The sequence below is a fragment of the Balaenoptera musculus genome, chromosome 3, assembly GCF_009873245.2.
Source record: "Balaenoptera musculus isolate JJ_BM4_2016_0621 chromosome 3, mBalMus1.pri.v3, whole genome shotgun sequence".
Lineage (NCBI taxonomy): Eukaryota > Metazoa > Chordata > Mammalia > Artiodactyla > Balaenopteridae > Balaenoptera > Balaenoptera musculus.
This window is the reverse complement of record NC_045787.1, coordinates 169,207,179-169,331,745: the sequence shown is the minus strand read 5'-3', so window position 1 is coordinate 169,331,745 and position 124,567 is coordinate 169,207,179. Positions and strand designations below refer to the sequence as shown.

The 124,567-nt window shown below is 58.6% G+C and overlaps 4 protein-coding genes across 12 annotated transcripts; 2 read left to right on the top strand and 2 right to left on the bottom strand.

The window, feature by feature from the left end:
• Positions 1-2,109: 2,109 nt before the first annotated feature.
• Positions 2,110-5,194, bottom strand: MRPL54 (mitochondrial ribosomal protein L54). Its single transcript, XM_036846549.1, has 3 exons — positions 5,038-5,194; positions 4,236-4,392; positions 2,110-3,589 (listed from the first exon to the last, which is right to left on the bottom strand). The coding sequence occupies exons 1-3, from the start codon at positions 5,153-5,155 to the stop codon at positions 3,457-3,459; spliced, it is 408 nt and encodes a 135-aa protein (XP_036702444.1). The 5' UTR covers positions 5,156-5,194; the 3' UTR covers positions 2,110-3,456.
• Positions 5,195-5,978: 784 nt separating this feature from the next.
• APBA3 (amyloid beta precursor protein binding family A member 3) lies at positions 5,979-13,152 on the top strand. 4 transcript variants are annotated; one of them, XM_036848638.1, is made up of 11 exons: positions 5,979-6,107; positions 6,810-7,351; positions 7,439-7,478; positions 10,355-10,500; positions 10,632-10,718; positions 10,825-10,986; positions 11,344-11,523; positions 11,645-11,857; positions 12,510-12,629; positions 12,716-12,856; positions 12,932-13,152. In XM_036848638.1, exons 2-11 carry the CDS (start codon positions 6,821-6,823, stop codon positions 13,001-13,003), a joined length of 1,692 nt encoding a protein of 563 aa, XP_036704533.1. In that variant the 5' UTR covers positions 5,979-6,107; positions 6,810-6,820; the 3' UTR covers positions 13,004-13,152. The 4 variants fall into 4 exon arrangements, with proteins under 4 accessions (XP_036704533.1, XP_036704529.1, XP_036704532.1 ...); XM_036848634.1 differs by having other exon boundaries at positions 5,980-6,107; positions 6,749-7,351; XM_036848637.1 differs by having other exon boundaries at positions 5,990-6,134; positions 6,749-7,351.
• A 107-nt stretch (positions 13,153-13,259) lies between these two features.
• Positions 13,260-42,738, bottom strand: TJP3 (tight junction protein 3). The gene is given in 22 exon segments (XM_036849232.1): positions 13,260-13,471; positions 13,846-13,892; positions 14,857-15,144; positions 15,482-15,582; positions 15,671-15,881; positions 16,302-16,372; positions 18,672-18,767; positions 19,893-20,104; positions 20,691-20,928; positions 21,072-21,180; positions 22,040-22,196; positions 22,341-22,353; positions 22,356-22,406; positions 22,637-22,695; positions 25,110-25,218; positions 25,496-25,655; positions 26,718-26,821; positions 28,514-28,862; positions 29,129-29,231; positions 29,967-30,076; positions 30,192-30,248; positions 42,553-42,738. Coding segments are annotated over 21 exon segments (2,739 nt in total). The 5' UTR covers positions 30,240-30,248; positions 42,553-42,738; the 3' UTR covers positions 13,260-13,368.
• Positions 42,739-46,796: 4,058 nt separating this feature from the next.
• On the top strand, positions 46,797-122,216 carry PIP5K1C (phosphatidylinositol-4-phosphate 5-kinase type 1 gamma). Of its 6 annotated transcripts, XM_036845753.1 has the most exons (24): positions 46,797-46,991; positions 74,454-74,485; positions 75,910-76,002; positions 77,814-77,944; positions 78,831-78,948; positions 83,953-84,105; positions 85,395-85,694; positions 86,445-86,650; positions 88,384-88,467; positions 90,072-90,120; positions 91,999-92,083; positions 93,776-93,937; positions 94,812-94,950; positions 95,041-95,073; positions 96,226-96,330; positions 99,014-99,134; positions 114,046-114,141; positions 114,609-114,754; positions 115,526-115,688; positions 115,775-115,889; positions 119,142-119,334; positions 119,850-119,972; positions 120,063-120,343; positions 120,824-122,216. In XM_036845753.1, exons 1-24 carry the CDS (start codon positions 46,898-46,900, stop codon positions 121,312-121,314), a joined length of 3,513 nt encoding a protein of 1,170 aa, XP_036701648.1. In that variant the 5' UTR covers positions 46,797-46,897; the 3' UTR covers positions 121,315-122,216. The 6 variants fall into 6 exon arrangements, with proteins under 6 accessions (XP_036701648.1, XP_036701651.1, XP_036701652.1 ...); XM_036845756.1 differs by lacking the exons at positions 114,046-114,141; positions 114,609-114,754; positions 115,526-115,688; ... (3 more) ...; positions 120,063-120,343; positions 120,824-122,216 and adding exons at positions 100,566-100,643; positions 103,180-103,263; positions 103,560-106,384; XM_036845757.1 differs by lacking the exons at positions 114,046-114,141; positions 114,609-114,754; positions 115,526-115,688; ... (3 more) ...; positions 120,063-120,343; positions 120,824-122,216 and adding exons at positions 103,180-103,263; positions 103,560-103,879.
• Positions 122,217-124,567: the final 2,351 nt, after the last annotated feature.

Sequence of the window (124,567 nt, the reverse complement as noted above, 5' to 3'; positions counted from 1 at the left end):
TGCTGGCTTTTCTCCCGACCCAAAGCCAGGGCACGGGAGCTGGGAGAACCCTCGTCCCTCACCTGCCCAGGCACCCCAGCCTGTTATTTGCAGGCAGCAGAGGGTCTGCCTTACCCAGGGGGAGCAGGATCCCTCCCCAGCTTGCCTGGACCCCCTCCTCACCCCTACTGTGTGGGTCTCACAGGCGTGGGCAGGGCGGGTCCTTCCGGAGGCTCCAGGGGAACATCGGTTCCGCCTTTTCCAGCTTCTAGAGGCGCCGCATCCCTGGCTCGCGGCCCCTCCTGCATCCTCACAGCCAGCAGCGCAGCATCTCCCGTCTCTCTCTGCCTCTGACCCTCCCGCCTCCCTCTTATAAGGACCCTGTGATGACACTGGGCCCCCCGGGGAATCCAGGGTCCTCCTCATCTCAGGGGTCTTAACTTAATCCCTCCTGCAAAGTCCCCTCTGCCCCATGAGGTGACACGTCCTCAGGTCCCAGGGTGACTTCGGGGTACGTAAGCCTGAAGACAAGTTTTCCTGTCTTGTCGAGGCTGCCCCTAGCCACATGGCCTCAGCTTCCACCATTTCTTCTTTCACCCCCAGCTCATTCCAGCCTCTTGGGCATTGTCCCCACTGTCCCCTCAAGGGGAACGAACAGCTGCTACAGAAGCCCTAGAACTGGCCAAGCTCAGGATGCATCGGGTTTGCAGAGCAAGGGAGCTGGAGGTGACCGGAGGCAACGATGCCTGGTGACAAGTTGGGAGTTTCCCGGTCAGAGAAGAGGCAGCAAGATCGGCTGGAGCAGAGGGGCCAGCTCGGATTTCTGGAACAGTCCAGTGGGACCCCCTGCCAGCCACATGTGGCTGGGAAGTTCAAACTGGTGACAACAAATTACACATTGCTCTCCTCAGCTGTCCTGGCCACGTGGGGCTGGCGGCCATGACCGGACAGAGCAATGGGGAACATCTCCATCCACACCGTCTAGAACACGGGTTCTGAGCCTTGGCGGGGGTGGGGGTGGGGGACACCTGTAACATCAGGTAAGTCTTGTCAAAAATTGACCACACAGGGCTTCCCTGGTGGCGCAGTGGTTAAGAATCCACCTGCCAATGCAGGGGACACGGGTGCTGTCAGGCCCACGACTTTTTGTTGAAACCGTTTGGGAAAAGAAATTCCGTTTCCCCCGGGACTTGGAACTGGGAGAGTACCAGCCGCCGCTGGGCAAACAGATCTGCTCAGAAGAGTGAGGCCGCTCAGCACAGAGGAACCCGAGCCGCGAGGGGGGCCTCCCCAGGACCTCATCCCCGCCCACACTTTGCACTTTGAGCCAGTGGATTCCCTCTTCTGCTTAAGGCAGTTTGAGCAGACATTTGTCCCCTGCAGCCCAGAGTCTGTCCTTGACCACGTCCCTGCCAACCCCACCTGAGATGAGCCACAGCCGAGGCTGGACTCGGTGGAAAACACCGCCCCCTGGGAGCCTCCAAGGACCGTCCTGGGGCCCCACCTGCTCGGATGGGATGGGGGGGTGTTGGTCCTGCTCACGAAGACATCATGGCCGCCCTTCCCGGGGCTGAGCTGGACTCCAGGTTGGGGGGAGGGGGGAGCTGGCAAGGAATGGGGTGTCACTGCTGCCTGGGGCTGGCCCACTGCCCACATGACAGGGCACCTCCTTATGGGGTGGGGCAGCCAGGGTCAGGAGAGTGCCGTGAGGCGGGGTCAGGGGCAGCACCCCACTCACTCCAGGCTCTGTCCAGGAAGTTACCACAGGTACCAGGACATTCCAGGAATTTCACTTCTAGGTCCTCACACCCAGATCACCTGCCCACTGGGGCTCTCAGCTGGCCTGCTCACCTCCAACCTCAGGTGGCACCTCACACATGAACCCGATGGCCTGTGTGTTGTCTACACTGCAGCAGCCAGGCCAACCATGCATCCAGTCATCCGTCCACTCACCCAACTTACGATGAGGACACGACTGAACAAAGCAGAGAAAAGTCTCTGCCCTAGTGGAGCTGCCACTCCAGTGGGAGAGAGACAAGAACCATGATTTTAAAAATAAATAAGTAAAACATAAAACATCTGCTGGTGATAAGTGCTTGGGAGAAAAATAAAACCAGGAAGGGCGATCAGGAATGTGTGGCAGGGTTGCAATTTAATAGGGTAGTCAGGGGAGGCGTCAATGAGAAGGCAACATCAGAGCAAAGGCCTGGAGGTGAAAGAGGGAGCCTTGAGAACATCCGGGGGAAGAGCGGCGCAGGCAGAGGGCCCAGGGGCAGCACCATGCCTGGCGTGCTGGATGAACAGTGAGGAGGCCCGTGGCCATGACAACTTCGCTTTCTACCGAGAGCCATGGGGAACCATGGAAGGGTTGGGATGATCCGCCTGCCCAGAACAGGCCACCAGCGAGGGCAGGTGTGGGGTAATCTGCCTGGCAGAGTCCTCCTAAGAGGATGAGGGCCCTCATTCTCCTGGGACCAGACAGAATTAGCCTCAGGGACCCTGCCCTGCCCGACCCGTCCAGCTCTGGAGGAGCCTGGAGGGCGAGAGGGCCCTGGTCCAGCCCCCCAAGCAGTGTGGTCCTGGCACTGTGTGTGTCCTCCAGCTTCCTTCAATCTGGTGGGCACCAGTGGGGGTGGATGGACAGGAGAATGATGAGTAGGCCCAGGTCCCTCGGCTCAAGTGACTGGCCAATGAAGATAACCCCTGTGACACTGGCAGAAAGGAATGAGAAGTCCCTTCCCTCTGGCTGGGCTCGCTGAACTGGATAGGGGGTGTCAACTAGAAGCCCTGGAGACACCCTTGCCCGAGGGAACTACCCACTGGAGTTAAAAGGACCCAGAGATGGAGAAAGCCACATAGCTGAATACTGAAGCACCTGGATCCAGCCGCGCCTGAAGTCAGATCCTACCCCTGGACATTTCAGTTCCTGAAGCTCACAAAGACTGTCTTCTGCTCCGGATGACTTGATTCAGGTGTGAGTCCAGTGCAACCCAGAGCAGCTTGGCTAGAAAACCCTCCCCCTCGAGGATGGAGGTTGGGGCCTCTTGGGCAACGCTAGGAGTTCCAGGAATGAGGGTGAGCAGCTCAGTGAGGCCGGGAGGAGAAGATGGACCTGCAGACGCCCAGCAATCATTGAGGGTGGAGGCTGGGCCATGGGACCACTGGGTCTGAAGTGCCCACCTCCCCACTGCCTGCCCCAAGTCCCTCCTGGCCCTGACATGCGACAACACCCAGAGGCATCTGGGGCCTGCCAACAATTGCCCCAAGAAGTCTTTATTGGCCCCCAGGGCCCTGACTCAGCCTCAATGCAGGGGCCACCCAGTAACCCCAGTGAGGGGGGTAGTCTCCTCTGTTCTCGGAGAAGTCTGTTTTTCCAGAAAATAAAAAGTCCAGGGGGTGGGCTGGGGGAGGTACCCCTCGACCCACCGCATCTCCTCCAGGTCACTGGAGGGTCAGGGTGCTCTGGTCCTTCCCCCGCTAGAACTTCTGGTTCTTGCTCAGCCGGTTGTGGCGCCAGATGTTGTGTTTCCGCAGCAGCCGCCAGTACTCCCGGGTCTCGGGGTCCAGCTCCTCCAGATTCTTGGGGGGGCCCACGTTCATCTGGAACAGCCTGATGGGGAGTGGGTGGAGTCGGGGTTGCAGAGCAGCCCCCTTCCCCGCGGCTCCCCCACCTCAGACCCCCTGGGCACGGGCAGCAGCAGGACTGGGTCCCACGGGGACCGCCTGACCTCAGGGCAGTCCCTCCCCACCCTGAGAACATGGAACAAGGGGGTGCTGGGTTGTGGAACAAGGGGGCGCCCCCATCCCAATGGCGCTGGGATCTGAGGTGGGCGCACACCAAACCTTCTGCCTCCTGGCCTTTGTCCATGCCGCCTACCCACCTTTAAGGCCTCCCCACCCACTCGCTCAACCTTTCTAAACCTTCCCCAGCTTGAAGGATTGGCACGTGGCAACGGCTTCTGCATCCTGCCACTGCTCTCAGGGCCAAGAGCAAAATTCCCCCTGCAGCCCCCTGAAAGCTGGGCTCCATCAAGTTCCTGCCCTGTCTCCCCCTACTCTCCACCTTGCCTCCTGGGGTCCACTAACAAACCAGGTGCAGTTCTGCCTGGGGCCTTTGCACTGGCTGTTCCCGCCCACCCCTAAAGCTCTGTCCACCCACTCAGGTCTTGACTCACACACCACCTCCCCAGGGAAGCCATCCCGGATCCTCAGATTTGGTTAGCCAGGCCCTCTTTACCCAGTCCTGGCCCACTCACCACTCTGGATACTCGGAATCCGGCTTCAGGACCACATCCTGGCCCTCCTTGTAGATGTTGACACCCATGGCGTGCGTGGTGAGCCGGACGGGGTCTGTACACACCTCTGGGTCCTTCAGGGCCTCACCGACCACAGCGCCTTTGCCCCCCTTAATGACTACGGTGGGGGAGAATCATTTCAGCCCAGCTCCACCTTCGGGAGGCCAGCCGTCCCTTTCTGCCCTGGCTGGACCCTGTCTGCTGCATTCAAAATGATTTTAACTGGGACACGGATACTGCATTAAATGACACTGATATTCAGAGTAACCAAGTCATTCCTCTTCAATCCCATTTTCATTCCTTCTGTTTATCTCACGAAGAAAGAGCCTCCGCTGGCTGCTCTGTGTCTTTAAAACCTCACGTCTGCCAAATCCCTCCTTTCAACAAAGGAGATCGGGCAAGGCTGTATCCAGAGAAAATTTAAATAACCTTGTTTTGGTTTTAATACTTAGGTGGGTCCCAATTTCTGGTGGTAACCTGCCAAAGGTGACTGATTTGGAGGCAGAAACGTCATAGGGACCCAAGTTCACGACCTACTCCTACCCCCGCCCCCACATAAAAAAAAAAAAACAAAAAACTTGGGCCTGCGCGCTGAGTCCAATAGCGCCTAAGTACCTCAAACTGCGCCTGCGCATATAGCTTAGCGTCTGCCTCTACGCTTGCGCGCTGACTCTAGGACGTGCCTCCCCAACCAGCGCTTGCGCACTACCAACTCCCCAATGTCCCTACCATTCCCATCTTGGTCCCTCCTAACCCAGCTCACCCGGTCTCTTGGCATAATCTCGTACATGGAGTCTTACAGAAGCGGCGGGGTTCGGGAGCTCCCGAACCCGCCAGCCGGCCGAGCTCCACGTAGCACTGAAGAAGCGCCTGGCCGCCATGACGTATGCCGGCCGTCTGCACGTGCACGTTTCCGGAGGACGTCTGCGGCCGAGGGGTGCTTGGGAGTTGTAGGCTCCTAGAGATTTATGGGAAATGTAGTATTCCGGCCGTAAGCATACGTTAATTGTGATTTCTTTAAACTTTTGTAGATATCCCCAGGTACTGCACGAGGCGACTTCCAAAGGATGTCCGACTTCTTGCCCTTCAGTTACTTATCACTTACTTTAAGTATCACAACTTATACATCCCTGATTCTAGTCAATGAGCACTTACTGAAAACCTAAAACTAATAAAAGTTAACACTATTATTAGGCTCATTATTTTCTAAACCTATTGCTAAATCTGTAACCAGCTCGATTTCATTTAATTAGGAGGTAGGTACTATTATTATCCCCAGTTTACAATTGAGGAAGCCGGAAGTTTAGGGAGGTAAGTTAAGCCAGGCGAGCCATTCGGCCGCCCTACTGAGTGCCACAACGGAAGTCTGTCTACAGTGTGGTCCCCGCGTCGCTTCCGGTGTCCCCGGAGTCGAAAGGGTCCGCCTCTCACGCTCCTTTAGTATTTTCCAGTCCCATTTCTTCCCATCTGCCATCCCTTGGAATAATGAGCAAAGCCGTAGCAGTCAAGCAGTGGCTTTAAACCGCACTTTGCAGTTCAGGAAACAAGCTCAGAAGCCAGCCCGAGCTTTCACTGTGCGTAAATGAAGGTTCGGGATTCGAACTCACGGTCCCAACATCTAGCGCCCCCGCGTGGCCAGGCTGGCTGAGAGAACTACATTTCCCAGCAAGCCCCGCGGGCTTGCGCATGCCCAGTGGTCCAGGAGCGCTGCGCGACACAGATCTGCCAGCGCCCTGTCCGGGAATTGGCGAGCGGCGGCGACTGGCAGGACCGGACCAGCCAGGGCGCGGGGTCCTGGGGGCCGCGCGGGTTGAGGCCACCTCGGTTTGGGAAGTGAGTGTGCCGGCGGAGCAGAGCGAGGTCTGGAGCCAGCGCCTGAGGTCACGGCTCTGAAGTCTTGAGTCTGGGGTCTGCTAGAGGACTGGGGTCTTAACTCAGCTTTAGGCTCGAGTTGAGTCTTCAGGTTGGGTCTGAGGTCCAGGTCTGAGTCTGGGGTCGATCTTGAGGGTGGCATTGGAGGTTTTGAGATGCGAGCCCGCTTTCTGGCATCTTGGAACTCCAGTATTAAGTCTGAAATTCTGGGTCTAAAGTCTTGGACTGAGGTCTTGAGTCCTGGGTCTCGGCGACCTACACTTGTCGGGTCTGTATAGTCAGAGTATGTCTCCAGCCTCCACATCCCCGCGGAGGAAGATTTGGAAGAACCAGGGCTGGGGTGAACAGGGTCCACGGATGGGGAGAGGTCTGGGGCAACGGGTACAGGGGAATCCCCCGGGGTTTGGAGCCTGGGAAGCCACAGCCTTACAGCTGCTCATTCTGCACCTCAGTTTCCTCGTCTGTAAAATGAGGTCATAGCAGAACCTTCCTTGCAGGGTATGATGGGGATTAAATTATGTGTCCTGTATGGATACATACCAGGTGAGAGCCGGGTACCAAATTGGCAGCCAGGAAATCTCATCTTTGATTCTCTTTTTCAGATGCTAGCTTGAGCCCAGGGTCCAGGCATGGAATTCCTGACAACCTCCCAACCCCCTCCAGGATCTCCAGCCATGGACTTGGAGGAGCCCAGGGACACACTTTCACCCTCTCAGGACCTCACCCCTGATTGCCAGTGGGACCCGGCAGCAGGAGGCCCCAGCAACCTGAGTCAGATGGAACTTGACGGGCTAAATATTCAGGACCTGCTGCAACAGTTTGAAGCCCTGCCAGGTGATCTGGTGGGCCTGTCCCCAGATGGACCCCCGTGCCCCTTGCACATTGCCACTGGCCATGGCCTGGCCCCTCAGGACATCACCGATGCCCATGGGCTCTTGTCCGCCGAGGCTGGCCGGGAAGACTTGCTGAGCCTCTTGCAGCAAGACGAGCGCCCTCCTTCCCAGTCAGGTCCCCAGGAACCTCCAGACCCTGCTCCTCGCCTGTTGCAGCCCCCTGATGACCCAGAAGGGGATATGGGCCCCCAGGAGTGGGCAGAAGGAGCCTCTGTCGAGCAGGACGAGGGCAGGAGCTCAAGCAGCTCCCCAGAACCCTGGCTGGAGACAGTACCTCTGGTCACTTCTGAAGAGCCACCTGCCAGTGCCCAGGTAGAGCCCACCCCGCCCCCCAGGCCGCTCCACTGCTGGGAGCCAAGCAGGAGGACTCAGGCCTACCCCTCTTCTGTCTTCTTCCAGAGCCCCAAGACCCTGGCTTCCTACCCAGCCCTCCAGGAGGGTGAGTGTCCCGCCCACCCTGGCCCCAGGGACTTCGGGGTTTCAGAACAGCCCGACTCAAGCTCCCAAAACCTGGCACAAAGTTTGCCAGTAACAAGTTGCTTCTAGAGAGGCTCTGAGGTTGGTTTTGAGTAGATTCCAGACACCTGAAAGAAGAGACAATCCTGAGAATGTTCTAGAATGAATAGGGAGCATTAGGGCAGACTTGGCAAATTGTAGCACTTAACTTGATTCTAGAGCAAGGGTTGGTAAATTACCATCCATGGACTTTCTGGTATGTTTTGTGAGCTAAGACAGCTTCTGCATTTTTATTTATTTATTAATTTAAAAAAAAATTTTTTTTTTTTTTTTTTGGCCACGCCACGCAGCATGTGGGATCTTAGTTCCCCGACCAGGGATCGAACCTGCACCCCCCTGCAGTGGAAGCGCGAGTCCTAACCACTGGACCGCCAGGGAAGTCCCATGCATTTTTATTTTTATTTTATTTTATTTTTAAAATTTATTTTTGGTTGTGTTGGTGTTCGTTGCTGCTCATGGGCTTTCTCTAGTTGCGGCGAGCAGGGGCCGCTCTTTGTTGCGGTGCGCGGGCTTCTCATTGCAGTGGCTTCTCTTGTTGCAGAGCACGGGCTCTAGGCGTGCAGGCTTCAGTAGTTGTGGCACGCGGGCTCAGTAGTTGTGGCTCGCAGGCTCTAGAGCGCGGGCTCAGTAGTCGTGGTGCACGCGCTTAGTTGCTCCGCGGCATGTGGGATCTTCCCGGACCAGGGCTCGAACCCGTGTCCCCTGCATTGGCAGGCGGATTCTTAACCACTGGGCCACCAGGGAAGCCCCCGTGCATTTTTAAATGGTTGAAAAAACTTGAAAGAAGAACATTTCTTGACAGATGAAAACGATAGGCAATTCAAATTTCAGCGTCCGCAAATAAATTTTATCGGGAGAGACTGATGCCCATTCATTCGCGTGTTGTCTGTGGCAGCGGCCAGACTGAGTAGTTGCAATGGAGACCACCTGGCCCACAGAATAAAAAATATTTACTGTTTGGGCCTTTGCAGAAAGGCTTGCCAATCTGCTCTCAAGGCATGAGAAGTATCTGTTCTGGCCACCTGGAATGTTCTAGAACATTCTCCCCCACACTATCTGAGGCTCTAGGTCAAAGAACAAGTTCCGTGGTTGTGGGAAAGGAAGCTGGTTTGAACTTGTAGTTCCAAGAAAGTTCTAGAGTCATGGGTGGAGCTGTGATTCACCTAGAGAGTTCCAGAACCTAGCATTTTGCCTGTGGTTCTAGATTAAAGTGACCTCGGCTGACGACGGTGTTCTGGAATGATGAACAGAGCTGTCAGGTTCTACTCAGACTGGGGAGTTCTAGAACCATGGAGTGAATAGAATTTATCTCTGGTTCTAGACCTTTAGGAGCTGTACTAGAACTGGGCAGAACTGTCCAATTCTAGAAAGTTCTACAGCTATACAACAGAAATAGAATTTGAGCCACATGTCACTTGAAATTTTTTAGTTATCCACATTAAAAAAACAAACACTTAAAATTAACTTTAATAACATTTAAATTAAGCCCACATGTTTAAAATGTTATTTCGGCATACAATTCAACATTTTATAATTTTACATTTTTTTTATGAGAGCTTCTAAATCCGGCATGCATTTTACACTTACAGCACATCTAAGTCCAGACCAGCCACATTTCAAGTGCACAGTACCCACATGTGCTTGGTGGCTACCATATTGGATGGTGCAGTTCTAGAACCCAGAGCAGAGTTATCTGTTGTTCTGGAATGCTTAGATCATGAAGGACAGTGGGCAGAACTGGCTATCCTTTAAGTTCACGGGAATGTGGTTTCATTCCCTGTGGCCTGTGGTTCTCCAAAAAGCAATAGCTATTGGTTAGAATATTCTAGAATCACTGGCACTGCTGTCTGGCTCTAGGTTGCTCAGGGAATTCTAGAGCCATGAGGGCAGAGCTTTCTGTGGTTCTGGGCTGGGTTGGGGGGATTCTAGAACCATGAGCAGAGTTGTTCGTTTCTGGATTGTTCAGATAATTCTTAGAATTGCCCAGTGCATCTGCAGTTATGAGTTATTGAGGGGATTCTAGAACCACAGGAGGAGCTTCCTAATGCTATCTTGATCAAGACGTTCTGGAATCACGTAGTGGAAAAGTCTGATTCTGGAGCAATGTAGGTTTCTAAAATCCCAGGCAGAATTCTGTGGTTTGAAACCTGTCAGGGAGTTCTAGAATCACAGATCAGGAACCACCTGGGTTTCTGGACAGTATGAGAGTCTGAGCTACGTGGACAGTTGCCTCTTTCTACTCTGTTTGGGCAGTTCTATGACCATGGAGTAGAGTTGTCTGTGGTCCTGGGCTGATAGAGAATTCTAGAACAGTGGGCAGAGCTGACTGGCTCTAGATTGATTGGGATTCCAGAACCATCCAGCAGAGTTGACTATGGTTCTATAATGTCAAGGGTTTTAGAAATAGTGGGACTGTCTGGTTCTAGCCTGATTCCTGGAATTCTAGCAACACAGGGCGGCGGTGTCTGTGGGCACTAGAGCTGTTTCTGGCCGTGGTTCTGGATGCAGAGTCTGCTCCTGAAACCGCGTCCTCTGCCTGGGAGTCCTTGAGCTGTGGGCAGAGCCGGCTCTAGACTGACGGAGGGTTCTACATCCGTGAGGGCCGAGCCACTGATCTGTGGCTCTGGCTGATGGGGTGGCTCTGGGACAGTGGGCAGACCTGTGTGGCTCCAAGTGCCAAGCCGCGGGGCAGAACTCTCTGTGCTTCCAGACCATTCAGGGCTCTGGGCAGAGCCCGCAGGGGTGGACGAGCCTGGCAGAGGTTCTAGGGGGCTGACCCGCCTCTGCTGTCGCCCTCAGTGTCCGGCCCCTGTGACCACGAAGACCTCCTAGATGGTGTCATATTCGGGGCCAAATACCTGGGCTCCACCCAGCTGGTGTCCGAGCGGAACCCGCCCCCCAGCACGCGCATGGCGCAGGCCCAGGAGGCCATGGACCGCGTCAAGGTGAAGCCAGGGGCCGGCAGGTGGGTGGGCGGGTAGGTGGGCTGCAGGCCGGGTCCCCCGAGGCCGTCTGAGCCTGGCGGGTCAGAGTCTGGGTCTTTGGGGGCCTCCATGTCCCACCCCACCCCCCGCAGGCCCCCGATGGGGAGACCCAGCCCATGACAGAGGTAGACCTCTTCGTCTCCACCAAGAGGGTCAAGGTTCTGACAGCTGACTCCCAGGTACGGGGCCCAGGCCTGGCCTCTGGGGCGTGGGAGCCTCCGCTGAGGGTGGGGCCGAGCGAGGCCCCCCGCAGCCCACCCAGCCCAGTCTCCCCGCCCCCTCCAGGAGGCCCTGATGGACCACGCCCTGCAGACCATCTCCTACATCGCCGACATCGGCAGCGTCCTGGTGCTCATGGCCCGGCGGCGGCTGGCCCGGCGGCCGGCGCCCCAGCCCCACAGCCGCCGGCTCTACAAGATGATCTGCCACGTTTTCCACTCAGAGGACGTGAGCAGCGGGCTCTGGGTGTCCTGAGGGCGAGGGGGAACTCACAGCGGCCCCTGCTCTCCACCAAAGCCCCACCTGGCCACACTGTCACCCCAGCGTCCTTCCATCCTCACCCTCCTGAAGGCCCTGAGCCATATGTTCCAGGCCTTCCTATAAGAGCCTGAGACTGGCAGCCATTTCCCCACACCCTCCCTGCCCCAGGCCTGTCTCCCTTCCCCTCCCCCTAGATTCTTGGCCAGCGGCTGGCGGGCCCGTCCCACTTGGGGGTGTATGGGCTGCTGCTAGGGATGTCAGTGGCTGGGGGGGGACCTGAAGGAGGTGGGTGGGACCCCCAGAGAGGTGCCGCCCACCCCACAGGCCCAGCTCATTGCCCAGGCCATCGGCCAGGCCTTCGCCGTGGCCTACAGCCAGTTCCTGCGGGAAAGCGGGATCAACCCCAGCCAGGTGGGCTCCCAGCAGAGCCAGGGGGCCACGGGCCCCGGCCACCTCCACAACGGGGACCTCGACCACTTCTCCAACAGCGAGAACTGCAGGGAGGTGAGCAAGCGGGTCCCCCCACCCCGGCCCACCGAGTGGCCCTGAAGCCCTCCCGCGCCCCCCACCCCACCTCCTCCTACCTCCTCCAAGCAGCCCTCAAGCGCCACCTGTGACCCCCCAGGTGTGCATCGAGAAGCGCCGGGGTGAGGGTCTGGGCGTAGCCCTGGTGGAGTCGGGCTGGGGTTCCTTGCTGCCCACGGCCGTCATCGCCAACCTGCTGCACGGGGGCCCCGCCGAGCGCTCAGGGGCCCTCAGCATCGGAGACCGCATCACCGCCATCAACGGGACCAGCCTGGTGGGGCTGCCCCTGGCCGCCTGCCAGGCTGCTGTCCGCGTGAGTCCTCCGGGGCGGCCAGGGCAGAGGGCCTGCAAGGGCCCCCCAGATGGCAGGTCCCCCCTCCCCACGTGGCCAGGAAAGTGAGCCCAAGGCCAGGTCTCTGTGTCTCAGTCCAGAAGGGGCAGGTAAAGCTTCAAGTCCTACCTGCTCCCATGCACTTTGGGAAACCGAGGCTCAGAGAGGGTAAGTCCAGGGACACCGCTCTGGTGCGGGAGCAGGATTGGAACACAAGGCCTTTCCTCTCTGCCATGAGGCAGCAAGTGTATTCTTGAGTCTTGACCCTCGTTGCCCAGACTGGGAGACTGAGGCCCAGAGATGGGGAGGGGCCTGGCCAGGCCAGAAGGGCAAGTCTGACACGGTTCACGCAGTGTGTTACTGAGTGCTTGTAACCCTGCCTTGTGGGTACTGCTAGAACCTTGCTTTTGACCATAAGGAAACTGAGGCCCAGGGAGGTGAGAGGTGGCACGGCTCTGACTCCAAGGCTGCCCAGCTCTGGTCTGCATTCTTAACCACTTCTCAAGGGATCTTGTAGAATCTATAGGTTCCATTTTATGAGTGGGTAAACAGGCCCAGGAGGGGCTGCAGCTCAACAGGAAGTCTGGCAGCCCCCCGGAGGCCCAGCCAGGTCAACAGCCCCCATCCTGCACAGGAAGTGAAGTCTCAGACGCTGGTGACCCTCAGCATCGTCCACTGCCCGCCGGTCACCACGGCCATCATCCGCCGGCCCCACGTCCGCGAACAGCTGGGCTTCTGCGTGGAGGACGGCATAGTGAGCCCCCAGCCCAGGGACCGGGTGGCGGGTGGGCGGCCCCAGGCGTGGCCCCCTGAGCAGCGTGGCCCTTCCTGTCCCCCCAGATCTGCAGCCTCCTCCGGGGTGGCATTGCGGAGCGTGGGGGCGTCCGCGTGGGGCACCGCATCATTGAGATCAACGGGCAGAGTGTGGTGGCCACGCCCCACGCCCGCATCATTGAGCTGCTCACGGAGGCCCACATTGAGGTGCGTGCGTGGGTGGTAGGCGGGGCCTGAGTGGGAGGAGGCCGCCTGCAGCTGCCGCCTCCTCTCTGCCCCCAGGTTCACATCAAGACGATGCCCGCTGCCACCTACCGCCTGCTCACAGGCCAGGAGCAGCCGGTGTACCTGTGACCAGCCACCTTCCCCTCACCACTGTGCCTTAGCCCCCGCCGGCCCTGGAACTCCGTCCGCGGACCCTCCTCGGCTGGCCAGGGCCACAAAAGTTTCTTGGTTCTATATTATTTTTTATGTAAAGAATTAAAAGCTTATTGAATGGGCAAAGTCTCAGATCTGGGTCTGTGGGGTTAAGAGAGGAAAGATAGCACCCTACTCTGGCCCCTTGTCCCTGGAAGTCACTAAAAGCCAGTGCTGTGAAAATAACTCCATTTATTAAAGACCGGGCAGAGGGAGGCAGGTTTCCAGGTTCTGTGTGGGAAGCTGAGTCTCAGCTCCAGGGAGAAAAAGGGAGGACAGGCCAGCTGGCCACCTGGGAGGGGTCACAGGTCAGTGGCCGGTCCCCAGTCATAGCCATCTTCGTCAGAGGACTCCACATCTCGGGCTCGTGTAAACTTTTTCCTCAGAGCATCCCGCTCATATGTCCTGGGGATCAGAAAATAGAACAGAGGCTGTGGGTGGGGAGGATGTGGACTTACCTACCATTATCTGAGTTGACTCTGGGCTAGGCACAGTGGGTGCAGTCAGAGATGAGCAAGACAAAACTCCTACACATCCTTCAAAGCCCGCTCCAAATTCCCCTCCTTCAGGAAGCCCTCCCAATTCTCCCAGGAAGAGGATTCCTACTCCCATGGCCCTGACTACATGGGGCTTGGAGTGGCTCTGTCTGGCTCTCTCTCACCCAGGAGGCTCCCAACACCACGAAGGCATAGCTTGGTTCTAGGTCTCTTCTCCACCCCACACCCTGAGTCCCAGGGGGAGGGTTGAGGGCCCCCAATGTGGAGTACAGGGGCTCTTACCGCATGCTGTCCTGTCGCCATTGACCCTGTGGGTGGCGGCCATCCACCTTGCAGAGGGAGAAAGGAGGGTAACACTTACCCCCAAGTATGATAAACTGGGATGAGTAACCACCCCATCCCACCTCCCCACCTTTGCCCCCGGCAGTGTTACCCACAGGCTTTCTCCTTGTCCCCACAGAAGTCTGGAGCTCATCCCCAATTTTAAATGAGAAAACAGCCTGGGACAGGGGAAGGCCTTGGCTGTGATCTCCCAGACTGTCAGCAAAGGGGGAGTGGGGTTTCCCATCTGTGACTTTCCTCAGAGGGCTGTTCTCAGGAGCTCATAAATGAGTTCATATATGTCAAGTGCTTAGAGGAGAGCCTGCCCCATAATCAGGATGCCATGGACAGTTGAGCAGGTCGGGTACTGCACAACGCCACGGAGCACCATTCTGCCCGAGACGTCATAGATTCGTACATTTTTACATTTCCCTAGAGAGGGTTTGGAGGATTTTGTCAAATTCACAGAAAGGCACCTTGGAGGCTGAGGCAGCCGCACAGAGAATAAGTGCTACGTCAATATTTGTTATTGTTAAACACCCGACTCCCGTGGGCCAGGACTTGGACTAAGTGTATTCTGTTTGAACAACAAGCTTGTGGGAATTCCCTGGTGGTCCAGTGGTTAGGACTCTGAGCTTCCACTGCAGGGGGCGTAGGTTCGATCCCTGGTCAGGGAACTAAGATCCCACAAGCCGTGTGGCCAAGAAACAAAACAACAACAACAGCAAACTAACAAGCTCGTGACGTCAAGACTTTACCATCAATCCCTGTATCTTAGATAAGGAAACTCATGCAGAGGTTAAATATTTGCTTTAAGTGACTCAGTGGTTCAAATACCCTAGATCCAGGTCCCAGCTACTGATCTGGTCGGGGAAGTTTCTGTTCCTCGACACCCTGGCGGAAAATAGGCTCCCTAGGTGTCTCAGCCCCGTCCCGAGACCCTTGCTGGGGCCAGCCTGGTGCTCTGCTCACCTGGGTCCCCCGGTGACCCGAGGGTCTACCGTGATCTTGCAGGATCCGAGGCTCATCCTCCAGCACGGGCTCCGAGGACCGGGCCAGGGCTGGCGCCAGGGGCCCCTCGTCCACGTCCGTGTGGGGCCCACCCTCGCCATCCGTGTAGCCCTCGCCGTCCGTGTAGACGCTGCCCTCACCGTCTGTCTCATAGTCACTGTTGAGCCGGCTGTCACAGCTCAGATCCGCGGAGCTGTCAGCCAGGCTGCGATGAGGGAGGTCCAGGTTGTCCTCTGAGGAGCTGTCCAGCTGCGGGTGCATATGGCCTGGCTGAGCTGAGCCTCGGCCCTCCCTGATCTTAGAGAAAACCCCAGACCCGGGACACCACCTTTCAAACTCCAGTCCTCAACCTCAAATTGAGCCTTAACCCTTGACCCCAAGGTGAGTTCTGACCATTGACCTTGGTCCAGACTGAGCCCCCAGATCTGAGCTGAGCCCCAACCCTGACTCCAGTGTCAGGAGAAGACCCCAATCCCATCTCACCCCAGGAACCAGGTCCAGACCCTAGCCTCAGGTCAAATCTGGGCCTTGGCCATGGCCCCTAACCCAGCCCTAACTGCGACTGTTCCCAAACCCTGGCAGGTACCTGGTCCTCGGCCGTCCAGATGGGCCGCGTCTGCTGCTCGCGGATGATGGCCTTGAGCTCTTGGTACCAGGAGTCGCTTGTGCCCTGCAGGGGGATGGTGGCTGCGGGCGGGGGGGAGGGGCATCAGCATGGCTGGGAGACTCAGGGCAGGACCCACCGCCCACCCCAGACCCTCAGCTCCCGCCCCACCTGTGAAGAGGTGGTCACTGTGCTTCCTCAGCTTCTGGGCCTGAGCGTAGAGGCGGCGGGAGTTGCGGTGGGAGGTGGGGGCCAGCCATTGGCGCAGTGCCTTGAGGGCTGTCCGGCTCTCGGGGACACAGAAGACCACGATTGGGTAGTACTGCACGTAGTTAAGGCGCTCAATGGCTGAGGGTGTCACGTCCAGGAGTGCGTGTTTGTCCTGGGCCAGGCCAATGTTGGGGGCCGTGGGGGAGGGAGACAGAGAGACAGTGGAGGGAAAAACACCCAGAGACAGAGCATCAGAGACAGGTGAAGAATCAGAGAGACAGAGATGAAGAGTCTGAGGTCAGAGTGGACCCCAGCCTCTCACATCTGCAGGCCAGCATGTTGGGGTGGGGCTTGGTGATAGCCCAGGCCACAGTGTCTTGAGCACCAGAGCCCCAGTTTGAGTCTCTGCCTCTTCCCAGGACTTGCTGCTGTGTGACTCTGGGCGGGCTCTGTCTCCCTCAAGTCCCCCACATCACAAAGCCTCCAAGAGGGGGAAAACCATATTTGCGGGGTGTGGGGCCAGAACAGGTTGGAGGACTGGGCCTCGGTTTCCCCATCCATGAAATGGGACCCACAGCAGAGCCTTGCTTACTTTCTCTGCAATCACCCGCACGGTGTCCAGTTTGATGATCTTGGAGGGGCTGTCGGTCCTTGACACGCTCTCTGTGGAGGGGAGAGGCGACTGGCAGCTTCGGGAGGGCAGTCCACTGGCCCTTCAAATTCATGTCTCCCTGCCCCTCCCCTGCTCAAGAACCCACCATGGCTCCCCATGGCCCTTGAGAGAAATTCTAACGCCAGCAGCAGCAGCAGCAGCTCCTGCTGGCCCCACTCCTGACACCACACTGGGTCCCCTCCTGACCACGACCCTCACCTCCTCCTCCTGAACAGGAGTGGCTGTTACTGGCAGATGGGGAAACTGAGCCAGGGGCATACGGTCACCAGCTCAGAGTCACTGAGCCAACGACTGGCATGATGGGGAGACGGATGCATAGTCTGTGCTCCACACGCTCACTTTCCCAGGTTCGGTCCCAACTCTGGGCCTTTGCTTGGGCTGTGACCTGAAAGAAGCTACTCTCCCATACCCTATGTGTCCTCTAGGACCTGAGATGGAGTACTGCTACCTCTAGGAAGCCCTCCTAGATAGCATGGCGGCTGAGGGAGAAGGCACGCTGGGGTCTAAAAGGAGGGGGACGCATACTTGCCTTTTTTCTCTTTGTTGTGGTAAAATGTGTGTAACTTAACATGTACCACCTTAACCATTTTTAAGTGCACAGATCAGTGGCATCAAGTGCATTCACACTGTGGTGCAACCATCCCCGCCATCCACCTCCAGAACTTTCTCATCTTCCCAAACTGAAACTCTGTCCCCATGAAACACTGACTCCCCCTCCCCCTCCCCCAGCCCCTGGCCCCCACCATCTACTTCCTGTCTCTGTGGATGTGACTCCTCTAGGGACCTCCTGTGAGTGGAATCAGACAGTGTTTGTCTTTTTGTATCTGACCTATTTCACTGAGCATTGTGTCTTCAATGTTCATCCATGTTGTAGTGAGTGTCAGAATTTCCTTCCTTTTTTAAGGCTGAATAATATTCCACGGTGTGCATGGAGCACGTTTTATTTATCCATCACCTGTCGATGGACACTTGGGTTGTGTCCATCTTTTGGCTGCTGTGAATCAGGATGAATCTTCATGTACAAGTATCTGTTCACGTTGCAGCTTTCAGTTCTTTTCACATGTCACAAAAAAATTGTTTTAACTTCTTTTCAACCATTTAAAATATATCAATACCATTCTTGGGCTTCCCTGGTGGCGCAGTGGTTAAGAATCCACCTGCCAATGCAGGAGACATGGGTTTGAGCCCTGGTCCAGGAAGATCCCACATGCCACAGAGCAACTAAGCCCGTGCGCCACAACTACTGAGCCCATGTGCCACAACTACTGAAGCCCGTGCGCCTAGAGCCCATGCTCCACAACAAGAGAAGCCACTGCACTGAGAAGCCCGCGCACCTCAGCAAAGAGTAGCCCCCGCTCGCCGCAACTAGAGAAAAGCCCACGCGCGGCAACGAAGACCCAATGCAGCCAAAAATAAATAAATAAATAAAAGAGCCACACCTATTTCAAAAATAAAATAAAATATATCAATACCATTCTTTTTTTTTTTTAATTTATTTATTGTTGGCTGCCATTGGGTCTTCGTTGTGGCATGCGGGCTTTCTCTAGTTGCGGTGAGCGGGGGCTACCCTTCATTGCGGTGCATGTACTTCTCTCATTGCAGTGGCTTCTCTTGTTGCGGAGCATGGGCTCTAGGCGCACGGGCTTCAGTAGCTGTGGCTCGCGGGCACTAGAGCGCAGGCTCAGTAGTTGTGGCGCACAGGCTTAGTTGCTCCGCGGCATGTGGGACTTCCCGGACCAGGGCTCGAACCCGTGTCCCCTGCATTGGCAGGCGGATTCTTAACCACTGCACCACCAGGGAAGTCTCTGAATACCATTCTTAATTAGCAGGCTGAATAAAAACAGCCATATTTGGCCCAGGAGCTGTAATTTGTTGATTCCCTACTCTAGCTTAATTGTTCCTGCAGTTGTTCATTTTTGGTCTCCTCAGGAGACCCTGTGTTTTCGTTCGATGCTGTGTCTATAGCTCAATAGACAAATCTCTTGAACAAACAGACAACTGGCAATTGTCCAATTGGCTCCATTGGCAATGGCTGCTTGGTGAACTGTGTTAAGAAGGATTCTGAGGCTCTATCCAGGTAAAGGGTGGCAAGATTGATTGAGGATGTCTGGCCCAGGGGTTGGAGGGGGTGCTGGCAGATGATCTGCCTCATGTTTGGCATGGTTGTTCTAACTCTTTCCCCCAAACAGCATCATTAGCAGCCCCCTTATCAAGCTGCCTCAACCCCAGGCTGGGAAAGGGTTATGAAATGGTTCACCAGTGAGGTTGCTATGGGACCTGGTTTCTCACCTGCAATTTCAAACTCGTCAGGCATCTCAGCAGTCAACTTCTGCATAGCAATGTCAGCCACGGGTCCCAGGATCACCACTGGGCGCTTGAAACTGGCTGCGGGGCAGAGAATCAATGACAAGAATCAGGATCCCAGGCGGGGCAAAGGCTGCTAGCCTCTTGTGCAACTGTCTCTCCACTTTCTCCATAGTGGATCTAGCCAGGCCCATAGCTGCCCAGCTAAAGACTACAACTCCCAGCCTCCCTTGAAGCTAAGGATGGCCATGTGACTACATCCTGGCCAATGGGGTGCAAGCAGAATGATGTGTGAAATCTGGGTTGTATCCTTCAAGGGAAGGTGTGAGACCTCTTGGTCTTCTTATACTGAGACTGTTACTTGAAAAGGAAACTTCTTGTTTGTACAGTTTGGGGTCAGAGCAGCTGAACCCAGCTAACTCAGTGATTGGCAACCATTACAACCCTCAGGCCGCATCCGGTCTACAGCCTGTTTTTGTAAATAAAGTTTTATGGCACAAAGCCACATCCAGCATGTCCCCCTCTCTCCTGCCTTCCTGCAGAGTTGAGTCATTTGGACAGAAACCATCTGGCCTGCAAAGCCTAAAATACTGTCTGGCCCTTTGCAAGAAGAGCTTGTTTGACCCCCTGGCCTCACCAATACTCCCTTTTACCAGTGAGGAAGTGGGTGCAGAATGCATCTTGGCCAGAGAAAAAGCGAGTAAGCAGACGGCTCTTTACACCTGACCCTTCTCTCTTTTCCTTCTCCTCTCCTTCCAGGCCTCTCTCTTGCTCTTAAAAACTCCATACGCGTTCAGATTTCTAAACTTTCGTTGCCTGGGGGTAGAAATTAAGTACGTAGCCTTTATGTTTGAGTCTTTTTTGTCTGGATGACAGACCAGCAGCTGGAAAGCGGCTCAGCCCTTTCCGGTCCTGAGTCACCTGCTATTTTCTTTAAAAGCCTCAGCACCTGGTTTTTAATCCTTCTGCCCTGAGGCTGTGGGCAAGAGCTTAATCTCTTCCCTTTCCTGAAATCTGAATGAGGTGTATTTTTATACCCCTGGTTCTCCGGTAGTGAAAGGATCTATGTGCTGGTTTTGTGTGTGTGTATTTTCATCCTAAAGTAACCAAAAGGGGGTATTTTGGGTGGAAGGAGAGAGGTAAGGATTGTGGCTTCGGAACACTCTTACTTGAGGCCCCCCCTCGGCCCCTCCCACCCTGGCCCACCTTCTCGCAGCACCACGCGTTCATATGGCGGGTAATGACCCTGTCTGGTCAGAGCCGACAGATCCTCGCGGCTCCGATGGGTGGTCTTCTTGGCTCCCCGACGAAGACCCCGCAGCCGCCAGAACTCGGCCCGTGTGCTGGAGCCCGCTGAGGCTCCGGGCCCGACCCCCACGGCCCGCTGGGCAGCCTCCAGACTGGCCAGCTGCTCCGCCCTGGAGAGAAGAGAGGAGATGAGTGAGCACTGGGGTCCAGGATCACAGCCCCAAAGATGTCCAAGGCCTAATCCCGGGACCTGTGAGTATGTCACCTCTCACGGCAAAGGGGACTTTGCACGTGGGGTTAAGGCCCCTGAGATGGGGATGACCCTGGATTCCCCGGGGGCCCTAGTGTCATCACAGCGTCCTTATAAGAGGGAGGCGGGAGGGTCAGAGGCCGAGAGAGACGGGAGATGTTGCACTGCTGGCTGTGAGGATGCAGGAGGGGCCGCGAGCCAGGGATGCGGCGCATCTAGAAGCTGGAAAAGGCGGGAACCGATGCTCCCCTGGAGCCTCCGGAAGGACCAGCCCTGCCCACGCCTGGATTTAGCCCCATCAGACTCATTTCTGACCTCCAGAACGTGAGAGGATAAAAGTGTGTTGTTCAAAGCCCCTAGGTTTGTGGTAATTTGTTACAGCACCTGCAGGAAACTCATACAAGCACTGACTGGTCAGCCCTGAGCCTTCTGCATGGCTCCCCAGAGTGAATCACCAAGGATGCTAAGTGGTGACGCTGTGCCCTGTTCCAGTGGGCGGTCCCCACCTGCTCTGGTTGGGGATGATGCCCCGCTCTTTCTCCCGGAGGTCACGCCCCATGCGCACCGCCAGCCAGTGGCCTCCGCGAGCATGGCTCTGCCCAGGGCCGGGGTACAGCGTGTCCAGCACGTGGAAGACGTCTCCGCGGGTGAAGCCCAGGCCAGACGGCGGGCTGGGCTCCATCTCAAAGTGCATGCGGATGTAGAAGGAGTCGCCCACGCGGGACTGCACCATCTTCCGGAAGACTGTGGACACGGAGGCTCCGTGAGCTAGCAGGGCCACCGCCCAGACCCGACCCCTCCCCAGGGCCTGGCCGTGGATCCCAGCTCCACTCTCACAGACACACACGCTCTCACACACTCACACACATACAGTCACGCACACTCACTGTCCTGCTTCCGCTGCGTCACCAGCTCCACCTCCTCGCCCGGGGGCAGCTCCAGCAGGAACTGCACAGCCTCCTCCCGGGTCAGGTTCTGGAATGGAGTATCATTCACCTGCCGGGGAAGTGGGTTGCAGGGGTGGGGACAAGGGCACAAGATCCCAGCACTCTTCCTCCAGACGAAGCCCTCCACCCAACTCCTTCCAGAGCTGCTGTCCAAGAGCCCCAGAGATCGGGGGACGGCTTTCGGAAAGGGGCACTGCCCTGTGGCAAGCCTGGGCATCACACACACAGCACAACACACACACACACACACCACACACACGTGAAGGTCTGGCCCAGAAACCAGGATACAGGGAATGCAATCGGTACAGGCATAACCGAGGCTCTGGGTTGTCAACATCAAGAACATGGGAACGAGGGTCACAGCTGTGACAGGACCAGGACACTGGTGAGAATTTTGTGATACTTGAAAGAGTCAAGACAGACATGGGGTCGTGACAGGGACACAATATACAGACCCAGACAGCAGGTCACAGACACTGATGATCATGGAGTTAAAGACACACCACGAAGGCGCGACCTGGATAAGGCCACAACCCAGACACGGGAGACTGGAGTTGGCACAGAAAGGGACTGTGGATGGACGCAGGGATCAAGGGTGCGGCCCAGGCAACATAGTCAGGACACGGTCAACTCAGTGACACAAACAAGGAGACTGTGACATCGATAACGAGGCAGTGACCTGGGAAAGGTCGTGAGCTGGACATCGAGGTCATGACATTGACAAGGATGTGACATGCACAAGGTCATGACCCAATCATCAAGGTCATGCCCCAGGCTGGGAAGCCTTAAAATGTTTGAATGTCTCTGGGTGTCTTGCCAGTCCCCAGGGGGTCCCCGGGGGAGGACACACAAGCAGTAACAGACTCGGGTACCACCCAGCAGGCCCACCACCAGCCTCCCCCGCTCACCTGCAGAATCTCATCTCCCTCCTGGATGCCCTGCCCGTCAGCCGGGCTGCCCGCCTGCACCCGGGACACAAAGATGCCCACGTCATTGCCTCCGGCCAGCCGCAGCCCAATGTTTGCGCCCTTGAGGAAGCGGACCACCCGCGAGGCGGGGCTGTACCTGAGCAGTGAGGCAGAGACAGGTCAGGCCGTGGATGGGAGAGCCCCACCCCCATGCTGGTGCGAGAAGGCAGGTGATGGGAACCAGGAGGCTGCCCCGGGGTGCGAAGTCCTCAGCTGGGGGGCTCTGTCCTGGGGCACATACCCGTGGTCCCTCCGCTCTGACCGCTGGGCACGCTGTGCATGTCACAGCTCCTTTGCCTCGGGGAGTCTGAAAGGGAACAGCCAGTTTTCCCGAGCACACTGACTGGTCCAGCCGCCAAACCTTTGCTGGGGGGTGTCTCTGCCCCTTGGAATGCAGCCCCGTCCCTGCTTCTTCCAGGGAACTGTCCCTGCCTCTTAGGTCCGTGCCGGCCTTCCCCGCTCTGCTCGGTACAGCCTCATTGGCTGCGATCAGAAAAATCAGAGGAGGGGTGCTCAGAGTCACCACTCTCTGCTCACCTGGTTCTGACGCAGTCCTAGAATCCACTGAACTTTCCTGCCGAAGCTGGGGGCTCTCCCTGGTGGGGAACAGATTTGGGGTGAGGTAGGGGTGGGGGATGTTGAGCAGCAATTTTTAGAAGAATTTTAATTTATCGGCACGTGGGTTCTAATCCTGGTCCTGCCCCTCTGCAGCTGTGTGACCTCCGGCCCTCTGCTTCCCCTCTCTGAGCCCCACGTTTCTCCTCCGAGCCCTGGATGGCTGAGTCGAGTCAAGGCCTCAAAATGAGATGAGCCTGTGACAGTCATGTTTATTGTTTTAATATTAGTGAAAAGTTTATAGAAGGTGCTCTTGACCCAGTGTCTGTGTCCCTCCAAATTCATATGCTGAAGTCCTAACCCCAGTGGGATGGTCTTAGGAGGCGGGCCTTTGGAGGTGACCAGGTTTAAATGAGGTCATGAGGGTGGGGCCCCCATGACGGGATTTAGTATCCTTATAAAAGACACCAGAGCTCACTCTCTCCACCGGGGAACACACAGCAGGAAGGCGGCTGTCCATGGCCAGGAAGAGGCCTTCACCAGGAACCGGCCATGCCAGCACCCTGGCCATGGACTTCCAGCCTCCTGCCTATGGTATTTTGTTAACAGCCCGAGCAGACTAACACAGAGTTAAACCACAGGACAGAAAGAAAGTTCCCTGCAAATCAACCCACTGTTAGCACAGAAGAGTTACTTTTCCAGAATCTTCAGATGCTTTCAAAGAAACAGTGAGGAAATATATACTTCTGAAAGAAAATCAAGATCAGGCCATATGTTAGCATTTCCGACATACAGCCTGTGAACCCCCAGTGCTGAGTGACTGGGGGTGGCGAAAGACACTTGAGAATGATGTACCCCCAGCCCAGGTCTCGCAGGGCAGGATTAAAGAGTACAGGGTCTGCATCGGAGAAACACATAAAGCTACTTGGAGCCGTCTGTCCACAGATCCTTCTGTGTGCCCATGGAATCCCCGGGAAGATCACACAAGAGTCCCCCAAACGCTTTGAGATGCTGCCCTGTGTCATTCTGCAATCCGGTTCATTCACCATACACAATGCCAAGTGCATTTTCCCAAGGCCTTTTCAATATACTCTTGGAGACATCCTGTTTCATGGCTGTCTAATATTCCCAAGCAAGGATTATATTATAACAATCGTAATAAAGAGCATTCACTACGGGCGAAGCACACACACACCATCTCCTTGTGTTGCCACTAGTTAGTGCCCTAATTAGTGGTGGAGTAAGATCTGGGGCCTTGGCGTGGGCCCTCCTCTGGCCTCTAAAATGGACCGCAATGACCCCCACCTCCTGGTCCTCCCGCCAACAGCCATGCGAGGGAGCTTAGAAGGGGATCATCCACTCCCAAAAGCCCACAGCCCTAGACCACGTCTTGACTGTAACCTCACGAGACCATGAACCAGAACCACCCAGCTAAGCCGTCCCCAATTCCTGACTGTCAGCAACAGTGAGATAATACATGTTTACCATTGTTTCAAGTGGCCAGGTTTGGGGGTCATTTGTTATGTGGCTGTAGATAACAGATACAACCCCCTACTTCACAGGGGACTGCAGGCTTAAATGAGGTGCCTGTTACCTAATCCCCAAGTGTTGTGCAGTCATGTTTTTTAAGGTACTGAATTGTGTACCCTCAAAATTCATCTGTTGCGGTCCTAACCCCCAGGTCTCAGAATGGGACCTCATTTGGGAACAGGGTCATCACGATGTGATTAGTGAACCTGAGGTCATACTGGGGTGGGGGGGGCGTGGCTAATCCAGTCTGACTGGTGTCCTTATAAAAAGGGGACATCTGGACACAGAGACACATACATGGGGGAAGATGACATGAAGACACACAGCGGGGAGATGGCCACCTGGAAGCCAAGGAATGCCAGAGGCTACCAGAAGCTAGGAGAAAGGCCTGGAACAGATTTTCCCCTAAGAGCCTTGAGAGGCAGCGTGGGCCTGACACCGTGACTTGGGTCGTCAGTCTCCAGGACTTTGAGACAATAAATTTCTGTGGTTCTAAGCTGACCAGTTTGTGGCGCTTTGTTACTGCAGCCGCAGGAGACTAACAAAGTAACTGCCACTCTGTCCCTTTTATAAACATCATCATAACGAATAAGCATCCTCTAATCCCTGCACACAGCTGTGGCTATTTTGCCCCCAAGAGAACTCTCTAAAAGCCTTGCTCGGTGACAGGGCTTATGCATTTTGAAGTCTTCTAGGGCTTGTTGTAAAATTCTGTTGTCCCTTCTGCTTTAAGTCCACCCATATCTGGTTCTCTCAGGATCAAGAACCCTGAGCCACAATAAGGAGGCAAGAAGGACTGTGTGTGGAAGGAGAGGCCTCTTCCAGGCAGGCCGCCATGACTGCACCCTCAAGGCTGCCCCATGTTGGAAAAGATAGGCCCATTTTCCCATCCCACTTGGCCATTCTAGCCGATGAGGTTACATACATGGGGGAGCTGGTTCGGCTGGCATCCGGACTCCGCTGCCCATGCTGGGGTGGCGGTGGTACATGGGATGGTGGCGCCTGAGACAGTTCTGACCCGAGGTCTGAGATGTCTGTGGGGGAAAGCGTGTCTCAGCCACGGGCATGCCTTCCAGGCTGCCATTTCACAGAGGGGCACATCAGGCCCCTCTAAGCAAAGGGGCCCAGACCAGAGTCAGACTCAGCTGAGGGCCTCCAGCCCTAACTTGCTGTGTGGCCTTGGGCAAGTTTTTGTCCCTCTCTGAGCCTCTCAGGGCCAGGCTTCCCAACTCCTGCTTGGCCCTGCCTGGCACAGCCTGCCTCCCTGGCCCTCCATTTGAACTTCCCAGGGCCGGCCTCTTGGCCCCTCACCCTCCAGAAGGGAGCTGTCGCTGTCGCTGACGGCCGGAGGGATATTCACCAGGAACTGGCCTCGGTCCCTGAGCACCAGCAGAGTCAGTTTCCCTTCCGACTTCTCGATCAGTTTCCGTGTGTCACTCAGTGACAGATTCTCACTGGACACCCCATTGATCTAAAAGGGATCAGGAAGGAGGAAGCAAGTTCATGAGAGATAGGGGATACTAGAAACAGATACCTTGGTGAGGGGGACTAGAAACACACAACCCTCAGGGGTTACTAAAAACAGACATTCTCAACAGAAAATGATAGAATTGCATTCCTGCTGTGAGAGGAGACTATGCCAATAACTGACCTCCAGAAGAATTCTAGAAACAGACAATTTTCTAAGAGGGGTGGGGGGGGGGGGCGCTAGGGAAAAATTAAAAATGGATTGACTCTCATTTCCCCAGAGGGGGAAATTTCTCAGGAGACACTGGGAACAGATGTTAGAAACAACTCTAATTGGGGGAGAGGGAGTAAATACTTAGATACTAGAAACAGACAATCTCTAGGAGGTACTGGAAACAGACATCTAGAAGTGGATTAAAAACACACAATTCCTAGGAGGGATTTAATGTCATCTCCCCTCACCAGGAATCCATTGCTAACATTTTCTCTTGGGAATGTCTGTTTTCAGTAACCCTTCTAGCCCCCCAGCCCCACCTCCAAGCTCTGTTTCAAGCGTCAGCCCCAAACTACTAGAAACAGACAATTCCTCAGGGTCACTAGAAACAGACAACTCTGAAGAAACTCTAGAAACAATCAACCAGAAATGATTTGGATGTCAAACACTAGGAATCACTAGAAACAGATTTTCAGGGGAGGAGTCTAGAAGGAAACCAAGCTCTTAAGGCAGAGCTGCTCCTCAAAGCCTGGTCTCTGGACCATTAGCATCCAGGCACCTAAGGCAGGCCCATGAATCAGTGCTGTAGCCAGCAGGTCATGTGATTCTGGGGATACCAGAAACAGACAACCCAAAGGGGGTGCTAGAAACCGACATTTGGCAATGGATTTGCAGCAGATGTGGGGAAGGGGGGAAAATCCTGCATAGCCATCTCCAACCTTTGTGAAACAGGCCACAATGCAGGAGGCAAGTAGTTCAGAACCAGCTCTGCTGACCGTGCCATATGCCTTGGTAACACTGTTACCCTCTGGCCCCGGTCTCCCTGCCCCTTGACAGGAAGCCTGGGCTCACCTGTAGGATGAGGTCTCCTTCCTGGAGCCTGCTGTTCCGGGCAGCCAGGCCTGATTCTGTAATGTGCTTGATGAAGATCTGACTGCCCAGTTTGACCCCGAAATCTGTGGGGGGAAGAGGAGGGAAACTGAGGCAGAGCCTGGGTTCTGGGCTGCCAGGGGCTCTCAGACCTCAGCCTTCTCGCCTGCCCTCAACCATCCCACCTTCCAGGCTGCTGTCCTGCAGGGAGGGGGCAGGCTTCAGCCTGCTGCCCCTTTCCAGCGGGCACTCTCCCCCTGCAGGTGCCTGTCGGCGGGTGACCAAGCAGACCTGGTCCCCTGTAGTTGGGGAGATGGAACACACAAGCACCCGGTGATGCTGAGCACTGGGAAGAGAAAAAGCTGGGGGACTTCCCTGGTGGCGCAGTGGTTAAGAATCCACCTGCCAATGCAGGGGACACGGGTTCGAACCCTGGTCCGGGAAGATCCCACATGCCGCGGGGCAACTAAGCCCGTGTGCCACGACTACTGAGCCCGAGTGCCACAACTACTGAAGCCCACGCGCCTAGAGCCTGTGCTCTGCAACAAGAGAAGCCACCGCAATGAGAAGCCCGCGCACCGCACTGAAGAGTAGCCCTTGCTTGCCTCAACTAGCGAAAGCCCACGTGCAGCAACGAAGACCCAACGCAGCCAAAAATAAATAAATAAATTTTAAAAATAAATAAATAATTAATTTTAAAAAATAGAAAGTATTAAAAGAAAAAAAGAGAGAGAGAGTAAGCCAGGAGGTGGGGAGAGTGGCCGCGGAGGGGCAGTTTGGGGACAGGTGGTGGGGGATGGCCTCTCTCAGGGGGTGACGTCTGAGCTGGGTCTTGGATGAAGCAAGGGAGCAAACCCTGCAGGGGTCTTGGGAAGGTCATTTCAGGATGGGGGGGGAACAGCCCATGCAAAGGCCCTGGGGCAGGGATTCTGATATCATTGCACAGCAGTCAGCAGCAGGCACCTGAGAAGGAGCAGAGCCCAGGCTGTCCCTTCCCAACACCCTGATGACATCACCAAAGGGGCTTAGGGGTCACAACCCCAATACTCAGTGACATCGCGATGAGCGTTTTCAGGATTATTAAAATTACAATGTGGGGTAGATATCCCAGTGCCATTTGTCACATCATGACCAGAATTCCAAGGTCACAATACTGCCATTGACTCAAGACAGGAATGAGAGATCACGTCCCTACTGTTCTATACCTACTAATCCCTTGACAGTCTACTGATGTCACGATGTGTGAGTTTCCTGTTGCTGTACCAAACTGCCACAAACTTAGTGGCTATAATACAACACAAATTTATCTCATAGTCTGAAATGGGCCTCAACGGGGCTAAAACCCAGGCGTGGGCAGGGCCGGTCCTTCCGGAGGCTCCAGGGGAGCAGCGGTTCCCGCCTTTTCCAGCTTCTAGAGGCGCCGCATCCCTGGCTCGCGGCCCCTCCTGCATCCTCACAGCCAGCAGCGCAGCATCTCCCGTCTCGCTCTGCCTCTGACCCTCCCGCCTCCCTCTTATAAGGACCCTGGGATGACGCTGGGCCCCCCGGGGAATCCAGGGTCACCCCCATCTCAGGGGCCTTAACTTAACCCCACATGCAAAGTCCCCTCTGCCCCGTGAGGTGAAAAGTCCACAGGTCCTGGGACCAGGATGTGGGTATCTTTGGAGGCCACTATTCTGCTGACCACACACCATATGTGACCAGATTTTGGGGCAGCAGCGCTGCCCGTTCCCGGGGATGCCAAGCCCCACTGCCGACAACGTGGCCCCCACGCTCACCGTCACTGTCTCTCCTCCGCACCAGCACGGACTTCACGGGCCTCATCTGCACGTCCTGCCGCGGCAGCCGCTTGAAGCCAGACACTAGGGCCAGCCCATTGGCTTCGGAGTCACCGCCTGGGCTCCTGCGCCCATGGCTGCCGGCCCGGCTCCGGCGACCTGTCCTTGGCCGGCGGGAGCGCTCGCCCCAGGAGTGGCCAGAGCCGCTGGACGTGTCACCCTCGTAGCCCTGGCCGTGGTCAGCCTCGTCCAGCCGCCGCGGCCCATCTTCCTCGTCCGAGTCCTGGTGTCCCAGGCCAGAGGTGGCCTTGGTGGTGGGCAGCTGGACTTTCCGGGGACGCTTGACTGTCTGTTAGGGCAGGCAGAGATGGTCGGGGTGCAGGGGCAGCTCAAGGCTTTGCCCCATCCCATGGGGGGACCCTGGGGAACCGTGGGGCACTCTGGTCCCTCTGGGCCTTAACATCCAAGCTGTGAATGGCAACAAGATTCCACTTGCTTGGGGAAGCTTATACTCATAACTGCCCATGGGCAGCAGGACCAGGGGGGTGGGGTTCAGCCAGGGGCAGAAGTGCCACCTGAGCCAGGGGCTGCCTCTCCCACCGAGCCCCCACTCACAATGTTGGCCACTTTTGTGCAGGTCTTGAGTATCTGAATGGCGAAGGTGGAGGTGACACTCTCCATGGAGACTCCATTCACCATGACGATGTGGTCCCCTGTCCTGAGGGAGGAGGCCGGGTCTCAGGGAGGAGACATCACCAGGAGCCCCTCTCCCAGGCCTGCTCTGAGGGCCCCTGGCAGGTACCCCCACGGGTACAAAGCCTGGTTCTGATTCACTGGTGTCCCCAGACTCATGAAGACATTTATCCTCTGGGCCTCAGTTTTCCTCATCTGTAAAATGGGGCTGATCGCAGAACCCACATAATAGTGAAATGCAATCATAGAACATAAGCTGCAATTACACCTGGTGTCCCTGTACCCCCTCACTTCTTTCTCTCGGGCCCCCTCTTCCTGCTTTTTCTCCCCTTCTCTCCCTGTCCGTTTCATTACTTCTCTCTCTCTGAAGCTGGTCGCTGATTCTGAGCTGAGCCATATCACCCGTCAGCCTCTTGGGTCCCAGAACCATTTTCCCAACATAACTCCCAGGAGCCTCCTACCCACAAGGGCTCAGGACACTGGGTCTCTCTCCCTCCAGCCAAAAAGAGGTTCCCAGGATATTTGCTCCAGGCACATCCTGGGGCCACTATGACCCCCAGAACTCATCAGAGGACCAGTGCCTTGAGGAGAGTGGGGGCTAGTCACTGACTGTCCTGCTGCCAACTCCAAGCCCTGTACTGACAGAGCTGGAAGGCGCCAGGTACTTTCCAGCCTCCTGGCTTTGGCCCACACGGTTCCCTCCTCTTGATGTGTCCCCCCACCCCCACCCCCGCCGGAACCCGGCTGCCTTGACACTCACTGTAGCCGGCCCTCAGCTGGTCCTCCAGGCACCACATCGGACACAACCACTGATCCACTGGGCCGGTCTCGGCCACCAGATATTGCAATGCCGAAGCCTCGGCGGGGGTCCTGAGGGGGGATGAGAGACAGAACGTGATTTTGCTTCTCACTGGGACAAAGGCTGTCCTGCAGGGACCAACCCACCATTCCCGTCAGCACCCACGCAGAGAGAGGGAGGCCCCACCTTGCTGATCGTGGCTGTGTGCTGTTCCCAGATGGTCAGCTCCTCCATGTCCAGCACCTGGTGGGAGGTGACAGGGAAGGTGGACATGAGGTCTATCAGAGCAATCAGGGGTCCCCATACCTGGGTGTGGAGCCTGGCTCTGACACTCCCATGGCCCAAGTCTGTGAGTTAGTTGCTACCTCTCTTGAGATCTCAGTTTTCTCACCTGCAAAATGGACTTAAATCAGTGGTTCTCAATCCAGGACCATTCTACCCCCTCCCCCAGAGGGCACTGGGTGGCATCTGGGGACATCTGTGGTTGTCATGACTGGGGGGTGCTCCTGGCATCGAGGGGGTGGGGGCCAGGGGTGCTGCTCAACCCCTACATGTAGTGCACAGTCAGACCCCACCACAAACAATGATCCATCTCCAAATGTTAATAGTGCCATACTGTGGTGGGAGCAGAGGAAATGTGAGTCCTTGTCACTGTACCTCTGGAAGGTCTGGCTCAGTCCCTGCGGGGGGCGGGGGCGGGATCTAGCAAGGCCTGCAGACACAAGGGTCTCACTCTGCTCCAGACACTCAGGGCTCCTCGATGTTCCTCCCACACACCAAGCCCGGTCCTGCCCCAGGACCTTTGCACGAGCCATCTCCTCTGCCTGGATCTCTCTTCCCCCAGATCTGCACCTGGCCTGCTTCCTCACCTCCTTCTCCCAACCACCCTGTCTGGAACTGGAACGCTTGCCATCCCACAACAGACTAGTTTATCCTCCTTTCCCTGATTCCTCGTTCACAGAACTTGTGATCCCTTGACACTCTCTAGATTTTTAAAATCTGGTCACTGCCCTTCTCCCTCTAGAATATTGGCTTCAGAGGTCAGAGATTTTTATCTGCCTCATTCAAAGTTGAGCCTGAGTGCCTGGATCATAGGAGAGATTCTAACTATCTAAGGAATGAATGAACGAATGAAGTGCTTCCTTTGCGCCAAGCACTTCACAGGTAAGATCTCATTTAATCTGCTCACTAAGGGGCATTCTATTATCCCCCTGTCACAGAAGAGGAAAGCCAGGCACAGAGAGGGGAAGTCACTTGCCAAGACAACAGAGCAATTGGAGGGTGGGGCTGGAGGGTGGGGCTGTGGGGCGTGGATTCTGTTATTTTCAAGCCCAGGGTATAGATGAGATCACAGGCTCTGGGAGTAGAGGTCACTCAGCCGGGAGATACTGGCAGAAGGGGGGGAAGTGGAGCCAGCCTCCACCCATCCCTTACCTTCTGCGGGGCTGTCCCACTCCCCCGGGGACCTTGTAGAAATGACGCTCCCTCCCCAGCCTGGTTGCCCAGCTCAGCACTGCGAGGGCGGGGGATTCCCTGTGAGCCCTCCGTTGGTGTGATGTGTTCCGGTGCCTTTTCTTAGAGGTTCCCGGGAGAGCAGCATTCCAGGCTCCCCGGAGGTAGGAAGGGGGCGGAGAAGAGGGAAACAAAGCCAAGGGCAGGGCCTCACTGGACACTCCTGGGAGCCAGGTCTGCTCTCTCAACTGAGCCTCAAATCCTGCAGTCTGCCCTTTGCTGGCTGTGGTGGTGCCTCTCCAGCCTCATCTTCCCCATCTGTGAAGTGGGTACCTCCCTCACCCCCGCCGTCCCGTCTTTCAGCGCTGAGGTGTGGGAAGCGGGCATGGAGTCATGCACGAATAGCAGAAGGAGCCTCTGGGAGAGATGACAGTGTTGTTGTGAGAAGTAATAATAATGACCTTCTTCCTCTGCATAATACTACTAAGCAACACTATTCCGTGCGCTGCCAGCCAGCGCATTGCACGTACCCATTCATTTACTCCTGAGTGACCTCAGAAAGTGGCACTTCTCCTATTCCTGCCTTCCTGCCTTACAGGGGAGGAAAAGGAAGCCCAGAGAGGTTCAGTAACTTGCTGGAGCTCACACAGCGCTCCACAAACCTTGGCAGCCCATCCCATACCTTTAATCTTAACCACCGGGGCTACAGTATCCTTCTGCTTTTTTTTTTTTTTTTCCTTCTGAACTTATTTTTCAGAACAGAATCTTTTCACTTGCTTTGATTTTATGCTTAGTGTCATTAGACGGCCTCCCAGAATTTTGGTTTCCTGGCCTTATTTTAAGAAACAGCGCACAGGGAATCAGGGCCCCTGAGGGGGCAGGCGCAGGTGGCTGGGGCTTGTCCCAGCTTGTGTAGGTTTGCCTCCATGGATACTGCAGGACTCTCCATGACCCATGGGGTCACGCCTAACGCCACATCCCACCTCAACTTAGTTCACCTCCAAACATTTCCCTGGCAGTCCCCTGTGCCTTGTTACCCTCCAAGGATGCACACAGCTGCCCCGGACACTCAGGTCTCAGCTCAAACGCAACCTCCCCAGGGGACCCTACTAGACTAGTCAATCTTCCCTGGCACCCTACCACCCCTCCCTACTTAATTTATGAGGTTTTATTCATGACATCTAAAACCATCTTAAATTATCCTGTTTAATCATCAATTAGTGAGTTTCTGGTCCTTCCTCTTGGGCTGTGAAGGCTGGGCAGGGCTGTCTCTCTGGGTACGTTGGTGATGGGCCCTCCAATCAGCTCCTTTCCAGGCTTTTGCACATGCTGCGCTCCCTGGCAAACTCTTATTCATCCTTCACAGCCCCAGTGCCATTGTCTCTTCCTCCAGGAAATGAGTCCTCAAGGCCCCCCGCCCCCCCCCCATTTTACGGCTCTGATTACTGGGGCCTGGGATGTCCCAGTCCACCTGTCTCCCCTACATTCCTCTAGTCAGGGGATTCCTAGTGGGCAGGGCTGGGGGCCCTGGGACCCCAGCATTGTCCCCACAAGACCAGGCCCGCGGGAGTTTGAGGAATGCGTGAATGGTGGAATAAAAGGCTGATTCCACCAGGAACTCAACCAGGTACGTCCCGAGTTCCTAGCCTCCTCAGCCCCGCCCCCGTCAAGGTGCGCTCCGAGGGGGCGAGGCCCGGGCCTTCGTCCTCGCCCCCTGCCACGCGCGGGACAGAAACACCGGAGGGGAGACGCCTCCAGAGGGACAGGTCTTACCAAGTCACACCGCCCCGGGCACTTGGCTACCAGGCTGCTGTCTGCTCTCCCCCTCCCCACTCCAACCTCTGGGAACAACGGCGGGGGTGGGGAGGGGGAGGGGAAGGGGGGTCACAAATACTCGAGCTGGGGACTGGATTCTGGGAGCGGTTCCTTGCTGCCGGGAAGGAGGCGGCGGGAACCAGAACTGCCCGGCCCCAGAGCCTCGGGCGGTCCGGCCTGGGGCGAGCCACGTAAACAGCCTAGGCCTGTTTACCCCTCTGGGGCCCGACCTGAGACCCAGTGGGGTGGGTGTGACAAAGTCGATTCAAGCTTCAGCCCTGGAGAGCGAAGTTCCCCCAGACAGAGCCACAGGGATTCCCTCTCGCAGCCCTGGTCGGCTTGCTCGGTGCAAAACGGAGCTCTCGACGCCCATGTCTACCAGGTCGCCCAAGTGAACGGCTCTGTATACAGTAGGCACCCAATAAATGGGGATCCCCTCGTCCGCAGCCTCACCGCATTCGCCAAAGCCGCTCCCGCCCACAAATGAAGTCCCTGCCCACGGTTCCACCCTTAGTGCTGAAGCTTAACTCCGCTGATCTCCCGGGAAACCGGGCACCTACTACGTGCCAGGCGCTTTGCAACACACTTTTGTCCTGGAATCCTTCCTACGCCCTTCTATAAGGTGACCATCATCCACTTTATAGATGAGGTTCGGAGACGCATGGATTCACCGGCCCAAAGTTACGCAGAAAAAATGGGATTTGAACCCAGGTCTACCTGCGAAGGCAGACCCAGGACAGAGGAAGCCCCCGGAGGCCGCTTTGGAGGCCAGTGGGCGCGGACGCCTCTGCCCGTGCAGCCTCGGGCTAGCCACTACATTCCTCTGGGCCTCAGTTTCCCCATCTGTTACCTAGGCAGAGGGTGATCTGGGGTCCTGGATCCAGGTCCCAGCCCGGACCCCACCTCGGTCCCCTCCCCCTCCCGCCCTCGGCGGGCTACTCGCCTGGAATCTCACCGCCATAGTCCACCCGGGGGCCGTCCAGTGCCTCTGCCCCAGGGGGGGCTAGAAACAATTGGCCCCCACCCTGGCGTGAGGGAGGAGGCTGGGGAGGGTCGCGGCGAAGGAGGTGCCCGGCTCTCGCCCTCCTCCAGTCCGCTCCGCCGCCGGGGCTGCACCTGCACCTCTTCCTCCTCCTTGGCCCCTACCGGCCCCGCCCCCGCCCCGACACGCCTTCGGGACGCCGCCGAGGCAGCCTTCGTCTCCCCTTCCCCTCCCAACACAGGATCCAGGCCCAGGGATGGGAATTCCAGGCCGGGTTTCCCGCCCAGCTGAGCACTAGCCAGAGGCAGGGCTGGAGACCAGCCAGGCAAGGCTGCAAGGAAGACCCGGCAGGGATTACAGCCGCGTTCGGAACGGAGCCTGCGCTTCGGAAAGTTTAACATCCGCGAAAAACTCTACATGTTGAAATTCAGTAGGGAGACCTGTTGGATTAGGAGCTAGTCAAGGGTCAGAGACCTCAGGAGCATAGGGCTGGTCTTTCTCGGGTCACCCATCTTCAGGAGGTTTACCCTATTTTAGAGAGAGAAAACGGAGGCCCAGGGAGGCCAGGGGCATGGACTTCCTGAAGGCGCACAGCGGCCGCCTCTGGGCCTGCCCCGAATCCAGTGGTACCCGCCTGTCTTGACACCTAGCACCTGGCTGGGTCCCCAGCTGGGGAGGGCGGGGCGGCGAAGGCGGAGGAAATTCTTTAGGCTCCTCTGAGTTAAGGTCAGGCTTCCTTCTCCTCACCCAGCCCCACCCTCAGGAGCCCGGTCTAGGAACTACAGGACAAGAGCAGGAAACCCTCTACCTGGGGGTGAGGGAGGGAGGAAGTCACCTGGATGGGTGGAGCCACCATCGGCCCCACCCACACATTCCTTTGTACTTAAAAAAAATAGACCCTGAGGCCCAGCTGTTCCTGTGCCCCACCTCAGGCCAAGGTTGAAGGGGCAAATCTGGGCATAGACACCCCTTCCCAGCCTCATCCAGTCAAGACTGGGCAGAGAGGAACTCCAGACTATGGGAAGGGGGCAGGCAGAGGGGAAAATGGGGGATCAGGGAAGTGTTCCTGGAGGAGGGGGTATTGCCACTAGGGTTTTTAGGGTTGGATAAGAGTTTGCTAAGTGTAGAAGGCAGAGAATATAATCAAAATCTTTGAGGCCCCCAAAGTTGATTTCTCACCACTCTCCACTGCAGTTATCTCCCAAAACCTAGTCTGGAGACCCCAGTTAGCCAGAATCAACCCCTCAAAGGTCCCCAAAGGGCCCCAAGGCAATAAACATTTGCAGAAGCCCCCTTCTAAGGACCTGCTTGGAACCTCATGGCTAAAGGGGAAAGCTCAGCCTTTCCCGACATGACCTTGGGTCACCAGCAGGTGGCACACAACATGATTTTAGGTAGAAGAAAGTCAAATATTTTCTAAATAGATGTGTATTTGCTTTAATGACTCATAGAACAAAACATAAATAAGTTCCCCACTGCCACGTGCATGCAGGGGTTCATGGCTGCGATTACTGGGGAGGACTGGGGAGGAGTTACTGATTGGATGTAGGTCTGGCAAAATCAGACAAGTAAGCTGGCTCATGCTTATTGAGTGTTTGCTTTGCTCCAGCCACTGTTACACAGATATCCACGTGACCATTTTGCAGCTGAGAAAACTGAGGCCAGATGGGTCGAGTGGCAAGCCCAAATAGAAGAGCTGGATTTGGCCCTGGATTTGGCTCTGTTTGACCCCACACCGCTCAGTCTATACCAGTGCTTCTCACTGTAGGGTAATTTGTCCCCCATCCCCCAGCCTGACACCCCAGGGAACGATTGGGCGCAAAAGCCAATAGTGCTGAGGTAGAGAAACCCCACTTTAAACCCCTCTAAGATGGGGGGCAACCACCACAAGACACATGGTCTTCCTTCAGCCACCTCACATACTCATGCCCTGCTCAAGAACACTCACTGGGACTTCCCTGGTGGCGCAGTGGTTAAGAATCCTCCTGCTAATGCAGGGGACATGGGTTTGATCCCTGGGCCAGGAAGATCCCACATGCCTCGGAGTAACTAAGCCCGAGTGCCACAACTACTGAGCTTGCGCTCTAGAGCCAGGGAGCCACCACAACTACTGAAGCCTGCACGCCTAGAGCGTGTGCTCCACAGCAAGAGAAGCCCCTGATCACCGCAACTAGAGAAAGCCCGCGGGCAGCAACGAAGACCCAACGCAGCCAAAAATAAGTAAATAAATAAATTTCAAAAAAAGAACACTCAGTGTCTCCCTAGTACCCATCGGATGACGCTGTGCTCAAATGCAGGGCTTTGGAGAAGGGTGCATCCAGTGCTGCCTCACAGGCCAGAGGCGGTGTCATTCATGCATTCATTTTCCCACCTATTCAGTCATTCACTCAACAAAAATATTGCAAGCCCCTGCTATGCGCCAAGTACAGAAAGGACAGGTGATGGGGGACGGAATTCCCGTCTGAAATTGCAGTGCAAACTACAACCAGGAGGGGGCAGTGTGCGCATGGCCGGAAGGGGTGGGGGAAGGGAGGATTCAGAGGAACCTGTGGGATGATCCTCCTCTGCCCCTTCTGAGCGCCTACAGGGAAACTGAGGCCCAAAGGGGGTAGGGACTGGGTTGAGGTCTCCCAGTGGGTCGTGGTCGCCAGCAGCGGTGGGAGCCTGGGGGGTTCGTTCACGCTGGGAGCTGGGGGTCCCCCTGGTGTAGGCTGCTTTGCGGGGCTGCAGGGGGCTGAGGTCTTATCTGTGGCCTAACAGGTCTGACCAGAGCCCAAGAATGAAGCAGCTCTGCAGCCTGGCTGGGTGCTGGCTCATTCACTCGAGGTTTACTGATCGCCCACTGTGTATACCCAGCACTGACGCAGACCCAGTCCCTGCCCTAAAGGAAGCCAAGGGTCCTCAGGTGAGATAGACAATAATCAGATCATCACATAACAGAAATAACAAGTCCCACCTAGATTTCTGAGAGCATAAGTACAGAGGCACAACCTGGGCTGGGGGCTCCGGGAGGGCTTCTCTGAGGAGGTGGTACTGAGATTAATAGAAGTGACCTAAGTGAGTGGTATCTGGGCAGAAGTAACAGCTAGACCTGAAGCAGGTGAGGGAGGCACCGTGGGAGAGCTGGTACAAAGGTCCTGGGGCAGGACCATGCCTGGCGTGTTGGAGGAACAGCGAGGAGGCCCGTGTGGATGGAGCAGAGCGAGTGAGGGGGAGAGAGGGAGGAGGGGAGGGCAGGGAGGGGACAGGGCAGGTCGTGCAGGTCCCTGTGGGCTGCGGGGAGGACTTGGGTTTTTACCTCCAGGGAGGTGGGACCCTGGAGGGCTGTGGGCAGAAGAGGGGCGGGGCCTGACTCGGTGCTCACAGGCGCGCTCTGGTGGCCACTGCCGAGAGGACAGACTGGGGGCCGTAGGCGGGAGCTGGGGGAGCAGTGAGTCCAAACCCAGAGGCCCTGCAAAAAAATGTTTTAAATAAACATTTTATTTTGAGGACTTCCCTGGCGGTCCAGTGGTTAGGACTCGGCGCTTTCACTGCCGAGGGCCCGGATTCAATCCCTGGTCAGGGAACTTAGATCCCACAAGCCACACAGCGTGGCCAAAAAACAAAAGAAACATTTTATTTTGGACTAGTCTTAAATTGACAGAAAAGTTGTAGATATAATTCAGAGAGTCCCCCTATGCTCCTCACCCAGTTTCTCTCAACATTAACATTTTACATGACCACCACGGTATATTTGCCAAAACTAAGAAACTACATCCTCATCACTATTAACTAAACTCCACGCTGTATTCAGGTTTTACTAATGTGAAATCTGCACCAGGAGCCCATCCAGTATCCCACAGTGCGTTCATGTCTGTGGGATCACATCTTCTCGGGCTCCGCTCCCCTCGTTCCGTGACCTTTTCCATCTGGAGGAGACGGGTCAGGGATTTTGTACGATGCCCCTCATTTGGGGTTTGTCTGATGCTTTCCTCATGCCTGGACTGGGGTTATGGGTTCAGCCAGAGGGCTCAGGAGGAAGGGCAGTTTCTGGGTGGGGTGGGCTTGCTGATGAGCACAGCACTGAGGAATGTCCCAGCGGTTGGCACCATGCGGGTCCCGGGGCACCTTAGGGTGAGTACTTTGATGTTGGAGGGAGGGGAAAGCAAGGAGGGGGTGAAGACCCTTCTGGGGGCGGCTGGAGGGGGCTCACAGAGGGTGTCACCCACCCCCCACCCCCTACGTGGGAGGCAGCCCTAGAAGGAAGCTCCACGGCAGGGGGCAGAGTACTGCCTGGCGAGAATCCCAGCCCCTCTGCTTCCTGCCTCAGTTTCCTCATCTGTATAATGGGACCTGGTTCCGACTTCGAGCGCTATGATCAGGAAGGTTCACAAATTAAAGCAGCTGGCACGTAGCAGGTGCACAGAAATGTTTGCCTGGGTGCTCCTTGTAGTTCCTCCGCTCAGGCCAGAAGGAGGGAGACAAGCCCCCACTAGGAAAAAATGGAAGGGAGTTACGGTGTCCTCCAGAGCTGGATGGGGACCACCTGCAAAATTGTCTATTTCAAGCTTCCATCATTGTGTGCAATGGCTGGGGGAAGAACCCAGGCCCCTGACACCTTCCTCACCATCCCTGGTTTCAGTCTGGCCTCTGCACCTGTACCCACACCAGCTCCCCCAACTACACCCCATGAAAGGTCCCCTGAGACCCCACCCCTCATGTTGCTGACCCTTATCTGCCTTGAGGCTGAGCCCGCCACAGCCGGAATGTGTCCTGCTAAAGCACACAGCACTGGCCTTTCTATTCTGTTCAGAATCTTAGGTGGTTCCCCATGAGCTATTCATTCATTTATGGAGCACCTACTGCATACCAGGCACTGTTCTGGGAGCCTAGGACACTGCAGAGATAGAGCTCACAGACCAGCACGGAGAGCAGACATTCAACAAATAAGTCGGGACTTCCCTGGTGGTCCAGTGGTTAAGACTCAGCGCTTCCACTGCAGGGGGCGTGGGTTCCATTCCTGGTCAGGGAACTAAGATCCCAAAACCAAAAAATAAATAAACAGTCTCAGCAATGAGCGTGCAGTTAACAAGCTGTGGCTTTAGCTCAAGAATATTCTATAGCTCCCTAGCATTTGGTCAAGGATATTTATTGAGCATCTGATCAATGTCAGGCTCTGGGTACCCTCTTTAGATATCTGTGCTTCTTATGGTCTTCGAACTATTTTAAAACTCTGTAAATTATAAGAAACTGGTGGTATCTCAAAGGATTCTTGTCCATAGAAATACAAATGAATTTTGTCCCGTGGAGACCACTGATTATTTCCCTGTGGCTATTGACCAGCTTTACAACTATTTGTAAATTCATTTCAGCATTGATTGCCTGTGTGTGTGTTCTTTCTTAATATTTTCTCCTTTTTTAAAAAAAAAATAATTTATTTATTTTTGGCTGCATTGGGTCCTCGTTGCTGAGCGTGGGCTTTCTCTAGTTGCGGCGAGCGGGGGCTACTCTTTGTTGCGGTGTGAGGGCTTCTCACTGCGGTGGCTTCTCTTGCTGCGGAGCACAGGCTCTAGGCACGCGGGCTTCAGTAGTTGTGGCGCGCGGGCTTCAGTAGTTGTGGCTCGCAGGCTCTAGAGCACAGGCTCAGTAGTTGTGGCGCACAGGCTTAGTTGCTCCGTGGCACGTGGGGTCTTCCCGGGCCAGGGACCAGGGCTCGAACCCGTGTCCCCTGCATTGGCAGGCAGATTCTTAACCGCTGTGCCACCAGGGAAGTCCCAATATTCTCTCCTTTAAACAATCTGTAAAATCTTGCTGGTTCTCACATTAATTAATGAGTTAAGTAAACTCATAAAGCACCTGTTTGTTTTATATTAGTATAGAGTCATGCTTTTACATTAAAAAAAAAAAAATCCCTTAACTCCATTACACCGAAAGCCTTCTTCACTCTAGCATCCAAGGCTCCTCCCTGAGGAGATTCCCAACTACTCCGTCTTACCTGTTACCATCTTCAAGTCCCAGAGCATTCTTCCCACTTTTCTTCCTAATCATCCTGAACTCTGTCTTTCGTAGTCAGCAAATGCTGTTGGTTCTCCCCAAATCTGTCCAGAATCTGCCCACTTCTCCTCACTTCTGAGCCCCCACCTGGTCCACCGCATCCTCTCCCACCTGGACCAGCTCAGTCCCCTCCATCCAGGCCCCTGGTTACGCCCTCACCGCCCACAGTCTGTCCTCCCCGCAGCAGCCACCAGAGGGCGCCTGTGAGCACCTGAGTCAGGCCTCGCCCCCTCTACCCACAGCCCTCCAGCCTGAACGACCTGCCCCGTCTCCTCCCTGCCCTCGCCTCCTCCCTCTCTCCCCCTCACTCACTCTGCTCCAGACACACAGGCCTCCTAGCGGTTCCTCCAGCTCGCCAGGCATGGTACTGCCCCAGGGCCTTTGCACGGGCTGTGTGCTCTGCCTGCAATGCCCCTCCCCCAACTACTCACTTCTTTCAAGTCTTTGTTCAAATGTCGCCTTCTCAATGAATTCTCCCCTAATCTTTCTACTTAAGACTGTAAAACACCCCCCTGCCTGTTTTACTCCTATCCCTGTACGTCTTTCACTTTTTTTTTTTCCCTGTAAGACTGACCATCCTCTAACCCAGGATACAATTTAGGATACAATTTACTTCCTTATTGTGTCTCTTGTTTCTTGCCTGTCTTCCTCCACCAAAACACAAGCCCCACAAGAGCAGGGATCTTTGTTTCTCTTGATCACCCCTGAATCCTCAAGCCCCAGAACAGCACTTGGCACACAGTAGGTGCTCCATAAATGCAGGTTCATTCCCTGGGCACCCCCGCCCCCCCAGTCATGTTCCCCGGTAACCTCAGCCCATTCCAAAGGGTGTCAGGCTCCACCCTGAGCAAACACAGCTCCCCTGGCGCCAGGCCAGACCCGAGGTGGAAGAACAGGAACCCAAACTCCCGCGGTGGACTTTCCCCAGAACTGGGGCCACACAGAAGCCCTGAGCTGGGGAGGCAGGACTCTTACAGATTCTGAAACTGGGGTATTGGCTGGGGGCATAGGCAGCCCCCAGACCTCCCCACTCTCTGCAATTTGACTCCTATCAGGCTGACAGCCCTACTTTACTCTGCAGCCCAGGGCAAGTGGTTGCCCCTCTCTGAGCCCGGGTTCGAGCTCCGCAAAACAGGAAGGCAATGGGACATTGCCACTGGCTTGGCATTCTGAGTTCTGATTTGGGGTGGGACAGTTTACCTTGACCCCTGCATGACTGGGAATCTATTACTTGCTCTATCATATGCTGTTCTCAGCAGCCCTGCGACGTGGTGACTCTTATTATACCCAGTTTACAGAGTGGAAAACTGAAGCCAGCTCTATTTGACTCCATGGGTTTTTCTCTCCAAACCCAGGCAGGGTGGGATCTGACAGTCAAGATGTCCCCGCTCCCAACCACACAGACCCCAGATCTTAAGCAGCTCTGCTTCCCGGGAGTGACCCCAAATGCCAGGCCGGCTCTATACCCTGCAACTGGGACGCTCATGCCTCCCGAGCCCCAGAGGGCCCTCTTGGGCCCAGACAAAGAGCCTTGAGGCCTTGAGGTGCAATCAGACACTTGGCTGGCTGGGAAGTTCTCTTTGTCCTGCACTTTTTGGGAGCAAATGACCCAGAAAAAGCTCTTGCCACTGGATCCCTGTCTTCTCCTGGGTCTAAGCTTCCTTTGCCCGGAGACCATCCTGGCTCCTTGCCCACAGTCAGCTCTGCAGACTGTTGTGACAACCATCCATCCGCCCCTTCCTGCACTTCTCCGCTGGGAGATTTCACCCAGAGAAGAAATCAAGATAAGCAAGATAAGCCTCCCCAGAACCCCCTGTTCCCCCAGCTCCAGCACCTGGAGAGGGGTCAGAGATGAGATGCAATTGTCTGAAAACTTGGGGGCCTCTTACGAAGTACCAGGAGGCCCAGATACCAAGCAGGTGCCAGGCTGCCTCACCTGCCATCTCCCCGCCAGCCTCCCCTCCTCAGTTTGGGGGATCAGAGGCCAGTCTGTGCCCCCTCAGCCCCCCTGCAACAGCCGGGGCCAACAATGACCCTCTGAAGTCTGCGGCTATGGCATCCTGGGCGGGCTGCCAGGGGCAGTAACTGCCGGCCAGATAATCCCTTAGAAACTATGTCAAATGCCCACACAGCGGTGTCAGTTTCCTGCTTTCTGGGGAGCCTGGTGGTGGGGGGAGGTGACAGGGGGCCCAGGACCCCACAGTGGGGAGCCCAGTCTGGGCAGTGCCTTCGGGATGGTGGGCAGATCGGGGTGGGGGGACTCACCTGTCTAGGAGGCTGGGTGGCCTCTGGGCAGACGACAGGAGCTAGGGCCTGGGCTTCCGCCTGGCATCAGGGGCGGGGAGGGGACCCGAGGCTTGAGCTCTGGTCTCCCCACCTGTTTGCCCAACTTTGCCTCCCTGCGGTGGCCACAGGCTAGCCGGTCCCGTGCCAGGTGGAACCAGCAGGGCGACAGGCACAGGCAAACCAGCGAGAGTGAGAGAGACCTGGTTGGGTGTGTTGCTCTGTCGCAAGGTGCTCTCACGTGGGAGCAGCTGACCTTAACCCCTGCCGGCCCAGAGGCCAGGGACGCCCAGTCCCGCCCTGCTTGCACTGGCCACCGCTGAGCCCTTGGCATCAGCAAGGGACTGGCTCATGTGGCAGGTCCTTGGGAGACATTTGTGGAAAAATTCAAGGATGAATGAACGAATGGCGCATCCCTGCCCACACCCCCCATCCCCTCACTGCTCGCCTTGCCTTCCACCAGGCACAGCGTCCCACCGCTTGTGGCAGGGCTGCTCCTTCCCTCCCCGCAGATCTGAGCGCAAATTCTGCTTCTGTGACACCAAGTGACTGGCCGGATTCCCACACTGAGAATTTTCTATCACTTCCCAGCTGGGCAGCTTTGGGCAAGTCACCAGCCCCCCAGTTTCCTTATCTAAAAAAATGGGAACAACGGGGACGTCCCTGGCGGTCCGGTGGTTAAGACTCCACGCTTCCAGTGTTGGGGTCACAGGTTCGATCCCCGGTTGGGGAACTAAGATTCCACATGCTGCGCGGCATGGCCAAAAAAAAATATGAAAATAATAATAATAATAAAATGAAAACTAAAATAAAATTTAAAAATGGGAACAACACTGGCGTCTGCTCCTAGGGTTGTTTCCTACAGTAAAGTGAATGAACGTCCGTCCATAAAGTGCTGAGAACTCTGCTGGGCACACAGTAGAATTGCACCTTCCAGCTGCGACCCACAGGTGGCTGGTCTGAATGAATGACATGCAGGTAAAATACTCATTGGATTTGGAAGAGCAGCTGTGCAGAAAAGCATGTAAAATAGCTCATTGGTTTTACCTATCGATTCCCTGTAGAAATGATAATAGTTTTGAATGTATTGCATTCAATGAAATATAGTGTTAAAAGTTATCTCACCTGCTTTTGGTTTTTTAATTTTTTTAAATGTGGTTGCTAGAAAATTTTAAATGACATTTAAAAAGTTAAACTGAAATGGGCTTGCCTTGTAGTTCTATCAGAAAACACTGGAATAGGAGCTTAATACGTATTAGCTGTGGAGCCTTTTGCAATCACATTCTGTTGCCATTGTATCACATCTGTATTAGTTTCAAAGTATTTATTAGCAGCTGAAACGCCTTGTGTCTTGTTTGCTTGTTTGTTTGTCTTCTAGATCTCTCTCTCTCTCTCTCTCTCTCTCTCTCTCTCTCTCTCTCTCTCTCTCTCTTTTTTGGCCACGCCATGCAGCTTGTGGGATTTTAGTTCCCAACCAGGGTTCGGGCCCTCGGCAGTGAGAACGTGGAGTCCTAACCACAGGACCACCAGGGAATTCCGTAGATGTCTCTTCACTGAGGTCGGGGATTTGGTCCTGCTTATTTGTGTATCCTCCTGGCCTAGAACAGTGTCTGGTATACAGTAGGTGCTCAATAAATATTTGTGGAATGAATGAATGGAATATGGGGAGGGGGTGGAAGACTCATAAAGTCCCTCTTACCTGCAGGACCCAGTGCTGACAGAAATAACCACGATAGCCACAAGGGGGTGCCCGAAAACAGGCAACCAGCCCCAGCTGGGCAGCCTCAGTTTTCCATCCTGCAAAATGGGAATATTGAGCAGGCACTTGGGGGGATGAAGCAAGAGGAGCAAAAGCCGCTACCCCACGGGATCCCGGCCCCTCCTCTCCATTCCCAGTTGTCTGAGCCAGTGGTTCTCAAACTCTATCAGGCATCTGAATTGCCTTGGGAGGCTCATTGAAAGACAGACTGTGGGTCCCTGCCCCCGGAGTTTCTGATGCAGGAGGGCTGGGCTGGGGCCCGAGAACCTACATTTCTAACAAGCTCCTGGTTGATGCTGATGGGGGCAAGTCCAGGCACCTAGCTTTGAGGATCACTGATGTAGATCTTCTCTGGAGACAGATTCAAAACGAATCAGGAGTTCTATCCATGGCGTGTGTCCAGAGAACTTCTGGAGCCTTTTTAAAAAATGGTGGCGGGCTTCCCTGGTGGCGCAGTGGTTAGGAATCCGCCTGCCAATGCAGGGAACACGGGTTCGTGCCCCGGTCCGGGAAGATCCCACATGCCGCGGAGCGGCTAGGCCCGTGAGCCACGACTACTGAGCCTGCGCGTCTGGAGCCTGTGCTCCGCAACAAGAGAGGCCGTGACAGTGAGAGGCCCGCGCACCGCGATGAAGAGTGGCCCCCGCTTGCCACAACTAGAGAAAGCCCTCGCACAGAAACGAAGACCCAACACAGCCAAAAATAAATAAATAAATAAATTTATTAAAAAAAAAAAATGGTGGCAAAATACACATAACATAAAATTTACCGTCTTAACCGTTTTTAAGTGCACAGCTCAGTGGCATTAAGCACATTCTCATTGTCGTGCATCCATCCCCTCCGCCCATCTCCAGAACTTTCTCATCTTCCCAAACTGGAGCTCCGTCCCCAGGAAACACTGACTCCCCAGCCCCTCCCCAACCCCGTGGTCCCCACCATCTACTTCCTGTCTCTGTGGACGTGACTCCTCTAGGACCTCCTGTGAGTGGAATCAGACAGAATTTGTCCTTCTGTGTCTGGATTCTCTCACTGAGCATCACGTCCTCCAGGTTCACGTACGTTGCAGCGTGTGTCAGAATTCCCTTCTTTTCAAGGCGGGATCATATCCCATTGTATGAATGGACCACATTGTGTTTATCCATCATCTGTTGATTCCCTGGAGCTGTTTGACTCCTCCTCTCTGGGTAGGCTTAATTCTAACAGGACACAGCTAACCTAGGGGATCCCTCCACCTCATCCTGGGTCCTGTTCTCTGCGTCTTCCTTTTTCTTGATTTGTCTCCTTGTTTTGATGGAGAACATTTCAGGAGCATCTTTCTAAGCCCTGGGTCAGACCGAGGTCTGCTCCATCTTGCTGATTCCCCCTTACCCACCACCAAGCACCCCTAAGCCCAGCCTTGTCGGCCTCCCGCTGACCTCGCCAGCACCCTGACAATGAAGAGGGGTCACGTGTCTGGAGTCGGACAGGCCTGGGTGAAAACAGCCCAGCTTCACCCACACCAGCTGAGCGTCTGGACTCCCCCACCTGCCTCCCAGCAGAAATCATTAATAATGAATAAAACTACTAATAGCAACATTTATTACTCCCCAAACCATGACCTCAGAATGAATGACTGCCTAACCATGTCGTTGGTGAGTTCACCATTAGACTTAAATAATATTATTATTCTTAATACAATAAGTAAAGGGGACGCTTCACAGCACGGTCCTTTGTGTGATACCAAACACGTGGCTTCAGCTCTCTGCGCTCCTGTTTTCTCATGTGTAAAATGGGGATGATAATAGTTTCCATCCGGTTGATCAATATTATCAAATATTTATTGTCTTCTAGGTGTAATGTTCTGCATTAGGTATTGAGAATATGGTAGTAGTTAAAAAAAAAGGAAACAAAAAGCAGGTCCCTAACTTATGGAGGTATTGCATATAAAGGCTTTAGCACTAAGCTTGGCATTTAAGGATATTATTGTTACATATAACTAATTTTTACTACGTTATATATCATAAATAATATTTTTACGTTACATATTAATATTACTTATTACAAAAGCATATTACTGTTTGTTTAATAGTCACGTTAATGTATCATGACAATATCACATATAATTTGTATATTGTGCATAATGATAAAAATTTGTTTCTTATTATTACGTAACTATTATTTATATCAAACATAAGCATATGTAATATAAATTTTATTTTTAATATGACGACAATTTTTAACTGTAATTATTATTTATGCTCGTTATGTATAATAACGCTCTTACGTACTACAGTAATATTGACAGGAATGGCGCTGCCCTTCCACCCCCTGGGCACGTGAGGGCGCTCGCGGCGCTCCCGGGGCCCGGGACGCACGCAGGCCCCTCCCCCGAGCTCCGATTGGCGGTGCGCGCGGTGCGCGATGGCGCAGCGCCTGGCCCCGCCCCGGGCCCGCCCCTCACTCCCTGGGCCCGGCCCCCTCCCTCAGATCTCCAGCCGGTGGCGGTTGTTGTTCAGCGGCGGCGGCGGCCGCAGCTCGGGTAGCAGCCTCCGGCCGCCCGCCCGCCCGCCGGCAGGTCCGCGCGCGGCCATGGAGCTGGAGGTGCCGGACGAGGCGGAGAGCGCCGAGGCGGGGGCCGTGACCTCGGAGGCGGCCTGGGCGGCAGAGAGCAGTGCGGCAGCAGGTAACGGTTCCGGACCTTCCTCCTTCTCTCCCCGCTCCCCGAATGGACCCGCCTGCCCCCCCCCCTGCTGAGGCCCAGTGGACCCGTCCGAGCGCCGGAGGGGCGTCGGGACCCGCAGCGGGGAGGCCGGAACGTTCCACTCGGGGCGCTCGCGGGGGGGATGGAACGCCCCACTCCGGGGCCGGGGGACGCTCCGCGGGGCCCGAGACGCCCCGCCCTGGGGTCGGGGTGGCGCCGCCCATTCCCGGGGTTCTTGGGGGAGCCGCCTGTCTGGGAGCGGGGGTGGGCGCAGGGCCCCATTCTGGGAGGCTGTGGGTGGAGCAGACCCCGTTGGAGGCATGCGGGGAAGATGGGTCCTCACCTCTGGGAGGGATGCGACCCCTATTTAGGACGCGCGGTAGGTGGGTGCACTGCCTCCTGCTGAGGGCGCTTGGGGACGACGTCCCACCCAGTCTTGTTGTCAGGGGGCTGCTCTGCATGTGGGATAGTGGAGTACCCCCGTTACGGTGGGGGGCCCTGCCTCCAAGGGGTGACGCTGTCCCACATGTTTCCCCCCCCTCCCCCCCCACCGTCTGGACCCACTGCTCGGGGCCGTCCACTTTGCTGGTATCAGCTTCCGGGCCTCACCCGTTCCCCTGCAAGCCGTCACCCTGTGGGCACATCCTACTGGTCGTTAAGGGCAGGGGCTGCTGTGGCGGAAGTGGGGGGTCTCCGAGGCCAGCTGGGTCAGCCTCCTGACTACCTCAGTTTTGTGGAATTCACCAGACCTGGTTTCTAGTCCACTGGCCATTCCTTCCCTTTCTGGGTCTCAGTTTACCTCCTGTAACCGGAGGTAGGTAGGGGGATGACATCTCCAGGCACCTTCAGTGCCAGGGCTTGGCAAGCAGGTGGGGGAGGAGAAGGCCCCCTGCAGCCTTTTCCCTGGATGTTGGGGGGCTGCCGTAGCTCTGTAGGGGCACTGCTTTCTTGAGCTCCTCTCCTTGGCATGCCTCCCTGGCCCTCTAGCAGAGCAGGTTTGGGGAAGGAGGCAGCCTCGCCCAGCCCTGTGGGCCCACGGTCTGCCTTTCCCTGGGGCGGTGTGCAGAGCCCAGCCACTGCCTGGTTCTTTCTTGGTCAAGGTTGCAGGCTCCCAAATAGGAAGTTTCTGGATCCGCGGAGTTCTCTGTTCCAGGCAGCCCTCTCTGGCGAGTCCCCTGTAGACACCCACAGGGGCATCCATCCTCCTTCTCCCCCGGGCCTCCCGAAGCTTCCTTGGCAGGCAAGCAGATGCTGTGCTGCCTGGGAGTTGGGAGAAATGTCTGGAGAAAGAGCCAGAGTGAGCGAGCTCCCCCGGGCTCCAGAGGACTCCCACCGCTTCCTTTCCTGCTGCCATCTGGAGCTGCTTGGTGGGTTACCCTGGTTCAGCTCCAACCATCCGGCCCTCTGGCTCCCGGTCTTTGCTGGCGGCGATGCCCTGCCTGGCCAGCCCCAGACATGGCAGAGGGACCCGGCTGAAGTCCTTTCTCAGCCCCCTGACCTCCTTCAGCATCCCTCTGCCCTGTGCTGGGCAGAGACACAATAGCCTAGGATGCAGTGCCCACAGGAAAGCCGCACAGCATACGCTTGTCTTATCAGGGGCTAGGTGATCTGATGGGGGCAGATAAAGTCCCAGGCCCTGGCTGTGGTTGGGTCTGAGCACAGGGACCTGGCCCGTAAGGGGCCGTCCCCGCCCCTGTCCCCAAACCAGCAGAAATCCGGTTCCCACAGCTGATCACTTATTTCACTCACTTTAGGGCTAATAGCTGTCTCTCCTCCGCCGAACCCATTTCTCTTAAGTTTGGGGAACAACTGTCCATGCCTTTCCTGCTGCTCGAACAGATGCGTAAACACACAGATGGGTCTGCTTGCTCACCAGGGGGTTCGTACGATGCCAGAGTCTCGATGCCTCAGCGCTAGTTTGGGACTGGAAAGTTCTTTGTTGTGGGCGCCGTCCTGGGCACTGTGGGGTCCAGCGGCATCCCTGCCCCCACCCACTTGATGCCAGGAGCCCCCCCAGTCCTGACAACCACAGATGTCCCTGAACATCGCCCAGTGTCCCCTGAAGACACAGTCACCCGGGGTGAGGGCTGCCGTACTTCACCCATCATTCTGTAACTTGCTTGCTTTTTATCCATAATACGGCTTTTTTTCCCCACGTTGGTATCAATTCTTTTCTTCAGAGAGAGAGAATATGGTGCTGTGATTGAGAAGGTGGAAACCCCTTATCCTGCCTGGGTTCCACTCAATTTCTGTGTGACCTCACAGGGCAAATGCTTTGATCTCTCTGAGCCTCAGTGTCTCCATCTGTAAAATGGGGCCACACTGCCAGCTTTACCTGAGTTAGTGCATCAGCAGGTGGAGGGCGCTTGGTGAACTTTAGTGACAGCCCACCCCCTTTAGGCACGAGCTTCCTGCTGAGGGACGATCCAGTGGTTTCTGGAGCTGCCTTTTGTTGTCACAAGCGATGCTGCAGTAAACACCTTTGAACGTGGGCCTGTAGCCGTGGTGCTCTCAGTTCTAGTGGTTGGAGTCCCCGCCTTGGAACCGCTGGGTCAGGCGCAACCAGATTGATGCCCCCTGGCTTTCTGGAAAGGTCCGGCAGGAGCCAAGAGAGACTGTCTGTCTCCTCGCAGCGTTGCCAGCTCCGGATTTTATCGGCCTCGGTCATTTTGGCCAATCTGATGGGAGGTGAAATGTATTGGTGGTGTTTTAGAATCCGGTTACTTTAAACTCCCGGGCTCCCGAGCCCCGGTCCAGGGAAGGCCCGATGGTGTTCTCTGCTGGCTTCTGGGGACTCTGTGGGGTGCCTGGTTCTGTGGAGGATCTCAGAAAGGCTGGGCTCTTGGGCACATTCACGGGACCCTGTGGGTGTCCACAAGCTGCCTGTGGGCTTTGGCCTGCGCTGTGGCCTGGTGTTTCTGAGCAGTTTCCCTCCTGTCCTTCCTGCTTCCGTGATCTCTCAGAATAGTCAGCTGCATTCCCCGCTGACCCCTGGCCCCTCCCACGTCTAACCTGGTGGGAAATTATGTCGGCTTTGTCTTCAAAGTGGACTGAAAATCCACCCATTTGCTCCCCACTCCTCTGCCACCACCTGGTTCAGTCCCATCATCCATGGCTGGCCTGGCCCCCTGTCTCTTCCTGTGCTCCCTCCCGCTCACTCCAGAAGGCTCCCACTAAAAGCTGACTCAGGCCCCGCCCCTGCTCTGCCCACAGCCCTCCAGGGTCCCACCTCCTGGGTGTAAAAGCCCAAGTCCTCCCTGCGGCCCACAAGGCCCTGCACGACCTGCCCTGTCCCCTCCCTGCCCTCCCCTCCTCCCTGTCTCCCCCTCGCTCACTCTGTTCCGGACACATTGACCTCCTCGCAGTTCCTCCAGCTCGCCAGGCCTGGTGCTGCCCCACTGTGCCCTCTGCCTGGGATGCTCATCCTCCGTATCCCTGTCATTTGCTTCCTTAGTTCTTTCAAGTTCTTGCTCTACTGTGTCCTCTCAACGAGGCTTCCCATGACATTTGAGGGAGGCCTGAAGGAGGCGCAGGAAGCCAGCAGGGCCCAAGCAAAAGGCCTCATGTGCTCGAAAAGCAGCGTCGGGCCAGCATGGCTGGGGGTGGGGCCTCATCACCAGGGGCCTCCTCTGTAGCTGTGGGCGGATTGTAACCGCGGGCAGCAGCGTCCCTCGTCTGCTCGTTGGGAGTCAACAATGGCCTTTGGAGGCAGAAGGCTCCGGTTCTAATCCCGCCCTGGCCACTTTCTAGTGAGGCCATGTCCGGCGCTTGGGCCGGCAGCCTGGTCCTCTCCGTGGAGAGGCCTTGGGAGCCGGACCGCCGTTGCCAGCCAGGGGGTCCTCTGCCTCGGTGTCTCCATCTGTGAAATGGGTGTGATGACTGTGCCTTTCTCGTGGAGCTGGATCAGGTCGATTGGCTTGTAGAGCCCTGGAAGGGTGCTGGCCTGGCCGGCCCCACATGGGTGCCAGCTCGAGGGACTGCTTCCCCCAGAGCCTGGGCAGGCGGGGCTGCCATCTGACTCGGCTCACGGGGACGTGCGATCACCTGTTGCTTTGCCCTTGGGCAGGGCCTGTTGGACGTTATGGAGCACCTGCTGGGGGGGGCGGGTGTCCGGCGCCTGGGCTCCCTCACCTTCAGATTGGTGCGGGTCAGGATGCGATGGCGAGCTAGTAAATAGGTGAGGCCAGCGGTTGCAGACTGAGGCCCCGGGTCCATCCCGCCCACCGGTTTTTGTCTGTCACGTCTTCTTGGCGCTTCGCCACTCCCTGTCAATCGCCTGTGGTCCACGGGGCTGTCTAGCTACAGCGGCAGAGCTGAGAGTTGAGACAGAGACCCGTGGCCTGCAAAGTCGGAGACACTCACTGGCTGGTCCTCTACGGAGAACGCTTGCCGACCCCTAAGTCAGACCACGCTGGCCCATGGGGAGCTGCCAGGGCAGTGAAACGGGCACCGTGGCCCCAGGGGGTGACCAGGGCCTGCTGCTGCCAGGTGGTCAGGGGAGCAGGTGACCCAAGTGAGACATAGCAGCCGCAGTTGAGCATTCAGGCAGAGGGATCAGCAGTGCAAAGGCCCTGAGGCAGGAATGAGCGTGATTCGTTCCTCAGAAGGGAAGGGATGGGGGGCCTGGCCCTGCTCGGGTTCTGGTCTGAGGCCAGTCGGTGGTGCTGGTGGGTTTAAGCAGGGCAGAGAGTCACGTTTTACAGAGCAAGAGCCCTCTGCCTGCGTGGTGGGGAGGGGCTGCGGGGGTGGGCGTCCAGGTGAGTGGGGCTGGGGGCCTGGACGGTGGTCTCGTGGTGGGGGAGGGAGGGGAGGGAGGCCTGCACCCTGGAGTTGGTGGGGGGAGGGCGGTTGGCGAGGCCCAAGGAGGAGCAGGTCTGGGGGTCCACGCCCTGGCAGGCTTGTGCTGATGGGTGAGGAGCAGGTCTGGGGGAATGCTCGGGGCCCCCAAGGCGGGTGGATTCCCACGGGATCCTGGGCAGGGTGGCCTGGGGCTTGACCGGGCTCAGCCCTGCCTGGGCTGAGGACAGTGTGCCTGCCTCCGCCTCTCAGAATGAGGGCAGGGGTCCCAGGGATTCGGCGGGGCATGGAGAGGTGAGACCCACACCCCCGGCGGTGCTCGTTAAGTGACAGCCGTGTGGCCCGGGCATTTACCAGCCTGGTGACCAGGCCCCGGGCCCTCCTGTTCCCACTGTCCCCACTAAGCTGTGTGGCACCACATGTGACAGGGCAGGTCGGGACCCCGCTGGGGATTTCCTGGCTGCTGCCAGCTGGACAGTGGGGACTGCCCACGTGGGGGGATTACTGACCTGGGGATTAGCCTCGGGACCCCTGTACTAGGTGCCACCAGGCCCCATGGAGGGGTTAGGGGTCCAGCCTGAGGGGCCCCAAGTGCCTGAGCCAGTGGAAAGGCATTTGGAGACCTGGCCTCTGGCTCTGACTGAGGAAAGGGACCCCAGCATCTGCCCCAGTTGCTCTTCTGTCTCGATCATGCGCATGTCATGCACACATGTGGGCCGTTATCCTGGGGGCACGGGGTTGCCGTTGAAGGTTTCGGGCTGTGGGGTGCAGGTCAGGTGTTTGTGAGCAGATGCTGCTGAAGACTGCTCGGGCCAGGTGCTGGGGAGGCCCGAATGAGACGGGCACGGTCCTTGTGTGCATGCCGGGGGTGCGGGTGCGGTGTGTGCAAACAGTAAGTGAAGAAAGGAGAGAGAGGTGTAACACGGCAGGGGAGGCGAGTGCCGCGGGGAAGAGCAGAGCAGAGAAGGGGAGAGAAAAACGGGCGTTGGGGGAGCTGATAGAGGCCAGGTACTCAGGAGGGGCGACGGGCGACATCTGAGCAGAGATCTGCAGGAAGGAGGGGATGTGCACTGAGGGGGTGTGGGGAGAGGCTCCCAGGCAGAGAGCACAGTCCGTGCAAAGGCCCTGGGGCAGGACTGTGCCTGGGTTGTTGCAGGAACAGTAAGGCCCATGTGGATGGAGCAGAGTGAGCAAGGGGGAGAGAGGGAAGAGGGGGGGCAGGGAGGGGACGGGGCAGGTCGGGCAGGACCTTGTGGGCCGCAGGGAGGACTTGGGCTTTTACCCCGAGGTAGGAGGGATCCCTGGAGGGCTGTGGGCAGAGGAGGGGTGGGGCCTGACTCAGGTGCTCATGAGCTACTTCTGGCCACTGTGGGGGAAAGACTGTGGGGAGGGAGGGTGGGAGCTGGGGACCAGGGTGGAGGGGACTGTGCTGGTCCAGGTGGTGATGCTGGGACTTGGGCTCGGGTGGAGGCAGGAGGAAGGAGTGATGCAGAGTAGATTTTAGAAGCCGAGTCAACCGGACTTACTGAAGGGTTGAGTGTGGCGGGGGAGGGGAGAGGAGTAGAGGGTGACTGCCAGGTTGGGGTCTGAGACCCTGGAAGGACAAGCTGCCTCGGCTGAGATGGGGGACGGTCGGGCGCAGTGCGAGTATGAGACGTGGAGACGTGGGGGGCAGAGGACCGAGTCTGGAGCCCAGGGGGTGGTTGGGCAGACGGCCATGGGGCGAGGAGGTGGGGACGAGGCAGGGAAAGGGCCTCCTCGTGCAGAGCGATGACCAGGCAGCCGATGGGTCCATGGGGGGACACGTCTTAGCGCCCCTGGCAGGACATGGCCTTTACAGCGTGTGACGAGGGGAGGTGACCAAGGGGGCGGGCGCAGGTGGAGAAGAAGCAGGATGCAGGGTCCCAGCAGCCACGGGAAGCGCATTGGTGAAGCGGCATCCAGGCACGCCTTCCTCTCGGGGATCCCATGAGGATTAGATGAGCCAGCTCATGCGAACCGTCCAGGACGGGGCTTAGCTTGTGGGGAATGGAGGCGTCTCTGCAAGCCAGGTTGGACGCAGAGAAAACATTGGTCTTTCCTGGGGTTTCCGCAGGATGGGAGGGACGGGCACCGTTGGCACCCTGAGCCAGCTTGGGATCGGCTCGTTCGATGGCGGCGGCTGTGGGCTGGCATGGGCTCTGGCTGGGGGTGGTTGAGGCGGTGCCCCTGGGCTTGCGTGTGAGCAGGATGAGGAGTGCTGAGGGTGTGGCCCGTAGTGGCTTGGTTGGCACAGCAGAGATGTGCTCACAGGCAGGTGGTTTGTGATCTAGGGGTTGGCTGACTCCAGGAGGGACAGTCCCCAGGTCTGCAAGGCCCCCGAGATGTCAGAGCATCATAAGATGCATGTGATGAACCCAAGGTGAACCGTTCTGAGTTCCCTCCAGCAAGGGTGAGAGCGCCGTGCCTCGCCCATTTCTTCCATCTTTGCCAAACTTATGGCACAAAGGGAGGTCTGGGCATAGTTGCAGCTTGTATTTATCATAACGTGAATCAGAGGGAAACGTGAATCAGAGGGAAATGTCTTCACGTATTTTTTCCTTTTAATGTTTCATCTTTGTTTTATTAAAAATGTATCCCAGCAAAGGGAGCAGAGACTTGCCCGCCCAGGTCACACGGCAGTCCAGTGGCACTGGACTGCCTCATCTTGACAGCATCCTGCACTTTGTCAGAGCTGGTAAATGGAGCATCGACCACCAGGGAGTCCTTGGTGCCTTTGCCCCCACAAGCGTTCAGGTCTCCACTCTGTCTTGTCTTGATTCCACACTCACAGACCCCTTTTCACCACTCACCCCATTCCTGCATTTAATCCTACACATCTCAGGACTCTTATTCATTTTCTGGAAGCTGTATACTGATTGTATCTTTCCCATTTTCAAATTACTTACCAGTCTTTTTCTTATTGATCTGTGGGAGCTCTTTATATATTATGGAAGATTTTTTTTTTTTAATCCACGATACAAGTAAGTTTAAGTAGCTTTTCCCCATCTTCTCTTAAGATGATTATCAGTGCCAGGCAGGTGTTTTTGTTTTCATGTGGTCCCATTTATCAGCCTCTCTCTCTCTTTTTTTTTTAGATAGTATCTTCTATTTTCTTATTTATTTAATTTATTTTTGGCTGTGTTGGGTCTTCGTTGCTACGTGTGGGCTTTCTCTAGTTGTAGCAAGCGAGGGCTACTCTTCGTTGTGGTGCACAGGCTTCTCATTGTAGTGGCATCTCTTGTTGCAGAGCACGGGCTCTAGGCACGTGGGCTTCAGTAGTTGTGGTGTGTGGGCTCAGTAGTTGTGGCTCTCGGGCTCTAGAGCACAGGCTCAGTAGTTATGGCACACGGGCTTAGCTGCTCCGTGGCATGTGGGATCTTCCTGGACCAGGGTTCGAACCTGGGTCCCCTGCATCGGCAGGTGGATTCTTAACCACTGCACCACCAGGGAAGTCCCTATCAGTCTCTTTTTATGGTTTCCCAGTTTGGTGTCATGATGGAAATGTGTCCTCTGTTCCGAGGTTACAGTTAAATTCTTCTAGTACTTCTATAATTTTACTTATTTTTTTCTTTACATTTAAATTCTTGTTATATTTGGCATTTATCCTGGCATAAGATGTACAAGGGTTTAATTGAGCCAAGTCTTCCCAGGTGGCTCACGGTCAGCCCAGCCCCACTTCCTGGATAATCTGCTTTCCTCACGGATTTCAGATGCCACCTTGATTACAGACCAGATTCTTGCGTGTAGCTGGTCTATTTCTGGGCTTTCTGTTCAGTTCCCCTCATCTGCCTCTGTCTTTGTGCGAAAGGCATGCCTTCAGCTACAAATAATAACATGCTTACTGGAAAAAAGCAGCAGCCCAGACCTGCAGTCAGTGGAAAGTGAGCATTTATTTGTCTCGACCCTCCGTTTCTACAGAGGTAATGACTGTTGTTCCGGATGTTTACCTGTCTCCGTATATATTATTATTTTTTTAACGTTTTATTTTGAAACCTTTGAAGCCTGCGGAAAGTTGCAGGGACACTCTGGCGACACCCACACGCCCTCTGCCAAGGGAGGGAGGACACGCGGGGCCAGGCTCCGCCTCTGTCACCCCATTGTCACAACTGATCCCCATGCAGCAGCCTCGTGTGATGTACGTTTCTGTTTAAAGACGCCTTGTCTGATACCAGTTGTTGATTCATTCACGGCGGGGCTGTAACCCTGGCCTGAACGAAGCTCATCTAACACACGTACTGTCCCCGTGAGCACGTCACTGCCCTCCTGCACTTGGGACGCTGGCCAGCAAGCACTTCGGCTCTGTGCTGGGGGGCAGTTTTAGATGCAGAACCACTCACCAAAAACACAAAAATGCAGAAAACATGGCACTAAAGAGACCACGGAAAGTACACTTGTCTGTGGTCTGAGAGCTGAACCGAGCAGGCAGGGCGTCGCCTGGCTTGGGCTCGCTGGGCACGTGTGTAGGGCACCCGAGACCTCGCTGCCCTGCGTGTGCCTGAGAAGGAGCGTGGCAGCCCTGCGCGTGTGGGTTACAGATAAATTCCAGCCGGTAGGTGGACTTGCAGACATGGAATCTGTAAGGAAGGAGGACGGAGGACGGGCTGTACGTCCGATAAACAAAGACGCTCTCTGAGCTGAGGGCAGGGGTCACGTGGAGGAAATGGAACATCGGCGCGGCCCGCAGTCGGGATTCACAGTTTTGTGAATTAACCCAAACCGTCCCGTATGGTAACTTTTTTTCCCTCTCCCGGATTCAGTCCAGGATCACACGCGGCATTTGGAGACGTGGGGTCGGCGGGGCCCTCCAAGGGCCCGAGACTGGACAAGCCTCCTTCCTGGGCTGACAGCCCCTCTGTGACCCTGACCCAGCCGCCTGAACCCTTCCACCTGCGGAGCCACTGAGAATGTGCCTGGTGACCCCCGGAGCCACCCTCCTTGCCTCGGTCCTCCTCCCACCTGTACAGTCCGTCCTCTGCCTGCTCCTCCAGGAAGCCCACCCGATTTCCATGGCCGAGTCCGCCCCCCTTAGACCTTCCATGTGGTTATTGTCTGCTGACCTGAGGGCCATCCCTGCCCAGAGCCTCGGGCCCTGAACTTTGGTGGCAGGCCGGTGCTCAGCCCAGACGGGTGTTAGGCTGTGTCTGTGGCATGAGTGGTGAAGGTTCTGGAACCTTCTTTCACTTAGCGCCTGTGAGTTCTGGATTAACACCCTGCCCCCCACCCCCACCCCTGGCCCTGTCCTTTGCAAGGTTTCCTGTTTACCACTGTGGAAACAGTTGCTCTGTGCAGTGAAATGGTGGGGGGGGACAGCATGGGCTGCTGGTCAGGGCTTGGCCTCCAGCTGCACCCTCCCCTCCAGCCACAACAGACCCTTTCTTTGCTGTTCCTGGAGAGTGTCCTGTCACCACAGGGCCTTTGCATGTGCCCCCCACCGTCCCCCCAGAATTCAGCTTTCTCGTGATTTTTCTTTTCCCTCCTTTGGAAAGCTGCTGTGTGTTTCTGGCACGAGATACAGGCCTGGCCCCACCCTCATACCCACCCCAGGGACCTCTGTTGCCAGCCCCTTGGGAGGCACTCGCGGTGCACACCTGCCCTGGTCACACACCTCCTACTGTTGCGTTTGTAAAATGCAAGCAGACCTCGGAGACACTGCAGGTTTGCTTCCAGACCCCTGAAATAAAGCAAATACCACAGTAAAGCAAGTCACATGAATTTTTGGTTTCCCAGCAGATATAAAAGTTATCTTTGGGGATTCCCTGGTGGTCCAGTGGTTAGGACTCTGCGCTTCTAGTGCCGGGGGCACAGGTTCGATCCCTGGTTGGGGAACTAAGATCCCACAAGCCGCATGCGGCCAGAAAAAAAAAAAGTTATCTTTACACTATACTGTAGTATTATTAAGTGTACAGTAGCATTATGTCTAAAAAACAATGCACATACCTTAATTTAAAAATACTTTATTGCTAAAAACGCTAACGGTCACCTGAGCCTTCAGAAAGTAGTAATCTTTTTTTTGATAGTAACATAAAAGATCACTGACCACAGATCAGCATAACAATATAATAGTAGGGACAAAGTTTGAAATGTTGTGAGAAATAACACAGTGTGACTCAGAGACACGAAGGGAGCAAATGCTGTTGGGAAAATGGCGCTGATAGACTTCCACAAACCTTCATTTTGTCAAAAACTCAGTATCTGCTCAGTGCAGTAAAGCGAGGTCGGCCTGCAGACCTCATTCTGCACTTAGACTTTTTTCTAAACACTTTTTTGGGTAACAGCTTTGTTGAGATATAATTCACATGCCACATGGTTTTACCTATTTAAAGTGTGCAACTCAGTGGTTTTTACTATATTCACAGAGTTGTGTGACCATCACCACAATCGATTTTAGAACATTCCCATCACCCCAAAAGGAAGCCCCGTCCCCATGAGCGGTCACCCCCATCCCCCTCCCCAGCCCCTGACAACCACGAATCCACTGTCTGTGTCTGTGGATTTGCCTGTTTGGACATTTCATGTAAATGGAATCACACGCTGTGTGTCCTTCTGCGTCTGGCTTCTCTCACTGAGCATCGTGTTCTCAGGGTCCATCCACGTGGTAGCGGGTGTCGGGGCTTCACCCCTTTTCATGGCTGAGTGATGCTCCCATGTGTGGAAGGACACGTGTGTTTATCCATCATACGTCGATGGACATTTGGGGTGTTTGCACCTTTTGGATGCTGTGACTCGTGCTGCTGAGAACATTCACGTACAGCCTTTGTGTGGACACGTGTCCTCATTTCTCTTGGGTGGACACCCAGCCGTGGTGATGCTGGGTCAGATGGAAACTCCGTTTAACCTTCTGAGGAGCTGCCGCTCCGTTCCCACGGCGGCCGCGCCACTTCCCCTCCCCCATCCTCACCAGGGGATGGGGGGCTCACCGTGGTCTTGGTGTGCATTTCCCTGACGGTTAGTGATGGTGAACATCTCTTCGTGTGCGTGTTGGACGTTTGTGTGTCCTCTTTGGAGAAACGTCTATTCAAGCCCTTTGCTCATTTTCCAGTTGGGTTAGTTTTCCTTTCATTACTGAATTGTAGGCATTCTTTCTGTGTTCTAGACATGAGCCCCTCTTCCAATAGATGATCCACAGCATTCCCTCCCATTCTGTGGGTTGTCTTTTCATCTTCTTAGTGGTGTCAGTTTTGACCAGCTTCCATTTCTCTCTTTTTTCTTCGGCTGCTGTGCCTTGGTTGTTGTAGCGAAGAAATCCCTACCTGACCCGAGGTCATGAGGATTTACCTGTTTTATTCTAAGGGTTTTATGGTCTCAGCTCTTGCGTTCGTGTAGGTTTGTGATGCGTTTTGAGTTAATTTTGTGTTGCCTTGGGTGGGACCCCAGTGTTTCCCCTATCCAGTTGTCTGGGCGCCCTTGTGGCCTGGCCTCTGGTCATAGCGGGGGCCAAGACAGACCCTGGCCCTGCCTCCAAGGAAGCCCCCCGTCTGGGAAGCGCTGGAGATGGACCCTAATCACCAGCCACACGTGGGTCCAGTGGTGACAGTGGTGTCAGGGCCTGTCCCCTCCCTGCCCTCACCTCTTGTCGCTGACTCTGCTCTGGCATCACAGCGTCTTGCCGACCGCCCCCCGCACCCCCCTCCAGCTCTGCAGGCACGGTCCTACCCCAGGACCTTTGCACTGGCTCTTCCCGCTGCCTGGGAGGCTGTGCTGGCTCTCAGCTGGCTCTTTCCTTTCCTGCATCCTTTCCTGGATGCAGTTGTTGCTCAGGCTGAAGCCTGCCGTCTGGAATCAAGTCCATCCGTTCCCTCTCTATCCTGGGTGACCTCAGGCGAGTGACCTGGTCTCTCCGAGCCTCAACTTCCACATCTGTCACGTGGAGGTAATCATAATACCTGCCTTACAGGTCCATTGGGCAGATTAAACAAATCAACAGCCCTGGCCTCATGGTACAGACTCAGTCAGCGTTAACTCTTTGTCCCTGCTGCCCTGGCTGGTCTCTGGAGTGACTGGAGGGTTGGAGCTGGTGGCTCACACAAAGCAGCCTGTGCCCTGGGGCTCCTGCCCCCTGTGTGCCCTCTGAGCCAAGCCCTGGCGCCCTGGCCCCAGACCTCGTCATGACTCCTGGGGCCATCACCAGGGAGAAGGGGGTGGTGCCGGTGCCCACGGTCCTGCCAAGTGCCAGGCACCTGCTCCCTGGGCTGTAGATGTGCAGGAGGGTGTGATTGCTGCCCGCATGGGGCTCATGGCTACTAAGGGAGCAGCCACCGGAGGAGCAAAACTATAAAAAAGAAGGTTTAAACCAAGTAGACTTGTAAGTGACAGAGAGTGGGGTGGGGAGCCAGCTGCAGCCGGTGGTCAGGGAGGGCCTCTCTGAGGGGGTGGCGTTTGATCCAGGCCTGAATGGTGCGCTGGGGAAGAGTGTTCAGGCAGAGGAGAAACACGTACAAAGGCCCTGGGGCAGGACTGTGCCTGGCGTGTGTGAGGAGCAGTGAGGGGGCCACGTAGGGGGAACACAGTGGTGGGAGGAAGGAGGAGGAGCTGCGGGCCGGGAGGGCCCTCCATCTGGACAGCTCTCCCATCTCCATCCACTCTTCCCGTTTGTGCCTCAGGGGCCATGTTGAGACCCAGGTAGCATCGGTTAGTTATTGCCGTGTAACAAATTACCCCAGAACTTCGTGGCTTAACATAGTAATAAACATTTATCATCTCACACTTTCTGTGGGTCAGGAATCTGAGGGTGGCTTAGCCCCAAACCTCGCGGCTCCATCTCTCGCAAGGTTACAGTGAGGCTGTGGGCCAGGCTGGAGGAGCCGCCCCCAGGATGGGCCCGTGCTGTGGCTATGGGATCAGGCAGCTTGTTTGGCCTTGGAGCCTCTCTTTTCTCATGTGTAAAGCGGGGCGCTTGTAGCCCTTGTCTCACTGGGTGGAGCTGGGCAGTCAGCTCCCCCATGCCTGGCTCAGAGGGGCCTCGAAGTGCAGGAGCCCCTGTGACACACTCAGGGCCCAGCTGGCCATCAGGGGCCTGGCTCCTGGTCTGGCCTATAGGGTCTGGTGGCCCTTGGGATATGGGGCCCAGAACTGGACTGTGAGAGCAGCACCCCCCAACCGGCAGCACCCCCCCGTGAGCAACCAGGGGGCCTCCGGCCATGGCCCCGCCTCCCTCAGTGCCCTCGGTCTGCTGAAATCCAGTGCGGTGTGTGCCACTCAGCCCGGGCTGCTGGAGAATAAAAATACATCTGGGAGGCAAACTGGGCCAAGAAACCTCGAGCATCGGTCCTGAGATAGTGCATGACCCTCCGCCAGGTGCCTGCAGGGTGAGGGGAGCACTGTCCCCACCGCGCTCCGGCCACTGTCCTCCGACCTGGCTCCCGCTTGCCGGCCCCTTCCCGAGCACTGACGCTGGCGACCTGGTTTCCCCTGGTGAGCCCCTGTCCAACCCACAGGCAGGGTGCCTCGGCCCTGGGTGAGTGGGACCAGGCCTGGTTGCATCAGAGCCTCCCTGCTCTGGGACTTCATGTGGGGCAAGAGGATGGAGGGGCTGGTCCACCCCACACCCAGGTGCCTGCCGGTGGGGCAGCAGCAGAGCTGAGATGGGGAGACTGAGTCCTCGGGGCCCCCAGCCCAGCGAGGCTTGAAGCCCATCGCCCAGCCTCCTTGGTCTTGCTGGGTTGCAAGCTTTCTCTGTGAGGGGTTGGGTGGTCTGTGTGGGAGCTGATGCTGCCATGATTGTGAATGAGTGGGTGGGGCCGTGTGCCAATAAAACTTTATTTATAACAATTGCAGTGGGGGGTTGAGTCCACAGGGCAGTTTGCTGGCCCTTGACTTACATTAACAAATATTCCTCCCCCCACACATCTTTTTTCACCAAGCAGTGTGAATTGGGTTTCTGTCTCGACTCAAAACACCCAAATACCCCTTCTCTGAGCCCAGTTTCCCCCACTGAATAGGAGAGACGAGTAGGGCATCACTCAGGACAGGCTGGGCCGGAAGCACCACGGGCCGTGGCCGTTCTGGGCCTTCAGCCGTTTGTCTGATGTCCAGCTCGGGGGAACGTGTCTGAGACTCGTGAGTGCTGCGTCCCCACTGCTCTTCTCTGAGGCTCTCGGTGGTGCTTGTCCTCAGCCTCCTCCATGCAGCCATCCAGGGTTTCTCGCTCAGCGGATACTCACTGAGATCCACTCCATGCCCAGCCCTGGGCTGATGTGGGGGCACTGAGGGGGTTGGAGAGGGGAAGCCTGCCCCGTGGAGCTCTCAGTGGAGTCAGGAGAGCACCAAAGGTGGGGTCGCAGTGTGTCGTGCCGGAGGGAGAGACCCAGGCCGCCAGGAGAGGGTAGAGCCGGGACTGCCGAGGTCCCAGGATGGGCATGGGGAAGGCGAGCTCCACCTGGGTGTGAACCGGATGCGGCTTTCCTCACCCCAGCACCCAAATCCGCAGAGGAGGAGGTGCGGTGATAGTGTGGGCCCGGCGGAAGGTTGCGCACGGCCAGGCACGTCTGTGCCCCGGGGCAGAGCGAAAGTCGGTCATCCAACGTGAGGTGAGCCTGCGCTCCGTGCCAGGCCGGTGCCGGCCCTGGCAGCGACTCTGTCCTTGAGCCCAGTGGAGGCGGGCACAGGTGACCAGATGGCCGCAGGGCCCCAGGCCAGGTGCAGGACACAGTCGGCAGCACGGCCCCACCCGGAGGGTCAGGGAAAGCCCCAGAAAGGGTTCAGGAGGAAGCTTCTGGTAGCTGTGCGGACGGGCCGGCCCAGCTTGGCCTGGTGGCCTGAGCACCTCCGAGAGTTGCCCTCGGGGGCTCAGTGAGTCTGCAGGGACCCAGGTGCACACGGGGCCCTGGGGACCCCCTGGAGCTCCACTTAGCTCACACTTTGCACGGGAGACATTAATCCCCACCCACCCCAGGACAGAAAGATTTTCTCCTTGATTTCCTTCTAAAGTTTTTTAATCTTTTGCTTTTAAGTCTTTCCCCGTCCAGGGTTGATTTCTGTGTACGGTGTGAGGCAGGGGTCCCCAGCACCTGGTTGTCTGGGTGTCAGGTGGGCGTTCCCCAGCAGACCTGCAGCGCCCTGTCACATACCGTCCGGCGGGAGGCTGCTCTCGGCTCCCCTGATGCCTGCCCTGCCCGGGGCTCAGGCCCCCCAGCTGGCTCCCCGCAGCCGCCAAGTCTGCCGAGAAGGGGGGTGGCCGTGGCCCTGGAGGGCAGCCACAACTCCCTCCCCACACAGAGGACTCTGGAAAGGAACCCAGGCACGCGGGGATGTTATTCCAAGGGCGAGGGTTGTGTGGCTCCCTGGAGATGTTGGTGTGAAGGGACACGAGGCCAGGAACCAGATGGGAGGGTGTGAAGTGGACCATGCTCGCTGAGGGGGAGCTCAGACCTCGCGTGGCTGCACACCCGGGTCGGCAGGGGTGCGTGTGGTGCCAGCTGTCCTGTGCTGCTTCCACCGTGTCCTGCCTGCGCCCCCGTGACCGTCCCCACCAGACTCGCCAACTGAACATGCGTGATGAACGGAAGAAGGTGGGGGAGGGTGACGATGGGAAAACTAACAAGGTGCGTTTGGGGAAGGCTTTCTATGTGCCTGAGACTCCTCTCCACACCCTGGGAGCTCAGCACTGTTCTTACCTGTTTGGCAGGTGGGTAAACTGAGGCTCGGGGAGGTTGGGACTTGCCCCTGAACTGCCAGGCTAGGAGGGGAGCTCCCCGTGTCACCTCGCGAGCTGGCGCTGTCCTGCCTCTAGGGACAGGGAGCTGGGGGGCGAGGCTGCCAGTCTGACTCTGAGCTCCCTAGGAGCCAGAGTGAAGAGGGAAATGGGACTGGCAACTGCTTCATGGTGAGACAAGAGGCCTTATTTCCTGGTGCCAGGACCGCGTGTGTCTTGACGGCTTGAGTTGATGAGATACCTTTGCTAAGAGGGGGCCCTTTCCATTTGTCCCCCTGCCCCCAGCCCCGCGCTGTTGGGTGAACGGGCCCAGAGCTGTGTGGCAGCACAGCTGGCTCTCCGAAAGCCTGGCCTCCTGAGAGCGTGTTTGCACACAGTGCACTTGTCCGGGCCTCTGCAGCTCTCCGCCAGCTGCTGGATGGGCAGCCGGGGGCAGGGAAGGGGCTTGTCCCGGAGCCCAGTCGATCTCAGAGGTCGAGAACCCCACCCAGGCCCCGGGGCTTGCTGGCCACGCAGCCTTGGTCAAGCTCCGTGGCTCCAACCCCTGGTTTACCTGGAAACGGCACCAGAACCTTCCTCCCCCTCAGGCCTGCGATGTGGCTCTCGGTGCGGCAAATGGTGACGCTGCAGCCTTTGAACTCGCTGGACCTCTGGGCCTCAGCCTCCCTGGCTATGAAGTGGCTGCAGCCTTTGAACTCGCTGGACCTCTGGGCCTCAGCCTCCCTGGCTATGAAGTGGGTCCAATGGTGATTACCTCCCAGGGGTGTCAAGAGGGTTGGAGACTCAGCTAGTGGGGCGCCAGCCCAGCGCAGGGGGGGGGGGGCTGTGTGTGTGCCGTAGCCTTGTATTACGGGGCACCTCAAACAGAATGCAAGGCAGACAGGATAGTACGAGTAAGTATATTTTTATCATGAAATATTTTAAGCACCTAGAGAATAGTATAATGAACCCGCATGTGCAGGCTCTGCCCCCCGTACCACACATCTTTATATTTGCTCCAGGTCTCCCCCCGGCACTGCTGATGTCAGGCCGGGTCATTCCCTGGGGGTGTCCTGGGCGCTGTGGGGTGTGGCGCAGCATCCCTGCTGCCACCCACTGGATGCCAGGAGCCCCCCAGTGGTGACGACCACAGATGTCCCCAGACATTGTGCAGTGTCCCCTGGGAGCAGGCCACCATGGGTGAGACCCACCTTTAGGTCACTCCCCTCACCAGGATGCCTGGGTGGCCTCTGCTGGATCTCCTCTGACCCTGCACAGAAACTGCTTGCTGACCCCTGACTTAAGGGATAAACAAAAAAAGATTTGTTTAACCTGCATAGTAACACATTGCTGTCTTTTATTGTGTACTTTCCTGGGTGTTTAAACTCTCTTCTTATTAAACATTAGGCAAGGAACCAGTTTCCTCTGGAGTATTTTATCTGTAAAACAGGACCCTATACCTAAGGGATGCTCACTGAGTTTGTTACGAGTGAATGAATGAAGGAATGAATGAATGAACCGACAGAATATCGTCTGGGAAGTCGCTCACCGGGGAAAATTTTTCATTCCTCACCTGGTTCCATTCACCGTTCCGGGGTGCAAAGTGATAAATGCAAAATCATAAGAGAAAACATACGCAAGAGGAAGGAAATACCTTGTATTAATCCCCACACATTTTTTGGAGACTTGCCATCTGTTCTGAAGTTCCAGACCATGGCCCAAGTCCTCCCGCGGTGAGGCCCCACTCACTACGCCGCAGCCCCAGCTGGTTGGTGGCTGTGGACTCGGAGCCACCTGGCCGGGACGGGGAATCAGACCTCGGGTGTGGATTCCTCCCGTGGGCCCAGCCAAGCCCCGCTGTGGGCCGGGCGGTGCTTCCCAGTGTCCATGTCTTCATCCATTCATCCGCTGACTCAGCGAGCACCTGCTGTGCGCTGAGCGCTGCTCTAGGCATCAGCTGCCACCTCCACAGCCCGTCTCCCACGTGTCCCCAGCCCTGCATGTCCAGCCACCTCCAGGATGTCCCTCCCGGGCCCCTGTCTCAGTGATAGGGGTCCCAGCCCCACTTCCTCCCATAGCGGGGTCTCCTCATCCTGGCCGTCCCCCTCTGAGATTGCTCCCCCATCCGTCCATCCCCTTCTCTCCATCCCAGCCTCCCCTGCCCCAGCTCCATTGGACCTGTAGTTACTATGCTCCTACTGTGTGCCAGCAGGCGGGCTAGGTCTGGGGAAGCGGCTGTGAACGAGACAGTCTGGTCTCTGCTCTCCCAGGAAGGAGCAAGGCGATCAAGAAGTTAGCTTCAGACAGTGATGTGTATCATGAAATAAACGGGCGTGGTAGAGGGTGCAAGGGGTCGGGGGTGGGAAGGGGCCGGCGTGGTTGAGGAAGGTCTCTAGGAAGAGACATTCATGCTGAGACCCAAGCACGGAGGACAGGAGCCAGCCACAAGGAGGTGTAGGGATAGCGCGTCCCAGGCAGAGGGCACAGCCAAGTGCAAAGGCCCTGAGGTAGGCACGTGCCTCCTCCAACGTGTGATGAGCAATGCCTGTTACGTCGGGCCTGGCACGCTGGTGCTCAGTAGTGTCCACTACTGCCCCTGTGATCACTCACATTCTTTGGGCATAATCTGCTCAAAAATGTGTTTCTCCAAAGTTCAAAAACACCTGACATCAAAGGGGAAAATTCACCTTTAATCCGGAGGAAAAAGATTTTATTAAGAAAATCTTCAACCGTACTGAAAAGTTGAAAGAATTGGACAGTGAACACTGACTGATTACCGCTTGGATCCTACAATTAACATTTTGCTGTATTTACTTCATCCCTCCATCCACCTGCCCATCACTCATCCATCCTTCTCTCCATCTAATTTTACGGATGCATTTCAGAGTTGCAGACATCAGCACACTCCACCTGAAACACTTACATTTGTGTATCATTAACTAGAGTTTGATATTTTTCAACATGTTCTTTGGGACGTTAACTACCCTCATCAGTTATTAACTCTAGACTTCTTAGCCTTCCCTGTCATGAATGCTGGTGGTGAAAGTCTGCGGTAATACAAAAATATGAAAGTTCTTTATTTCTGTCACTGTGTGGTGTTGACCCCAGATTCGCATCTATTCAGTGTCACACCAGGTGTGACCCTGGTGAAGGAAGGATTAGCAGCTGCCCTGTTAACGTCTGTTAATCAGAGAGGTCATCTACATTTGACAGATTAAAATTAACCCAAGTGTGAAACCATGGATAGGCAGACATATAAGAGCAGATGGTGGGTGCAAAGGGCAGAAACTCCCAGATCCCACTTCTTCCTGACGTGTCTGCAATATGACCTCAGGTGAGTCACTGGTATCTGTCTGGCCACCTTGCTCTGCTCCATTTAATTCAATGATTGGTCAGTTGGTTCTCTTAGATTTTCTAAAATTTTGTCTTTTTTCTTTTCAATGTTCATTCCTTTTCTTTTTTCTTACTGCATTGGCCAGTGCCCCCACTGGAGTGGTAACCCTCACAGCTGCACTCCTTGTCTTGTGGTTGATATGAATATGTTTACTGTGTTTGCTTTGTATTTTGTTTTGTTTTGTTTTTGTTTTTGTTTTGGCCACACTGCTCGGCATGCGGGATCTTAGTTCCCCGACCAGGGATCGAACCCGTGCCCCCTGCAGTGGAAGCGCAGAGTCCTAACCACCGGACTGCCAGGGAATTCCCCTACTTATTTATTATTTTTTTTAATAAATTTATTTATTTTATTTATTTATTTTTGGCTGTGTTGGGTCTTTGTTGCTGCGCGTGGGCTTTCTCTAGTTGTGGCGAGCGGGGGCTACTCTTCGTTGTGGTGTGTGGGCTTCTCATTGTGGTGGCTTTTCTTGTTGCAGAGCACAGGCTCTAGGCGCACGGGCTTCAGTAGTTGTGGTGCGTGGGCTCAGTAGTTGTGGTTCTCGGGCTCTAGAGCGCAGGCTCAGTAGTTGTGGTGCACGGGCTTAGTTGCTCTGCAGCATGTGGGATCTTCCCGGACCAGGGCTCGAACCCGTGTCCCCTGCGTTGGCAGGTGGATTCTTAACCACTGCGCCATCAGGGAAGCCCAGCAGGTGGATTCTTAACCACTGTGCCACCAGGGAAGCCCACCCTACTTATTTTTAAGTAAAGGTGGTTCCTGCCTCACGACCCACCCCTGCTTTTTTTTTTTTTTCCCCTTTCCTGTAGTTTCTTTGTAGTTTTTTGGACATGACTTTCATGTTGAATTTTATGGGACACTTTTCTGGATTCTGAGATGTGATCGTAAGCTTTTTCACCTTTGACCTGGAGTAACTTCCTAAATTTCTCCAAACCCGTGCGTCCCCTTCTGTAAAATGGTGGTAGTGAAATGTGGTCATTAAATCGGATGGGGTCTGGCTCAGGTACTTGGCGGCGTCCTCTGGGCACCGTGGGGGGAACAGACCACGAAGGTCAAGAACGTGGATCCAGGCAAGTGAGGATGTTGGCCTTGTCTATGTAGGTCTGCTCACTTTTCAAGAAACCCAGGTTTATCTCCAAAACATTGTGATTTTGAAAGTTGACTCAACTCACATCAACGCTGTACGTCCAGAAAGAAAGCCCAGGTAGGGGGTTTGTGATGGTGTAACTGAGGGATAAACTCGCCGAGCACGGGGTTTTGGAGTCAGGGGCGCCTGGGTTCTCACCTCTGCCTGTTGCTTTCCCATGGGGACCGTCGCCTCAGGTCCCCACGCAGACTGGGGAGGCCAGTCCCCATGTCACCCGGTCAGTGTGGCGTTAGGGACGAGTGGCGGGGCGGGGCGGGCGGTCTGCGGGACAGGGCCCGCACAGCGCCCAGCACAGCGGGAGGGCGTGATGCTGGCTGTCACTGCCGTGGTAAACGTCTCGTCCGAGGGCTTTCAGCCACAGGGACTAGGGCAGACGGTCTCACCTGGGCGACCCTGTCCCCTGTGGTCGTCACGACTGGGCGGCCCCTGGCGTCCAGTGGGGGGGTAGGGATGCAGCTCCGCATCCCACAGCACCCAGGACGGCTCCACAGAGAGCGACCTGACCCTCATGTCTGCTGTGCTGGGGGGCGGGCTGGGTCAGCGAGTGGGCTTTGGGGGTGCCCGGAGCCCCCCACACTGTCCGCAGAGGGGAGAGGAGAGGCCGAGGCCGGGCTGCGCAGAGTGTCACAGCTGACACGACGGTGGGTCCTCCACGAGGTGAGAGCAGGAGGTGGGGGCAGTGACTTCTGTCTGGTTTGACTGCAGTTGTGTGCGCATGGAATCAGGAGCAAAACCTCGGGCTTGATCTTGCGTGTCTTCGCTTCACTTCTCCAGTAGCTGATTCTTACTGTGTTTTATGGATGTCTGGCCCCAGGATGGGTTGGAAATAGAAGGAAAAACTGGTCCTTCCGCACAGGAGGTTGGGGGAGCGGCGGCCCGGAGGGTTGGCTGCCCTTCCTGAGCTCAGACACCTCCATCTGGTTGCACGACCCCGTTTCAGAGGTGGGGAGACTGAGGCCTGCATCCTCTTGCTTTGCAACATCACTGCCAGAGGAGCAGGGTCTGGAGGAGGCTCTGGTGCCGCACATCACTGGGTGGTGTTTTTGCAACTAAAGGGATTCATTCCTTAAAAAAAAAATTTTTTTGAGATAGAGTTCACATACCATAAAATTCACCCTTTTAAAATACACAATTCAGTCATCTTATTATGTTTGCTTTGTTGTGCCACCCACCACCAAAATCTAATTCCAGAACGTTCCATCACCCCCAAAAAGAAACCAGTCCCCATGAGCAGTCAGTCCCCATCCCCTCCCCCGAGCCCCTGACAGCCAGGAACCCACTCTCTGTCTCTGTGGATCTGCCTGTCCTGGATGTTTCCCATCAATGGAATCACCCACTGTGTGTCCTTCTGCGTCTGGCTTCTCTCGCTGAGCATCGTGTTCTCAGGGTCCATCCACGTTGCAGCGAGTATCAGTGCTTCATGCCTTTTTAAGGATGAGTGATCTGTCGTGTGGCATGTTTAATGCTTTTGTGAGCGTGAGGAATGCAAGTTGGGCAGAGGAGGTAAAGTGCTCTCTCCTTTATCCCTCTCCCAAAGGAGTCCCTGGAACTGGATCCTTATATTCCTCTCGGAAGTGCTCTCGGCGTGGAGGTGTGGTACCTGCATCAGTCAGCTACTGCTGTGTAACAGCCACCTCGGAGCTGCGTGGCTGCAAACTGCACACGCTTGCCTGCGCTTCTGCCATCTGGGTCGGGTTTGGCGGGCGGCACGAAGTCTAGGAGGCTCCTGTGCTCACAGGCCTCGGGGGAGGGGGCTGCCTGCCCCTCCCCGCCAGGGGGTCTCCCCCAGGGCCCCAGCAGGGACCCCGAGGGTGGAACCAGAAGCTGCCCGCCTTCCTCACGTCACACGGTCCCTTCCGTCGAATTCTGTAGCTCAGAGTGAGTCACACGGCTGCTGGCCACAGAGCCGACTGTCCTTATGGGTTACAAGCAGATTTCCCGGTGTGGCTTGTGGGCGGCCCGGCCTCACCGGGGGCCCCAGCTTCCTGCCATGCCCATGGGATGCCTGGCTTCCCCGCGGCCTCCCTGCAGGACTCTGCTTCTGGGGCTAGACCTTTCCAGCTAATAGGGGAAGTGAGTGAGCGCTGGCCCTGGCACCGCTTCCTGCTTTCTCGGGGTTGCAGGCCCGAAGGCCTTGTGCTTTCTTGTTTGCTGAGTCGGGGAGCCAGCCCTCTCCTGGGCACCAGGCGGGCACTGCTCGGGGCACAGCCCCTGCAGTGACCCCACAGGCCTCATGCCCCCTGCCGCCTCTTTCCGGCGGGGCCTCTCCCCCTTAGCACTCAGAGAGCTCTGCAGGTGCCTGTTGGCAGGAGACAAAGCAGATCTGGTCCCCTGTAGTTGGGGGAAGATACAACACACAAGCACCAGGTGGTGCCAAGTGGTGGGAAGAGAGAAAGCCTAGAGGTGGGGAGAGTGGCCTCAGAGGGGCAGTTTGGGGCAAGGTGGTCAGGGGACGGCTTTTCTGAGGGGGTGATGTCTGAGCCAGGTCTTGGATGAAGCAAGGGAGCAAACCCTGCAGGGGTCTTGGGAAGGTTATTTCAGGTGGTGGGAACAGCCCGTGCAAAGGCCCTGGGGCAGGACCAGGCCTGGCATGTTGGAGGAACAGCGAGGAGGCCTGTGTGTCTGGAGCAGAGTGAGTGAGGGGGAGGGCAGGGAGGGGACGGGGCAGGTTGTGCAGGTCTCTGTGGGCCATAGGGAGGACTTGGGCTTTTACCCCCAGGGAGGTGGGAGCCCTGGAGGGCTGTGGGCAGAGGAGGGGCGGGGCCTGATTCAGGTGCTCACAGGTGCCCCCTGGTGGCTGCTGCAGGGACGGCAGACTGGAGGGAGGGTGGGAGCTGGAGACCAGAGGGGAGGGGACTGAGCTGGTCCAGGTGGGAGAGGATGGGGGCTGAGAGGAGCCGGGGACAGTGGTGGATTCTGGGTAGACGTCAAGGTAGAAAAAACCTAGTGGTTTTGCTGAAGGACAGATGTTAAGGCCCCTCCCCCGGTCCTTGGGGAGCTTTCTCTGCCTCATTTTCCACATCAAATGTAGAGAAGCGGTCCTGTGTGTGCCAAGGAGGGGGTGGGTCCCTCGTCAGCGGGCTTCAGAGGTGTCTGCTGGGAGCCCGGCCCGAGGCACAGCTGTGCCCCCAGATTCCCCCAGGTCTCAGCCCTGCAGCGCCTCACACTCTCCCCCTCCCCCTGGCTATTTTTAAAACTTAATTTCCTTGAAAACGGGGTGGCTCATTCAAAAGATAATTGGTCACATCTTGGGCTGGGAGGAGTTCGACATCTTGGCGTGGTCCCTGCCGCCCCCGGCCCGGCTGGTGGAAGTGGGTGCAGGAACCACGTGGCCCCTGGCAACAGGGCCACCTGGTCACAGGGGCGACGGACAGACAAGGTTCCAAAAGGGAATTGCAGAGAGTGAGTGAGGGCGTGTGGATGGCGGGACCCGGGGAGGCCATGAGGAGGCCCCTCCGAGGGGATGTCGGCGAGTGTCCGGGCAGAGGGCGTGGCGCTGTCCCCGGTGTGCCATCCATTCCCTGTCCTCCCCTCGCTCTGTCCCTGCCACCCCTGCCCTGTGACCTGGGCCAGTGTGGAGCCTGCCTGCTGCCCCTCGTGGCCTCACGCCTGGGGGTATTCCGGGTGGGGTGGGTCTCCCCCTTCACCAGCCAGCGTGTGAGTTGGGCAGGAGAAGCAGGGGGGCCTGGGGGTGAGATCCAGGCACAAAGCGGGGAGACCCTGAGGTCAGTCCCTCAAGTGTCCCCAGGCAGGGCGGACCCGGCTGGGACTTTGCGTCCCATGCTGGTGTTGGCCAGGCCGCTCCCACAGGCTTGAGACTGCAGAGGCCTCGGTGGTGGGCTGGGGCTTGGGGGGGGAATCGAGACCACCGTGTTGGACCAGCTGGACCCCGGGATGAGGGGCCGGGAGCTGCAGAGGACTCGGGTGGGCACAGGGGTTGGGCTGTGGGCTCAGGTGCCCCAGGTGGGCTGAGAAGGGGCTGCCTGGGGCCCCCAGACGAAGTCTGGAATGTTCTGCGCGGTCCACTGCCGCTTCCTGCCTTGTTCCCTCTTCCTTCCCCCACACCCCAGACACAAAACCATGCATTGTTCTGCTGTTGGACAGCCAACGAAAATATTATGTCGGCTTTCCAGCACCTTCCGCCACCCCCCGGGCCTCGGGAGGGGCTGAGCCCAGGTTCGTCCCTGTGGCCGGGGAGCCCGGGCTGGGAGGCCCACGTGTTGCCGGCGGGCATGGCTGGTGTGACCCACACGTGGCTGGCGTTTCCCGTTCTGGTGGTGGTATGCGCCTTCCAGGGCCTGTGGGCTTTGTCCTCTGGGGGTGGGGGTCCCTTCTGTGGGCCCTGCTGCCACGAAGCGCCCAGCTGGCTGCCCACCTGGCCTCAGTTTCCTGTCTTCTGGGGGTCGCGCACAGAGATGGGCGCTCAGGGGCGTCCCCACCCTGCCCAGCCTGGCTGCACCGCGGCCGTGTCGTCTTGGGTTTATGTTCTTTATTGAGAGATAATTCACAGATAGCATAAAATTCCCTATCAAGTGTACAATTCAGTGTTTCTTGCACAGTGTTGTGCAGCCGTTACCACTGATTTTAGAACATTCTCATCCTCCCAGAGGAAGCCGAATGCCCGTTCGCTGTCAGTCCTCACCCCCCCGCCCTGGCCCGAACCGGGTGGATAGAGTGGGTGTTCTGACCCCTGACCCCTGACCTGGGCCTGCTGCTCCCCGGCTGCCCTTGCTCCCCCCCCCCCACCGTGGGCGTCTCTCCTCCCCCACCCCTACCTCCCCCGGACGGCCTTGTCCACTCTTGGGGCTCGAACCCCCTCTACCCCCGGACAGCTGCCTACAGCCCTGTCTCCAGCCTGGGCCTCCCCGAGCTCCTGACTCAGGGTCCAGCTGCCCCTTGACATCTTCACGCAGAGGGTTCACGGGGGTCTCGCACTCAGCATGGCCACCCTGCACCCGACCATCCCCCAAACCTGCTCCTGCCCGGTCCCCCATCTTGGCCGAGGCAGCTCTCTCCTTCTGTGAGTTGCTCCAAGATCCTGAGTCATTCCCGACTCCTCACTTTTCTTCACTCCGCCCCCAGTGCGCACAGCCTGTCTCTCCTGACTTCAGAGCTAACCAGAATCCGCCCACTTCTCACTCACCCCTCCATGGCAGCCACCCTGGTCCACCCCATCATCTCCCACCTGGACCAGCGTGGTCCCCTCCCCACTGGTCCCCGGCTCTGTCCTCACCCTGTCTGTCCTCCCACGGCCACCAGAGGGCACCTGTGAGCACCTGAGTCAGGTCCGGTGTGTTTCCCATCCCTGGCCCTGCAGGACTCCCACCTCCCTGGGGTAAAAGACCAAGTCCTCCCTTGCTGATCTGACCCCCCACCTGTCATCCCAAGTCATCCTGTTGGCACTCGCTGCACTGTCCAGGCCCTTCTCTGCTCCCCCTGGGCTGTGAGCCCTTGAAGGGGGGGGCTGGGACTGTCCTGGTCACCACTTGCCTCCCCTCTCCAAGCTGACACGTGGTAGATACCGGTGTCTGAGTTTCCTGTTGCAGCTGTGACAAATCACCACAAACTTGACCTAAAACCACACAGACTGGTTCTCTCACAGTCCTGGAGGTCAGGATTCTAACTCGGGTCTCACGGGGCTAAATCCAGGCGTGGGCAGGGCGGGTCCTTCCAGAGGCTCCAGGGGAGCATCGGTTCCCGCCTTTTCCAGCTTCTAGAGGCGCCGCATCCCTGGCTCGCGGCCCCTCCTGCATCCTCACAGCCAGCAGCGCAGCATCTCCCGTCTCTCTGCCTCTGACCCTCCCGCCTCCCTCTTACAAGGACCCTTGTGATGATGCTGGGCCCCCCGGGGAATCCAGGGTCATCCCCGTCTCAGGGGCCTTAACCCCACCTTTAAAGCCCATTCTGGGATCAGGATGTGGACATCCTTGGGGCGATGGATATCTGCTGATCACACTCACTGAACAGATACTCCTCAGCAGAAGCCTGCTTTCTGGGTGAGGACACCAAGGTCAGAGGGGTCAGTGGTTGGCCTGAGGCCTCCTCGCGTGAGCCTCCTGGGCCCCCCGGACCCCAGCTGGGAGCCGTGTGGGTGGGAGCCAGGCAGCGTCCTTGGCTGGCCCGGCTGCCTCGGGAGCCGCACCATCACTCCAGCCTGGGCCGCAGCGCCGACCGCTGCTGCCCCGTCCCTGCGACGACCACCTGCCCTCACCTGGGGCCCTCCTGGCCGTGGGCCGTGCTGTTTCTCCTCTCCCGTCCCCGCCCCCCACCCCTGTCTGCGAGGCCACGTCGGGGTGGTCGCTCCCCCAGCTTCTCCCACCTCGGGGCCCCTCGTCCAGCCCGCCTGCATCACGTCCCCAGGCCCGTCGCCCATGTGGGGTCCTCACGGCCTTCCCAGGGGTGCAGGGTGCATGTATGGGGGTGCCCCCGTATCCAGACTGAAGTCTCCCTTCTCTCCCTCAGGTTCAGCCCCGAAAAAGATGACCCCGGTGGAGGTGAGTGTCCCACGGGCCCCACCCTGGCCTGCCGCGCGAAGGTGGACCGGAAGTGCCCGGCCCAGCCCGCGTCCTGCTCTGTGGCCTCGGGCATCTCCCTGCACCTCTCTGGGCCCCAGATGCTGGCCAAGCAAATAAGCAACTGTCATCAGACAGTGAAAACCTGTCTGTCCCGCCAGCGTCTTGAGTTTCAGGGAGGGGTGGGGCGGGTGGGGAGGGCCCCGAGGACCCTACCCTGGGCTGTCCAGGGAGCGGGGAGGCGGAAGGGGCCTGGAGAGGGTGGTGCCACCTCCCGCCAGCCGCGCCTCCAGGGCGGCGCCCCCACAACCCCACACGCCTGTCCGGGTCCCTCCAGTCCTGTCCGCTCGCGTGAGCCCCGGGCGCCCAGCCCCTGGTCAGTTTCTGGTCACTCCTGGAGGCCGCCTGCGGGGGGCATCTGTGAGCCCTGTTGTCCAAGGAGCCACGGTCAGCGGGTTAGAGGCAGCTCAGGTGCACAGGAGCCCCGCCCCACCTGGGTGTCCGCCTTCCCTCCCAGCCAGGCTCCTCTCCCAGGACGCCGCTGGGCACTCAGGTCCTTCTTAGGCGAGCTTTGTCCACCTGCTGGGGGCCCGGAGGGCGTCCAGGCCGCAGGCAGTGGGGAGCCAGCGAGGGGTGCGGAGCAGGGCTGGCAACCTACGTTCCCTGAGCGGAGCCCGCCCCCTGGTGGCCAGTGTGCAGAACAGGCTGGTCTGAGCCCTTCAAGTGGCGGCAGGTGCTTCTTAAATGTCCGTGACCCGTGGAGCCCCGGCCCTGAGCTGGCATCTGTGTCCCTCCAGGCCCCACTGCCCCATCCACCATCCTCCCTCTGTGATGTCACACACGGGGGCCAGCGGCTTCCACACGACTTTGCTGGGATGCCACATGTGTCCCCTGGAGCTGGCAGGAGCCAGGCCAGCGGGACTTCTTCCCTCAGGGAGGAGATGCTGTTTGCAGTCATTCCGGCCCAGAGGGTCTCACCTGGCCATGTCTGGGGGCGTCTGTGGTTGTCACAACTGGGGGGCTCCTGGCAGCGAGTGGGGGGGACCAGGGATGCTGCTCCACACCCCACAGCGCCCAGGACACCCCCTTCACAGAGTGACCAGCCCCAAGTCAGCAGTGCCAGGCGGGGGGAGGCCCTGAAATTGGGGCTCTTCTCTCCCCGCCTGCAGAGGGCCGGGGCTGCCGACCTTCCTGCTTTCTAGAGGAGCCGGCGGTCCTAGTCTGGGAGTGGCCCCCCCGGGCGTGGAGCCCAAGTGCCCTGCAGCCCACCCCCAGCGGCCCCCGCCCTGAGTTCCAGCTGGGCACGGCGACGAAGCCCCTTTCTCGGCAGGATTTCTGGAGCATTCTGGCCCCTGCAGCAGTGCCTCGTTGCCAGTTTTGAACACTTCCTGCTTCCTCTTTTCCAGGCCCCGTTGATGACTGGACAACCAGGCCCTGGCCACGGGAAGAAGCTGGGTCATCGGGGTGTGGACGCATCCGGCGAAACCACCTACAAGAAGGTTCCTGCTCCGCCCTCCGCCGGCAGGGGTGGGACGAGGGGTCCTCGTGGGTGCACAGGGCCCTGAAGGTCGGGTGTGGGCCGCGGCCATAGGTGGCTGGAGACAGTTGCTCTCGGTTGCCGGCAGGTGCTCTGAGGTTGCACCACCTTCCAGGCTCCTTGAGTCACCTGTGGCCTTGGGCATGACCTTGGGCAAGAGGAAATCACAGCTCCCTCCCTTCCCTCTGAAAGTGGGGCTGAGGAGAGGAGGGGTCAGGCCGGGGATGTGAGAGGCAACCCTGGGCCCCGCTGCCTCTGGTCCCCCCCCCCCCCCGCCTTGCTGCGCCTCCTAAAATACCAGCTTTGCTGGGAGCCAGTGCGTGCAGCCTATGAGTCACTCTTCTGAAGTGTTCAGTTAGGTGGTTTCTAGAGTATTCAGAGCTGTACAGCCATCGCCACGGTCAACTTTAAAACATTTCTCTTAACCTCCAAGAGAAACCCCGTACCCATTAGCCTCCTCCACCCCCTCCCCAGCCCCTGACAACCAGGAACCCACTCTCTGCGTCTGTGGATCAGCCTGTTCTGGACGTTTCCCATCAATGGAATCACACACTGTGTGTCCTTCTGTGTCTGGCTTCTCTCACTGAGCATCGTGGTCTGAGGGTCCGTCCACGTGGTAGCGAGTGTCAGGGCTTCACCCCTCTTCATGGCCGAGTGATGTTCCCGTGTGTGGAGGGAACCATTCTGTGTATCCACCATCTGTCGATGGACACTTGGGTTGTTTGCACTTTTTGGCTGTTGTGAGTAGTGCTGCTGTGAAGGTTTGCGTACAGGTTTTCACGTGGACGGCGCTTCTCCCTCTGGGCTGCACACCTAGGAGTGGAGCCGCGGAGTCCCATGAGAGCCATGTGTAACCCACTGGAGGAGCTGCCAGACCCTGTCCACAGCGGCTGCCCTTTTTTCCATTCTCAGCAGCCCAGCACAAGGGTTCCACTCTCTGGTCCTCCATGGTGCTTGTTATCTGTCCATCTGGTTCTGTCCCTCCCAGCACGTGGGAAGCGGGTCTCACTGTGTCCAGATTTGCATCTTCCTGGTGGCTGGTGGCGCTCAGCACCTTCTCCTGTGCTTGTTGACTGTCTGCGTATCTCCTCTGGAGAACTGTGTTCAGTCAGTAGCATCTTGAGGGAGTGGCCCGCGGGGGACTTCAGGAGGAGAGGCGGGTGCCGGGGAAGGGCTTGCTCCTGCAGTGGGGGTGCTGGGGACCAGAGTCAGTGACTTGGGGGCCGAGGTGTCTTTCCTCAGTGGTGGGCGCGTTGCTTAGGGCTCACAGTGACAGTAACATGAACGGCGGTGCTGACGGACGGACAGGCAGCTGGTGCTTCTCCAGTGTGGGCGGGCATGAGGGTGGCCCCGGGAGGGCTGACGCTGTTACCTCCACCCCCGACCGGGGTGGGGACCAAGGAATAGAGAGGCAGAGTCCCTCGAAGGTGGACAGATGGAACCCTGGTCTCGGAAGTGCAGCCTGGGCACCGCTGTGTTTTGTGCCCTCCCCCCAAAGGAAACTCTGGCAAAATCCCCCAAAGACCCCTGCTGCGTTGGGGCAGTTTTGAGATGTGGGAACCTTCTAGAAGCTGGAGAGAAAACAGGCCTTGGGGCCGCGCCAGGTGGTGTTGGTGTCTCAGCCAGGCCACTTCCTTGCTGTGTGGTTGTGCAGGCTGAGCGGCAGGCCAGATGCTGCCCCCCCATCCCAAGGGGGCCTCCCATCTTGCCTCTCACCCTGGGTGGGCCAGGGACTGGCCCCGGGGGTCTTGATGTGGCTGGGTTTCTCCGCAGACCACGTCCTCCACCCTGAAGGGGGCCATCCAGCTGGGCATTGGCTACACCGTGGGCAACCTGAGCTCCAAGCCGGAGCGCGACGTGCTCATGCAGGACTTCTACGTGGTGGAGAGCATTTTCTTCCCCAGGTACCTGGCCTGGTCCGCGGGGGCAGCTCCCGTGCCTTCAGCAGCTCCTGTGCTTTCAGCAGCTTGCCCTGCTCGCAGACAGCAGTGATAGGAAATAGTCTTCCCGTTCTCTCAGCTCCTTTCTCTGCCAAAAATAGCACTGACCCCTCCTGGGGTCTCCTGGCTTTGAGGTCCAACCCTGTGTCAGGATGTTAGTTTGCTGCTGAATCACAGGGACGCAATATAATGGTGACTTTTAAAAATAGGGAAAGACAGAAGTTCGTTGTTTCTCAAATGTGTGCGTGTGTGCCTGTGTGTGTGTGTGCGCGCGTGCGTGACACTCACACACACTGATAGTCAGTCTAGGGCTGGTCAGGTGGCTCCATGATGTTGGGGGGCCCGGGTTCCTTCTGGTTTCTCCAGCATCTTCAATATACTGCTTTACTTACCAGTGGCCCCTGGGGGCTGCCTAGGCTCCTGCCATCACACCTGCATTCCAACAGCAGGAAGGAGAAGGAGAGCACATGCCCCTGCCCTTTAAGGGCATGACCAGGAAAGGACCCACATCATTGCTCCTCCACTCACAGGGGACTGGCTGAGCACAGCCCCCTGACCACACCTGGCTGTGGGAGAGGCTGGCAGTGGTCTTATTCTGGGCAGCCATGTGTACACCGAATGCTGTGGGCTCTGTTGCTGATGAAGGGAGGGTAGTTGTTGGGGGACAGCCCGAGGCTGGCCACGGCCCTTTGTCCCATCGGGAGCCCCGTGTTGCTTTTTGGATTGGCTCTTTAGGGACCTTGGGGCCGAGCCTGGGCCTGGGCAGGCGGGCGGGCGGGCCGTCAGTGGGTGAGGGGAGAGCACACGAGCCGCCGTCCCTCACAGACCTCCCCCCCTGCTTCCTCTGCAGTGAAGGCAGCAACCTCACCCCCGCCCATCACTTCCAGGACTTCAGGTTCAAGACCTACGCGCCCGTCGCCTTCCGCTACTTCCGGGAGCTCTTTGGGATCCGGCCGGATGACTACTTGGTGAGTGTGTCCTCGGCTGCTGCTGCGTCCCCCGCCCCCGGCTCCAGCCCAGGCTCGCTGGCTCGGATCACCCCGTTTGTTGCCTCTTGGCCTCTGTGGGGCAGGAACACGGGTGCAGCGTCGCCGGGCTCCCTGCTCAGTTTGTAGTCGGGTGTTGGCCGGGCCGTCTGTTCCTTCCAGACATTACAGTTTGCCGCGCGCTCATCCTGGAGGGACTGTCCCGTCACCGGCCGTGCTCGTGCTCCTGGCCACCAGCCTGGACTCTGTCCTCTCGGCTCCGGTGTGGTTTTAGTCTCTCAAGTTAGAAAAACCAAAACCTAGGCCAGACCCTCTGACCTCGCATCCATGGTCAGGACTCGTCCAGATGGGGCTTCACGGTAGCAGCGTCTGGGTCATCAGCCAGAGTCTCCACTTCAGAAGGTCCGGCTGGTCTGTTCCGGGCCCACCTGGTCACACGTTGTGACTTTGCACGTGGAGGCCTCGGCGTCTGCGCAGACGCCCACGTCTGACCTCCCAGCACCTGCCATCCCCGGGGAGACCCGATCCTCGGGTTTGGGGGGCCTTGACTGTGTTCCGACTGCTCCCGTTCGGGTCTTAATCTGTGGGAAAGCTGTGCCCTCAGCCGGGGCCACGTCCTTCTGGAGGCCCAGCGTTTGCTCTGGCCGGGGACACACGTGACCTGAGGCTCTCCAGCTCTGCCCGGTCAGTGCCCAGAAGTCACCAGGTCCCACATGGCCTCTCCCATCCCAGCCCTGGGAAGAGCTTCCCTCGTCTGCGAGCCCCGTGGCGTGAGGAGGAGCATTTCGTGTGTAGCCTGGTGGTTCTACAGCAGAAAGGACGCCGGTTACCCAGACTCTGTGTTATCATGTTACCAGGAGGGGAAACCTACGGCCTTGTTCACAGTCGGGGAGAAGTGGCCTTGGTGTCCATTAGCAGGGAGTGGACAGTGGAACTGCCACGTCCACAGAGGCGGGCCACGGAGACGGCTGGGGCCTGATCTCGAACTTGATAAGCAAAGTTCAGGGACCTCAGACGTCTGAGGTCACCTGGCCCCACCTTGGCGACCTTCAACTTCATTCTCCCTGCTCTTCCCAGAAGGGGAGTGTTCTCGTTTCTCCCTAACCTCCACTCCCACCAACACCGCCAGGGACAGGCAGGCAGCAGCCCTGCGGCCTCCAACATAGGCCACGGAGGGAGCGTGAGCCTGGAATGGCAGCAGGAGGGCGGAGATGGCCCGGGTGTTCTGGGCCATGGGGCCCTGGTGGGCTAGAAACTCGCTGGAAGGTTCAGACCTGAGGCGTGTCCATCCTGGGCCCAAGGTGGGTGGGGGGGTGCTGCAGACAGGGCCTCGGGGAGCCTGCTGGGGTTGGCCGTCAGGGAGTGAGCCGGGAAATGCGGCAAGGAAATGGGTGCCGTGTGGAGGGCAAGCGGAGCCCCTCAGCCTGCGGGCTGAGCCCCAGCCCCAGCTACAGGCACCAGGCCCGAGTTTTCTTGTGCAGAGTCACTCTCACCCCTTGTGAGACCCCTGCGCTCTCCTGGGGTTAAATGTCATTTAATCTCAGCTCAGGACAGCAGGGCATGGTCGGGGGGGGCGGGCTGTTTCCTGAATCGGGGGTTGTCTGCCCGTGACCCCGTCCTGACGGTGGGTTACCTGGCTCAGGAGCCCTTACTTGTCGCCCGCCTGCCCCTCGGCAGCGGTGCCCAGTGAGGCCCAAGACCCAAGGCCCCGACCAAGCTGCTCCCCAGGGCAGCTGCTGTCAGCCATCTGGTTCCAGAACTTTCTCCGCCTGTAGATTTATCCTGTACAGAACTGGACACATCCCTTCTGCTGGGTTTTCCACTCGACGTCCCTGCTCTCCTGCAGGGTGCTTTGCTGCAGTCTGTGCTCAGAGGTGCCCGGCGGTGGCTGCGGGCCCATGCCTGGCAGAGTGCGAGGAGGACGGGGCACCTGGGCGGGGCCTCTGTGCTGTGGATGTTTGTGGCTAGTGGCTGCGGGCGGAGCGGGGATGGACAATGGCTGTGGCCGCAGCTGCACGCCCTTCGCCCCCGTACGAGCCTTCCCTGAGCTGCTCTTGCTCCCACGGCCAGCCCTGCTGGGGTCCTGCCAACCCTGCTGTCGGATGCATCGGAATCTGGCCACTCCTCACCCTCCACTGATGCCCCTGGCCAGCCCCCGCCCCGCCCACCTGGGCACCCCGTCAGGCTCACACCCCCAAAGTCCAGAGGCGCCTCTTAAGACACAGATCACACCATGTCACTCCCTAGCTGTCCCCGCACTCGGAATAAAGGTCGGCCTCCTTGGTTCCCTTCCCAACCGAACTCCGCTGCACCATCCCCATTGCCACCCGCCCCCCACCCCGGCCTCCTCCCTGTGCTGTCCTCCACCAGCTGCACGCGCTCAGGGCCTTTGCACGGGCTCGGTCACGTTCTTTTGCTCGATGTTGGCTCCTCAGGGGAGACGCCCTTCCTGGCCCCCCGGCCACCGTAGCTGCCTCCAGCACGTCTGCCTTTCAACCGCGGGATGTTTCTCTGTGCCCTTTGTCACCATCTGACACACTGTGTTTTACTTTATTTATCTGTCTGGCTTCAACAAGAATGTCAGCTCCAGGGCTTCCCTGGTGGCACAGTGGTTAAGAACCTGCCAGCCAACGCAGGGGACACGGGTTAGAGCCCTGGGCCAGGAAGATCCCACATGCCGCAGAGCAACTAGGCCCGTGAGCCACAACTACTGAGCCTGCGCTCTAGAGCCCATGAGCCACAAGTACTGAAGCCCACGCGCCACAACTACTGAGCCCGCGAGCCTAGAGCCCCTGCTCCGCAACAAGAGAAGCCACCGCGATGAGAAGCCCGTGCACCACAATGAAGAGTAGCCCCCGCTCACCACAACTAGAGAAAGCCCGCGCACAGCAGAAGACCCAACACAGCCAAAACTAAAAATAAAATAAATTAAAAAAAAAAAAAAAAAAAGAAAGTCAGCTCCAAGAGCCAAGGATTCAGCCTGTTTTGTTTACTGCTGTGTCCCCAGTGCCAAAACTGGGCTTCAGAATCCCTGGCGGGAGGACTGACTGTCCCCCCCACTGCTCCAGGAGAGATGCCCGAAGTGTTAGTGCCTCACTCGGGGTGGCCCCCGCCTGGGCCCTTGAGTGACAGCGAAGAACACAGCCCCAGCTGACCCACAGCAGACACAGTGTAAGTGCTGTCTGGGGGCTGCTTGTTAGCATATGCTGACTGTGCTGACTGCCGTGTGAGCTGGCTTCTGCCTCCATCACAGTGAGTGGGGGCAATAAAACTGCCGGCTCCCACCTCTCAAGGCTGAAGTCAGGCACCAGCAGACCAGGGGGTACATGGAAATACGCTTGGGTGTCAGGTAGTACTGAGAAAGTGGCAGTTGGCTTTTGGTCAAGGGACCGAGGAAGGCCCTTCTCCTCCCTTGGGCCTGAGTCTGCCTCCACTGGTGCTCCTGAGAGTCAGTAATACGTGAGAAACAGGAGCACTGGGAACAGCATGCATCAGTCAGCACTCAGCAGATTATGCTGGGTAAGAAACAGACCCCTGCATCCGTGTGGCCTAAAATGACAGTGGTGTGTTTCTTGCTCACACTCTGTGTCTGCCCTGGGTTGGCTGGGGGCTGTGCTCATCACTGGCACAGCCAGGCTGACGAAGCAGCTCCCACCCCAGACGTCTGGTCTCCGTGGCAGAGGGAGAGTTCTGGAAGGCTCACAGCAGCATTTAAATCTTCCAACCTGGGGATGACGCACCACTTGTGCTCACAGTTTACTGGCCAGTGCTCGTCAGACAGCCTCACCCCACCCCGGAGAAGCCAGGCAGTGCAGTCCTGCTCTGTGCCCGGAAGGGGTGATGGTGGGTGGGATCCAGGGCTGGCTGTCCGTGGGCTCTGAGAAGCCCTGGAAGTGGGCTTCAGCTTGTGAGCACCCCCGCACCTAGTGCTTGTGGACGCAGGGTAGCCTTTGGCTCGGGGGCCTGGACATCCAGGGGCAGCTGTGGCGTCAGGCATAGTTGGATCCAGGAGCTGGGCCGAGGGCAGTGGGGTCCTATGTCTGTCTCCCTGCTTTTCTCTGTGGATAGGAAAGGGGGCCCGTCCTCCATGCTTTGTATACCAGCGGTACTTAATTAGGATTTGGGGGGTGCAAGAAACAGAAAACCTGACCCAGACAGCCTCAACCCCAAAAAGTACTTCATTGACAGCTGAAAAGGCCTGCAGGCCTTGCTTTTCATTCATTTGCTTAACGATTGAGCATCTACTCTGTGCCAGGCACTGAAGTATGTGCTGGGGATCCCTCTTGTTATGTGAACAAAATCACATAGATATTCCTGTCTCCCTAGAACTTACTATCTAATGGTGTGGAGGGGGTGCGCGGGGACGTTGGGCAGTGATCGCGGAGGTGGAACGTGGGTGTCAGGGACTAGGAGGTGGGGAAGAGAGGTGGGAGGGGCCGGGTGTCCGGGGGCCAGGTGGGGCTGCTCACCAGGCACGCAGCTGCTGTTTTTGCCGTTCCCGGTGCCCGGCTTCCACCCCCAAGGTCACCACATGGTCCAGTGCGGCTGCGGGGTTCCAGGTGGGAAGGAGAGAGGGGTGCAGACAGGAGGTGCGCCAGCTCCTGCCACCCGTTTAGAAAGCCTCTCCCAAGTCCCACACGGCAGCCTGTGCTTACGGCTCACAGGCCAGAGCTGACCGTCGTGGCTGCAGGGAGGCTGGGAGGCGAGTCGTGGCCAGGTGTGTCGGCTCCCCATATGGCCAGGTGTCTGTCCCTCACAGGAGAGGGAACACACTCTAGTGGGTCAGCACTGAGGCTGCAGGCTTAACCCGGGCTCAAATCCTTGCTGTGTGGCCTTGGGCGAGACCGTCCCCCTCTCCAAGCCTCAGTGGCCTTGTCTGTAAAATGGAGCTGACGGTGACCAGTTTCGGGGTTGCCCGCCAGCCCCTGGGCCCGCGGGCGGTGGGGGTTGGTGAGCACCCCGCCCACTCGCTGCCCCCCTTTTCAGTACTCGCTGTGCAATGAGCCGCTCATTGAGCTGTCCAACCCCGGTGCCAGCGGCTCCCTGTTCTACGTCACCAGCGACGATGAATTCATCATCAAGACGGTGATGCACAAGGAGGCCGAGTTCCTGCAGAAGCTGCTGCCCGGCTACTACATGGTGGGAGCGCCGTGCCCTTCCAGCCCCAGTGTCCCTGACCTCACACCCTCCTCCTCCCTCTGCCCGAGGAGCCTTGGGCACTAGTCCCCCCACCACACCGGCCCCTCCCACCCCCCCCCCCCACACCACCAGCACCACCCACTCTGGGCACCATCCCCTCCAGGCAGGCCTCAACATGCTGTCCTGGGTCACTGAGCCTCACCCGCAGGACCCCCTCACGTGGCGAGCAGGAACAGCCATCTGGGCCCTGTTGGCCATCGCCCCCCAACCCACTGCCCTGAGTCCTGGGTCCTAGAAATCATGGCTTCGCGCCTCGTGTCTCAACAGCCAGTGACTCAGAGAAGCACTGGGGAGGTGGGCCTGGCTGCCAGCTGGCATTTGGGCCGCTGGGCGGGGGTGGGAGCAGGAGCCTCAGACTTCCTGGCCCGCAGTAGCCGGGGGTCCTGATACACACACAGATGGGGGCGGGGGCAGAGGCCCCGGGCAGCTCTGCACAGTTTGTGACCCATCTCTCCCTGTGGGGTGCACCACCCACCCCAGCCGTGTATGATCTTGGGTGAGACCCCCGGCTCCCCTAGATCAGGGGGTCAGCAAACTTCTGTAAGGAGCCAGATACTAAACATCTTCAGCTTTGTGAGTGACAGCCTCTGTCTCCACGGCTCAGCTCTGCAGTTGCAGCGAGAAAGCTGCCACAGACAAGGCGAGAGCAAGTAGCCATGGCCGAGTGCCAGTAAAACTTCTTTTGTGGACACTGACGTGAGCATTTCACATAATTTTCACGTGTCATAGGACACTGTTTTTCTTTTAGTTTTTTAACAGTGTAAAACCATTCTTAGCTCCCGACTGTACAAAGACAAGTGGCCTGGATTTGGCCCTCGGGCCGGAGTTTGCTGACCCCTGCCCTGGGCACGCCTGGAGGCCGTGCCCGCCATCCCCCCAGTTTGGGCTGGGGAGGTGGGACACCTGGGTCTGACCTGGTGGGAAGCCAGGCCCAGACACCTCGGGAGCATGCCCTGGGGCCCTTTATGGAAAGGCTGTCTCTCGCTGGGCCTGGCTCTGTAGAAACAGATCCTCCTGGCTCTTCCAGGTGGGGTGATGGGGAACTCATCTGGCTGGCTGTACAGTCAGGGTGCTGGGGGCGTGGAGAGAGGGATGAGCCTGGGAGAGGTGGTCAGGGTGGGCTTCCTGAGGAGGTGGCCTCTGGCCTGAGATCTGTGGGGCAGACAGGGTGCCGCACAGGGTGCGGGCACAGCTCCCGGCGTCATCTCCGCTGACCCTCTCCCCCCCAGAACCTCAACCAGAACCCACGGACGCTGCTGCCCAAGTTCTACGGGCTGTACTGTGTGCAGTCGGGCGGGAAGAACATCCGCGTGGTGGTGATGAACAACGTGCTGCCGCGCGTGGTCAAGATGCACCTCAAGTTCGACCTCAAGGGCTCCACGTACAAGCGGCGGGCCAGCAAGAAGGAGAAGGAAAAGAGCATCCCCACCTACAAAGACCTGGACTTCATCCAGGACATGCCTGAGGGGCTCATGCTCGACGCGGACACCTTCTCCGCGCTCGTCAAGACGCTGCAGCGCGACTGCCTGGTGAGGAGGGGCTGGGCCGGGGCCGTGATTACGGGGCTTCCATCTCTGAGCGCAGGTTTTCCCACCTGTAAAGCGGGGACGCGGTGTGAGCCCGAGATACGCGCTCCCTCCCTGCCCCAGCCGCACCTCAGGCTGCATTCCTGCTGCCGAAACAAAGCCCCAGGAGCAGCCTGGTGTATTCAGGGAGGGCCCTCACCTCACATCGGGCCGTGCGGGCTCCGAGCTGCCCTCCTCCACGGGCAGGTGCTTCTTAAGAAACAAGAAGGCCTGCCAGGCTCCTTGCAGGCCTTGCAACTGCAGTCCACCGCGGCCCCCTCGGCCTCAGAGGCGAGGATATGGAGGCCTGGCAGGGCTCAGGCCAGGCCTGGGTCCTCCAGGGTCCCCTCTGCACCCCGGCTCCCAGACCCCTTTGGAAGCTCGACACAGACTCCCCAGAAATCCACCAGACACCTCAGGGCCCCACAGCTTCCAAGAGCCCACCCCCCGCAGGGCCCGGGTGTCCACGTCCTGGGCTGCACCTCGGGGCCTGGAGCAGGAGTGGCGGCCAGTGAACCGGGCTCCTGAACCAGGGCCAGGGCAGCCTGGCCTCGAGTCAGAAGCTGTGCCCCAGGCCCAACGCTGGGGTCCCCAGTGGGATGCGGACGGGGCCTCCCACCTGGCTGTGGGGACTGAGTGGACACAGACGCAGGTGGGGCGGGGTGTGGGGGTCGGGGGGCAGCTGGCGCCTCCCCCTGACCGCCGGCCCCGCAGGTGCTGGAGAGCTTCAAGATCATGGACTACAGCCTGCTCCTGGGCGTGCACAACATCGACCAGCAGGAGCGTGAGCGGCAGGCCGAGGGCGCCCAGAGCACCGCTGATGAGAAGCGGCCGCTGGGCCAGAAGGCGCTCTACTCCACGGCCATGGAGTCCATCCAGGGCGGGGCCGCGCGCGGGGAGGCCATTGAGACGGACGACACGTAGGTGGCGGGGCTCGGGGGCTTCCCGCTCTCGTCGCTGCCCCGGCCCCCTTGCCAGGCGAGAAGCGGGCGGGGGAGTCGTGAGGAAGGCGAGAGGGATACGACCGAGTCCAGGGTCTGGCCTGTTCCTGGTTTGTCAACCGGACAGCAGCGCCCACCCATCCCCCAGCCCCCCGCGCCCTGAGGGGTGGACGGCGGACACACAGCTGCGGCCAGGTGTTCTGACCAGGGCGTCCAGGTCAGTCAGTCAGTAGACGGAGGTCATTGGCCATCCCTGTGGGAAGCACAGGTCCCCTTCCCTCCTGCTGGACCCCAGGGTGGGTTAAAGCGCCACCGTAGGCAGCAAAGCTGGAAAGGTGTTGAAAGACAGCCCCGGAGAAGGTGGAAACAGCTGTGGATGAGGGACCCTTTCATAGCAAGATACCAAACCCGGGGTGCACCAGGGGCAGGGCTGAGAACGGTCCTTCCCTGGCGATGCCAGGCGGCAGTGAGGGGTGACCGGGTCCAGAGAGGAGTGCGTCCCCCGACCCCACCCACCCGGCCGACCTGGTCCTGCCCTGGGGGCTTGGGCGCGGTCACAGACATACGGGGTAGCCCTACCGCCCACGCTGTGCTTCTCACGTTCAGGGTCGGGTCACTTTCTCTGAGGCGTCCTGGGCACTGTGGTGGGTGGGGCAGCGTCCCTGCCCTCCAGTCGTGACAACCACACATGTCCCCAGACAGCATCACTGTCCCATGGGGACAGAGCCGCCCCAGATGGAAACCGCTGCTGTGGACAGGTGTCACGATTGTCCCCTCATCACCAGGCACTGACCATGCCGGGAACCGGCGGCACCCTCCACTTCCGGACGCTGTTCAGTCCTTGGGGCGTAGGGGGCCCTGGAGGAGGAGGGTGGCGTCCCCCTGTCTTCAGTTGGGAAAAGGAGGCTCAGAGTTGGGGGTAGCCGTCAGGGTGCAACAGCCGGCTGGGGGACGGGCCGAGGCTTGACCCCGGCCTGGCCACCACACTGGGCCGCCAGCTGAAGGGCCCTGACCGGGCTGAGGCTGGGGGGACACGAGCTGGCCCGGAGCTCAGCCGTCTGGCGTTCGTAGGGTTGATGCCAGACCAGGCGAGATGGCAGGGCGTGAAGGTGAGCTCGGGTGTGGAGTGTGGCTGGCAGAGCCTCTGGGGCCCTAGTGACTGCAGGACAGCTGCTGCATCGTCCGACCTCACTAAGTGCGCTGGGCAGGCTCGGCCTGGGGCTGCGTGAGGCCATTAACTCCCCAGGCTGCACCTGGAAGCCTGGTCCTGCCCGGGAGCCTGCGCGTGCACGTGCGGGCATGTGTGCGTGTGCCTGCACGTGTGTGCAAGTTCCGCGTGTGCACGTGTGGGGGGTGTGCACACATATGGGTCTCGTGGCCGGGACCCCTCTGTACCTTGTGGCCTCCAGCTTTGACTTGGTGAGCTGGCCGGGAGAGCTGCTCGACCCCTCACCAGGATGGGGTTCCCAGGTGCTTGGACACCCTCTGAGGGTCCAGCCAGGCTGCCACCTACAGGGAGCGTGTGGATCCTCAAGCCCCAGGCCCCATCAGTCCTGCTTGCGTCTCCCTCCACCTCTGTCCCCGCAAGTCCCAGACCAGGCCCAGGGCCACAGGCTCGGGGCTCCAGGCCACCTCCAGCCTGTGCCCCTGACAGGCGGGCCCACCCCTGGGCCAGCTCTGCAGGTGCTGATACTCTCGACCCCTTTCCCCAGGATGGGCGGGATCCCCGCTGTGAATGGCCGCGGGGAGCGGCTTCTGCTACACATTGGTATCATCGACATCCTGCAGTCCTACAGGTGGGTGCCCGCCCCCTATCCTGCGGTCCTCCAGGTGGGAGCCCGCGCCCCCTCCAGCCTGCGGTCCTACGGGTGGGTGCCTACCCCCGCCCTGTCTCCCCACTCCCCAGTGAGAGCCCGGTCAGGGCCAGGTCAGGGCCAGTGCAGGGCTGGGTGGTGGGTGAGGTGTCGCCAGCTGACTGACTCTGGGCCCTGCCGTGTGCCGAGTGCTGGGCTGAACAGAGCAAGACGGAAACACCCTGTGGCTGGGAAGCGCAACATCTCTGGAAGGTTCCTACACTTCCAGAAATAAATGCTCACAGCCGGTGCCACGTGCCGTGTGGTCTCGAGTGTGGACACGAGCGTGGTGTAGCTGAAGGAACAGACGCCCTTGGGTGACAGGCAGCTCCGTTACCCATGCTTTGTGCTTTGCACGCTTACAGCAGTGAGCGTCTCTTGTTAGTTTTTTTTTTTTTTTAAAGAATTTATTTATTTAATTAATTTATTTCTTTATGCCTGTGTTAGGTCTTCGTTTCTGTGTGAGAGCTTTCTCTAGTTATGGCAAGCGGGGGCCACTCTTCATCGTGGTGCGCAGGCCTCTCACTGTCGCGGCCTCTCTTGTTGCGGAGCACAGGCTCCAGACGCGCAGGCTCAGTGGTTGTGGCTCACGGGCCTAGTTGCTCCGCGGCATGTGGGATCCTCCCAGGCCAGGGCTCGAACCCGTGTCCCTTGCATTGGCAGGCAGATTCTCAACCACTGCGCCACCAGGGAAACCCCTACTTGTTAGTTTTTTATCGAAGGAGTTACACACATGCATCACACACAGTCCAGCCATGACAGGCAGGTTGTGGCTGTGGCGGTCCCCCTTTCCCATCCACAGCCCACCCCGTGCCGGGAACTCCACTTGGCGTTGGGTGACTTCTCTGCCTGCCGGTCACCTCTTGCCCATCAGACTGCTGACGTTTGCAGCCTGTTTCCTCACCTGAGGGCTGACCCCATCCCCTGCAGGCGTCTCCCTCCCGTTTGGAGCAGGAGCAGGCAGCTTTCCGAGTAGCGAGCCAGGGTTTCTGCAGAGGCCCTGGGTGGGGCGAGGGGAGCGGGACAGCACGGGGCAGGCAGCCACACGCTCACCCCGGGGCAGAGGTGTGTGCCAAAGGAGGGGCTCCTTCCCCCTGCAGCCTAGAGGTGTCCAGGAAGGCTGCCCGGAGGAGGCAACATTCTCCCCAGCCCCGGTGTCGGGCGGGGCCTAGCTGGGGGTCACGGCGCAGGGCACTCACTCCAGCAGCGAGGGGCCGGGCTCAGTCTGGCCCGTGGGAGAGAGGAAGGGTGGTCTCTGTCCCCCACGGGGGGCTATGCACCACGACCTTTCCACTGCCGTGCCCAGAGCATGTGGTGGGAGCAGCCAGCAGCCGGGGGGCGGGGGGGTCAAGGGGGCAGGAAAGGGGAGGTGGCCTCGTTCCTTTAGACCAGGGCTCCTGTACCCCCTTGATGCCAGGAACACTCCCACCCATGCCAACCACAAACGTCCCTAGACACTACCAGTGTCCCCTGGGACGGGCTTGCCCAGAAGAGAACCCTTGGACCCGAAGGTTTGGCTGACGTCCTGCGCGTTTTCTTCTCTGCAGGTTCATCAAGAAGCTGGAACACACCTGGAAGGCTCTCGTCCACGATGGGGTGAGCATCGTTTGTTCATTCATTCCGTCCATCTGTCCACAAACGCACTGACCGTCTCCCTGGGCCAGGCACAGGTGCTAAAGAGCTGAGAGCTGCGTCCCCCTTTCTGGAGCCAGTCACGGGCCAAGGGGTCAGGCCCGAGACGAGGAAGCAAGGCAGCTGCAGGATCCTCAACGAGGGGTCCGAGCCATCCGTGAGGGGTACAGGAAGGCTTCCTGGAGCTGGTCGGGGGGCCCCAAGCTGAGTGGGAAGGATTCCCAAGGACAGGCTGACCCGGAAAGTCAGGGGCCGGCCAGGCAGAGAGCATTCTGGAAACGTGTGATGTGGAGGGCGTCTTGGGCCCCAGCTGCGCCCCGGGGGCAATACTGCACAACTCTGACCCCTGCTGCCCCATGGGGGTGGGGCCTGCTTAGACGGACCGGCTCAGTTATTTGAGAAAAGCTTGAAATTCGTGTTTTCCTGTGAGCGCAGCCAACCCGTGAACATTTGCAATGAATTACTTCAAAATGTAAAAGACTGTGAGCACCAACCCTTGGGGCTAAACAGAGCCTGCCTGTGGGCCCAAGGCAGCCCGCGCACCCCTGGTCCAGCTGTGGACCCTCAGGCGGAGGCCTCTCCTCCCATGGGCCCCCCCGCCCCCCGCAGGCCAGTTCTCACTCAAGTGCTAAGGGCTGTGTGTGCCTGCAGTCTGTAAAATCCCGGGTCCTAACAAGCCCGCTCACCACTCAGAGAGGGTTTGGAGGGTCTGGGCGAGCTTCCGGAATAAGCGCTGAGAAGGTCCAGGTTGCAGCCGGGCGGCCGCAACCCCCGTCAGAGGATTTGAGTCGACTCCCCAGGAGCCTCAAATGTCAATGGAAGTAACCATCCAGGTGTGAGCGACCTGGGGCCAGTAGGATGGCCCTCAGTGTTGGGGGCCAGGTTCTTCCTGTGTGTTGCCGCACACCCCCAGGCGTTGTCCTCTGCCCCTGGCCCCAGCTGGAGGGAGGGGCGCCCTTCCTTTCAGGGCGGAGAGACTTCCGTTAGCTCAGCTCATCTCAGCTCGCCAGCCATTGGCCAGAACGTGGTCACGTGGCCATGTGGCCATGCCTCCACGCAGGCGAGGATCGAGTACAGCGTTCATTGTGGGAGGCCACGTGTCCAGATGGGTTCTGTTCTGTTACAGCGGGGGGAGGACACCGGGCGGTGTCTGGGGACATCTGTGGTGGTCACACTGGGGGGCTCCTGGCATCGAGTGGGTGGGGACCAGGGATGCTGCTCCACACCCCATAGTGCCCAGGACGGCCCCCAGAGAACGACCGGCCTGCTGTCAGCAGTGCTGGGGAGACTGTGCCATAGCAGGCGAGGAGACTGGATCCCGGGGACAGCAAGGGTGTCCGTCCAGGGGCCCGGCCCGTACCGCGCCCCGACCGTGTGCTGGGCTCCCTGCCTGACGGACATCCTGTCCCTACGTCCTGGCGAGCCCGGCAGCCTCCAGTCTCCCCGTGGCACAGATGAGGAGCAGTGCGTGGCCAGGGCCGCCCCCACCTGAGTGCAGGACGCCGGGCCTGCCTGCCCCGAGGACACCAACCTCCCTCTGTCGCAGGGACAGGCCTGCAACCCAACTTTCAAAGCAGCCTCGGGCCGCGCTCTCCCCGACCCTTGCTTTAGAGATTCTTTCCGGTTTCTTGATTTTGATACCTGTTTACCTCTTTGAAACATGGTTCAAAAAGTTAAAATTACAGATGTGGTTATTAGGAAACCACCTCCCTGCTTCCCCGTCCCTACCTGCTCCTTGGGTCCCCTCCCCACAGAGGTTACATCTCGCCCCTGACACGGGAGCCCCCATGGGGCCGCAGCGCTCACCCCTGCCTGCCCTCGGGCCCTTACTTCCCTTCCCAGGACACCATCTCTGTCCACCGGCCCAGCTTCTACGCCGAGCGCTTCTTCAAGTTCATGAGCAACACGGTCTTCCGGAAGAACTCCTGTGAGTGCCCAGGCCCTCTGGGTGGGGGCGTGGAGGGAGGAGGGTGGAAGATCAAGGGCAGGGTAAACCTGGAGCGCTGGTCCTGTGTTCGGCCAGCCTTGGGCCTCAGGCGGGAACTTGGTCCAGGGAACAGGGCAGTCGGGGTGGCCCCTCCGGGATACGGCACAGGGCCTGGTGCCCGCCCAGTCCCCGTCCTGCTCTTCCTCATCCTTCCCGCGCAACCTCGAGCAAGTGACGCCCCCTCCGCACCTCAGTTTCCCCATCTGTACAGAGCCAGGAGGGGGAGGTGTGTTCACGCACGCAATCAGTGGGGAAGCACCGTTGCCAAGGAAACGGGACCTTGCCACACGGAAGCGGCTGGTCATCAGCCAAACTGAGCATCGTCGGGGAGGGCACAGGGCGAGCGTGGTGGCCCTAGCCCATGGCCTCTGGAGGTCCGATGTCCGTGCTGGACCTCCGGAGTCACAGACCCTGGTGCACCCCAGGCCAGACCCCACATGGGGCCTGAAGGGGTCTTTCTCCCTACGTGTCTGTCATCGGCCCCCCAACTCCTCACCCACCCCCAAAAGGCAGGGTGCTTGTTCACTCTGGTCGCTCCACATCCCCAGCGTGCAGCCCGGGACCTGGCACACAGTAGGTGCTCAGTAAGCGTCTGTGGGCGTGGGGATGGGCTTGGTGTGCGCCTTACTGTCCAGGCCTTGCGCTCCATGGGGGCTCCACGCAGGCAGCGGGAAGGGGCAGGCCCAGTGTCTGGCCCTCAGCTGGGGGGCCGCTCTCCCTGCCTGGGCCAGACGTGTGCGGGCCGCGAGCCAGTGCCAGTCACCTGCAGCTGGCTCTTGGCACAGCTCCACATTCTGTGACATCTAGTTTTACGCTGAAGTTGACTGTGGAGGGAATGTTTACACCATGGAAATCGGCAAATACCACAGACCCAGCATCTGTCCCCAGAGAGCCGGTCGTTAACCTTTACCAGCACACCTCTTCCTGGAACCTTCTCAGGGCGCTGTTCCCACTGTGGTCCAGGGAGTTCGCCAGCCTCCAGGGACTGATGGCTGTGCCTAAGGCAAACCGAGCGCCTACTGTATGCGGGAGCTAAGCTCGCCATGCTGGGGGCAGAGGTCACAGGGGCCGCTGGGAGAGGGTGGTGACAGGTCCTGACGGGGCGCAGAGGGCATCCCAGGGTTTACCCCCCTCCCCTGACCCTGATGTTGCAGACGAGGACTTGGGGGCCCCGAGAGCTGAGCTGCATTCCCCAGGCCGTGCAGCCTGCATGGGCGCCAGACCCTTGGTGCTGAGCCCCACTGTCCCAGGCCCTTGACTTCCATGTCAGCGGCGGGGCCGTGGCCGGGTGGGCTGGGACACAGTGGGTGAGGCCCCATAGTGCTTGGTAAATGTTGGCAGCTGCTGGTCTGCTGCTGTTTCTGGGGGCCGGGGTGGGAGTGCTGGGTCCCCGGGAGCTCGTCCCATCTCTCTTGATGGGCAGGACAGGTACCTGGGGCTCCCGGCACCTCCCGAGGCAAGCCGGGTGGAAAGCAGGGCAGGCTTTCTCCACCAAGAGTGAAGAGCACTGGGGGACAGGCTGGAGGCGGGGCAGGGTGGGGGCAACCAGGCTTTTGTACAACGGAGGCACCGGGGGCTGCAGGGCCCGGCCTCGGTGCTGCCACCCAAGCACTAACTGCCCTCCCTCTGCAGCCCTCAAGTCCTCGCCGTCCAAGAAGGGCCGCGGTGCCTTGCTGGCCGTCAAGCCCCTGGGGCCCACTGCCGCCTTCTCGGCCAGCCAGATCCCCAGCGAGCGGGAGGACGCGCAGTACGACCTGCGGGGGGCCCGCAGCTACCCCACGCTGGAGGACGAAGGTGAGCAGGCGGGCCGGGAGGTAAGGGGGCCCCTGGGGCAGGCGTCGTCCCTGGGGGGCTGAGAAGGGAGGGGCTCAGGGAGCAACAGCAGCAGTCCAACGGGAGGAAGGGGCCCCTGCAGCTGGGAAGTGGGGAGCAGCTGGGATGGGGCCCCCGGAAGAGCCACAGCAAGGGTTGAGCATAGAATTTGCCTCCCCGCCCATCCCCCCCAACCCACGCCCCAGAGGTGACAGGCTCCCTTCACATCAGAGGTGCACAGAGACCTGGAGGGATGAAGTGCTTGATGGGGTTGGGCCTGATGTTCTGGAAGGTCCCTCCCGTCCCCTGGGTCAGAGATTCCAGGCAGGGAGGGGCTGGTGGAAGAGCATCAAGGAAGGGAGAAGCTGCCTGTGCAAGAGGCCCTGGGGTGGGACCCGGCCTAGCCTGTTGTGTGGGAGGAACAGCGAGGAGCCTGTGTGTCTGGAGCAGAGGGGGAGGGGGGAGAGGGGGAGAGGAGGAGGGGGGAGAGGGGGAGGGGGGAGAGGGGGAGAGGAGGGGGGAGAGGGGAGGAGGGGGGGGGGGGGGGGGGGGGGGGGGGGGGGGGGGGGGGGGGGGGGGGAGGGGAGGGGAGGGGGGAGAGGGCAGGTGAGGCCTGTGGGCTGAAGGGAGGGGTTCGGATTTTAGTTTGAGAGCAGTGGGAAGCTACTGGAAGGCCTTATGCGGGGGGGGGGGGGGGGGAACTGGAGCACATCTGCCCGCTTAAAGCTGGCAGGGACGACAGTGTGGGGTGGCAGGTGGGAGTGGGGGGCATGGGTGGTGGAGGGTGAGCCGAGTTGTAGGTGGAGCCCAGAGGCCTCCCAGGCCCCCGCAAGTGCCCACCCGCTCCTCGCCACAGGCCGGCCAGACCTCCTGCCCTGCACACCGCCTTCTTTTGAGGAGGCCACCACCGCCTCCATTGCCACGACCCTGTCCTCCACGTCCCTCTCCATCCCGGAGCGGTCCCCCTCAGAGACATCAGAACAGCCACGGTACAGGTGAGCAGACCAGCCGTGTCCCTCCGCGGGGGGCTGTGCGTGGGCGGGGCCTCGCCCCACTTCTCCCACCTGCTTGTGGTCTCTCTGCAGGCGGCGCACGCAGTCCTCCGGACAGGATGGCCGGTGAGCTGAGACCCCAGCCCTCTCCTCTCCCCCCGACCCCGCCACCACCCACCCGCCCCAGTCCCTCCTCCGCTTTCCCCACCCAGAGCCCTTCGTCTCTGACCGCTCCTTTCTGGGCACAGATTCAAGTCAGGCTCTAGAACCGCATAGAATCTCAGGTCATTTTGTGTCTGTCTCCCACCTGGGTGCCCAGAGGACCCTGCTCCCACACCTGCCTGTTGGTTCTTCTTTCTCTTTTTATTAATATTCTTATTCTAAGAGATACAAAAAGGAAAATAGTTAAGATGTTTCCCCCTGCCCCATGCCTGCTCCCCTCTCTGGGAGCAACCCCCCGGACGGATTTTTTGTCTCCTTCCGGAGATATCTGTGAATATACAAGCAGATACACATTCGGGCCTGTCTCTCCTCGCATTTTGACCAGCGTGCACTCTGGGCGGCACACTGCCCTTTACTCTGTTACCTACCAGCAGAAGGTCACCTGTCTGAGCAGGTGGAGCATGTGCTGGTTGCCGTCCCTCTAATGGGCCATGGACACTTGGGTTGTTCCCAGTTGTTTGATCTTGTAACAGGACTGCAATGAAGAGGGCATTTCTGTAATTAGTTGTTTTGGGATAATTCCTGCCAGTTGAAAAAAAGTCATGGTACAAAACATCTTTGGTGCAAAGTGCATCCCCCTCTGTCCAGCTACCTGCTCTGCCGTCAGCCACCATTTTACTCCCTGGTGTTGCCATCAGAGATTCTGCACGCCTGGATGCTGGAATGTTCTGACCCACCTACACCATGGGTCTCAGCCTGGAACCCCAGAACCACCTCTAGTCCAGGCCCCAGGCAGGTGCCTAGCTGCCCCCAGGGGGTGGGCGGGATCCAGGCCACCATTCACTCATTATGCCTCTGCTGGTGCCAGAGTCACAGGATAGCCCCAGGTGGACCCTTGCAGCCCCCAGGCGGGCATGACGGCCAGAGGGACCAGGTGCGAGCTGGGCTGGCTCAGGGCCCTGGTCTGATGGTGCGCGAAGACAGCACCTCGTGGAGGCTTCCAGCTTGTTACTGGGACTGGAAATTGGCACTGGCCTGGAGCTCGGTTGGTGCTCCTGGTCGGGGGGAGGGGGCAGTGAGGAGGGAAACTGAGGCGCGGCTTCCCGTTGCCTCCAGGCCCCAGGAGGAGGCGCATACGGAGGAGGACCTGCAGCAGATCACGGTGCAGGTGGAGCCCGCGTGCAGCGTGGAAATCGTGGTCCCCAAAGAGGAGGATGCGGGGTGAGTAGCCCCTGAGTCCCTGCGGTACCGTTACCTGGTTCCTGCTTTCCCGTTCTGCTCTGGCCCCATTGGTCGAGCGTGGTCACGTGGCCAGCTGGCCGCGGGGCAGGCTGGGAAAAGTAGTCTGCAAGCTGGGGGAGGGAATGAGGCTTCCGGGGAGTGAGGCGTTGGGGGGGGGCAGGGGGCGCGTGATGCCAGGAGCAGCGGGGGTTTTGCACTCGGGGAAGGGTCGCCTCCTCCAGGGCTCAGAGCCGCCCTGTCATCTGAGGTCACGTTCCCTCCCACCCTTCCTCTCTTCGCTCTCTTAGCTTTGCTGGGGCTTAGAAGACAGCGACTTACAAGCTTTTCAAAGAACCGGTTGGGGACTTAGTTACCTCCTTTTCCCCTGTTGTGTTTTGTTTTTATCTCATTCACTGTAACTCGCCAGTAATGACTTCTTTTTTTTTTTTTTTTTAACATCTTTATTGGAGTATAATTGCTTTACTATGGTGTGTTAGTTTCTGCTTTATAACAAAGTGAATCAGTTATACATATACATATGTTCCCATACATATGCATATGTTCCCATGACTTTTTTCTAGCTGCTTCTGGTTTGTTTTCTCACTTGTTTCTTTTTTCCAGTGCTTAAATTCCTTTTTTTTTTTTAAATAATGAGGCCCTTAAGGCTATGTAGTTTCCTCTGAGTACTGCTTTTGCCATGTCCCATGGGTTTTGACATAAAGCAGTTCTTTTATACTGACTCGCACGTGCATGGTTAGTGATTTTTTTCTTATTTCCTCTTTGAATTAAGGTAGGGGCTTTCGACCACCTGAGGGTGATTTTGCCCTCAGGGGAGAGTGGGCAGTGTCTGGGAACATCTTTGGTGGTCACGACCGGGGGTGCTCTTGGCATCATGGTGGGAGCCAGGGACGCTGCTCCACACCCCACAGCGCCCAGGATGGCCCCCAGCAGAGAATGACCTGCCCGATGTCAGCAGTGCTGAGGGGGAGACCCTGGACTAAGACTTTTTAGGGGTGTCTCTCAAGTGTTTAAGATTTTTTGTTTACCTTTTTGGTACTTACTTCTAACTTTATTAGGTTTTGAGCTGAAGAAAATGGCCTAAAAAAGTCTACGCTTTGGGGAATTCCCTGGTGGTTAAAACTCTGCACTTCCACTGCAGGGGGCAGGGGTTCGATCCCTGGTCGGGGAACTGAGATCCCGCATGCCACGCAATGCAGCCAAAAAAAAATCTATGCTATTTTTTTTTTTTTTTTTTTTTTTTTTTTTGGCTGGGTTGGGTCTTCGTTGCTGAGCGCGGGCTTTCTCTAGTTGTGGTGAGCGGGGGCTGCTCTTCGTTGTGGTGCGTAGGCTTCTCATTGCAGTGGCTTCTCTTTGTTGCAGAGCAAGGGCTCCAGGCGCACAGGCTTCAGTAGTTGTGGCAGGCGGGCTCAGTAGTTGTGGCTCTCGGGCTGTAGAGAGAAGGCTTAGTAGTTGTGGTGCACGGGCTTAGTTGCTCTGCAGCATGTGGGATCTTCCTGGACTAGGGCTCGAACCCGTGTCCCCTGTGTTGGCAGGCAGATTCTTCACCACTGCACCACCAGGGAAGTCCCCAAAATTTACTTTTTAAGTGTCCATGGACACTTGGGAGAAAAGTGTCTTCTCTGTGAAAGGATGGAAAGTTCTTTACAAGCCTCTTCTGTCCAGTGTCTTGATTGGTGTCATCGGTTCCTTTACATCCTTACTTGCCTCTTGTCTGTTTGGGCTGTTTAATTCTATAATTGCCTTATCCAGTTCTTCTTGCCTTTCCCATAATTTTTGCTTTATATACTTCTTAGAATTTCTGTTCTATTTCTAGAGACTTTACTTAGCACTCCTAGCACACATTCCCAGGTGCACTTTGCTATTATTTCACACACAAGCACCATTTCCTGCCACTGTCAGCTTTTTTGCCATTAACTGAAGTGTCACGGTGGGAAATGTCATTCAGTCTTTGCCCCACAAAACAAGTTGCCCTCAAACGTGACTGGAGAACCAGTTCTGCACGGTTACAGGTGCTCTTTCTTCTCAGAACTCATCATTTCATCCAGGAGGTGAAATTTAGTCACCAGTCACATGGCCGCCAGCCGAGGCCTCGGGCATGTTCCTCACCTTCACTCTGAGCCTCAGTTTCCTCATCTGTAACACAGGACAGCAGCAGCATCCCCCCTTCCCCAGTGGAAGTTCAGTGGGTTCATTCACGCAAGGCCCTCAGACAGGCCTAGCACCTAGTAAGTGCTCAGGAAAGAGAAGAAAGAGGTTCTGGCCCCTCGGGGGTAGGTGCCATGTGTCCCCACTTTACAGACGAGGAAACTGAGGCTCCGAGAAAGAACGTGGTCCTCCTGGCTGCCCAGCAAGTTGAGTGGTGAGGCGGGGATCTGCCCACGGGCGTGCACCTGAGCAAATAGAGGGGGAAGGGCCCGCCTGCTCGGGGGCGGGCACATTGTTCCCTGGGCCGCAGCAGTGCTTGGGGGTGCTCTGTTTGTTTTGTGCGGGAACTAGACCATGTCAGACAGGATGCATCCCTGCAGTTGGACTCCCCGCGTCGGTGGTCTCTGTGATGAAGGACGGTGCGGAGCAGGGAGGGCCCTGGGGTGCGGGCTGGAGAAGGCGTGGGCTGTCCAGAGCACCCCCAGCCAGGACTCCCGTGTCTTCCCCATGTCCCCAGGGAGGGGGCGTCCCCGGCCTGTGCCTCTGCCGCCGTCGAAGTGGAAACTGCCAGCCAGGCCTCCGAGCCCGCCAGCCAGGCCTCAGACGAGGAGGACGCGCCCGCCACAGACATTTACTTTGTAAGTCCTCCCGGGATCCCTCCCGTCGCCGGACCCTCCACCACCTGTGCTCACACGTGCACACACACGCACGTGCCTGTACGAACCCATGTGTGCTTACACCCACACCCGTTCACACACGCACACCCTGCTCCCTCACAGGCTCGTGCTGACACATCGCGCACACAAGGCGCCTGTGCACACCTGCACGTGCACTCACACTCAGGCACACAGGCACACGTGTGTGCTCACCTTTCAACTCTCAGGGCCCCGTGCCCGCCCAGCACGCTCACACTCAGGTGTTGGGGAGCACCCCCGTCCCTTGCCATCCAGCCCAGGCCCTCCTGCCCAGGCCTCATGACCACATCTGGCCACGAGCCAAGGCCCTGTCTTCAGTGGTGCCCCGGGAAACATCTGGAGTCCTCAAGTGCTCAGCCCCGCTGGCCTGAGGGGAGGCCCAGGCCCTGGGTCCCGGGGCAGCCCAGGCCGGCCATGGTGGGCTGGCATGACGCGCACCTTCTCTCTCTGGGTGGTGGGTGCGGAGGGTGGGCTCCGTGCTCAGGGAGGCCAGGGTCCCGCCGAGAGGGGCAGGTGGGCTCCACGCTGCCGACTTCACAGGATGAGGACGCACAGCTGCTCCTGGACGAGGTGGCGTCTGTCAGAGTAGGAAGGGGCCCTGCCCCGGGGACCCGGGACCTCTCTCCAGAGCTGGGGGTCTCCTTCCCCACACACCTCCCATGGGCGGGCAGGGAGCTGAACCAGGAGCCTGGGTGAAGTGGGTGCCCGGGGGCCAGGGAGCCCCCGACAGTGGGTCCTGGAGCCATCTCCCCTGGGTGGCCCCGCTCAGGGATCACATGGTCCCAGTTACAACAGAGAGGGCCAGACACGCGCCCAGCCGCCCGTCCTCTTCCCGGACCTTCATTCTCACCTCTGACCCCCGACCCTGCCCCAGGAAAGTGAGCTGGGGCCTGCCCCCTCCCCGGCGCTGGGCCTTGGGGCCTGTTTGGGTGAGCTTGGCCCTCCCGCTGGCATCGCTGCTTTATAACTAACACCGACCTCTCTGCTCTCGGTCCCCGAGCCAGTGCTGCCAGAACACGGCCCTGCCTGGCCTGGAGGGTACCAAGTGCACCCTGTGTGTCCCCCCACCTGCCGTCAGCTCCCGCCGGCGCTGGTTGCTTCCTGCTCTCTGGATCTGTGTGGGAGGTGGCCCCTGGGGCCGTGTCCTGTCATGTGCGTCAGGGTCCCGAAACCCCCACGTGGGCAGCCGGGCCCCACGCGCAGCAGAGAAGGAAGCCAGTGGGACCCCCGCCCACACCTCCTGCTTGGCCACCGGCTCACCTGCCCCTCCCGGTGCCCTCCCTGCCTGACCGCCTGCCAGATCCCCGTGGCCTCATCCTGTCACTTCATCCTGTCCTCTGTTTGCTTCCTCCCCCGCCCACCCGGCCCACCCAGTTCACCGATGGGAGGTACTGGATTTACTCTCCCCGGCATCGCCGACTGCGGGCCGTGACGCTGAGCTCCTCAGGGACTGTAAGTGACCATGGCAGGCCTCCAGGGAGCCCAGCCCCGCCCCGCGCCGTGGGCAGCAGGGAGCCACAGGTCCTGGCTGTTCCTCTTCCTCTGAGAAGGGACTTGGGGAAAATGTCACTGTGGCTGAGGTTGGCCGCGCTGGCCCGTATGGGGCTCTGTGCTGCAGGCATCCCATGGGGACGTTGCTTACTCCCCTCCGAGGTGGGCGTCACTGGGCCTGCGGGCACACAGCTGGGGCTCTGGGGGCTGGCCTGGCTGTGGCAGGGTCTGCATCTGACCCCCAGCCCCTGGCTGCTCTTGCCCCTTGTCCCAACCCTCCCGGGTCAGGGACGTGCCAGGTGCACTGTTCCCACTTGTTCAGACCTCGCTGCTGACGGCTTCCACGGGGTGTCTGTCCCCTGAAGGGGGTGGCCTCATGAGTCAGCAGAGGGACTGCAAAGCCAAGCTCTTAATTGCAGGAGAAAGGAGCTGGTGTCTCCATACCCATTTCACAGATGGAGACACCGAGTCCCTGGCTCTCCAGGGAGCCCATGAGAGTGCAGGGTAGACACAATCTGGATCCCAAGCTTCAGGCACCTGTGTGTCTAATAAACACTTATCCACCCAGCGTGCCTGGGATGCTGTGGGGATATTGTGTAGCGGTGGCATCGTTAGTGCTTGTTATTGTCATTGTGAGCAATAAATGGGGGCCCAGAGAGGCCAAGTAACCTCCCAGAGGCACACAGCACTCGAACGGGCAGGACAAGGCAAAGGCCTAAAGCGAGACTTTGTGTTCTCAAGATGAGGCCCCTTGGAGACCACACTCCAGCCCCATCAGCAGCCCCTCTGAGCGTCACTGGGTGTCGGGCACTGCCGGGCGAGCCTGAAAAAGGGAGACCGCTTCCACAGCCCTCCCGCCACACTCGGTCCAGTCGGGGATGCTGCTCCCCAGAGATGGTCCCAGAGTCGGGGACACGTGGCCCACAGGGGCCTTGGGGTGGGGCGCTGTGGCAGACGCTGCCTGGAGGGGGTTTGACCCGGACTTTGAGAAACACGTGGGGTGTGGGGAGGCGGAAGAGGAAGGGCGGTCTCAGCTGGAGCACCAAAGAGGCAGGAGCCTGGAGGCCAACGGGAGGAGAGGGAGCGGCAAGAGGAAGGCCGGACCCTGAGGCCCGCCGTGCGGGGCAGGCGTGCCCTCGGCCCGACTTCCGTGGGTCACCCGGGGCCGGCTCCTCACGGGGTTCCCTGCGTGACCCCCGTGTCGTCCCCACTCTGAGCCCAGCAGGGCAGCCACCCCAGTGTCAGGACCTGCTGTGGCCCCAGACAGGCCTGGCCCCGCCCCCCGGGCTCCCAGGTGGGCAGGGAGCCAGAGGGTTTATTGCTTTGTGACCCCCTGAAGGAATGAGCGGGGCCCGAGCTGGGGTCTCGCCCTGCTGCCCCAGACGCTTTGTGCGAACCCCTCCGTAGGTGGACACGGGTCTCGTGGGTGCGTGGCCTGGGCCCACACGGGTGCCGGGACGGCCCGGGAGCTGCGGGGAGGGTGGGGTGGAGCAGGTGCAGAGGCGGCCGGCGGGCCCCGAGGGCAGCAGGGCAGAGGCTGGTTGCTGGTGGTGCCCCAACCCCGCTGAGGAGGGGTGGGGCTTGGGGTGCCATGGTGGGCTTAGGGGCCATGGGACGCCCAGGGGGACGCGGCCAGGACAGGTGTGTGCTCTGGTGGGGGGTGGAGGTCAGAGGCTGCGGGGGACGTTGAAGGAAGAGAGAGAAGAAGGCGGCCGGGGGAGCCCCAAGAATGTTGTGGTGGTGAGAGCAGACCTGGGAGGGACGAGGGGGCCGGAGGAATGTATGTCCTCCCCGCAGTGGGACCCGGATGGGGACCCCTCCCTAGACGCAGCTGGAGGAAGAGCAGCCTGCGGCCCCTCGGCAGCCAGTCCCCGCTCTGCCTGTCCCCAGGCCGGGACTTGGGCTCCGCTGCGCCCCCGCCCCAGGACAGTGACCCCGGGCTCTTGGAGCGGGGCAGGGAGGGCTCTGCTGCTTGCTCTCTGGGTGGCGCCTGCCTGGGTCTCCCCTGTGCAAACCTGTGTGTGCCGGTGCTGAAAGTCTTCCCGGGTCCGGAAATGGGCTCCCCCCGAGTCCCCACCACTCAGGACCCCCAGCAGAGGGTCTCCAGGGCGCTGCCGGGCTAGGCCGGAGGTCAGGGTGCCACGGGGCGGGTGGTGGAGAGCAGAGCAAGCCAAGCCCCGCCCGCCCTCCCCGCCTCCCGCTGTGCCGGCCCTGCCTTGACCCCGCTCACCGCTTCCTGCTGCCCGCCCCACCGCGCTCTGGCCACTCAGCCCCAGAGGCCCGGCCCCCGGCCCCGCCGAGCCCGAGGGCCATCCGGGTTGGGGCAGGTCCCCGTCAGGGAGAGGGCAGCGGGGGCTGAGCCGCCCACCCGTGCCGCCTTGGGGGCCCCCTCTTTTATTTCTGTTTCTTCCTTCCTTCCTGTCGCCTCTGTCGCACCTCCTCGCACCCTGCTCTTCTTCTGCGCCCTTCCCGCACGTGCCGCCCGCCTGCCCTCCAGCCCACCGATGAGAGGAGCTGGGTGTACTCCCCGCTTCACTATAGCACGCAGGCCCACCCCGCCTCCGACGGCGAGAGCGACACAGTAAGTGCGCCACGGCTGGCCAGCCGGGCCCACTCGGGGCTCAGGCCCGTGGCCTTGGCCAAGGAGGGCCTGAGAGCCTGGCCTCCAGGCACCCTGGGACCGACAGGGAAACTGAGGCCCAGGGCGGGAGGGGCAGTCGGGCTCTACCGCGCGGGGGCCTGTGTCCAGCCCTCATGGCTCCTGGGGTCCCTGGCCCTCGGCATCAGCTGTGGGACCCGACCCGGCCAGGGGAGGCCCGGTGGGTGTGGGTCCGGCCCCGGCCCACCATGGCCTCACCCGCGCCCCTGCCTCTGCAGTAATTCCTATGCAGGCACTGACGGAGCCGAGTGTCCGCTGCTGCCCTGGCTGCTCCCTGGAGGTGCTGCCCACCCGCTCAGCCCAGAGCTCGGGAGACGCCCGCCTGGCCGCCGGCCCTCGCCCTCGCCCTCCCCTCGACAGCGCCGACGCTCGGGCTGCAGCGATCCCAATCCGGGCGGCTCGCCTGGCCCCGGCTCCCCATCAGCTCCCTACGCCTGATACTGTGAACCCTCCGTTTCCGATCATGTATTTATTGGGGGCCCTTGTTCTTTGCACAGACATGGCAGCACACGTGTGTGTTTTTTTAGAAAAAGAAAAAGGCCAAAAAAAAAAACCACCACACAATGGAAAAGAAAAAACTCCATTCCACTGCACTTCTGGTTCTTTGCTGTGCTTGCATGTGTCTTGCTGAGGGAACCAGGCCCTAGGCTCTGGGGACCTGCACCCCAGTGGAATCCATTCCAAGTCCTGGCCGCGATGGACGGGCCCCTGGGACAGAAGGCCCGCCAGGTCCCCAGGGCGCCACTGGAGGCCTTCCACCGCGCCTGCCAGGTGCTCTTGGCTCAGGGTTTTGGGCCAAGAGCCGGACACCGTCCTTGAGGGTGGCCAGGCGGTGGCTGGGGGCGCTCTCCACCCTGTCACCCCTGCCGTCGCTCAGCATCTGTTTCCCACCACCCACCTCCCCGGTGACCTTGAGCGGGAATCACCAGGTGTGATTAGAACCTCCATGTGGACGCAAGGCCGCCCCCTCTCGGTGGAGCTCAGGGCCGTGGGCTTACCTCTCCTCCAGAAGACAGGCCAAGCTGGGAGGAGGCGGCTGGGCCCTCAGCCCACGGGACTTCCCGAGAGCCGTGTCCTGGAGCAGAGCCCCCCAGTCAGGTGCCCGGCCTAGAGGACCAGACTCCCTTGAGTAAGAGGACTGAGCTGGGCGTCCTCTCTCTTTTTGATGGTGGGGGCACCTGTGCCGATTGAAGGACAGAAGAAATTCTCGGTGAAAAACAAGTTTTTTTTTTTTGGATGGTCATCTTCAGCAGGGCAACCACTGCTGGGCCCAGAGCCCCACAGGGCGGCCGCCAGGGGCCCCTGCTGTGTCCACAGCAGGCTGCTGGAGCTGGCAGCTTTGCAGGGTCTCTCCCGCCTCTGGAGAGGGACACATCGGGGATGGTTTCCCCTGGCCTGCCCCGCCCTGCGTGGGAGGAGCTGCGAGCTAGCGTGGAGTGGAAGTTGCACCTTCTGGGAAAATTTCTCCCCACCTTTGCCTCCCTGGTGGAGCCTGAGACAGCTGGAGAACCCACCGACCCAGGAATTTGATTTTTTGAGTCCATTGCAAACTGCGTACACTGCTGTCCTCCTGCTCGGCGGGCCCCTCCTCACCTCCCCGGCACAGCCCGCTTCGTGCGCCTGGCCGGAACCTGGTGTCTAGCTGCGCCTCTCCTCCCTGGAGAACCGGGCTGCGCCCTGGGGGCTCTCCCCGCGCAGGGCCGCCGGGGACAGTTCAGCACGAAGCAGCTCTGAGAAGAGGACCTGTCCGAACAAGCCTGCGGGTGTCCTGGGCTAGAAGCAAAATAGCGTCCTCCCCTCCTGTCCACGGAAGGTGTGTCCAGACTCCAGAACGTCCTCGCCTGGACTTCACACGGGCGCCCTCTGCAGCGCCTGCCCTGTTCTGCGCGGGGGGAGGCGGGCTGAGTGGGCAGAGGTCTGAAGGGGACGAACAGGGACTGCTGAGTCGCCCAAAAGCCGACCGGAGTCCCCGCCCAGGCCCCCAGAGGCCGGGCACAGAGACACTGTGTCCCGTGGGGACCACCAGAGCATCAGGCCCCACGTCCAGGGCGCCCTTAGCCAGCTGGAGCTGCAGGAGCTGGGCCCCTCAGGCTTTCCTGAGTGAACCACGGAACAAATGCACCAGTGGGATGCTGACTTGGAGAAATTTGCAAACCTGGTGATCAAGACGTTTTCATTTTTGTGCTAAGTCATGAACACCCCTTTGAAGGCCCCCTTTGTGTTAGTTGCATTCTTTGTCCCTTTTTCAGAGAACTGTCACACGAATGCAAAGTGGTCTGCGGACTGGGCCGACTGGGAGGCATGTGCTTATGGTCAGGGCAAGAGTAGGAAGGCAGGACCTTATTTATCACGTGTAGTGAACTCGTGGCCTTCCCCAGACCCCCAGCAAGGAGGGCCCTGGACCCACCCAGCTGTCGCCCCCACCCCGCCCCAGGATGGAAGTCTGCCGATTCCTTTGTGGCGATGTCCTGGTTCTGTCGCAGCTCGTCCCTGACGGCTGCTGTCACTGCGAAGGTGGGCACAAATGTACAAATGAAAGGCGTGTTCTGAGACTGACAAGGTGGAACCTCCGGTGTGTCCCCTGCTGGCCTCTGGCCTCTGCCTCCTCTCGCCCTCTCCCTCCACCACCTGGCTCAGTGCAATACTCCCGTCCCACTGGGGCCCCCTGCCATGGTACTGTCGCCACAGCCCCTCGGTCCCCACCCTGGGACGAGCACCCTTGGCCACCTTCTCTGGTGGTTCAGTTGCATCGCCTGTCCCCATCCCAACCCTGTTTTTATGGCCGAACTGATTTCCAAACACAAGGAAACTGCAAACCTTGTGTGTCTTAATTCTCACCGGGGGTTCTGTGTGCTCAGCCCCCATGGTCTGGTGTGTGACAATCCGGGGCACAGCCTCCTCGGGCACAGGACGCCATCCCGCTCAAACCCAGAGCCGTGGGCGCCTCTGTAACCGCAGCCACTGCTGGTCCCGTAACACTCATATGCAGCCCCGGAACCCCAACCCCCAGCCCCGCCGTCCCCCCCCCCCTTTTTACGTGGAAGAGATCTCTCTAATAAATCGGGTAATAAGCATCAGCCGCCTCTTTGTCTCTCTGTGCGTTCCGGTGGTCTGAGTGGGAGTTTAAGGACTGACTTTGAAGGAGAGCACAAAGAAACCTTAGTAAAAATCAAAATAATTAAATAACAACAACGGACCCGAATGCCTTAATAGTAGTGAGTTCCAGTTCAACTCGGAAAAACTTAAAAGCTCACATCAGTGCAACCCAGCTGGAAGGAACAAACACTCCCCAGAGTTTGTATTTGTTCTGCCAGAGTCTCTCAAATTGAGTAATGCATGGACCCCTTTTAAGGGGAAAATATTTCTCCCGGACTCCCAATTTGAGAAACACTGCATTGAAAATAAGATCCTGTCTGTAAGCAAGCCCTTGGAAAACCCAGTTTTAATCCCAGACGCAGACGGCTCGTCTTGTTTATACACAAGACTAGGCGATAGAGAATGTGCTCACCTTACGTTCAGAGATGAGTATCCAGATACGCTCAAGGATGCATCGTGGGCTTCCCTGGTGGCGCAGTGGTTAAGAATCCGCCTGCCAATGCAGGGGACACAGGTTTGAGCCCTGGTCGGGAAGATCCCACATGCCGCGGAGCAACTAAGCCCGTGCGCCACAACTACTGAGCCTGTGCTGTAGAGTCCGCGAGCCACAACTACTGAAGCCCGCGCGCCTAGAGCCCGTGCTCCGCAACAAGAGAAGCCACCGCAATGAGAAGCCCGCGCACCGCACTGAAGAGTAGCCCCCGCTGGCCGCAACTAGAGAAAGACCACGCGCAGCAACAAAGACACGATGCGGCCAAAAATAAATAAATTAATTAAAAAAAAAAAGGATGCATCTGCATCAGAAAAATCACCAGAACAACCCACATCCCATGACAGGCAGTCATCAAGGGTTCCCTTTGCGCCACCACCGCCACCTCGGCACCAAGCAGAGCATACAAAGCTAGCATCTAGGGTGGTGTTAGGAAGTTGTATCATAGGATAAACATTTAAAGTATTAAGTGCCATTCTCTGGGGTGGGCTGGGAGAGCTCAGAGCAGGACTTCGGGGTCCTTCAGATCTCCGGGCCTCCATTCTTGCCCCTTTGTGGTCTTGCCCCTGCCTGCCTGCCTGCCTGCCCTGAAGGGACCCCACCTAATGACCCCTTTCATCCCTCCCTGCTCAAAGCCCTCTTACGGTTCGCCAGCACCCAGAGGACAAAGCTGGATCACCAAGTTCAAATCCCAGCTCTGCACTGCCTCATTGAGGGCGGGAGTGTTACAGTGACTTTCACTCTCTGAGCCTCAGTTTCCCCCCTATAAAATGGGTTAATGGGGAACTTAAGGAGTTATCCAAGTTTTGTTTTGTTTTTTTATCTTAGCCCCTGAAACACACAGGTATTATTGGCGGGTGGTGAAGCATGATGGTGACTCTCACAGAGGGTCAGCCCAGCATCTAAGGCTTTTCAGTCTCCGTCCCAGCTCCCACCCCTCGCCTCCTTGGGCAGCCTGAACTCTCACCTGCGGTCTTTGAGGCTTCCCCGCTTCCACAAGCCGCGAGACCTCGCTCCCGGGACACGCCTCCCTTGGCTACGCCCCTAGACCCCGCCTTCTCGACCCCGCCTTCTCTTGATCCCGCCTCCTAGGCCCCGCCCACGCCGGCTCCAGTTCCTCTCTGGACCGGCTTCTTGGTCCCGCCTCCCCAGGCTCCGCCCCCTCACCGTTCCTGGTTCGCCCTTGCTCCGCCCACTGCTCCTTTGGCTCCCTAAGGCTCGAGGACCCACCTGCGCCTGCCCCCAGCACTGCCTGAAGAACGAATCCCCAGCCCTAGCGACAACAGTCCGGCAGGAGTTCATTACGCAGGCCACATTTGAGGACGGTGGGGAGGTTATGGGAGGGTCGGGATCCCCGCGGGATGAGCAGCGAGATGGGTTCCTATCTCCCTGCTCAGGCGTGGGTGGGGCAGCCAGGCACGCGCCGCGATCGAGGAAGGCCCCCGGCGCAGGTCCCGGATATTTGTGTTCGCGCCGCCGCCACCGTCCCAGCCGATGGGTCGAGGTACACGCTCGCGCTCGCGGTCGGCTGGTCGCAGGGGCCGAAGGCAGCGGAGCCGGAGTGGGAGTCGGAGTCGGAGCCGAAGTTGGAGCGGGAGCCATGGGCGGCGAAACCGACGTCGCCGGGACGACGAGGGGCGGGGCAGGCGGAGGAGCTGGGAGCGCAGGTAGGGTCGCTGTGTGAGCCGCGCTGGGGGTCCGGCTCCAGCCCTCGGGGAGCTGGGAGACCCCCGAGTTAGTCAGGGAGGGCTTCCTGAAGAAGGGGACGTCTGAGCACGTCGGGGTTAACCAGGCAGCAAAAGGAAAGCGAGAGGCGTTCCAGGCAGGGCGCCTGGTGGTTGGAAGTACAGCAGGAGGCGCCGTGAGCGAGGCGGAGGGGAGTCGATGAGGTCATAGAGGAAGCGGGAGACCGGATCGTGCGGTCTTGTGTACCGTGGTGAAGGATTTGACTATTATTTGGAGGGGAGTAGGGAGCTGTGGAGGATTTTGAATCAGGGAGCGATGTGGTCTGGATTACTTTGCAGAACTCCTGCTGGTTTTCGCGTGGAGAAGGGACTGAGCGTGTCGGCAGGAATGACACCAGGGAGGAGGAAGATAGTGCAGCTGTCCAGGCAACAGATGATGATGGCCTTCAGGAGAGGGAGGCTGTGGGGAGGTACAGTGGGAAAATGGATAGATTTGAGAGGGATTTCCGAAGTAGAGGTGACAGCACTTGCCAATGGAGGTGGGGTGTGAGAGGGAAGAACTGTTGATGGCAGGTGGCAGGACTCAACTGACTCCTGAGACTTGGTGCTCAGCCTCCCCTCAGCCCGCAGCCCTTTTCTTCTGGAGATGGGGCACCTGGCCAGACTTGGCTTGAGTCTGCTCCAGCACAAAGGAACCAGCACCGTGACAGGGACTGACTCGCAGACCTGCGTCCTAGTGCTGGCTCAGCCCATAACTGGCTGTGACACTCAGGGCAGTACCTGTCCCCCTGTCCCCCAGATTTCCTCATCTGTGCCTTCAGGATCTCCACGGGGCTTCTCCAGGCATGCGCTGTCTCCCATCCCTCCAGCCTGTTCTCCACACCATAGCCGGAGTGACTGTTGTCAGACATAGCTGATCACCTTCTAGGTTTGAGAAGGTGGCTTTTCCTTTTGCGTCTCATAAGATCATTGCCATTTAGGAATTCCAGGAAGGTATAAGCAGAGGAAATAGTAAAGAGATGGTTTAAACCAGGGCTTGGCAAACTACAGCCTGTGGATCAAGCATAGTTTTTGCATGTTTAAACGGTGAGGAGAAAAAAAAAAAATCAAAAGAATAGTATTTCATGACACGTGAAAATTATTTGGGTTGGCTGAAAAGTTCATTCGGGTTTTTCCATAAGATGTTATGGAAAAACCCAAACAAACTTTTTGGCCAACTCAATATATGAAATTCAAGTTTTGGTGTCCAGAAATAAAATTTTATTGAACAAATTTATGCCTATTTGTTCATGTACTGTCCGTGGCTGCTTTTGCACTACGACAGCAGAGTCGAGTAGTTGTGCCATAGACGCTCTGGCTCTTAACAGAAAAAGTTTGCTAACTCTGGTTTCAGCTCCGGGCCTTGATGTTTTAACATTGGTTCACGTGTAGTGGTAAATCTTGTTATTATCATCTAGTGGTTTCTAAGATTTTAGTTATTCACAAGAATCAGCCACCCTAGATATTGTAATTAGAGTCAGTGTCATTTATGAAGATTTGATCAGATTTGCAGTCTGTATTTACGTATTTGAAAATCAAATAATTGATTTTCATGTTGTAGATTCTTTGACGTGAGCTTAATAAGTGGAGCATTTGACAAACTAAAGACAGATTTAGTTGCTCAGAGGCCCGCAACATTAAAGAATCTATCCCCAGGATTCGTACGGTGCCTTCCCTGCTCGCAGTGCCCTTCCAAGGCTCTGTATTCCCTCCAGTCTTACTCCAGTTCACTCCTGCCCATCCTATAGGACCAGTTAAACACCATCTTCTCCTGTAAGCCCTCCCTGGACACCTTGGACAGCGCTGATAGCTCCTGCACCATCTGGCCCCAAGCCCGCCTCCCTGCCTTCCCCTCCTCCCTCTCTCCCCCTCACTCACTCTGCTCCAGCCACACAGGCCTGCCTGCTGCTTCTTGAATATGCCAAGTGAATTCCTGCCCCAGGGCCTTTGCTCTTGCTGTGCCCTCTGCCTGGATCACTGTTTCCCCAGATCTCCCCCTAGCTCCCTCCCCAACTTCCTCCAGCGTTACTTCCTCAGAGAGATCCTCTCTGACCTCTCCACACCCTAATGCTGCATCACTATCTTGGTAGCTCATGGTACCATCCAGTGTCACACTGTGTGTTTGTTGATGTGAAGGCAGGGACCATCAATGTTTTGGTCACTGCCATGTCCCCAGAACCTAGAACAGCTCCTGGCACCCAGCAGGCGCCCAGTAAAGGGCTGTGGGATAGATGGCTGGCCAGCAGGCAGCAAGCAGAGCTTTGCGGGTTCCCTCCGCAGGTCGGATTCGGATGAGGAGCGGTGGGGGCGGCGGCGAGGCAGGCAGAGCCGGAGTCCCCCGCCAGCCCACCGGCGCTCCCAGGACCGCTCCTCTCAGTCCGACTCGGGTGACGAGCGGCAGCAGCGGCGGCGCCGATGGGCCCGCCAGTGGCAGCAGCGGACACACTCCTGGTCCCCCAGCTCCTCCGCGTCCAGCTCCGCGTCCCCGGCCCACTCCCAGAGCCCTCGGGAGGCGGCGGCAGTCCTGAGCCAGCGGCGGGGCCTGCAGGAGCGGCTGCGCCTGCGCGAGGAGCGGAAGCAGCAGGAGGAGCTGCTGAAGGCCTTCGAGACGCCCGAGGAGAAGCGGGCACGGCGGCTGGCCAAGAAGGAGGCCAAGGAGAGGAAGAAGCGGGAGAAGATGGGCTGGGGCGAGGAGTACATGGGCTACACCAACACCGACAACCCCTTCGGTGACAACAACCTGCTGGGCACCTTCATCTGGAACAAGGTGAGCCCGAGGTGGCCGCCGGCCGTGGCCCTCAGTTCTGCTCGCGTTGCTCGCCAGGTCTTCCTGTGCTTTTGCTGGGTTTTGCTTCATGAACTGTTTACAACTTATCTTCAGAGACGGTGTTTAGCACTCCCAGCACACGTGCCCAGGTTGTACCTGGCCATCGAGAGTGTATTTTTACCCACACGTGCACACACACTGGCTCCGGCAGCTTTTCCCACGCTGTCTCTTGCGGTGTACAGTTTCAGGCACTCTGCCCACAGAACCAGCCTAACCTCAAGACAGGTTCTCAGCGTCACATGCCCAGGGTGGGATTTCACCTCAGAGCTGTCACCTCATCCTTGAGATGAAAACTACACGTCAGGACTTCTCCTGCGGTCCAGTGGTTAAGACTCTGCGCTTCCACTGCAGGGGGCGCGGGTTTGACCTCTGGTCTGGGAACTAAGATCCCGCATTCTGCGCGGTGCGGCCAAAACAGATAAATAAAAAACTAAAAAAAACACAGAACTACACACCAATCCCTTTCCCACCAGCCGGGGCCTTGGGCACTTGGATTAAAACAACACAATTTCCCTCGCAGTTCTGGAGGCCAGACGTACAAAGTCAAGGTGTCAGCAGAGCCACGTTCCCTCTGGAGGTTCTAGGGGAGAATCTTTTCTCGCCTCTTCCAGCTTCTGGTGGTTGCCCGCCACCCTTGGCTTGTAGCTGCATCACTCCAGTCTCTGCCTCTGTCGTCACATGGCTGTCTTCCCTCCGTGTCTGTGTCTTCACGTGGTGTTCTCCTCTCTGTGTCTCTGAGTCCAGAGTTCCCTCGTCTTATAAGGACACCAGTCACTGGACTAAGGCCCAGCCTAGTCTGGTACGACATCAACTAATCACGTCCGCAGAGACCCTGTTTCCAAATAAGGTCATGTTCCCGGGTTCCTGGGTTGGGACGTGGACATATCTATGTGGAGGACAAATTCGACCCGACACAGCTGTGGGGAGGGTGAGAGCCGGTGGACACAGGCAGAAGCCGCCGTATCTCCCGTTGTCTACATACGCTCTGAGCTCACAGCACCTCAGGGCCTTTGCACTCACCATTCCTCTACCTGGAGCACTCCCGAGCCTTCCCCATGGCTGTTTCTTCCTCAACCTTCAGATCTCGGCTGATGTGTCCCTCTTCTGAGAGGCCTTCCTGGCCCCCTTGGTCCCCCAGGTCCCCTGCGTTCTTTATCAAGGCATTGCTTCTCCCTTCCTAGTGCTTTATTAACAGACGTGAATCATGCGCCTGCCGGGTGCTGGGTACCGTGTGGGCCCTGCGCATGCGTCAGTGAGCGACAGACAGAGATGCCTGTCCCTGTGCGGCCAGCAGTCTCAGGGGAGGCTGGCTGTAAATAAGTCATTTAGCTGAGTCCGCAGAGGAAGGCGGGGGTGGGCGAGGCGGCTGCAGTTTAAACACACAGGTCCAGAGAGGTCTCGTTGCAAAGGTGACATCTAAACACACGTCCCACTTTATGGCATGTAATTCCTGCGGACTGTGAGCTCCACGGGGCAGGCTCTGTCCCAGGCGCTGGCACGCAGTCGGCCCTCAGTAAATGTCGAATGGGTGAGCGGGCCTCGGGGCGTCTTGAGAAGCCCCGGCCCAGCCTCTGAGGCCTCTGTAGTCGGGGGAGGGCGCTAGACGGCCCAACTGTGTGGGCGGTGTCACGCATCTTGTCCCGGTGTCCTCGGGGTGCTGGGCTGGCAGAGTGGGCAGGCGTGGTGTTGGCCACGAACATGCCTCTCCGGGCCGGGCGTTGGTCGAGGGCTCTGTGCCTGAGTACGGGCTCTCCCCATCCAGGCCCTCTGCGACTGTTCTGTGTGGCCGTAGAGACGAAGTGCGGTCATTGTCATTGTGTGGCGGTGGCCCCAGGCCGGGCCACCCCGTGTCACCCTGGGGGCGCGTTTTTCTGTGCACAGGGGCTCCTGGAACGACCCTCGGAGCCGGCGGAGGTGACAGGAGGCATGGGTCTTGGCACCTGCCACCCACAACAGTTGTGAGATGACTTGGGAGGGGCGAGGGGTCTCCGGGAGCCTGTGCCCGGGCCCCTCCATCAGGTGAGGACGCAGACAGGGAGGAGCCGCTCTCCGTGCTCGGGGTGCCCCGAGGGGTCTGTGAGCGGGGACCCCGATGAGTGTGCTTTCAGAGTCCCCCTCTCGCTCAGCCGCTGGTTCCGCCCCTCCCCATGGCAGCTGGGGGTCTGACCTGCTGAGAGCCGGACACCACCCAGCCGGTGCAGCCAGGCTTGTGTGTAAAACAAGAGTCAGCAGCCCCAAGTAAGACTGTCCCGTGTGTGACATGGTCGAATTCTGCAGAGGTGGGGCTGCCTCTCCCCTGTATCTCGGCACACGGCTCGGGGCAGAGGGCGCCCCACGATGCTGGAGTGTACTGAACCGATTCTGCAGGCGAACGGGGGGCCGCATCTTCCGGTGGAAGTCGGGGTGTGGCCGCGGGCAGGTCGCTTCTCCCTCAGCCTCGTGCTCCTCGTCGGCAGAGCGGGTGCTTTGGTCTGGTGGATCCCCACCTCGTGGACCAGCAGGTGGTCCCGGGGAGGGCGGCAGGAGGAGGCATCTCTGCTCAGCGGGCGTGTCGTTGGCCCTTTCAGGCCCTGGAGAAGAAGGGGATCGGCCACCTGGAGGAGAAGGAGCTGAAGGAGCGGAACAAGAGGATCCAGGAGGACAACCGGCTGGAGCTGCAGAAGGTGGGGCGCCCCGGGCCACCCTCCTTCCCTCCGGAGGGCTCCCAGGCTGGCTCACCCTGGCTTATGTCAAGGGGGACCTGATAGGCTTACGTGGAGAGTCCAGGGGACATTGGCTTCAGACACGGCTGGATCCAGGGGCTCGGGCAGTGACTCCAGAGAGCTGTTTCCCCCCACCTCGGCTCTGCTGGCCTCTGGGATTTATTCTAAGACGCTCCCTGCTGGGTGGCCAAAGTGGCCCTGGCTGCTGAAGGCTGCTGTGTCTCTAGCAAAAAGAGGGCTCCTTCTGCCACAGGGTGTGTCCAGCGTTTCAGGCATCCCCGGACTGATTCCTGTGTCCAGGGCCAGCCCGCTGGGGCCAGGCCATGGGTATGGTCCCACCCCGACCCTAGGGAACCCCACAGCCTGACAGGATGAAGGCACGAGACCCCCCTCGTCCGCTGGCCGCTCATCTTCTCGTACGCCCCCAGGTGAAGCAGCTGCGGCTGGAGCGGGAGCGGGAGAAGGCCATGCGGGAGCAGGAGCTGGAGATGCTGCAGCGGGAGAAGGAGGCGGAGCACTTCAAGACGTGGGAGGAGCAGGAGGACAACTTCCACCTCCAGCAGGCCAAGCTGCGGTGCGCGCGGCTCGGGCGCCCTACCGGCCTCCGGCCGTCCCTCCGGGCCCGGACACAGGGAGCCCGGCCTTGCGCCCACGTTGCCCCTGGGCCCTCGGGTTTCCACCACCGCCTCCTCCTCGGGGTCCCTCCTGACTCCCTTTTGGGCGCTGCTTTCCGTCGCTTCCTTCATCGCGCCTGTCTCCCCAGGGGCCGGGTGCCAAGGGGACGCACGAACATGCTGCTGAGTAGAGGGTGCCGGGTGCCCTGCCATCCCCAGCCCACGGGGTGGTTCACTCAGCAGCCTCGTCTAGAGTCAAGAAAAGTGAGGCTCCTGGGGTGTTGAGAGTTGCCCGAGTTCACACGGGGTGTGTGAGCTCCAGGCCCGGCCCCCTTCTCACCTTGCTGCCGCGCCAGCCCCCAGGGGCTCAGACCTGCCTGGTCACAGGGCTCCCTGGGGTTGGACCAGGGTCAGCCTCTGATGCATGTTCCCACACGCAGCACTGAGGCTCCAGATCTTTCACCCCGGGTGGGCCTCTCTGACCCTCTCTCCCCACCCACCCCCTGCTCTTCAGACCCCCTCTCTCCCGTCTCTGCCCCTTACAGGGCCTGTGCCTTCCAGCTGACCTGTCTTGCTCCTCCGCTTGATGCCTCCTCTTCCAGGAAGCCTTCCCTGACCACCACCCACAGCAGGCCGGGCTCCTCCCCTGGCTCCGGTCAACCCCCGAGGGCGAGGTCTTTAGGAGGGTGGACACAGCCCCGGCTCTGACACTGCCCCCTGCTCCCCGGCAGCTCCAAGATCCGCATCCGGGATGGGCGGGCCAAGCCCATCGACCTGCTGGCCAAGTACATCAGCGCCGAGGACGACGACCTGGCCGTGGAGATGCATGAGCCCTACACCTTCCTCAACGGCCTCACGGTGGCCGACATGGAAGACCTGCTGGAGGACATCCAGGTATGGCCCTGCTGCGTGCCCGGCACCGCCGCTGCCACCCCAGCCCCGGGCGTGCCTTCACCTGCCGTCTGCACCTTCACCTCCAGGTGTACATGGAGCTCGAGCAGGGCAAGAACGCGGACTTCTGGCGGGACATGACCATCATCACGGAGGACGAGATCGCCAAGCTCCGCAAGCTGGAGGCCTCGGGCAAGGGGCCAGGTAATGCAGGCCGGGCCACCGGAGACACACCGGGCTGTGCCCTCGGGGATGCACCTCTGGGTCTGGTGGGAGCCTCTGTGGGTCGGGTGGCTCCACAGAAGAGGCCTCGGCTTCCTCTCTGGGGTCTCCCTGCCGGGGGCCTGTCTGCGAGCCACCAGGGGGCAGCACTGGGCAGCGGGGGCAGCGGGTCCTGAGCAAGGCGCTCTCCCGTCCCCGCCGGCGTGACGGCTCACCCAGGCAGCGCCAGTGGCTTCCTTTAAACAGCTGCTTAGCGCTGGGCTTCCCCGGGAGCAGCGTCTGCGGGTTTTCTGTTTGGGTTTCAAGTTTTTGCGGGAGGCTCAGTCCGTTTGAGTGAGAACAGGACCTGACTGCACTTGGCGGGAACCCATGCAGCGTGGTGTGCTTCTTTAATCAACTTTTCTTTTCCTCAAAATGATTGCCTGCATATAATTGCAAGGGAGACAAGCTCTAAAGCAGGGTCTCTCCCCCCAGCACTGCTGACACTTGGGTCCAGACCGTTCTCTGTGGGGCCGTCCTGGGCCCTGTGGGGTGTGGAGCAGCCTCCCTGCCCCACCCACTCGGTGGCAGGAGCCCTTAGTCGTGACAACCGCAGATGTCCCCTGACATGGCCCAGTGTCCCCTGGGGGGGAGGCAGATTCAACTCTGGTTGAGACCCACTGTTCTAAAAGCTCGTTGGCAACCACTGCAGTCCCACCCCTCCCGCCCCCCTGAAGCCACCGGCTTTAACGACATCTAGCTCCTGGGGGCCTTGAGCCTGTGTCACTAAGCTCTCAGCTCCATCTCACTGCCCACCCATGGTGGCTGAGGACGAATGCTCTCCCTTCCCTGAGCCCGTGTAAGTGCTGTTCTCTGCTCAGTTGGGGTGGTCGGGGAGGTTTCCTTCCTCTTAGGAAAAGGAGGAGCATCCTTTATCTTGGTAAGTGGAGTTTTATTTCTCCCTACCCTTTTAGCGGGGCACATCCTGTAGTAACTTCCAGAGAAAGGAAAGGACTCTTTGCTATCAGAAATGGGTGTCCAGGGGAATTCCCTGGAAGTCCAGTGGTTAGGACTCTGTGTTTTCACTGCCGAGGGCCCAAGTTCAATCCTTGGTCGGGGAACTAAGATCCCGCAAGCCACGCGGCACGGCCAGAAAAATCCAAAAACAACAACGACGACAAAAAATAAATGCATGTCCAGAAACATCTGCTTTGGTGGCAGTGGTGCTGGTTGGGAGGGTGCTGCAGGGCCCTTGGGCAGAATGACAGCTACAGGTGTGGCTCTGGGTGCACACCCGGGCCGCCCAGCAGCTTGGCCACCTGGGGCCGGTCGGTGACCTCCCCAGAGCTTGGTTGTTCCTTGCATCGCTCGGGGTTGAGAAAACACCTCCGGGAGGATTGCGTGAAGAGGAGTGAGTACGTGGTCGTCAAGCATCCAAAACAGCGCCCGCTCTTATCATGCCACGCCTCAGCGCAAGGACCGTGGGTGGGGGATTCTGCACCACCGCCCCCACCTTCCCCAGGGGGTCTGACACCGGGAGGCTCCCATCAGGCCCCCTGCCCCGTCCCTGGGCCCTTTCTCCCCGCTCCCTCTTCCACCGCGGGTGGGTTGTCCACTGCCACCCTCCTGCAGCCCCTGCACTCGCCCCAGAGGAGGTGCCCCTTTCTGGGACCCCACATCTCTCTTTCCTGTGGTGTGTGCCCTCGCATCCTCCAGTAACTTGTAGAGAGAGGCAGGAAATTGTTGGCGTCCCACGTGTCAGGAAATGTCTTCTCTCCCCTCGGCTGGTGGCCGCGGGGCAGGAGCCCTGCCCCATGGCTGCGGAAAAGTGTGAAGGGACGCTGTGCTGGGTCCCTCCTGTTTCCAGGGCTCCCCGCATGCCTCGCCCACGGTCCCTCCTGTGGCACTTCCCTTCCCTCTCCCACTCCCTGCCACATCAGTCACCCCTCTGTCCCCTTTCCCTTCTCACGTGTTACGGTCAGGGTGCCAGATGTCCTCAAAGAGAGTGTTTGCGTTAGTCTTCTTTTGGCCTGATTTCCGAGAGAAGAGGGGGAGCTTCTTGTCTCCACCACTCCCAGAGCCCCTCAGAGGCGGCCTTCATCATTTTAAATTAAGTTGGCCCTTTCCTTTCCTTTCCCTTTTCCCTTTTCTTTTTTTTTTCTTTTTTCCCCCCTCTCCTTTTCTCTTCTCTTTGCAGCTGGGAAATCCTAACTGTACAGTAGAGCGTGCAGTAGGAAGTGGGTCCCTGGACACCCCTGTGGCCTCTCCAGTGCCCCACCCCCCTTACAATCCCCGTGGGTCCTCCCAGGGAGCATCTCTGAGGAGAAGCCTTCCCCCCACCCAAACGGTGCCACCCCCTCTCCTGAAACGGTGTCCCAGAGGGCACTCAGCCTGCACTCTCCAGCCAGGCCTGTTGGTGGACCCTTGGGTGGCATCCAAACCCAGGACCTGGCCTCCTTTAAGCAGTGGCTCAGCACCCGTGGCTTCTGTGGGAGCGGCGCCCACTGGGGCTGTCTGTTTGGGTTGTTACCACCGGTGGCTCCGTCTGTCTGAGCGAGCAGAGGCCTGGCTTCTGTTTGAGGTCAGTGCAGAATGCGGCTCTGCTTGGCCGGGTGTGAAGGGTGTCGCCGAATTGGGTTTTGGTCCCGTGATGTGTCTGCACCTGCTACAGACCGAGGCTGGGCTGCTGGCCCTGTGGGTCTGCCGCTGAGGCCAGGGCTGCTTGGGAGCCCAGGTGCTTATTCCAGCGTCCCAGGTTGGTTGGCTGGAGGGGACTCAGGTTCTTCTTGACCCTGTCTGATCAGCTGGGCTTGGAGAAGCCAGCTTTGGAGCAGGGAACACGAGCCGGTCGCCTGCCCCCACGTTCACCCAGAATCTGCGTATGGAGCTCCCTGCCCTTGGAAAGCCGAGAATCAGGCATCCAGGCCAAGGGAGCAGTCTGGTAGTCGGCGAAGGCTTCCCAGTAGAAGGGATGCTCTCGCTGAGGACTGAGGATGGCTGGGATCTAGGAGGCGGACTGGATGGGGAAGAACTTATTGCTGGTGGGAAGCGCCCACCGCGTGTGCAGAGGCCTTGGGGCAGGGCAGGGGTTGGAAGGGCACAGCGTGCTGTCTGATGAGCCACAGACAAGGAAGCCAGCCAGTGTGAGGGAGAGCTGGGGTCAGGCAGCATTGGCCTCACCCTCAGGGGCCTCTCAGTCTAGAGGGTTAGGACCTGGGCCCAGCCCCATGCTGAGCAGCCCTCACCCCACTGCAGGTGAGCGGCGAGAGGGGGTCAACGCCTCGGTCAGTTCCGACGTGCAGTCGGTCTTCAAGGGGAAGACGTACAGCCAGCTGCAGGTCATCTTCCAGGGCATCGAGGGCAAGATACGGGCCGGGGGCCCCAACCTAGACATGGGCTACTGGGAGAGCCTACTGCAGCAGCTGCGTGCCCACATGGCCCGTGCCAGGTGAGCTGGCGGGGCCTCCCTGGGAGCCACAAGCTGGGGCCCCAGCTGGAAGGCCCCCGCCCAGCCCCCAGCAGCCTGCCCGCCTTCCTTCTGGCCTCTACTTAGCACCTGGTCTTTGTTTTCCTGGGGTCAGCGGACATCACAGGAAGCCCTCAAGGCTGCTGTCCCCCGCCTTCCACAGGCCCCACACCCGCTGTGTATGAATTCTCTGCGTGCTTGGCGCTGTCATGTAAACACGGCTCCTGTCTGCCGCTAAGTGCAGTCACTTCTAAATTTATCCTCTTCCTCGCCTGTCCCCTGTCCTTTTCCAGCCCAGCCTGGCCCTTAGGTCACGCCTGCATGTGAACACCCCAGTACAGGGACCTGCCTCCTCCTGGTGTCCGCCTGTGCCGTGACCACTTGCTGCCTTCAAACTCCGGGTCCTTGCAGCAAAATGGGGGTGGGGGTCATGAGAAGTCCTTGGGGGGGGGCCTTCCTCTTAGAGTGTCAGGGTGACCACCCGGCCTGCGTTCCAGGCTCCGCGAGCGGCACCAGGACGTGCTGCGGCAGAAGCTGTACAAGCTGAAGCAGGAGCAGGGGGTGGAGAGCGAGCCCCTGTTCCCCATCCTCAAGCAGGAGCCGCAGTCTCCGGGCCACAGGTAGGCCTGGGTCTGGACGTCCCCTGCCGGGCGGCGGGACTGGGGGCCCCGCCCACTGCCCGCCCCGCTCAGTCCAGCCCTCTCTCGAAGCCTGGAGCCTGAGGACCCGGCCCCCACCCCGCCCGGGCCCTCGGAGGGTGGCGCTGCTGAGCCCGAGGCGGAAGCGGCCGCGCCAGCGGAGGGCGAGGCGGACGGAGAGGCGGTGCTCATGGAGGAGGATCTGATCCAACAGAGCCTGGACGACTACGACGCCGGCAAGTACAGCCCGCGGCTGCTCACGGCCCACGAGCTGCCGCTGGACGCCCACGTGCTGGAGCCGGACGAGGACCTGCAGCGCCTGCAGCTGTCCAGGCAGCAGCTCCAGGTCACAGGTGCGGGGCGGGGCCAGAAGGGGGCGTTGGTGGTGAACCCGCTCCCGATCCTCTTCCGCCGCCTGCTCTCTTGAGGGTGTCCGTTCATTCACCCGCTCGCTTGTTTGTTCGTTCTGGGCGTGACCGGCTGGCTGGTCCCAAGAACACAGAGGTGGTGGTCTTTACTTCCCGTGCCCAGCTCTGCTCTGAGCTCCTTACACTGCCCACTTGCCGGGGCCTTGGCCTTCCTGGGCAGCCATCGTCCCGGAACAGCGGAGAAACGGCCTCGGAAAGGCCCCGGTCCGGGGTCCCACTGCGGGCTTCTGACCACCAGGCTCTTCGGCCAACCCGGCAGGGGACACGTGGTGTTTGGTGCCCACCCGGGAGGGCGGGGGCACCGGGCAGGCGGGCCCGGGTGGGGGCTTGTGACCGGGAAAGGGAGGCTGCGTGCCGTGCCGGGGTCCCAGTTAACGCGCCCCGCCCGCCCCGCCCCGCCCGCAGGCGACGCCACCGAGAGTGCGGAGGACATCTTCTTCCGGCGCGCCAAGGAGGGCATGGGCCAGGACGAGGCGCAGTTCAGCGTGGAGATGCCGCTGACGGGCAAGGCCTACCTGTGGGCGGATAAGTACCGGCCGCGCAAGCCGCGCTTCTTCAACCGCGTGCACACGGGCTTCGAGTGGAACAAGTACAACCAGACGCACTACGACTTTGACAACCCGCCGCCCAAGATCGTGCAGGGCTACAAGTTCAACATCTTCTACCCCGACCTCATCGACAAGCGCTCCACGCCCGAGTACTTCCTGGAGGCCTGCGCTGACAACAAGGACTTCGCTACGCTCCGCTTCCATGCCGGGCCGCCCTACGAGGACATCGCCTTCAAGATCGTCAACCGCGAGTGGGAGTACTCGCACCGCCACGGCTTCCGCTGCCAGTTCGCCAACGGCATCTTCCAGCTCTGGTTCCACTTCAAGCGCTACCGCTACCGCCGGTGACCGGCGGGCCCCCTCCCAGACCCCTGCGAACTGACCGGGGGTATGGGAAGCCTGCAGCCTCCCCCGGCGGGGCCTCCTCCTCGCGGGGCCTCACTTCCTGGTGTGAACAGGGGTCGCTGCGGAGCCTGCCTCAGAGAGCTGAGGGAACCCACCACCAGGCGGGCCTGGAGCATTGACACACAGGAGGGGCTGCTGAATGGATTTTCAGAGCCCAGGGAACCAAGCAAGCGTCTCCAGACCTCAGTCCTTGGATTGATGCTGAGCCCCACCCAAGAAACAGGCCCTGCATAGCCGGGGCTCTGGGGGGCTTGCAGGGCGTTGCTCAGCCCCTGGACATGGCCGGCAGCTGCAGGACCCAGGCTCCAGGCCCTTGAGTGCATGTTCCCGGAGAGGCCATCCGGGGACGTCTGTGGTCCCCCAGCTCGCCCCTGGTGCTGGCTGGGGTCAGCCTCCGGCAAGTGGGCACGGAGGACACGTCACCGCCCGCCATCGGGTCTGGGAACATCCTTCCACAGCCACCGAGCACAGGAGCCCCCAGGGTGTGGCTGTGACGCCCCATCGGGCCTCTGGGCCTTTGCACGTCCCTCAAGGCTGAGCTCCTAGGGCCACTTCCCAACCACCACAGGGCCGCCCTCCTTGTCCCCAAGTCTCGGACAGGGGCAGTCAAGGGCCCGGCAGGTACGATCACTCACCCAGTCACAGACTGTCAACGGTGCCCCAGGCAGGCCCACCCCAGAAACAGATTGCTTTTAGCGTTTTCTTACGGAGACATTTCCAACCTCAAGTGGTCAGAAGCCTGAAGGGCTGCTGCCAGCTCCTCAGACAGCCTTGCCCAAACACCCTGTTTCATCTGGAAACATTTCCATTTCAGGCTGTTTCTCTAAAACGATTTTTTTAGGTGGGGGGGTGGGGGGGAATCTTGTTTATTTTCATTTAATTGCTCTACTTGTGAGATTGCATGTTTCTTTTCAATAAACATTTTATTTTGGAATAAGTTTAGGTTTTCAGAAATGCTGCAGAGATAGTCTAGTGTTCCCACACCCCACACTCAGCTGTCCCCATGGTTAACGCCTTACATAACCACAGCACATCTGTCACAACTAAGGCACTAAACAGCTAAGAAGACCTTTTGAAAACAACCACCACACCTAAAAATAGTCAGTAACAGCTCCTTAGGGAGCCCCTCGTAGTCTGAGGGCTTCCTCCCTCTTTGCCGCGCACCCCCTGCCTCAGCTCCCAGAAGGAGAATGCACTCCCGAACGCTCCAGGAGGTGCGCAGCTGCTCACCTAGGCCAGGGGACAATGCTCAGCGGTGTCTGGGGACATCTGTGCTGGTCATGATCTGGGGGGCTCCTGGCATCATGGGGTGGGGGCCAGGGATGCTGTTCCACACCTCACAGGGCCCAGGATGGCCCCCCACAGAGAGTAATCTGCCCCTATGTCCCCAGCACTGAGGCTGAGACTCCCCAGGCCACTGGTCATCTACCAACCCCGACTTAACAATGTCCCAGGAGCCTCTGGCTCAGCTCTGTCCTCCACTGCCCTGCCCCACCCCACACATGCTCATACATCAGTAAACATGTTCTAGACAGCAGGGCTTGGGGACTCGGCAGGGAACTGCATCTGGTCAAGGGGCACCCAATCCCCACTGCAGACCCTGTCCCACCCAGCCAGCCTGGTCCAGGATGAAGACTACCCTTTAGGGCAGCGCACAGACCACATCCATCCCCTTTGGAACCCTCCACAGACATTAGCAATCAATTGCTGATTGCCAGAGCAATCTTAGAATCCTCTGGGCAGCCACTACCAATTGATCCCTGGCCTCCTCCACTGTCATCGAGTGTGGGACAGGCCCTGGGAGCAGGGTTGAGTCGGGGGCAGAGCCGGGAGGCACTTTCGCGCCTAGCAGGGTGCTTGGTCACCAGATGGGTCGGGCCTTGTTCTGTTCTCAGAGCACGGGCTCTGTGTGGCTGCAATGGCCTGGCCTTTAGCTGGTGTTTTGTGGACTTCATGCCAGCCCTACATGACAGCACTTGTGTCCATTTGGGGAAACAGGCTCACAGAGGCACATGTTTTCAAGCCTAGAAAGCAGCAGTCAGGGTTAGAACCCGGGTTTCTCCAACCTCCCATTCCCAGCCTCAGTTTCCCCACCTGCCCCCCGAGGAGTCTTCCCAGCCCCAGCATCCTGGTTCCTCCTCATGCCCCTCCTGCAATCCGGGCAGGGAGTCCACCCCAAGGGAGGTGGCGGCTCTGAGCAGGGGGAACAAGGTGGCTGTGACCCCGACTCGCTGGGCACGTGTTTAGCCAGGAGCCCCCAGTCCGGAGGGAGGAGAGCTGGGCTCAGACGCCCTCCAGGCAAGGAGTCAGGGTAGGGCAAGGGAGGCACTGAGTCTGGGGGGCCCCAGAAGGGACACTGAAGGCTCCCTGGAGGAGGGGAGGGATGCAGGTGCTGGGCCTGGGAGGACGGGGCTGCTGGGCAGAGAAGGAGGGTGGGGCCTGCCTTGCAGAGGAAAAGGCAACAGGTGTGCCCAGGGCAGGGCTGAATGCAAGTCCAGCTGCTGGACTCTTTTCCAGGGCACTGGGGAGCCATAGAGGGTGAGTGAGTTGGTCAGGGCACAAGTTGCGTGTCAGGGAGACCCCTCAGGCAGACTGGGGACACATCACCACACCCAGCTGCCCCATGACACAGCCCTGCCCAGCATCCACCCAGTGTCCCTCAGATTGTCCCCAACCCCCATCCCAGCCTCTTCCTGCCCTGGGCTGTGAGTGAGGCTAAGAATAGATGCTCTCAAAAAAAAAAAAAAAAAGAATAGATGCTCTCTGCCTGGCTCCCACCGGAAACCACAGCCATTGGCGGGGCACGTCCTGAACCTGGTCTCTGTTCCCACCATCTGGAGCCCCCAGGCCATCTCAACCCCTCCCACGCCTCCCGTGTGCCCTTTGAGCAGGGCGGGGGGCGGGGGGGGGTGGGAAATGGAGGCCCGGAGAACCCCAGCCACCAGCCTAGGAGGTGGGGGAAGCCCAGTACTCATATTCAGATCCCACCCACACGTGGCCTTTGACACGTCCTATCTGCCCTCCAGGCCTCAGTTTCCCCATCTATAAAATGAGCATTTTTACCCCCTGCCTTGCAGAGTCGTGGTGAGACCCAGGTTAATTGCAAGTCAAGTGCACTTCTCTGATCCCTGCCCTGGCTATTTCCCAGAAGGAGCACTGTCCTTCTTATCTTGGGCCAGAGGAAGTGAGACCAGAA

What these genes read in the sequence shown, in the direction of transcription:
- APBA3 (XM_036848634.1), top strand. Translation starts at nt 6,776, where the DNA reads ATGGAATTCCTGACAACCTCCCAACCCCCTCCAGGATCTCCAGCCATG. An exon ending in CCTGCCAGGCTGCTGTCCGC is followed by an intron (nt 11,858 to 12,509) that starts GTGAGTCCTCCG and finishes CATCCTGCACAG; the next exon opens with GAAGTGAAGTCTCAGACGCT. An exon ending in TCTGCGTGGAGGACGGCATA is followed by an intron (nt 12,630 to 12,715) that starts GTGAGCCCCCAG and finishes CTGTCCCCCCAG; the next exon opens with ATCTGCAGCCTCCTCCGGGG.
- PIP5K1C (XM_036845753.1), top strand. Translation starts at nt 46,898, where the DNA reads ATGGAGCTGGAGGTGCCGGACGAGGCGGAGAGCGCCGAGGCGGGGGCC. An exon ending in AAAAGATGACCCCGGTGGAG is followed by an intron (nt 74,486 to 75,909) that starts GTGAGTGTCCCA and finishes CCTCTTTTCCAG; the next exon opens with GCCCCGTTGATGACTGGACA. An exon ending in GAGAGCATTTTCTTCCCCAG is followed by an intron (nt 77,945 to 78,830) that starts GTACCTGGCCTG and finishes CTTCCTCTGCAG; the next exon opens with TGAAGGCAGCAACCTCACCC.
- MRPL54 (XM_036846549.1), bottom strand. Translation starts at nt 5,155, where the DNA reads ATGGCGGCCAGGCGCTTCTTCAGTGCTACGTGGAGCTCGGCCGGCTGG. An exon ending in AGATTATGCCAAGAGACCGG is followed by an intron (nt 4,393 to 5,037) that starts GTGAGCTGGGTT and finishes CCCCCACCGTAG; the next exon opens with TCATTAAGGGGGGCAAAGGC. An exon ending in GATTCCGAGTATCCAGAGTG is followed by an intron (nt 3,590 to 4,235) that starts GTGAGTGGGCCA and finishes ACTCCCCATCAG; the next exon opens with GCTGTTCCAGATGAACGTGG.